Genomic DNA, 143,619 nt, shown 5'->3' on the forward strand with positions numbered 1-143,619 from the left:
TATGTGTTCCAGGATTTTTGTTTTGCTCATCCCAAATTACATCAATCAGGCCTAGATACGAAACTTAGAATGATCCGAAAATATGACGTCACAGGAGGACAATGCTATTGCGTCACTGCCGTGTTTTCCCTGCCGAAAGCGGTGTCACGAGGCGTCGGGTGACGTCACGTTTACACGATTTCATTATTTCACGAAGTAAACGGAAACAATATATTTGTTTGATCCGAATCTCATTCCAAATACGTGCAGTCAATCGTGAGTGACTGATTTTTTATTCTGGAGGACTCGAAAGCTTAAATATATATTATCAGGGATGATTCTAGTCGAAAAAACAACAAAAACACATTGTCCTGCGGAGGGAGCTGGTAGGAACGTTGGGTTGCTCGGTCAATGGCCAGGGTCAACGGCGGCGTGGTGTATTCCGCAAATATGCCCGACTGTGAGGGCGGGCACAAGCCGGCGTGAGTAGGTTAAACGTTGAGTTTTATAAGGGCACCACGGGGTGACCAGCCCCTCCCCACCTAGCCCCACCCCTCCCACCCCCCCCACCCAGCCCCACCCTCCCCACCCAGGCCCTCCCCACCCTCCCCACCCAGCCCCTCCCTGCACGACGGACACAATAATCCCCTGTGGGCTGGTGTAACCAGGAGGTTCCTACCAGTAAAAACATTTTAAATATAGTTCCCCAATTATAGCGGCTGAGGTGGATTGGTTTAACTCAATGTAGCTCAGCCTCAAGTGATACATTGCTTAAAGTCCCATCGTACAAAATACATGCGGACGAAGAAATTACGAAGTGTAATAAAACTACACACGGTCCTGCAATCATCATTGAACCAAGTAGTTCGCCTATCATTCAGTGTCACACTATGGCCGATAGAAAGCTGGCAAATGACCCCAGGTAGGAGTCAATCGTACCGTGGCGAGCACTGCGAATGGTACCAGGCTAGTATGCATTTTACAAAGGCAAATACAAAGGTTCCCCCCGTATAGGCTTGACGTAATGTTGGGGCAAGAGCTGTTCGCCAGCGCCTATGTATCACATTTGCAGTCCCTCCGGCACGCGCGCATAGATCACTGCCTTTCTGGATTGTTACAAATTGGACTTCTTCGACAAGGTCAAATCAACCATTCCGGAAGCGCAGTGGTGATCAAACATTAATAACTTCATTTTAATGCATTTTCAGGAGAAATTTATACTACTTATAGCACAAGGTTAATTTGGTAATTTTAAACTAGCCTCACAACGGGCCCACACCAGCAAAGAGCTTAATATGATTCCTAATACCCTTTGGCATGTGTAGACTTTCTTTTTACATCCTTTTTTTTATTATGCGCTTTTGGGCAAATTATCAGAGTGGCCTCGATTTGAACTCAAGTGGGCAAAAATCTAATGACCTCTACGTGACCCCCGCCTCCTCCCCCCCCCCCAAGACACTCGTGAGTGAGAAATCTGCGGAAGCCGCTGAAGCGTCAGGACGGGATCTGCGCCCTCGGCGCGAGCGTTTCCATCGCTGGGCTTTTGATTTTCATTTGAGTGTTTTTTTTGGGGGTTTCTTCGCGAATTGTACTCAAATCGGTTTGAAAGCGTCGCGAGACTTCTATGGACCGGGGAGATGGGGTAAGCGGAGGGGGAGGGCTTCATCAAGCGGTGCATTGACAAAGGGCTGTCAAGTAAAACAAATGAAGGATGACTTAACGTGACAATAACATACTCATCTTCTTGGTTCTTTCGGTAAAGTCACGTAGAAGGGAAATAATAAAATAATAAAAATAAAACATAATAAAATACAATTCTCACGACGTTTCGGCCACAACGCAAGCAGCCGTCCTCAGGTGAAGACCAGGTCTGTCGGGGAGACAGCTTCTCAATGTTATTATTTCCCTTCTACGTGACTTTACCGAAAGAACCAAGAAGATGAATCCCTGCAGTCACGAAAGCTTTTAATCGAAATTTAATACCATACTCTTAGATTTTTTTTCGGTAAAGTCACGTAGGTAAAAAATAAAAATAAAATTAATAAAATAATATAAATAAAATAATAAATCACGACGTTTCGGAGGCAACACAAGTCTCCGTCATCAGGTGGGACCGTCACAGCCAGATGTACTGTATCAAGTGACAATAACAGCACAATAACAGCACTTTATTTTAATGTTCAACTTCTTTCGCACCGTACGTAGGGCCCTACATCAACATTAGATAGGGCCCTACATTTAAAAGGAAAACGCGTTCAGGTAAATATCAATAAGATACACATTTTCGAGGTCTCAAGGGAGAAGGGGGTGGCCGAGAGGTGGGGGGGGGGGCTTACATCCCCAGTTGCCCAACCTTGGATATGCCTCTCGGAGTGGCGTATGTGAAATTGCTTTTGAACTTCTTTCGCAAGCCGACTGCACTAATCGGAAGTGCGGGGGAAGGACAACAACCCAAACAGAAAAAAAATCAGTTCTTAAGAAATTAGTTTTCAGTCTCGATGATGTAACGGTGCATAGCTCCAGTGGCTTCCGAATATCGTTCCAGACGTCTGCCGCAGAAGCACATCTGAACGCGTGCGATGCAGTGGTCCGTCTTTGTTCGATTGCTTTGATTATAATCGGTGCTGTACGGAAAGTCGATTCCAGAGGAGGCAGGGATGGCAATGCCCCCCCCCCCCCACACACACACACTTGGCAGACTTGTTGGTGGTGGTGGTGTTGGGGGGAAGCAAACGAGAAACAGAAATAGGAACACGTGGATTTGAGAACACGCGCGGGTTAACGGCGTAATCCAAACTGAAAAAAAACGTGAGTGGGTTTGGACAGGCCCCGTCGCGGCGAGAAGAGACGACGGCCGATGGTTCTTCACGAACGACAATGGAGTGGGCAGTCAAATTTCAAGTTTCATTTATTTGGTATAGCCCTGTGAGCCATTCGGCTCTTGAATCGGGTGCAACCGCAACAAAGAAAAAAACAAAAACATGAACAAGAAAACATCTTAAAGTGACTATGTGCAAACAGAAAATCCAAGAAAAGACAGCAAAATATTGCATAAAAAGCACCGTACACCAACGCTGTGTGCAAAAATCCCAGTGGGATGCAAGTCAAACAACAACAACCACAAGACAACTTAGACTATGAGATCTCTTTTACCAGTGGCAAAATATAGTACCAGTTTAAAAGGGTAAAACCCTACTACTATAAGACAACTTAGATTATGGCCATCAGTCTAACTCTGTACTACAACAAACAAACATGGCCAAACCGAAAAACTTTTCAAAAATCACCAAAATAAAGCCATAAAAGCAATGAAACAGTGATCCAAGGGACGGCACGGCGACTGAGAGGACATCGACTGAGTCGATGGAGCAACGGAACACAGGTTCCTGCTCGGTCGCTCGTTGGATGATTTCCATCGCAAGACGGTGAGAAGTGGGCGGCAGGCTTGGCGAGGCCTTCATCCAGCAGTGGAGTGACCACGGCTAATGATGATGATGACGACGACGCCTTCCTGCCAGGAGAAGCCGAGCAAGAGAGTTCATTACCGCAGTTGCCACGCGATATCGCGCCGTGTAAAATGACCCCTCACTCGTTACGCGTAACGAATGGAACCCCAATGATAATGCTCTCTGCCGGGGTCAACGGGCCACGTCACAGCCACGGAGTTAAGTGGCTCCCCTCGACTCATTAGCGCGCTGTTGATGAGCGTTATTTATCACTCGCAGACGGAACGGGTGCCTAATTACCTCCCGATGGCGCTTGAAATGTCTGCACGGTTATGAGATGGCAATGTATTAATGAACGACATTACCTATCTCTCTCTCTCTCTCTCTTTCTCGCTCATAATTTTAATACGGGAGATATTTTAAGCAACTTTTTTTTCTTATTTTATGAATTTCATTACTTTTTCCTCCCCTACTGAAATATTGAGCCAAAAGTCAGTCTCCCTGCGCGAAACGTGCGTTGGGCAGTTCACAACTCTGCCGGCAGCCAACAGCCAGTGGATAAAAAGTCCACATTCCTATGTCAGGGATATTTATAACCCATCGGACAACTGATGTCAATGTCATAAAAAGAAAAGTGGTACATATTTTATTCACCGTGCAGATACAATGACAGGTATGATTCGCCAGTGACATAGTTATCTTTTTGTTTTTGGCTATCCATCGAACTTTTTGGATAGCCATCGAACAAAGGCGCTCACTGCATCGCACGCTTTCAAATGCTCTTCTGCGGCCGTCTGGAACGCTCTTCCTTCCTATATATGGACGCTACTGCGAGTTACGCATTTTTTAATCTAGATTGAAAACGAATTTCTTTTGAATTTTTTAAATTTAGTTGTCCTTCCCCCGCACCTCTAATTAGCACGTTTGGCTACGTACGGTGTGAAAGAAGTACAGCATACAGTACAGTACATATAGTCGTTCAAAATAAATTTCACATACGCCACCCCGAGTGGCATATCCAAGGTTTGGCAACTGGGGCTGTATCCCCCTCCACCCAACAAAAAACCACTGTGACCCACATCGTGGGGTCAGGGGTCTATAAGACGAGCACGACTCTGGGGTTTGTATCATCATCATCATCTACATTCACGCCTGCCGCTGTTCCTCCCATTAGAACGAGTTGTTAACACGATCAATTTCCATTTGGTTTTTTTTTTGGGACCATTTACAAAACGTTAATGAAAATGCACGTAATCATAAAAAGTAATCAACCATTTTTTTCCGCGCGTACCATGGAACAGTCATCTGATTACGTGCGTGCGAAAATGAACGGGAAAACGTGGCGAATGCGGCACGGTTGGCAAGCGGGTGGCTGGATTCTCGGAGTTCTGGGTTAGCGGTTTTAACGATGATGCATTGATTCGTCAATTGAAATCGATGACTGCACTCACAATACATTCACCGAATTGTGCGCGTGCGAATCAATTAGAATCACATAATTATTTCGCGTGATTCATCAAGCCCTTGGGGCGTGACCATACAATACGTTATAACAAAAATATGAAAAAAAAATGTGACTCACAGGTTAGAGAGCGCTACGATCCTGGGTTCGAAATCAGGCGACATAGCTTCTCTGAAACCGCGGTGAGTTGATGTTCTGTGGATGGTTACCGCACCAACACGGATCGTCGCATAAACCTTGTTTTCGTATTTGTATCTGAGAGCACAGCGTGCGAGAGAAGTGTGCCCACATGCTGTGTGAAGGATAAAGAGAGAGAGAGAGAAGGATTTTTGAGAGCACCTGTGAAAAATCTCTTCTGCACAATACGCTGCTGGGCTAACACGAACTGATAAGCCAAGCGCCCGAGGGGAGGCCTAGTGTTGAGATGCAGAGAGACACCGTTTATTTGCGTGTTTTTATTACCCGGAGTAGCCACGGCGCATGTTTACAATTGGTTCGAGCAAATAACGGTTCAATGACCTGTCGCACGGCGATGATTCCCACACCTTGGTCGTGCAGCAGCCGATAACGCCCGTTATGCACAGAGGTCACCCCATTCAAGCGCTAAATATTTTTTGCTGGAAATAAAGTGAAGTTTTTTTTTAAATGTATACTGCAATATTATTTCGATTTAAAGCTTTCGTGACTGCAGGGATACATCTTCTTGGTTCTTTCGGTAAAGTCACGTAGAATGGAAATAATAAAATAATAAAAATAAACATAATAAAATTATTCTCACGACGTTTCGGCCACAACGCAAGACTCTGTCTTCTCGACAGACCTGTTTCTTCACCTGAGGACGGCTGCTTGCGCTGTGGCCGAAACGTCGTGAGAATAATTTTATTATGTTTTATTTTTATTATTTTATTATTTCCATTCTACGTGACTTTATCGGAAGAACCAAGAAGATGCAATATTATTGTTTCATTGTGTGTGTGTGGTTTTTTGTATTACATTGTTCGTTGTTTATCGTTTTCGATTAATGGCAGCAGTTCATTGTTCACATTGATGTTGGGTGTTATTGACGTTACATGTTTAGACCGTTTGTTGACACGCTCGGCTTGCATTGCTCTGTGGTCCAGATCTATCCACGTGTGTTTGCCGAATGACCCAACGCTCTGTCATCAAATGCCTCCCGCCGCGCAGAAACGTCCTGCAAAGCAACAAAGATTTCACACCAAGCGCAGTCGTACAGCGTTGGCGTGCAAGTGTCGTTAGCGAGCACCTATTAAGGGCAGCACGGGCGCCACACGAGGGAGTTGTGGGTCCAGCACCTCGCCCGGCCATCTTTGTCTCTCAGATATTGATGCACCAGGTACCCATTTAAGGCCGAGTCGACCTAGGATAGGCCCAGGACCCTTTCAGATAATCGCCCCTGATGTTGGCCAGATATATCTCTTGTCTCGTGGTACGAGCCTGAAAATCTCAATTGCAAATGGCAAAAAAAGACTAATATATTAATATATTTCACACCTTCAAATCATTCATCACGATCTACTGAGATTGTCCAATATTTCACTGAGACAGTCTGCTTTGATTAAATTATATTCCCATGTAAGAAACCAGCCAGGTGGTCCTGTGCTTATGGAGCATATGACTCACAATCAGAAATCATACGTTCAAATCCAGGCCCGATATCATTTAAGCCACGTATTATTATTCTCGGGGTCGAAAAAAATCAATGCCACTTTGCGTGAACACACAGGGGGTCGTCTTATTCAATGGAATGTCTGGCATCTGCCATGGGAATGTGGAATTTCCACCACCAGCGTGTATGGAGGTGAGCACTACCCTATGACAGTTTTAGCAAGGAAACTGACTTTTTTAATATAAAGAGCAAGTTCTGATAAATGACAGGCAGTTAAAGTTCTGTAATTCTATTCCAGCTATATTGGTAAAGTACACACACACACACAAAGTCTGCAGGAATAATGAGTCAAAACGAAACGTTAGCACCATGCTGCGTTGATATATTATTCTTAAACTTTTGAGATTAATAATCATTCTCGCTGCAACTTTTTTTTCCTGTAAAGTTTTTAAGAGTGTAATATCTGTGTATAAACAATGGCGCCGAGTGAGAAGATAAGATTAATTTGTATGAAATGCATTTTCAATGTGTTTGGTTTAACAGCCTGCAGGAGCTGAAGGTTGTAACCGAGCATCGTTGAAGGCTCATAATGGCCATATCGGAGCTGATTCCACCGGATAGCCATGTGAAGCTGTATGCATGTTGAACTTCTTTCGCACCGTACGTAGCCAACCGTGCTACTCGGATGTGCGGCGGAAGGCCAACAAACTGAACAAACAAAAAAGCAGCTCTAAAGAAATTAGTTATCAATCTCGAAAACAGTGAGCGAGCCCCAGATATCCAGTGTTCATAGCTGCATTGAAAGCAACGGCCACAAGATAATACTTAGCACCAGTAATAATAATGATTTTATTAAAATAAACAATTGTCTCACTGCTCAAAATAATCTCACTCTCATAGATCAGTGCAATGATCGTGTTTTAGCACGACCCACGTGAGCAGATATCGCATTGCTACCTCAGAAATGTCTTCAAGTAACCTTTGGTGACACTTACCCGTCGGCTCTGCCACCACGGGTAATGTTAATCGCATGCCCCGTCAAAATAATATTTTAACATTCTCAGAGCTCGATATTATCCAAATTAATTGCGGTACAATATTTGTTTTACACGATGGTTGTTTGTTCAGCTATTCGAGACCATCAACTGGCTTCACTTGGGAACCCGATTTTAATCAGGTCGCTGCCTGGATTTGAACCCAGGTTCTCAGGAGTTGCCAAGCTCATTGCTCTGACCTCAGCAATCCGACCTCATAAACGTGCCTGGCCATCGTCGCAAGTTCCGATTCCCCCCTTTCTGGGATCGTTCCGTCACCATCCTAGAAGCTCACCCAGATCCGGAAGAACGCTGCTGGCGAACGGAGCTGAGCGATGCAGATGCCCAAAATAAAGACCGCCTCGAATCGAGACTCAAACATCAGCTCACCGACTGGCCTTGACACTCTACCTCGAAGATACTGCTGTAACCATCAAATGATGACGTCACCCTGCTGCTGCTCTATTTAAGACCGAGAGCAAGAGCAGAGCCCCTCACCATTCTGGCGAATTGCCCGATGATGCTGGATGCAATTACCAGCGAAACGTCGTACTACTCAAAAATTGTAAATGTTGTGGTTTCACGCTTCAACACACCGGTGGGCTAAAGCAGTGAACTATTTGTCTTTTTGTCAACGTGACACTTTTTTGCTGATTGGCCGTGTCGGGTGGTGGAGGGTTACGACACATTTATAAATAACGCGATCTGACCCAAAAATGTTGATTATGAATAATATTGGTCGCGAAAGCCTGCTACGTGTTAAACTAACCATCAACCCCGTTGGAATCATCAACAGGCCCGATGCGCACATCTCCTGCATCATGAATATAAAATTTAAGACCAGTCCCGTAAAATAAAAACAAAAATCTGCCCCTTTACTTGAGACATTTTATCTATTTTTATTTACTACTTCGCCTTCTTATGCGATTCGTTGCGCGCAGTTGCAATTTTCTTTGCTCAGTCGGTGTTAGCCGCTGAGGGCGTGATGGGTTTCTGTTTTCATTCCCGTTTCCTCCATGCCCCCCGTTGCGTTGCCGCTCTGCTGTAATGCGCTCCGATGCCTACTTTATTGAGAGCGATATTGGTACGTAATATAAAGATTGATTGATTGATTATCTCTGTATGTATGTTGAACTTCTTTCACGCTATACGTTGCCAACCGTGCTAATTGGAGGTGCTGGGGAAGGACAACAAACTAAACACAAAAAGCAGTTCCCAAGAAATGAGTTTTCAACCTAGATGATTTTAAAGTGTACAGCTCCAGTGGCTTGTTAATATCGGAAGGAAGAGCGTTCCAGACGGCCGCAAAAGCACGCCTAGAAAGCACGCGATGCGGTTGACGGTCCTTGTCCGACGGTTACCGCATGGTGCCACTTTCAGATGTGTGATCGTGGCCATGCAACCCAAACTACGGGCCATAGAGGAAACCACCACAGTCTGCGCTTCTTCTGCGGAGGAGGAATCGCAGTACCTACACGAACTCTCTCTCACAAAGCCCTCTCGTGACGAGCAGACCTCGACATTGGGACATTTAGCCCCTGAACGTATTGCCACGCGCGATAATGTAATTAAAGCTCAATTAATTCGAAAGCATCGCCATAATGTAGAAGTAATCCCTACATGTTGAATCGCATCCAAGTGGAGGCTTTCGTGGCTGTCAATGCCGTGCGGCGTGCAACGCCAAAGTAAGAAAATAAAAATACGCAAATAGCAATGCGGATGATATAGTAAAAGCAATTTCTGTTCAATCAGAGAGTTTACGACCCATTTCACTCCCCAAAAACCCTGACAATGTATTCATCCAAACAGCCTCGACAGTTCATTTTAAAAAATAAAAAGTTTGAACAGAGTTGCTCATTTTTTTTTTTACTCAAACGAGGCAAGGAAATTGCTCACCTCTCTAAGACATTTGAGTGCCCAAAAAAGTACACGCAGAGAGAGCCCCTGTTTTTCCATCTTCATGTTAATCGGGGGATGAGCTCTTGACGTCTCATTCTTGGCCGGATACAATTTGTGTCTGTGGCAGTGGAAGAGGCACTGCAAAGCCCTTCTGCACTGGAGGCGTGCACATTATACAGGACAGTATCGTCGTATGCGGCGCTTCATTTCACACTGAATATATTTACCCCTTCCGCTCGAAGACCGGGGTAGGCACGTGACTACTGCAGTAGCCATGGTCATAACAGCGAGAAGTATATTCTTATTCATATTCTTGGGTTTTTTCGGTAAAGTCACGTAGGTAAAAAAATTAAAATTAAATAAAAAATTAAATAAAAATCACGACGTTTCGGAGGCAACACAAGCCTCCGTCTTCAGGTGGAACCGTCACAGCACGCTTGCTGTATCAAGTAAATGAGAGGGGGAGGAGCCAGGGCAGGCCCCTGGATAGGAATTTTTATTATTATGGTAAGGTTGGTGCTTTCGGTAAAGTCACGTAGAAGGGAAATAATAAAATAATAAAAATAAAACGTAATAAAATTCTCACGACGTTTCGGCTACAACGCAAGCAGCCGTCCTCAGGTGCTAGGATGATGTCTTCCCGGCAGCTCTGTTCTTCACCTGAGGACGGCTGCTTGCGTTGTGGCTGAAACGTCGTGAGAATTTTATTCCGTTTTACTTGTATTATTTTATTATTTCCCTTCTACGTGACTTTACCGAAAGAACCAAGAATATGAATCCCTGCAGTCACGAAAGCTTTAAAGCGAGAAGTATAGACTGGATGTGGTGTGCTGGGTGCGGATAATATCGCCCGAGTCACTGACCCGGGCGACACCAAGATGAAATTAAGCCCTGCTCCTTGCGCGTTGGATGGAGGGCTGGTGGATCATAAAGAGAGTATCGTGTTCCTCGAGACTCCCACCCAGCCTTCTTGCAGTATACGTAAGGATTTAGGTGACGTCTGTTGACATTAAAAAAAAATTGAGTTGATACTTGAATCGGATCGGGGCACAGAATCATGATGATTCATTGCATGGGGGGGGGGGGGGTGGGGACGAGAGTGGGGATAGAATCATTAATCCTCCACTCATTATCCAACGAGCCAACTCAACCGTACAAACTGTTGATGCTTTTAAACGTGGTGAACAACATGACAAAGAAATATGTACAACACTAACACAAAAATGCGTAAAAAATGTAGTTCCCCGAACTCATTATCTGCTTACAATAACAGGAAATTTGAAACTAAAACAGAACGTATTTCGTTAAATGTGTTAATAGCGTGACAATCGACGAAAGGAAATTTCAAGTGATAAAATTGTCCAAATGTTTTTTTTTACAAGGATTAATGGTATTTGGTTGGCTTATCATATTTGCTGACAAAGATTAGCGATGATTGATTATGTTTTATCACAGCATTTGCAATAACAAAAACATATATTTCCCCGGGCACTGCCAGTCATTTTGCTTGTGGGGGGTGAGTGGATCACGCAAAAACTATGATGTGGAAGAGATATTCACATGCAGGGCCAAAATGACGGCATATTCCTGGTTCTTCGGACAGAACCAAGAATATGAATCCCTGCAGTCACGAAAGTTTTAAATCGAAATTTAAATTAAGGGCAGTAAAGTTTGTATGTTTCTGACCTGTCTGTATGGATGTGTGAGCGTTCTTCCCTTGTATGGGATTCCTCTGGTCAAAATATTGAAGCGAATCTGTCTTAAAAACAATCCTTGATATCATGGATAAAGATCAAGATATTATTATTATTGGCACACAATGGCTCCTCCCACCCTCAACCAGTATATATACAAAGACTGTTTTCTTGGAATTTCTCTCACTTGATACAGCTATCGTGCTGTGACGGTTCCACCTGAAGACGGAAGCTTGCGTTGCCTCCGAAAAGTCGTGATTTTTTATTTATTTAATTTTCTATTTCACTTTTATTAATTTTAACTTTTTACCTACGTGACTTTACCGAAAAAACCTAAGAATATGAATCCTTGCAGTCACGAAAGCTTCAAATCTAGAATTATTAGTATTATTATTATTGTATTATTGGAGGCCCATATTGTGAGCCCAGCAAACCCGAGTTCCATTCATGGCTGACATCGATGGTAAATGAGATGACAGTCAGTTCTAAGCCAATTCTTCTCAAAACAGCACTGACCAGCGTGGTGAAGTATGGTCAAACAACTCCAATAACAATTACGTCATGAGCAAGCCTTCATCCTGCAGTGGATTGACAGAGAGCTGTGAATTATTATTGTATTTTATATTCTTGTTAAGTCAACACAACATTTACCTTCATTCAAAAGCACGTCTGTATGTTTTTTTTTTAACTGCCGGTCAGCCTGCCATGCCGATGTAAAAAAAAAATTGCTATTATATTCTATATAGAGTGGCGCTCAGTGGGCAAGCTTTTCACATCTAAAAATAATGAGAACATTCTGGAACAAAAATACAACAGGTGGAAAAGCCTTGCGGGGGCCTGTATTCATGCCAAAGGCGCCTTGACCTCTCGACTGAGAATTGTAGCATAACTCCCGAGGGTGCAAGGCGTGGAAAACTTAAAGGGACGTTTATTAAAATAAGATGGATTACAGAGTAATTCTACGATCGTCTTGATGTCAGAAATAAAAACACGTTGGGCCAAACTCTCGCGAAATGTTCAGATTTTTCTTGGCAACGCTTCGTGAGGTCACGAGAGTTATACTTCTTTTTATTCGGGTCGACCGTGCCTTGAACCCATCTCGTGTATATAAACGGCCACACAAGCCAGCGTTCACTGTTTGCATTGGTAATGTTTGTAATTTAAATATGAAGAAAGGTATTTACCAGAACGTTTTTGGTAAACTTTTTGACAATTCAGCACGATGCTTGCCATAAGTAAATGCTACACCGGAGACACTGAATGACCTTCATTTCGAATCAGTTGACAGCCCAATGCAGAAAAGGGTTTTCAATCAATGCATGTTACACACTATGACATATACCGCAGATTAGAATCCACGCCTCTGAACGTCCTTTTTTTAGTTCAATTTGCGAGCGTTATAAATGTCATAATGAATGAACGAATGATCATTATTAAGACCGGCAAAGAAAATTGAAACGGAGTTGAAATGTATGCAAAAAAGCTGTATGGATTAGCTGCATGCGTAGAATTACAATGAATACATTTGGGAACAAACAAATCGGAGACATCACACTGACTAAAGAGTAATCACACTGACTGTTAAGGAAATGCAACACGTAGGCTTTCGCGACCAATATCATCCATAATATAGGTTTCTTTTTTGGGTGAGATCGCGTTATTTATAAATGTGTCGTAACCCTCCACCACCCGACACGGCCAATCAGTAAAAAATGTGTCACGTTGACAAAAAACAAATATCGATTTAAAGCTTTCGTGACTGCAGGGATTCATAATAAAATACAAATGTATTTTATTTTATAATAAAAAAATATTTTATTATGTTTTATTTTTATTATTTTATTATTTCCATTCTACGTGACTTTACCGAAAGAACCAAGAAGATGAAAAGACAAATAGTTCACTACTTTAGCCCACTGGGTTTGTTGAAGAGTGGATCCACAACATTTACAATTTGAGTAGTACGACGTTTCGCTGGAAATTACAACCAGCATCTTCGGGCGATTTACCAGAATCATGAAGCCATCCACCTGCTTCCGGTTTTAAATAGTGCAGGATGATGACGTCATCATCGTTGAACCCCATCAGGTTTCGAGATCAGAGGCGGAGGTGGGGGTGACGTAATAGATCAGTAATGAGCCACTTGGCATGTGACTCACCTGTAAGGAATTGCAATATGTGTTATGTATTACTTAATCATATGCTTCCAGGCTGCGCTGAGTCTATAGCTATCACAGCGATTAAAATTATTTTAATTCTTCTCAATTTTAATTGATTCTCTAACTGATCTTGGCAAGTACTAATTCGTTCTGCATAACACTTCAACGTTATCAAAATAAATTGAATGTCCTTGTTGGCAAGCATGCTCTGCCACTGCTGACAGCTGTGTTTGGGAGAATGTAATGTTCCTTTGATGTTCTTTAGTTTTACGCTAATGTTATGTCCCGTCTGTCCAATATAACACTTACCGCATAAGCAATTGATCCGATATGCACCTTCTGTTGATATCTTCGGTAATTCATCTTCAGTACAAGACATTAGTTTTTGAATTTTGTGTACCGTACCAAATCTCACTTTAATGTTTTTGCTTTTGCAAAACAGGGGCAAATTTGTCAGTAACTCCCGAGATATATGATATTTGAATTGTTTTGATAATCTGATCACTTTCAGCAGTGTTGATGTTCGATCTTGATTGGGCATTCAATGCTCTGTTAATTTGAGCATTATTGTAGCCATTCATGCTTAGTGCATCTTTCACATGTTTAATCTCTTTCCCTAAACTTTCACCATATGACACTGTCTTTACCCGATGTATAAGCGTCTTGATGAGAGAGGATTTCTGTGCTGGGTGATGATGCGAATCTGCATTCAGAGAGGCATCTGTGTGTGTTCCCTTTCGGTAGACGCTGCGTGTTATTTTTCCATTTTGACCGATTCAAAACAAAATATCCAGGAATGGGAGTGTGTTGTTCACCTCCATTTCCATGGTGAACTGAACCTTTATTATGAATAACGCTGGTCGCGAAAGCCTACGTGTTAAACATGGTCACCACATCTACGCCTTTATGTAAGGAACGAAACGGGTGGACTTCTCCAAAAATGTAGCTGTCGCCTGATGAAGCTAGTTGTAATTACTGGCAAAACGTCGTACTCAGATTGTAAATGTTGTGGCTTGGCTCTCCAACACACCGGTTAGTGCTGTACTAGTGACGAATTGGCCACGTTCTGTTTACGTGACAACCCTTACTAGTTGGCTGTGTCGGCTTGTGGCCGGTTTTAGCGACACATTTATATATTTACGCGATCTAACCTAAAACAACCTCCATTAGTGCGGCCTGGAAGCGTATTATTAAATAATACATATTACAATTCCTTATAGGGGAAACAAATACTAATTAACTGATTACTAACGTAGCATATAATTACAATAACACACATTACAACTGATTACTAATCTACAACTCACATCATAACAATTGCCTGATTACTAATCTAGTATATAATTACAATACCCCCCCTCCGCCTCAAATCGTTGCACCTGATGAGTTAAATGATGACGTCACCCTGCTGCTGCTCTATTTAAGACCTGGAGCAAGAGCAGAGCCCCTCACCATTTTGGCGAATTTCCCGATGATGCTGGATGCAATTACCAGCGAAACGGCGTACTACTCAAAAATTGTAAATGTTGTGGTTTCACACTTCAACACACCGGTGGGCTAAAGTAGTGAACTATTTGTCTTTTGTCAACGTGACACTTTTTTGCTGATTGGCCGTGTCGGGTGGTGGAGGGTTACGACACATTTATAAATAACGCGATCTGACCCAAAAACGTTGATTATGAATGTTAACTAAGTGTCAATGGGCCTTGTTTGGGCAGTTCACGTCACGAGAAAAGGATGACAAGAGAATGCACCACACCGGTGAAGGAATGGCAGCCAGAGAAGAGAAGGCACCCGGGAAGACATCCTCAACCTCGGCGCAGTGGCGAGATGTTAACTGCTTCGCTTGGTATGCAGGAGGTCATGGGTTCGATCCCAATCCTCACCCCTGCTGTATATTTGGAGTCTGTATGTCTCTATCCCTGTGGTCGCGTGAAGTTTCTCCGGGTCCTCTTGTTTTTCTCTTCTCATTTAGAAACATGCGTTTAGAGTATTTTACTGCTCTAAATGTCCACACGATAAGCCACTTTGTTGAGCTACCATTTGTGCATTTCCCATATCCCCTCCCTTTGATGCTGCTAATCCTGCATAATGCACGTGCATAAGTAGTACTAATCACATACCTGCATTTCCCATAAATATGCTAAATTCCTCTTGATATGCAAATTCCTTTGTCAAGGCGCTCTTCCCCCTCCAACCCAGCTTAAATATACGCTGCCAAGCCTGGTGGTGTTCATTCAGACGCTGTCTTTCTGACATACCTGTTCTTCACCTGAGGACGGCTGCTTGCGTTGTCGCCGAAACGTCGTGATAATTATTTTATTATGTTTTATTTTTATTATTTCCACTCTACGTGACTTTACCGAAAGAACCAAGAAGAAGAAGAGCTGTATAGCTCGGTGGGCCTTACCTGGTAAAATAGTAAAAATAAAATGTTATAGATGGAGCAATAACTTCAGCCATCTGCTGGGAATTCGATGGATCTTGGTATTGCAGGGCCATGAGGAATGACAACATTATGGGGAAGCCTTCATACAACAGTGAATGAGACCAGAGCTGATGACAATGAGAGCCCACTGAGATTAAAGTGTCTTGTTGGGGAGACATGGAGATACGATTTAAATAAACTGAAAGAGCACAATATTAATTTTAACAAATAACAAAATTTTATTCAAACCAGAGAGATAATCAGACATGGAATAAGTATTCTCTAGTACGAAACAGCAAACCGACAATCATTCAGCTCAGCTTGTTATACTATTGCATTGTAGCAATAACAAACTGCTTAAACGTAATAATTCATTTTAACACGTAGGCTTTCGCGACCAATGTTATTCATAATCAACGTTTTTGGGTTTAAATCGCGTTATTTATAAATGTGTCGTAACCCTCCACCACCCGACACGGCCAATCAGTAAAAATGTGTCCATTCTGGCGAATTGCCCGATGATGCTGGATGCAATTACCAGCGAAACGTCGTACTCAAATTGTAAATGTTGTGGCTTCAACACACCGGTGGGCTAAAGCAGTGAACTATTTGTCTTTTGTCAACGTGACACATTTTTACTGATTGGCCGTGTCGGGTGGTGGAGGGTTACGACACATTTATAAATAACGCGATCTAAACCCAAAAACGTTGATTATGAGTAATAATTCATGTCGAGTGCAATGAGGGCACTCCCATTAAACGAGTCTTCCATCTGGCGTGTGTCCTGTACACGCAGAAAAAAATCTCCTCCTTCTGACAATTCCTCATAGCAATTTTACCCATCCATAATACGTGTTTTTTTTGTTTGCGTCGGGTGGTGGTGGGTTTAACGACACATTTGTATATTTACACGATCTAACCTAAAAAAAAACCTGCATTATGCATATTGGCCGCGAAAGTCTACTACGTGTTAAACCAAATCTACCCATTATGTACCGTGCCACAGTCGAGGTTGCACATCGCCTCGGCTTCAACAATCATCACGCGAAAACCAAAACAATTCCCATTTCTAAAAGGTCGGCGTTTTTTGGCATACCTAAAACGCACATATTTGACATCCGCGTACGATAATCCTAAAAAATCTGTCAAGTAATCTCTTCTAAAGCCCGTAATTTAATAACGGGAATGCCCCCTGGTCATGTGCCCTATTATTTTCCAGCTAGCTGTGTGGTTGCTTGTCCTTGCTTAAACTTCAAGAGCTAGTTTTATTTATTTATATAAAAGGGTATAGTGATTTATAAAAAAAAAATGGTTTATTTGTTTTGGAATGACCTTCATAGCCAGCCCATCCAATCTGAACATGTGGAGAAAATTGATTAGGTTTTTGCAGCCACAGCTAATGTATAGACGCACCTGGGGTCCGTAGCATGACAATGTAATAATACGGTACTGTATCTATTTACAGAACTATGTCCAGCCCTTTCAGTGTTTCTCTCATCAGCAGTCAGGCTTGCTTGTACGAATAATGGTGAATTGCCAGCTTCTTGGTTCTTTCAGTGAAGTCACGTAGAATGGAAATAATAAAATAAAAAAATAAAACAAAATAAAATAATAATTTAATAATAAAAATAATAAAATTAAACATAATTAAATAATAATTTAATAATAAAATAATAAACATTCAACATTTTTAAACAATTATTTTATAAGAAAATAATAAAAATGAAAACATAATAAAATAATTATTTTATAATGTTTTCTTTTTCTTATTTTATTACTTCCATTCTACGTGACTTTACCGAAAGAACCAAGAAGATGAATCCCTGCAGTCACGAAAGCTTTCAATCGAAAATTGAACTGCCAGCTGTTCATAAGCAAGGACTGTTAATCGGCAAGGTGCCGTCCCTCTCTGATAGACATGGGCCGTTGTTCGACGCGCAACAATAATGATTTTCTATTTAAAGCTTTCGTGACTGCAGGGATTCATATTCTTGGTTCTTTCGGTAAAGTCACGTAGAAGGGAAATAATAAAATAATATAAATATAAAACAATAAAAAATGCTCACGACGTTTCGACTGCAACACAAGCAATCATCATCAATAATGATATACAGCACTGAATTATGAATTATGACGATTATTATGATCACAACGCAGCAAAGTAACGCAGAAAAGTGCTTGAATACACGGCATAGAGTGCATGAAGGAAATATGCAGCCGTAACAGAGTTAATATTAATAGGTACCTAGTACGGCCTAACATTACATACAATAGAGCAATTTAATTACCGCATGCTCCACATTGTGACGCCCTCGAAAAAATGACGAAACCCAAATTGTTACACGGTGTTAATACTGCACGTGCAGTTAGGGGCCATCCGTTTAGTAGGTACGCAAAAATCTGTCAAAACTTGTCCCCCCCCTCCCTCCCTTGACGCACCCACCCCCCAATTCTATAGAATGGCCGATATTTAATCTACGCAGAAACGATCAAGGATTAGTAATATTAACGTGTTTAAGCAAACAGATAGTCCACCGCCGGACTATCTAACTCATGTGAAGGCCAATGTAGACAAATTATTATCAAGGCTTCACCCCCCCCCCCCCCCCCCCATAACAAAATTCAGGACCTACTTAATGATGGTAGCGACACACACATTAAAAGAGATCCCACCAACTGCCTCGTTACAAAAACGAACAGGATCATCACCGATTCAGCTTCATTAATTGAACAGACCAAACGGGTTTTCTTAAAACCTTCTGCTGCTTGACCACCCAGACTATATGGCTTACCAAACATCCATAAAAAAAGGTACCACCCCTTCGTCCCATCGTCTCCACCATTGGCTCACCCACCTACAAACTGGCCCGATATCTGTCTGAGACCTCGCAGCCATTCACTGGTAAGACCACCTCTTCTGTTCTTAACTCAGCTCACCTGGTATCGTCAATTAAAGACATCTCACTGTCCCCAGGTGGTTTGCTCGTCAGTTTCGATGTAGTTTCTTTGTTCACCAAAGTTCCTGTACCCGATACCATTGAAATAATTGAAGATTTGGTCCAACAAGGATTGAATGCTGATGTACCAGCCCTGGTGAGACACTGCCTCACCAATACATACTTAACCTGGAATGGAACATTCTACAAACAAACTGAAGGCAACCCCAATGGGTTCTGCCTTATCTCCGGTTGTGGCCAACATTTTCATGGAAATTTTTGAGACGGACGCCATCCAAGCATCCACTCTGCGCCCGTTCTTGTGGAAGAGATACGTGGATGACACGTTTATCATCTGGCCACATGGAGGACCGGCTCTGAAACAATTCCTCAACCACATCAATTCCATATACCCAGCAATCAAATTCACCATGGAGGTAGAAAAGGATGGCATGCTACCTTTCTGGGATGTCTTAATCAAAAAGAGACCAGATTACTCATTGAGCCACTCTGTCTACAGGAAAGTAACCCATACTGACGCCTACCTAAAACCTGATTCCCATCACCATCCATCCCAGAAGAATTCCCTCATCAAAACGCTACACCATAGAGCTCAATGTATCTCCGACCATGAACACCTGAACAGTGAACTCGAACACGTACACCAGGCTCTCAAGGCGAAGGGATATTCTGACTACACAATCCGCAAAGCCATCATCCCAACCGTGAGGAAGGAGCCATCTGAGGATCCAATCAAAACCATTACCTTGCCTTATCTTGCAGGGATAACCAATAATATTTCCAAAATCTTGAACAAACACAATATCCAGGTCCTATTTAACACAGTGCATAAAATTCGTGATCTGATCCCATCTGTGAAGGACAAGATTCCAGACATGCAATACTCCGGCGTCTACAAACTAAGCTGTATCTGCGGCAGCAGTTACATTGAGCAAACCAAACGACATGTCTCGGACCGTATTCGTGAACACAAGGCAGATCTAAAACACGGCAGGACCAATACTTCTATCGTGACTGATCATTACTTTCATGCGGCTGGCTCACATGAAATGTATTTCTCTAAGATCATGGTACTTTGCAAGCCGACTGGCTATCAACAAAGATTTGTTCACGAAGCCATCCATATATGCAGACACAGACACAATTTTAACCGAGACGACGGTTTTGAACTCAGCAATCATTGGAAAGATGTCATCAACCACTTTGGGTCATGATTTGATTTGTGTTTTCTTGTCAACCTCTACCGTCAGCAGTGTGGATGTCTGTAGCGAGGTGCAATGCCCCCCCCCCCCACCATCTCTACCCCCCCCCTCTCTCCCCCTACCCCCCTCTCTCCCCCTTATCTCTACCCCCTTCCTCCCCCCATTGTCTACTCCTGCACTGGCTGACTGGCTGCCCCGCCCATGCTGTTTTCGCCACGCAGCTCTCCTCCTCCCAGCTCTCGTCCCCATGCCCACTCATTTTGGAAACCCTTAGAAGCAGTTGCATTTGGAGCCTTGCCCCCTCTTCTCTCTCCGCCTGATGAAGACCACTTGTTTTGCGATCGAAACGTCGTGGATTTTTTGCTTTTATTTTTTTCAATTAATACATTTTTATTTTACTTTATTTTATTATTTTTATTTCGATTTTCTATCTACGTGACTTTACCGAAATAACCAAGAATATAAATTCCTACAGTCACGAAAGTTTTAAGTCAAAATTTAAGCACGAGTCAGTGTTCATATTCCTTCTGCAGTACCGTACTGAGACAAAGACGGAAATTCCCACATTCTCATGCCAGTACTTTTTTAAAATGAGTTAATTGTGCACGCGACCATGAGAAATACGTCGTGACGTGTCCCACGTTGCATTGCTGCGCTGACGTCATAATCAAAAGTGTAAAACTACGTCATCGTTTTGTTGCGTTGTATACGTCATTGTCTCACTTCCAATCGACTTACCTTGCGTGATGTCATAGCCAGCTGACCAATCAGCGCGCAGCGCGTTTGGTTTGCCGCCAATTTTTTTGTTTATCTCCGAACCTTAACAAAAATTACGGTGAATCATTTTTGCTGCTTTCTTTTGTCTTAACCTCAAGGTACATGAGTGCGATTTAGATTTTTGTATTCATAACTACCTTAAGAAGGTGATATGAAAGGCTAAAATGTGAAGTATATTATCTATAGTTACAAATTTACCTCAGGGTCTGGTTAGTGCAGAAAATGTTTAAAGGGGACTATCCCCATAACTTGCAATAAATGTTGACACGAATTAATATTGTTTGTGTTTTATGCAGCCTGTTACTAGTTTGTTTATTACATCACAGTGTATTTATCTTGGCTGACGATGATTACTAGCAAATACAATACAGTATATATAAACAATTTCTGACGTACGGAATATGAAATTGAGTCTTGTTTATAGTTGGTGCAATGTTGATAATTATTATAATCGGTCATTAATTGTATAAAAAGTAAGTAAATGTGAAAAGAAACGAGTCCCTTAATTAACTGCTGGATCAAAGTCTCGCCATGTATTAGTCATGAATAATAATATATTGTTAAATATTTATTTTAGTTTTTTGTTTATAAAACGAACACTAGCCAATAATGCTGTATTCACAGAAAAAAATTGTTACTAGTAATCATCTTCAGCCATGATCAATCCACTGCGATGTAATAAACAAACTAGTAACAGGCTGCATAAAACACATACAATATTAATACATGAAAATAAATACATTTTCATAAATGAAAATAAAAAAAATTAATTATTTTATTTTTACCCACGTGACTTTACCGAAAAAACCTAAGAGTATGAATCCTTGCAGTCACGACAGCTTCAAATCTAAAATCATATATTACTGGCTGTGGTTTATGAACAGGAGATAAGAACTGCCCGTACATAACCTCTTTTCAGCGTTAAGTAACTGGCGTTTTCAGTTTTTTTTAATTCTGTGGATCAGAACTCTCAGCCCATGCACAATAAACTAATAAGTTCGATTATAGGCAGTCACTCAAAGGATAAATTAAGTGTCTTAAATGTAGCAAGTTACCTTAGGCCACCAATGACGACATAAAAGTATTATAACTGTAATACAGTACAAAAACAATGTCATTTTGTGTAACATTTCATTTCAGTTTAATTTATTAGGATTTACCCTGTGAGCCATTCGGCGTTTGATTTGGGTTCAACCGCAACAAACTATAAAATTACAAGAAATACTTAAAATTAATTGTAGACAAATCTGAACATCACATACGCAAACAATACAATCCTACAGAAAAATCACAACCCATTCATGCTGCGTACAGAAAGTACAAAAAAATTCCATTTCGATGTTTGATCCCAATAACAATCAATACAATACAGATATAACATTTAAGTATAAATCTATACTAAATAAAAAAAATCGGGCCAAACCAAGCCCCTAAAACAATGCTATATAAACAACGTAACAGTTTTCCAAACAAATGTGATTAAAAGTTTACAATAGGGACACACGCAAAACACACATCACTAAACCTTTCCAAGCTGTAAAATATTATACAGTACAGCCAATTGGACGAGTAGTAAATGAGCCAAAGCACTAATTTCTTCACACAAGGGGATGCTTTGAAGGAAAGACTTTGAGTATATCACTTCCCAGGTCTGCATCAATAACAACGTCAGTTGTCTGGGGAATTCATTGTAAGCGAAAGGATCCTGCTTTGTTTTAAATTGCCAATATCACGTGTTACGTAAAATAAGCAAGCCACGGCAATGTTTCTCACAAGATGAAAATGTTTCAAATTAATTAAGCACCGCTTTGCTCATGTTTATAAATTATTTTATCACTTTTACAACCACGAAAATATGATAGTGTGTTTAATAATAAAACGAAAGAACAGCATGTGCAGTGTACATATTATATGTATGATAATTACAGATCTAGTTTTGGGTGCATTGTACTTTTCTCTTGTTTAATGTTCTTGCCGTTTAATTTGACTTAGAAATTCCATTCTTGTAAAAAAAATGGTTTAATTTATTACCTTATTCTGAAATAAAATGTCATTCAACACATTCATCAGATATAAATGAAATGTTTTAAGTGGTAAGGCATTTATTTTTTACATTTTATGTTAAACTGTAAAATGACTATGATGTCTGGGATATGATACAAAAATATTACCCTAATGATAAGTACTGTATGCCATTATAATTCCATATAATTTTTTATCATGTTTTGAATAACTTAAATCTATATAAATAATATCACTTTTGCACATAGGCAAAGACAACGATTCTCCATATTGCCTCTAGCAGACTCTTAGGGCAAGTGCTGTTAGCGTATGAAGGTGCTCGCTAACAATGACTTTCCATTCACCTTCACTTCAGAAACAAAGTCGCTCATCATCTCCAAGAGCCTCCGTGGCTCTGCCCCTACTTAACTCTCTGAACTCATTATCCACTACCCTTTACCAGCTTCTGTTCGAGATTAATACTGCCGTGCCAACTGTAAGAATTTCCTGGGAGTGTCTCCGTCTCATGATCTAATAACTCCACTTGCAAAGTTGCGATGTAATTGCTGATTAAAATTATCCAATGTATTTTATAAACAAGAAAAGGCTCAGAATAATAATATTGTTCCACGTGGAAAGTCACTAATTGCAACATTTAAGCTTACCAGACATGGTGAGACATTGTAATTAAATACATTCTCTCAATTAGGCATCGTGATTTGATTAAAACATCCGTATTTCTTTCAATTGTGGTGAATGTGCAGTGATGCACTCAGAGACACTATGAGTAGGAGGCACTATTTTTATCAGCCTTCACAGGTCACAAGAGGTAACTACAACTCTCAGTCAGGACAGCTGGCAGACTGCCTGACTGTCGACGTCGAGAAGGTGAAGACGTAGACGACAAAGACTCCGGCAGCACGACAGGATCCCACTCCAAGCGACAGCCCCGAGCCTTCGCTCGGGGTCCCCTTTTATCCTCCGAGCGTGGCCTCGCTCCACCCCGGCCACGCCCCCCTTCTAGGATCTACTAGGGGGTTCCCTACATCCCTCTCTCTGACTTATCACGTGACCTGCTGACAGACAGGGCTGCTGCAACTGCAGATCACCTCTGCCAGCAACCCGCACTATGCTACGTAGTGACCCATTCCATGTCACTACAAATGTAACAAGTTCTCGTGGCAATGAGAGTCATGTGAACCCATATAAGGTAGAGTTTCCAAATATGAAGAGGAATATGTACATTAGAGAATTGCACTATCTCTAAAGAGAAGCATGCATATATATGCTTCCTTGCACAATCTTCAGCTTTCGTTCCATTTTATTTGTCATGCCCGTGTTTTTGACCCATGTCACAGCAGATAATATCCACGGACTTCTTTATGCATAGATTTATGTGGCTTTTCATTATAATGCGGTATTCAGCTTTTAAATAGCTGGTCCGCCTCATTATTTTAATTCCCACTTATTACTATGTTGTGGGTTTTCGCGGATGAGCTGTTGAGCTGTCTGATGTGCTTTCAAGTTGTGCCGCGTGTCTGTCGGGCACGATGTCTAACGTTTCAGTCCACGTGTTGGAAGCTTCTTAAAGAACCATTCCCAGCTCAGGCTGACATTTCACTCAGTGTACTGAGAACTTGTTCAGCAACTGTTCCGCAATAATTTCGAAAAGAAGCTCTCAGCACGTGGAGCGAAACTCCAGACATCGTGCCAAGTAACATGCGACGCAATCCGAAAACACATCGGAGGACCCTTATTAGTCACCGAGGCTGCACCTCCGATTCGCGCGGTTGGCATTGATACGGTGCGAAAGAAGTTTAACAAACATACACGACCATTCCCACTGTGCGTGCAGGTGTCATGAGCTCAGCGGCCGAGGTCACGCACCGCACTGCGTTCTCACGGCAGCCGTGCCGCTGCATCATTGTAGACTGCGCGCCGCCCTTCGGCACCGACTCTTGCGAGCTGCTGTGCCACTCGCTGGACAGCCTCTTTTCTGTCGCGTGCCACCTTGGTGGGCCCTGCCGCATCCCCCTCTTCAGCCTCTACATCGTGCACGATACGTTTGAGTGCCTGCTTCCCTTCGTGGTGAGTGAGCTTGTGATTGCACTGAGACTCGAGTAATTTTTACGTTCATTTTTTTGTCAGCAGACTGCATGATGAACCCAGTGTCCTTAATTATATTCCCATCCATGGCTAACATCGTCCGTGAGTGATATCTGAACTAGTCCCTGGCCCCCCTTCAACACACACCAGCATGGTGAAATATTCTCAAAGAACGCCCATGACCCAAGTATGATAGGTCCTGCAGTGGATTGACTGAGACCTGTAAAGTAATGCCGTCACATGGATTGTTATATTCAGAATAAAGTATTTTATGGGACTCAACACTTTTTTTCAGGCACGTCCCACAATGGGATATTTAGCCCATTATTTTTTTAAGCAGTATTTTATTTTAGTGTGGCGGAAACTTGAGTATCTGTGCATATAGGGGAGCAGCAATTAAAGGTCCTCAGAATGCCACTACCTGGCCAAATTACAGTCTAGTTTGGCACATCTACTTGATCTGCCAACTCTTCCTTCCATAGCATCACAGCCATGCTCCAATATAATTGGCTTACATTAGTGGTTAGCCTGCTTGCCTCAGAACATTTGCACATTCCATCAGTCAATGAGCAATCAATAAACATTTTTTGTTTAAACCAGGAGATCATGCACTGAGAAAATGGCCATGATTCATGTTTTGGCAGGAATGTGGTTATTATGTATGTTGGACTTATTTAACATCGTACGTAACCAACCGTGTTAATCTGAGGTGCAGGGGAAGAACAAACTAAACACAAAAATCCGTTCTAAAGAAATGCGTTTTTAATCTAGATTTAAAAGTGCATAGCTCCAGAGGCTTCCTAATATCGGAAGGAAGAGCGTTCCAGACGGCCGCAGAAGCGCATTTGAAAGCGTGCTATGCAGTGGCCGTCTTTGTCCGATTGCTAGTCAAAATTCTCTGTCAGGATGACTGGAGTTTGCATAATGTTTTAATGGTTTGATGTAAAAGCATGCAAAATGGAATAAACCATCTCTCGCTACAAACCACCTCGCATCCAACATCTACTTCCAGATAACAGTTCTGGAAATTCTTTACTTCTGTGTATTTTTACAAATCGTACGATTTGCTTTTAATTTCATGTTATAAAGATCCCGTGGCTTAATGCCCATGAGTAGGAGATTGTGTGGTATTATGAACATTAAAAAATTACATGGAGCAGCTCATACTGCATTGTTGCATGGCAGCGTGTATATCTTGTGTACAATAACTAACGGTTTTCATATTGAACATTCCTCTCCATGTAAATAATGATGTGAAGGGTAAGAAGCTCAGCTCTACAGTAAAGCTGTATTCATCTTAGTTCAGGCACAGCTCTGTGTTTGACGGTGAACTTAACTGACCTGACGTATAAGAGGAACTAAAGGAAAGAAAACAAATGAAACAGAAAAAATGAATGTAAAAAAACAATAACTCACCCTACAGGCAACCTTGGATAACACTGCGCTCAAGAGATGACTCCCAGGGCTCCGTGTCCGGTGAATGGCAATTTGATACAGTACTTATATTCAAACTCATCAATTGTTAAATATTTTCTTCATTACATAAAGAAATAGGTTTTCAAATGAAACGCACAGTCGCATTTTTGTACAACACTCAAGCTGTGAATAAACTTTAAATATAAACCAATAGGTTTGAAAACGTTTATTAAAAGGTTTGTGTGTGTGTATGCTTGGAATAATGTGTCCAGAGCACCTGAGTCAGCACCACTGAGACCCTGGGTTTAAATCCACTCAGCCACCTGTGATTGAACCGGGTACTCAAACCGCAAATGGTTGGTCTCAACCAGGTCACCAAATAGTTCGTTAAAAAAACATCCTATCATATAAAAAGTTGTTTTTTCACTTAAATTAGTATCACCCTGCTCTGACAATTAAGTATTTTTTTTATTGACAAGCAACAAACACTGTTTACAGGGCATATTAAAGAGTGCTCCAGATATGGTAAAATAAGCCTATGGAAGGAATACAGGGTCGTACACGGATTACTGCAACAGTGCCAAACGTAATTGTCTTCATGCCAGCACAATTGTAATATCATTTGGGAAACAAGGAAATATATAAAATCATGTTTTAACAAAAACAAATGAGTACAAAATAGGGTTCAAGTTGAATAGATCTTTGAATTATAATGATGCAAACAATTCGCAGATAACATTAAATTACTGACCTGTAGCTTTACTGCCTGAATACTCCATCAAAGTAATTTATTACCATTGCATCTCAATGGGATTCCTGCTGGTATTTAATAAAGGATTGGCCTGACATCCAAGCGGGAACCTGAATAAGTGTTTTTTTGAAGCTCACCTGGGTAAATACATCAATATTATTATTCATCATACTTTAAATATAAACTGTTGCTTCTTATACTGTACACATTTCCATAATTCACAAACGAGATCATACATCTTATTTGGCTGTCGTGGTTGCATAAACCAAAAAAACATATCTGAGGGAATAGCAGCATCTTCAACTTGCTTTGCCTTTACCCATGCTCAAAAATACAGATTTTCCTGGCACAAACACAAACATCTATAAAAGCATATTATTTCCAAAACCACTGTTCAGCTGGAGGATATACAGTGCTTTCAACATGTCAGGTCTCAAATAAAGAATATGCATGAACATCGTTTATTGTGGCAGTAAAATGCACTTTTCCCCATGCTACTCATGCTAGTCGGACACTTTAGAATTAAAGATAGCTCAGTGGCACATTTGATTAGAATGCACATTTCACGGTCAAATCTTGGTCAGGTGTTGAGTCAGCTCATCCCTTTCGGGTTCGGGGTGATCTTTTTTTATTGTGGGGAGTTTATCAGCAACATTTATACGTTCATGTCAATGTTGGTGAAGCAGTGGCCGGCTTCAGGAGTAGCCTGGTGAACATCTGAAATGCTGTGAGTGAATGTTTAAAATCCAGCAGTGCCACGCAATTATAATCTACGCTTGAGATTGGTGAATGCAGCCACACTACAGGCTGTTCTTAAATCTCCTTTTGGTGTGTGGGAGATAATCGCATCTGCTGCGCGATATTCTGATGTGATTCAGTGCAGACCATTATTTGGTGCGTAAATTGAAATCAGGTTCTTCTGGGGTCGGCGATTTATTAATTTAGAGCGATCATAAAGCGAGTACCACTTCGTGAGAAGTCCTAAGGAGTGATGCCACACCACCATATGAATGTAGAATTCCATCAATGGTTCAATGCTGTAAGCATGAAAGAAGTACCACTGTATATTTGTTTTAATAGAAAACCATTTATATTTCATCAAGCATACCAATTTATCATTACTATCCCAAACATCACAAATGTAGTTGTTATCAGTCATTAAATATATTTCAAAGTACTTATAGAGGCAGTGTAAGGGTCTTATTTGGCAAATAAGCTCTGGCTGGTGTCAGCATTTTCGTGTTCCTATAGCTGACTGTCCAATTATGTCTGCACAATTTAATAGGAATTTTTATCATTCCATATTTGTTGATTTATATTTTTGCCATTAATTTGTTTCTGAATTCCATTTTCATGTAACCACAAAATTGTTGTTTAAGTTCACACATTTGTTTACATGATAGCACAGTCAAAATGCTAATTTGCAATTTAATATCAGGCAAGCTGACCTTATATGATATTGTAGGTTGGGGCTTAAGGTCACATATCATTACAGCTATCCAGCAGATCCAGTATTTATTTAAAATTCATTAAGTAATAATTGAATAGCATGTAAAATAACATCTGTTAGGAAAATTACCTATTGACAGAGCTGTCATTGTTTTAAATATTGTTTCTGCCACTAATAAATATTGTACATTTCCTTTCTCATTGTTGTAATGCATCTACATGCATGCTAAATAGGTGCATAGGAGCAGGCAAGACACTTTAAGAATTGCATTTGAATATTATGCATAAACTCAGACTTATTGTCATACTATTCTTACGCTTCCAATGTAGGCATTGCTCATAAGAATTATCTGCTTGGGTGGCACTTAGAGTGCTCAGCTTACAATATGAAGGGCACAAGTTGATATACTGGTTCTTCATTCTTTTAGGGTCAATAATATAAGCACCATTGTTCACAGTCAACAGTTGTTTCATGGAGAGACTGACCCCCATCATGGGAATGTGGACTTCAAACCACTGGCTCAAGACCGCAAATGGAGATGAGGGCCATCACATTTCTGATTTGAGCATGCAAACACTTTTTGAGAGAGACACTGAACATTAATGTTTATATGTTGAACTTCTTTCGCACCGTACGTAGCCAACCCTGTTGCAAGTAAGCCTAACATTACTTCACAGTAATACACTTTTTGTGTGACTTGACTCATGGCCTGAAAAAAAATATGCAGACAAATTGACTTATGACTATTTATTCATAGGCTACCCATTATCTTCTGCAACAGCGCATAATTATTGTTTTTACAGTTGTGATGTCTTGCCTGAATGGTCTCATGTAACTTAAGTAAATGGCTCTTACCAATAACATCTGGCAATACAGCAGCATTGGTTTAAAAGTCCTGACTCGCTGATAAGACCCAGAAGGCAAAAACTATTTCAACAAATGCTGCTATAAAATATTTGTCTCGAAAGGCTGATGAGATGAAAAGATAAATTATGCAGTTAGACATACACTTAATTGTTTATATGTTATCCACAATTGTCTGCAACAGGATTATGGAATATAAGCTCTGTTTCTCGATTATTGTTTTCTCGTCCCATGCTGTGCTCTCATGAAGTTGGTAAGGATAGGAAGGTGTGTGCCTAGAAGAGGAAACACAAATTGCTTTAGGATGGGAGGTGCTTGGTTGGCTCATAGAACTAATTCTGTGTCAGAGTAATGAGCTGGGCAAAGACCCATGATTAAACTGGATTCTCCAATATAGCAATTTGATGGCCTCTGTATGGTCACCAATGACTGCACAGGGAAATTTTTTTTTACTTTTTCAACTCATTAAGTTTTTTCCAGGATTGGAAGAAATAAAATTGTGGTTTGATCGCCTGGCGATGGATTCCTCTTATAATAGGTCATGTGAAAAGCTTTTTCACTGATAACTATGGCTAAGGGGCAATTGGACGGACCTCTGGAGTAGTTCTGTGATGTCATCTTCCAGAGGCCAATCACTAATGTGGGATGATGGACTGCTTTCTTTAAGTGTACCAAATGTAAAATTACATGTCACAAGACATGAGTCCCACAGCACAGCAGGAATAAAATTGCAAAAAATATGTTTTTGTTTGAAATAGTTTTCAGACCTGTCATCCTCTCTCATATTTTATTTGAATAATTTATGTTGATAATACAGTTTTGATACACATTGATAGTATTTTAACATTTATATACCTAAATTGTGATAGCCAAATCAAGGCATGAGACATTTATAATTCTGGAATACCTACAGTCAACAGAGGATGATGTCCCTTCAGAAAATGATCGTGGGAGGAAATACCAATTATTGCCATTACTTTTAACGTCTCATTAATGTTTTTTTAAAGAGTGCTCCACAGAATGTCAATAATTGACGTCAGTGAATGTAAACCCTCAGATCTGAGGTAGGCTAAATTACCCATGCAGTAATTGGCATGGGCCAAGCTTGGACAAACAGGTCCATCAACACATTAAACTTAAGTACCTGATTTGATCTCTGGACTGGCATAGACTTTAACCATTGTTCTCTGCAACATGAGCTCATTGCTATGACATGTACATTAATACTCTGAGCCACCAAAACTGGCTCTCATAACTGTCCTTTTTAATTTAAACATGAGATCAAGATAATAGTGCAAGTTAGGTGATGTTTACTTAATGCCAAGCCAAGCAACAGTTGCTTCTTTGGTGTTCAGAGCTGTGGCATTTAGCCACATTTTACTGACAACAAAAATTCTACAAGGGCATCAAAAGAAGGATGACAGTGGTACTGAATGGAAGGCAGTACTGTATTAGCTGTATTTCAATCTCAACAGCAAAGAGCGGCAGGCTCCATCAGCACCACTTGAAGACAATTGTTTTTTTCGTTATGGTTTTCAACAAATAGCTTTTGCAGAGCTCATTTTGAGAGGGGAGACCAATGATTGGGAAACAGAATTTCTAGCCACCTCGAGTGTGTGTGGTTTTGACAAACCTACCTAGATTCACCGTGGCAAGCCAATTTGAACATCACTGTGCAGGTTAGAGCACTGCAAGCAGGTTATTATGTTGGTGGTGATAAAATGTCAATAGGATTTCTATCCTAGATTTGAACTTTTCGTGACTGCAATGATCCATACTCTTTGTTTTTTTCGGTAAAGTCACGTAGGTGAAAACAAAATAAAATAAAAATAAAACAACTAAATTAAATCATGACAGCTCCAGCAAAACTATACGCTACAGTAATTTTGCTGGAGCTGTCACACCTGATGACGGATGCTTGTGTTGCTTCCGAAACGTCGTGATTTAATTTAGTTTTATTTTATTTTGTTTTCAGCTACGTGACTTTACCGAAAAAAACAAAGAGTGATTTCTATCTCAAAACATGTGTAGGGTAGTGCTCATTTCACATTTACAGCCATGAGCCAGTGATTAATTACATATTCCTATGGTGGAGATTAGTCTATCCATAGGTAAAATAGTGTACTGGTTTTCCACAACATGGTATTCATTTTAACAGCTATGGAGAGATGATAGGTGGGATGAATTTGTATTTGCAACCTTCCGAATGTGAGCTGTGAGCTCTAACAATGGAACCACGTGGCCGAATGATGTATGAGTAAAAGTTGTATATTATAAGGAAACATTTACAAACACAATTAAACAATATTACAATGTGGGTTCATAAGGCATTTGAACATATCTCATTAGAAGATACTGTGCAATGGAGGGAAGATAAGGTGAAATAATTTGAAAGAGAATTGTCGAAGCACAGTTGTTTTACAATGATGTTTTTATACAACAGGGGATGTAAGGGTGTTTGGATAAAACACAATTCTGAAAGGAGACAATAAACAAAAATAATAAAGTGCTGCATACGCGTAGTAGAGTGGGCTGTGATATAGCACATTTGACAGAGCAACAGGGATCCCAGTTGTGAGATTGAAAGTTAAACCCGGCCAAGGTCAATCTCAGCCTGTGATCCCTTTGGGGTCTGTAAAAAGAGCACCTCCTAGTGAGGTTACTCCACTCAATGAGAAGTCAACAGTGGCTCTCCTATGGTGAGATTGGTTCCCATCAAAGGAATATGGAATTTCTGCCACTGGTCCTGGTCGGCCAATGGATAGGAGCAACAATAAATGCTTGGTTGAGTATGAGAAGATATTCAACAGGTATATAAATGTAATGTCAAGAAGTACGGTAGTGTCCTACTGGTAAAATGAGCGCTTTAATAGTTCTAAGTCAGTGGTGCAAATTCCATGTCTATTCATAATGACTACTTTTATTTTTGGGCAGGTGAGCAGTTGCTTTCAAAGCGATGGCTATGGGAAGAGAGCTTTCTTGCAATCTTGTTAGGAGAGACCCCACAGGACTGGTGCCTGAGGGGCAAACACCTGACCTTCGACATTGTTCCGTGACGTGTGATTAAACTTCATCAAAGAATGCCCTCGAGAGTCCCCTCACCCGTGCTTGCTGGCCACGCCCCATTTGGTGACGGTTTAGCCACGTGTCACAGGTGGGCGAGATTCTTACAAATATCCTATACTGAACTAAACACATTTTTTTATTTAAAACTTTAGTGAATGCAGGGATTCATATTCTTGGATATTTCGGTAAAGTCACGTAGAAGGGAAATAATAAAATAAAAAATATATAAAACAATAAAATTCTCACGACGTTTGGACTGTAACACAAGCAATCATCACCAGGTGTGAAATCCACAGCAAGAAAATTTGGAGAAAAAAATTCTTGCTGTGAATTTCACACCTGATGATGATCGCTTGTGTTGCAGTCGAAACGTCGTGATAATTTTATTGTTTAATATTTTTTTTATTTTATTATTTCCCTTCTACTTGACTTTACCGAAAGAACCAAGAATATTAATTAAACACATTTTTTTTATTTTACCAAGTAAGGCCCACTTGAGCTATATAGTTCTTTTTCGGGTGCAACCTGGCCACAATTGATAGCTCAATGAAGTGGCTCATCAGGTGGAAATGTATAGCATCCACATACTCTAAACGTATATTGATTGTAAATTTGGAGAGAAAAACTGGAGGACGCAGAGAAAAATCCACGTTGACCATGGGGAGAACATGCAGACTCCAAATATACGGGAATGAGGGTCTAGATCGAACCCACGACCTCCTGTATACCAGGTGAGGTAGTTAACATTTTGACACCTATCGTCCGGGTTATCTGTGGTCACGCTCCCGAGATAAATGAGTGAATCCCCAATTGGGACCCCGGATATTTGGAACTGGGGTACCTGTCGCCCTGCCGTTTACCCCAGATAAATGGAGCTTGACTGTATATCGTGAGGCCCGTTATATCCATAGGACAACCACTTTTGACTTTCTGTAAAGCAGTAATTATGTATTTAACCTCAGGGAGACAATGGGCTGAATCTCACCCCAGCTGAAATGTAAGCTCACAACCAGCCACTATCGCCAGTGGAGATAAAAGGCACCTCGACCTCATCTGTACACAAGGGCACTTACACTCTTGACATTTCCAGGTTTTTTGCCAAACATCACATTGACATTTAAGTCAATGAGCTTGGACATGACTCATTGCTAGAAGGAATGATGGTCTTTCAGCAAAACAAGTGACACAGTGGTAGGCGAAGGAAAGAATGTACCCGAGTGGATATGCAGCACAGAGATGGCGCAATGAGGTCAATTCATGTGCCAGAATGAGATGGATCAGGGCCATGAGGGATGCTGATAGTGTGAGGAGGCATTTATCCAGCAGTGAATAGACCATGGCCCATGATCATGATTATTTTATTGTCATACGTCGTGGTACACAGATTTCTGAAACTCCCAAATCCACTGGGGTATACGTTGGCCAGGAGATGGCAGTGCAGAAAGTGGGGTCATGAAGATATGTGTGGATTTTTTTAGTATCATCCTCTCATACATTTAGAGTTTTTTCAAATGCTCTGGTTTTTTCACGTGAAAACACTCCTTAAAAATTAATTGTATCAACATCCTAATGCAGATACATTCTGAAAAAAAGTAATGCAACTCAGTAAGGCTTTCATTAATAAATAAATAACATTGCTATTTTTATTTAAAGCTTTCGTGACTGCAGGGATTCATATTCTTGGTTCTTTCGGTAAAGTCACGTAGAAGGGAAATAATAAAATAATAAAAATATGAAACAATAAAATGCTCACGACGTTTCGACTGCAACACAAGTAATCATCATCAGGTGTGAAATCCACAGTAAGAAAAAAAATTGCCAATTTTTTTTTCCAAATTTTATTGCTGTGGATTTCACACCTGATGATGATTGCTTGTGTTGCAGTCGAAACGTCGTGAGAATTTTCATTGTTTTATATTTATATTATTGTATTATTTCCCTTCTACCTGACTTTACCGAAAGAACCAAGAATATAACATTACTATTATTATATTCTTTGTTTTCCTCCTGATTATTAATTTGAACCTATTTCCGTGACTTTTCCCGAAAGACCCAAAGAATATGAATTCCTGCAGTCACGAAAGGCTTTAAGCCAAGATTTATTACTATTATTGCTGCAATGCATAATTTCAATGGAGACTGACTTAGTATGAGGTAGTGCAAGGATCAACGCATGGGCCTGTCGACGTGTGCTTTGCATGACTTTGCCTCACGCAGCAGGTGAAGGGCGGCCACGCACGCATACAAGAGTGCCTGCGTGAGTTGCGATCACTGGCAAGGGTGGCGCCTGTGGATCGCCGTGTGGACGGTCTCCAAGGTGCCCTGCAAGATGCTCTGGCTAACTTCCAACACCACCTGCTTCAGCTGCGACAGAACGGCAGCCTGAAGAGGTTTATGCTTGAGGTGAGCGCTGCTGTTGCTATCAAAGTCATGCAGTACGATAACAAAAGGAACACAATCTAATCTCACAGTCAAAGGTATATCACTTTTTGTCAGACAAAATCCCCTGGAATATGATGAAGTCCAGGGCCGGCCTTATGTGAAATGGCACCCTGTGTAAACTCCACCGCCACGACCGTGATTTAGTGTGGTCTTATGGAAGGTATTAAGCAAATTGCAAGGTACAAAATATTGCTCTGTCTGGTCACACGGGTAGCAACAACCCTCATGCCGGCCATGATGAGGTCCCTTTAAATTGCCTCTTATTGACACTAGGCGGTGCACATGTACACATGCCCTGCTCACGTGACAATTACATCAAACATAATTATTCTACAGAGTTGATTCTGCTAAAATAATTGGAAAAGCAAATATAATGTGGTTGTTTTGGTTCAGTCATTGGTGATTGGGCTGAAACCATCTAGATTTGAAGCTTTCGTGACTGCAAGGATTCATATTCTTAGGTTTTTTCGGTAAAGTCACATAGGTAAAACATTAAAATTAATAAAAGTAAAATAAAATAAAAATCACGACGAATAAAAAGTGTGCTGTACTTGGCCCTTCCCCCCTCTCCAACCATTATATAAACGGAGTGGTAGCTCCTGCAATCTCTCATTTACTTGATACAGCTGTCGTGGCTGTGACGGTTCCACCTGAGGACGGAGGCTTGTGTTGCCTCCGAAACGTCGTGATTTTTATTTTATTTTACTTTTATTAATTTTAATGTTTTACCTACGTGACTTTACCGAAAAAACCTAAGAATATGAAACCATCTACTTGCTATACTGGATTGCCTAGTTCAATCGCGGGTGACTGAAACGTAAATTCAAAACCAGGGTCTCAACAGTGCTTTGCTGCATGCTCTGACGTGGTATCAGACCCCCTAAGCCATCCAGCTACCTCGCTCACTTATTTTTAGTGCCGTTTGCCGATTTACATAATCGGCGCTGCGAGCACCACTCTCTTTATGCTCGGATCTCTGAACCCTCTGCTCAAGGTGAGCTATAACAGTCAACATCATTATCTATTGAGAAGCAAATTACACCCTCTATGCTGTTATGTCACGCGGTCGCTAAGCTGCCTGATTTATTCGGCACCACTGCAGTAGAGTGCCAGGCAGCAAAAAAAAAATCATCATTTGAAGAGCTCTGACTCAAACAACTGAGAGCAAATGCTTTAAAAGCCATACTTAAGTTCTGTTTACATTTTTGGCATAATGTCAAGAGGCTCTTTTTTTTCATTTCGACAGCATGTTTGCATGGTTTTAGTGTTTGGTAGGCAGTGGTGTCAAAACTCTACGTACGCAATATGCAAAAGGTTCATCACTAATGCGTATCTGCACACAACCAAATTGTCACCACTAACCGTAATCTGCAGCACATTTGGGTTGGTACTGGTGACACGTCTATGGTCCATACTGTGTTATTTTGACAGTGATGTAACACAGCTATGGTTTGAGTGGTAGATCTGATCCACAGACCAAACAGGAAATTACTCACAGACTCTCTGATCCCTCATGGACCCACTAAATGCATACATGTCGGCAAACAAGTTGAAGTGCTAAATATTAGCCCAGTTAGTCCATAATGCAAGAAATTACTCTGTTGACCACACACCTCTCAATCTGTGCTCCTTCCCTATGTTCTTTGGCTTTCAACAGCTTTAAATTTATCTTGCCCCGGCCCTAGATTGTATAACCCTGACGGCTCTGTGTCAGTGGCATTTTTAGAAATAAATAAACATGCAGCCCCTGAGGGAGTGTTGACTTTACTTTGGCTTCGACTAGCATTTCAACCCCCAGCATGATACGAGGCTGATTTCTTGACGAAATTGCGAAGCACTTAGCTTTAGTGAGCTCGCTATTATCATCAGGAAAGCGATACAAACCCCATCAGTGTCAACGTATTACAAGTGCCATCACAGGTAATAGTGTGTAGAGAGAAAGCAAGGCATGTTGTTATATACCATATCACAGTGTTTTTATTTCATCGCTTATATAATTGCAAAATGTATTCGGGTGACACTGGTTAGAGCAAAAAGTTGTGAGTTCAGAACCCATTCGGGGATTGAATAGCCATCTTTTTGGGTCACTAAAACGAGTACCACCTTTGTGGGAAGCCAATTGTGGTTATGTCAACGAGGCACCCTTAACAAGGGAATGTTTGCTGTCACTGGCTCAGGAAGGTAAACAGAAGATTAGGACCTCCCGACATTTAAGCAGGAAATAAGTTAAACTGTTACAAAATATGTAAAGTCACTTCAAATATTGTGAACTGTTGCTATGCTTCACTCACTCGATATGAACCACAGGGAGGTTAAATAAAATATAAAACACAATATACTCATGCTGTGTCCAAACTAAGAGCAGAGTGTTGCTGGGTTAGTCTCGTGGTCAGCATGCTCCCCACTGAGCCAGTTAAATGTTTATGGGGTCAGGTCTTTGATTCCCACAGTAGCCCTGTAATTACTGCATGGAATTACCAATGAGTAAAATCCACCAGATGGAACAAACTTGGGAAATTATTCAGAGTAGACACACTATGTGTGTGCTTGTCTGCGGGTTAGCGCGCTGCGCTACGAACCCAGCGACCTGAGTTTGATGTGTAAACATCAGCACTCGGGAGACAAAGGCAGCCCAGAGTGGTGTTGGCTACCCACCCCCTCGTGTGCCGTGCTGGCCTTAATAGGTCCTCGCTAATAGCACTTGCTCGAACAGTCTGTTAAGGATATACAGAGGATATTTTTCTTTGTTTGTGCTGGTACCATGAGCACATTTTAAAGTATCCATATTTGGACTAAGTATGCTAAGCTCAAATCATTTATCCTGAAGTGATTTGAAATTGATTGCTTAAGGCCTTTTATTTAAAAAATGTGTGATTGTAAATGGCTTTGCATTAAAAAAAATACACTGATTCATGGTGATGATTATGTGTAGCATTCATAACTCAGCCAAGTGTGATGCCCATATTCATAATCCAGCAATAGAGGTGCATTTATCAATGGGCTCTCATCCATTTGAAGTGTATCTATTCCTCTCTGCCTCTGTGTCATCCTCCTGGTTGGCACTGTGGGTTAGAGCACTCAACTCACATCTGTGGGTCGCAAGTTAAAACCCCATCGGGGAGTCTACATAAGAGTTAATAAAACAAGTACCACTTTGTGGGAAGTTAATAGTGCTCATCTATAGAGAGACTAGCCTTTGCCATAGAAATTTCGAATTTACACAAACAGGTCATTGCCTCCAAAGCAGATGAACACTGTACCATTACTCATTGGAGTAAGGAGATACTTTTGATTAATATCTATCCATAGTCTGCCCATTTGTCCATCCAATTAAATTTTTTCCCAACTTTCCATACCTCTATTACTATATATATATGTATCTACCAATCCATACTATCCATATACAGGTAGTCCCCGACTTACGATGGAGATACGTTACGACGACCCCATCGTAAGTCGAAAATATCATAAGTCGAAAATGGCCTAGCCTACCCAGGAGTCTTAAAGAATGGTGATAATTTAGCAAAACAGAGCAATTTACAGTACCGTACTGTAGAAACTATATGCGTACAGTACATCCCGGCAGCGTCCCAACGTACAGTATCATACCTCGTACGCTGCTGCGTTTGCCTGCCGCGCGAAATTTAAAATATTTAACAATTTTGTCATATCGCTATTGCCATCGTAAGATCGAAATATCGTAAGTCGGACCATCGTAAGTCGGGGACTACCTGTAGATATAGCTATACCAATATCTACTTATCTATACTGCCCAACAACCTACCACATCAACGCCTACCCCCCCTTCCCCCTTACACTTACTTCAGGTGACCGTGGTGACGTGGTCGGACAGAGCGAACATCATAAGATTGCTTCACAGCTTCCTGCCCAGTGCAGAGCTCGACTACCTCAAGAGGGTGCAGGTGGTTTGCGTGGACCTGGTACACACGGACCTGGGGGAGCAGGGCTTGGCGCTGAGAGAAGACACCAGCAAAGACAGCCTCAGCAGCCCAGAGATGATGCCCTCGCCATCAGCATTCATTGCCACCAATGGTCTGCACTGCATAGCAGTCACTTACAGTACTGCACTAAGACACGTTAGCGACTTACATCCCGATTTAAAGCTTTCGTGACTGCAGGGATTCATCTTCTTGGTTCTTTCGGTAAAGTCACGTAGAATGGAAATAATAAAATAATAAAAATAAAACATAATAAAATTATTCTCACGACGTTTCGGCCACAACGCAAGTAGCCGTCCTCAGGTGGAGAACAGGTCTGTCGAGGAGACAGAGTCTGAATGACAAGCCCCAGGCTTGGAGCGACTATTTAAGCTGGGATGGAGGGGCGAAGAGCGCCTTGACAAAATAATTTGCATATCAAGAGGAATTTAGCATATTTATGGGAAATGCAGATATGCATTTCCCACAAGCCTGGGGCTTGTCATTCAGACTCTGTCTCCTCGACAGACCTGTTCTCCACCTGAGGACGGATACTTGCATTGTGGCCGAAACGTCGTGAGAATTATTTTATTATGTTTTATTTTTATTTTATTATTTCCATTCTACGTGACTTTACCGAAAGAACCAAGAAGATGACTTACATCCCATCAATACTTCTCATTGCGGGTTTATTAGGTAAACTATGATGGCGATGCAGTGGCTAGCATGCTGCGCTATGAACCCAGCTACCTACATCCGATTCCCAACCATGGATAGCATCAGTTGCATGTAAAATCTGAAATGGTTTTGTCCCACCCAACCCCTGTCCCTTCACCAAACCAGCATGGTGAAGTATGGTCAAACAGTATGCATGAGCGACATAGCTTGGGGGGTCTTTATCCAGCAGTGGATTGACAAAAGGCTGAATGAGTGTGGCCACACCTGTGTTATGGTCTGAAGACATTTCTAGAATTCACAGCATGTCCCATATACAAATGCTGCACCTGCACGAACAAACAGACCATTATGATCAACAATGCTACCTCACTTCTACTTGGAAGGAAAAGAGGTACAACTTTTGGAATTACCCAGCATGAAGCATTTGGTGATTTGGCCTACTCTTAACATAGGCCATATATGATTTGTCCTGCAGTAATGGTTTTTGGAATTACATCAAAATGAGTGTCTTTTATATGATGTGAATACAAGTCCTTGTGTTATGCTGCTGAAATGCTCTGAGAAAAATCTTGGCCTGATGGCACACTGCATACTATTCATGCGTATGATAATGGTTATGATGATGTCCCTGATATGCTATAATGTATTTTCTTTAACGTATTTTCATCACAAGGTTTACCGCAACGAAAAATGAGTACCATCATAAAACAGCGATGATGGAAACAAAATGATAACAATAATAATGAAAAAGATGTGTGCTGTGCATAAGGTGAACAGACTTCATGACTTTATCAGAGACATTCATATGCTTCACCTATAATGTTCTGTGCATTGTTTAACATACCACTGTCCTGATAAAATTGTAAAATCTGCCTCCCCTATGTGTGCATTACTCAGGACTCACACTGGTTCATAAGAAAGTAGCATAATTTCTCAGCTCGGATTACCTGGAGCATATTATTGTTCAGGAAAATTGGATGAAATATTGGAACCTATGTGTAGCCAATACTCTCTGTTGAAATCTGGGAGGCAGATGTACATTCTGTCCAAACTACCAAGCGATGTCAATTTGAATATATGTGGTGCACCACAGTACAGTATGCTGCTGTCAAGGCAAAAGATTCCCAAACAAAAATTACAATGCAAAAAAACTTATTACAACGAATTAATCATCGTCTCTATTAAACAAGGTAACAGCTCGTTATGCATTCTCCCTTTTGCAAGAGAGATCTGCGTTTTTGTAGCTGTAAATGGATTGAGGTTATTTTTTTACTTTTAATAAATACATTTTAAGTCTCCAGCAAGTTTTGATTATAACAATGCCAATTATGTTGCAGGGTCGTTACCATCCACTTTTTGGTTATTCCCTGGAGGAATTACTGGGTAATTATATCTGGCATTGTACTGTTCACTCCATGCAAACCAGCGCAGCAAATAGGTTATTGAATGCCTTTAAGTTGTTGCTTTAATAATCGAGGAAGGCTTACATTTCTGTTAAGACATAACAGGAATGTCTGAAAAGTGAACAATGTTACTTGACGGCATATTGCCGAGCAGATTTCACACTTCAACACCAACATCACCTTGCTGATTGGGCTTGGATCAAAGAACAACCCCCCCACCCTCCGAATATCTCTTCAATACGGCCTGTTTTACCAGCAACCACTAGACTGTACTACTTCACTTGTCCCATACAAATGTTTGCACCCGTCTGTCCATTTTCCGATGAAGAACCTCAGTGCTAAGCACAACTGAATTGAAGTGAGCAAAAACTTTTTTACACCTATGCTTTTTGATAGCAGTCGTCGGTGACCATCTCGACAGGTGACACGGGCAGGGCACCAAACTCACAAATCAGAGGGTTGTCTTGAGTTGAAATCTTAGTTGGGAATCAACTCCAAATAGATGTGGACTTTCCACCATTGAACTGCCAAAGGAAATGGGAATTGCTCAACAGTCATTTGAGCATGGAGTCACTTTGACTTGTTTAAGCATGCTCGCTTTTATTACAACTAATTTTACACACGACAATTTAATGACGTGAACTTTTTTCCTCATTTTATTTTACCACACCGACCTTGGGCTTCCACCTGCTTCTTAGTTTTTAAAGTTTTTAAATGTCTCCCTATTCCAATTCGTCATATGGCAACCCTGAGCCAAGGATTTTAATTCCATATTCGATGTCTAGGGTGAGTCTCCATTCAATGAATACAGGTGATTTCCCACAAAGTGGTATTATTATTTTTTACCCTAGAGGGAAGACAGCATAAATTGACCTCTTAATACGATTTAAACTTGCAACTATCAACATTACAATTATGAACCACAACACCACCCAGCTAGATGATAAATACGTAGACAGACAAATACTGAGATCGATAGACACAGATACATATATTGATAGATCTTTGAATAGACAAATCAAGAGATAATTTAAGAGCTTAACAGACCGATGTATTAATTTATTAAACTACATTTCCATCTCTTCTGCTATTCAAATGTAATGTGCCTCACAGACGGTTCTCTGTCAAGCTTAATTGACGTACAAACTCTGGAGGGCAGCACTGTGGTCCTGGAGGGCTTCTTCAGGAGCTGGCTACATGACTGCGAGACCGACTGGGAGCATCTGCATCTCATCTTCCCATCTGCTCTCAGCGGCGGTGGCATGGGCCAGAAACGCAGTATGTGCACTTGTAAACACTAAACACTCGCAACATACCACGTAAAGTATGTATGTAACGTACGTAGCCAACCGTGCTTATCGTAAGTGTGGGGGGAAGGACAACAAACTAAACACAAAAAAGCAGTTCTGACCCATGGGGTGACTTTCCTCTGTCATATGAATGTGGAATTTCTACAACTCGTCCAGGACTATACAATAAGCACTCCACCACTATATTAATTTCACTCTACTCCTCTGTACACATTTTCAACTCCAGCAACCAAGGCTTTCTGTTGAAGCCCCCAGTCAACCTTCGTTCATTGAGAGGTCACTCATTCTGCTCTGCTGCCTCTATAGTCGAACTCTCTTTGCCCCATTCATCCATGCTGCCATCTCCCTTTTACTCTTTCATGTCCAGGCTCAAGACCTTCATGTTTCCCTCTGCCTATATGACTACTGGACATCTGTGAAAAAGAGCTTCATAGCTCATCGGATTCCTCCAGTATACGTAAATAAATATTACGATTCGGTCTCTTTATTAATAATTATACATGTCTACTGTGTCTTTAAAGCATCTTGAGATGCAGTCACGTTTAAGTTCAACTTTATTTCTTTAACCAGATGAGAACTAAATAGATGACGATTGTCTCATTTGCAAGAGTGACCTGGATCACCAAAATAAAAAAGGCAAAACAATGAAAATAAAGTGCAGTGCTGAAGAAAATATAAATCAGAGTAAAAACCACTGTAGTGTTAGAAATTAAAAATATTGCACAACCATTAACGTTAAATAATATATTCCCTGGAACGTCAGTCGGCACAGGAAGATTATTTTAGGCTGATCATAATATAATTTCAATAAAGTTGCAGAAACGTTAAGCAAAAATAGTGTAACTATAGTCCTCATATGAAAACAAACCAGGATATATGTGAACTGCAATTGCAAGTAAAGTTATAAATAATCGACAGCTCAGCATTAAATGGTGGTTTAGTTTGAAGAGTAACCAAGGACATTTTGAAGTGATGGAATTGCAGGTGTTTGGGGCATGAACAGAGGATAAGTGAAAACCACGGGAATGTTTTTGTTCTTGGTACAGTGCAGCTTAGAGCTGTTGAACATCTAAGATTTTTAGGATTTTGTTCCAGAAAAAACACTTTGGATCGATAATGGACTGAGTTTCGTGTGTATAAATTAAATGTATATGCTATATTAAATCAAAGCATATCAGTATTTTTTTTTATCTATAATGAGTTTAATTTGCTATTGCATGGGAATGTGGAAGTGCCACTACTGGGACTGGGCCACAAGCAGGGGACGAGACACGTTACTGCACATTGCCTGCCGCTTATATTTCCATTGCAAAATTACTGCGCATTAGCTGGAATAGAACTGTCGACTGAGAAAATTAACTTAGCTACGAGCTCACTAACTACTACGCCAGCTGTCAGGCCACCTAAAAATGGAAACATTTAAACACAATTAATGTCACCGAGTCTCCAGCTAGGGTATAAAGTGTGAGGAAAAGGAAGTGAGGAAAAGGAAATGACTGAATAGAGAACTCTGGTTTATATAACTCCAGAGTCAAATGCAGGGTCGCTGGAAAATTCCACACTCACAACCCACACCTATGTGGCCAGTGTATTTTGTTTTCTCAAATGAGCAATGTTTATTTGAGTAAGAAGGGATTTAAACATTGATAACATGGATGCAAATGTTTTCTATATATCTTACTCAAAACTGGGTTAAATATACTGCTGAAATTTCGATTTAAAGCTTTCGTGACTGCAGGGATTCATCTTCTTGGTTATTTCGGTAAAGTCACGTAGAATGGAAATAATAAAATAATAAAAATAAAACATAATAAAATAATTCTCACGACGTTTCGGCCACAACGCAAGCAGCCGTCCTCAGGTGGAGAACAGGTCTGTCCATTCTACGTGACTTTACCGAAATAACCAAGAAGATATACTTCTGAAAGTTTTTTTCATGGATTTAAGTTGCAGTGAATGGAAAGAAAGGCATTTTTTGGAGTAATTTCTGCTCTTTCTAATTAGAACGTCGGTGAATGACTGCCAAAATGAACCGAGTAGCTTTTATTTAAAACAAGGCGAAAGGCTACTGAAAAGGCAATATATAATCATGCTAGAGAGACCTCGAATAAACGAAGTAACATGTTTTAAATAAGTACTGTACAGAGAAAACTGAACTCTAATAGAAACCAGATATGGTTTTCATTGAGGAAAAAATATTAATTCACTTTGCTTGGGATTTGCTAGGTGGTGCAAAGGGCTTTGTTGTAATCTTTAAAGTTGTTAACTTTAAACATGCAGTTCCATAAAAATGCCTGCTTAGTTCTTGGAATTTAACCATCCATTTTCATTGGCCTATATGCTTACCACAGTTATTCAGCACTCCAATACCTCCGATTAACACGGTTGGCTACGTACGGTGAGAAAGAAGTTCAACATACAATCTCATTTTTTATTTTTGCACAACGACTTGTTTCATAATGCTTGTTATTTACAGTCGATAAACATAGCTTATGTACTGTTTACAATATTCTCTGGATTATAAGACATTCCGGAAGGTAAGACACACCGCAAACTTGTGCCAGGAGTTAATAAAGTTTTCCAAATATGGTCCAAAATGTAATATCAGATGAAATATTTTATTTTTAAGTATATGGGAAAATATGCATTTTATAATCTGGAGAATACCTTGATTATGGTAAATATATGTTTGGTCAATCTGGACCTTCCCATACTGCATGGGCCATGGAAGTTATTTGACCATACTTAACCACAGCAGTCAGTGCAGGTTAGAGAAGACAAAGAGCATGGATTTGCAACTACAGCACAACACTGGACATGCAGTAATACCCAAAATATATCGAGACAGTTGCGAATACCTACACAGCAGTATTTCCCTCTACCAGTTAGCCTTGCAGGCCCCATGACAACCTGTTTGTACGTGATGGTCACTCATCCAAGCTCTATCCACACTCAACCCTGGTTAGCGTCTGAGATCTGATGAGATTGGGCACATTCCGTGTGATTTGTTCAGAGGTATAACTGCTGCAGTTGCCTGCAGTTAGTTTCCAAAACATTTACTCTCAAGATTGCGATTAAGTAATTTACTCTGATTAATGAAATTTGATCACGTGCAGTTAGCATGATAGAAGGATAATTACTTTAGGGAGGCTTGTGTAAAAGGTATAGCCAGTATCTAAACTACGCTAAAAACACACCATCTATCAGTATGCAGTCCACATTGCGGCACTATCCCACCTGTGCATGACATGTGATTGCCTAGTGGCAGCAGGAGACCGCATCAGGTGGTATCATGCTACAAACCTAATGCCAACGTGCTGTATAGGCTGGCTGCTGAATAATAAAAGCTGTAATGCCCGCACAGTAAGGACATGTATTTTATTGACTTAGTGCCAAGGATGTTTTAATGGGTAGCTAAACGACAGATTGCCTGATAATCTTTTTATAGGGGGCAGAGTTTTCAGTGGGGAAGCAGCATACCGACTCAACTCATTTATAGGGAGGCACCTGCCTGGCCTCTCGTGTGACTGTCAGTTCTTTGAAATGTGTCTTCAATCATAAAGTCTTCATCTTTCCGTAAAAATAAACCATCCGAACTATTTTGTGCAACTTCTTGGTAATGCGGCTGCATTTAGATGCTTTACAGATCCAAATCGTATTGGATAAGCCTTCAGTGGCCCTGCGTGCAGTGCTGACTTTGTCCATGTAGTTTAGCTCACGGCCGACCTAGCTTTTACTCGCAACTCTCGGCTGCTGCCTCCTTTCAGTTAGCAAGCCGTTAGGCCGCACGTATATGACAAGTTTAAGTTTTGAAAAGAGAAGGCAGGCGTCTGGGGAATGTCAAGCGCTTCTGTGTATTGTAGGCAAGTGGTAACACTTCACTTTTGGGTTTTTTTACTGTCTGTTGATGCCAGTTTATGATTTTTTTAAACTGTCTCCTAGATGTGCACTTTAACGCCCTCATCAACATTTCATGTTACAATCTGTTATGGTCGGTCGGTGATGTTTTATTTATTCGCCCTGGTCCGGTAAAGGTCCATGGTTGAGTGGAATGCAACAATTTAAATCTTTTAACCATAGTAAAATAACCTCAGCACTATGTTCTAACAATGTAGACAGAAAACAAAACGATAGGAAGAGAATTTTACTTTTACGATAGTTTTCTTTTGCAATTTCAAAGTCAAAAGTCTCTTCCTGCTAAAATGAACATGGGCTGGTAATAATTGCTGCTAGCACCGTTGAGCCAGTGGTAGGAGTTGGTGCTGACCGCTAGTCTCTGCATTTACCGTGGCATTTCTCAGAACCTTTAACTTGTGCAAAAATAAGAAATATCCTTGTCAATGTGTCATTAATTCCATGTATATGGCCAACCATTTATGAAAGGGTAATGAAAGTTATGTTAAATTTCGATTTAAAGCTTTCGTGACTGCAGGGATTCATCTTCTTGGTTCTTTCGGTAAAGTCACGTAGAAGGGAAGTAATAAAATAATAAAGATAAAACATAATAAAATAATTCTCACGACGTTTCGGCCACAACGCAAGCAGCCGTCCTCAGGTGAAGAATGAAACACCACCAAGCTTGGAGCGTATATTTAAGCTGGGTTGGAGGGGGGAAGAAGAGCGCCTTGACAAAATAATTTGCATATCAAGAGGAATTTAGCATATTTATGGAAAATGCGTAGGAGGTGGGCGGGGGGTTTCAAAGTCATTATGCCCGTGCATTATGCAGGATTAGCAGCATCAAAGGGAGGGGATGGGGGTAGCATTAACAAAGGGAAGGAATGTTAATAGTATGTAGCTGCAGTTACTAAACAACCACGTAAAAAACTAAAGTATAAACTATTTATTCCCGAAAACAATAAAGTAGAAAGAACCAGGGGCTCATGTCTTCCTATTTGATGGATAAAGAGTACACATTACGAAATCCGTTTATGTTCCTCAAATTAGCATTAGCTTCACTCAACAAAAGACCATCGTGATTGCAGTATTCATTCTCTCAAGCACTCTTCTTCACATTGCAAGACAAAGATTCCCCATTGAAGCCAGCGAACAACTATTAAGGCCGATACAGCTCATGAGGCAGTAGTGTAGTAAACACCACATCTGGCCACCTTTGTCTTCCCAGTGCTGATGCTTGCCCACCACAAAAAATGTTTGTGTTGACCTCAGAGAGGCCCAGAAAAGGTCAAGAGGTCAATAAATCACTTGCCAAGGATGTTGTTAGGAATTGAACCAGGGCCGCTGGGATTTCTGTGCAGTGTGATAATGATGATAAAAGACAAAGACAAATATCCCCCATATAACCTTTACAGGCTTCTTGTCAAAGTGCCGTTTGCAAGCATCTATAACAGCCAGCATGACACACAAGGGGGTGGGTGGCCAGCACCACACCCGGCTACCTTTGTCTCCCTATTGGCAATGTTTACACATCACACCAGGTACTTATTTGAGGCTGAATCAACCTATGGGAGACACAGGATTGGTTGAGATAACCATCACTGGTGTTGGCTATGAGCGAGAATCAAACTTGGGTCGCCGGATTTATAGCGTAGCATGCTAACCACTGCGCTACTGCTCTCCACACCCACACTCTCACACACACTTGCACGCACGCACACAGTCACACTGAAGTGTGATATTCAGGAGACCATTCTGAACCCACCTCTACTGCCGGGTACCACCAACTTCATGCTGAACATCGAGGGCTCAGCTTTGAAACGCATCCCTCCCATGACTGGAAAATCGTCTAGTGCTGCCTTGGTGCCCATTCACCACCTCAAGGCTGTCAGGTACTGTACAATGACATACAATATAAACTAAATTTAAAAAAATGGATAGCCACCAAATACTCTCAACGCATGTTTCTAAATGTGAAGGGAAAACTGGAGGGCCCGGGGAAAAATCTACACGACAATGGGGAGACCTGTTCAAACTCCAAATATACAGGCATCAGGGTTGGGATCGAACCCAAGAAACTCTTGTATACCAAGTGAGGTAGTTAAGATCTCGCCACAGTGGGACCCCATATGAGAATGCACTCTGCACTCTATATTCTGCAGTAAAAAGCCATATTGTAACTAGATGGTTTAGGGGGCTAATATATGAGGACTGCTCAGTTTGCTGCGTTCAAATGTAGGTTTCAGCCACCCACGTTTAAGCTGGGTTATCAAAAATAATCAGGTGATGGTTTCCATAAGCTTAACAAAATAACCCATCACATTCATATTGTCTTTTAACTTAAGTTGGCATATTCCTGTCTATCGAAGTGACTTCAGAAGTAGTTGTTATATCATCTTACTTTTATCAATCCTTGAGAGATTATGGGCTGAGTTGACCAATTATTCTCCCAGATGGAATCAAAAGTTAAATTGTGTCACTGGTGGAAGGAAAAGAAAGTACTCAGAGAAAAGCCCAAGCATACTAGGGGTGAACACTGCATCTCTGATATCCAGACATCCTGTCAGAAACCTACTTGCTGATCTACTTCATGTAGGCAACTCATTGTCATTCAGGTGTATGTCTAATCAGGGCTAATTATGCATGATTCTGTGCCATATTTGTTAAGGATGCACAGTTTGATCATTGGTTTTTACCCTTTTATCTGGCAACAAAACTGACACCTTTTTTACAAGGAGTCATGTTTGCATAGACCACAATACCTGCAGTCGTAATGCAAACAAAAAACACAACTCTGATAATGTTTTCACTGTCCTTGAAGTTGATTGGTCCACACCCGAGACAGCTTTCCTTAGAGCCTAGTCTCACATGGTGTTGCCAGATGACGCAAATTAGGTTCCAATGATGTACAGTTTATGCAGAGCTGTCATGCATTTTAGAGCTGTGCCTTTTAAAACAATATGTCTAAATGTAACACATTACTAAAACATTTGTAAAATCTACATTGCTTTCACTGGACTGTTGTCAAAGTGTCTTCTTGTGCAAACGAGCGGAGTCAGTGGTCACCTCCAGGACCCTCAGCAAGTGGAGGAAATGCCAGATTTCTATGGCATAGGCACGTCCATTCATCGGACAATCACTGTACACTTACAATAGGGTGGTGCTTATGTACTCATTTTATCAATCCCAGAGGGGTGTAGGGCTGAGTTGACCCCTTATTCGGATTTGAACTCGCAACCTTCTGCATTGGAGTGCCAATCGTACCGCCTGGCTCGATCAGTGCAGCCTCGCGAGACATTCTATCAAATAAAATGTTGTGGCTTTCATAATCTTTGCCCATTTCATAATCAGCCATCACCGCAATTTAATGCTGAATTTATTTTACAATTTCCGAGAGGCATTGTAAAATCGAGGCATCAAAAGTAATATATTTTCACATCGGTTGCAATAGTTTCAAAGTAAAACCGTTTCTACAACCACTGGTGCATCAATAATTTTTATATTGGAAATGAATTGAGTTTTTTGCTTGTTCGTTCGTTCGTTTCTCAATCCGCTTGTCCTGATGAGGGTCGCGGCGGCAGCGTGTTGAGTAGGGCGGGTCAGACCTCCCTTTCACTGACGATAAACTCCAGCTCTTCCTGGGGAATTCCCAGATGTTCCCAGGCCAGCCGAGTGACATAGTCCTGCCACCGGGTCCTGGGCCGGCTCCAGGGTCCTCTTTTGCTTGTATGAAATGTTATTTCACTATGCATACTGCAGAGGTGTGGACTCGAGTCATGTGACTTGGACTCGAGTCAGACTCGAGTCATGAATTTGATGACTTGCGACTCGACTTGGACTTGCATAACAATGACTTTGTCCCACCTATGAGATGTGGACTCGAGTCATGTGACTTGGACTCGAGTCAGACTCGAGTCATGAATTTGATGACTTGCGACTCGACTTGGACTTGCATAACAATGACTTTGTCCCACCTCTGGCATACTGTATAGCTATGTGGCGTATTTCATATTATATTTATAGCATGCACACTTGTTAAGTATGTTTGAATATAAGCATAAAACACTATGATTTTCACGAACATTCCATTTAGCTTAAATCACTAATCACTAAACTGCGTTATACTCACTCACAATAACAAGCCTCCCCTTAAAAATAATTACCAGCATGCATATAATTTGGATGAAGTACATGTGAAAACAGCAGTCTGTATAATTTTAGACAGATCCATCTTCTAAATTGGTGCATTTACATATCTACTAAAACATTACATTCAACCAGATTCAAACAAAACATTCAGGAGGGCATTTTATATGAGTAATATGCACAATCATAAAGGTAGACAATGGCAAATGGTGGTAGCCTGATAACCAAAGCAGCACATTAATTACAATGTTTACAAGCGTCAGTTTTAACTGTGGACCATTCCATTCACATTAAATGTGCTTATCTGCATGCCGCCATAACCAGGGTGGGTCATGGTGGAAAGAAGGTGTACATTTTAACCTAAATGTGACATTAGAGACAGTGCATTCTGCTTTGTGAGCCCATGTACTTTAAAGCTGGGAATTATGAATGTGAAAAGAAAAGATTGGAATTTTGGCAAAGCTTAATATGAGTAGACTACGCAGACTAGAAATTCACAATTGCCCCTCTCTACAAAAATGTCGCGTGTCAGTGGCCAACTGAAACTGCTTTATTGCCTGGTGTGGGTGGTGCACACATGTAATTTAGGAATACTTGTTATTTTCATTTTTTTTCTGAATCGTACTCTATGCAATTACAGCAATATTAAATCTATATTAATAGCACTTCAGAATCTACACACACAGCAATCACAAAACAGATATTATAATAATCGATGACTGAATAAAATAACATGGAAACACTGATGTGCAATTCATCAATTGTTACATTTCAACCTATAAATCAGCATCTTGAAGATGGAGTTGGTGGATTGCACAGAGATGGAACAGAGTTGTGTGTGAGAGACACCAACGAGCAGGAAATGGAGGTGATGCCTATAGGAGGCAATCCAGCAAATAAGTTTCTGACGGGTTTCTTAGTGGAGTTTTGAGTGCAATCTCATAAGCATGGATCTTCTCTGGGCACTCTACATTAATTCCACATTCAGAAAAAAATTATAAGCAAGCCAAATATCCCAAGGCAGAACCCTCTATTAAAAGTCTTAAAAGCTCAGGAAAGATTTGCTGGGGAAATAAATCAATATTAACGTCAAAAAATAGACACTGCAGCTGCATGTGCCAATTATACATGGGACGTTGTACAAGTGGTGGTTTATATTCAAATTTTGAGCCCAGCCACAATTCACAATTGTCCGTTATTACAAGAATGTCATCGTTTAATGTTAGATGTTTGGGAACACACCTGGTGCATATGTATTCAGTCTTTCATTTATTTTTTCAAGATCTGCAGACATGAACTTCATTTGACTAATCAGCTGGATTGCTGTGATCGCATCTGACAGTACAGTTAGTGTTCTGCACTTACATGGTGAGCTTTTAATAATTAAATAAACTATTTACTTTTTTTCAATTAAACTTTGGTATAAGTGCCAAGAGTAACTTTGGTTTAATTATTTCGCAAACACTAGGAACATCATACTTTTTTTCTGCGCTTCTGCTGAATGGTTGTTTTCTTAGCCAAAAATAATATGGGCGTCTAAGTGACATTCACGAACTGACTTCACCCTGCTCCCATTTAGTCTGTCGTAATTGTACCGCGTTGATTGTGACTGCCTGTGATCATGACTCAAAGTGAGCATGGATGAATGCAAAAAAAAAATGAATGCAAAGATTCAAAACCAAACACAAGCCATTTCTTAGCCAGATGCACGAATCTTTTTTTTTTCAAAGTGCAATACAAAAATAAAACTCAGTGTACAGTTTCACTTTGAACTTCAAGCCAGACCAGAAAAATGCACTGTTATTTATTTAAAATGTTTCTACAGGATGCACACACATTTCGCTCGCATTGTGGTCTTCTTAAGAGAGCAGGAACGTCAACAGCAGCAAAATGCCATTTCACTTTAGGTTATAAAATTGCCTCTGCTAAATATTTCAGTGTGCACAGGCCTTTCCTATTCATGGTTTATATGCAATAGTTACATATATGCCTTCAATCTATAACATTTGATGGGCTTTGTTTTAGGGATATGCATGCAGGTGTATAATAACAAAAAATAACTTGACTTTTTTTGAAAATGTTTACCCATCTACATGCAAATTTACACAATGTCATTGTTTTGAAATATGGTGTACTCATTGAGGTAAGCAATCTACAACGCTTTTTCTATGGGAATGCATACCCCTGCTATAGGAATGTGGAATTTCAAAGGCTCATAACAGTAGATCGAAAAGGAGGACCTCCCATGCTCATATTTGTGAGAAACCACCGAGTTATCTGTCCAGGTGGTGCTGCAGTTAGATCGCTCCGCTCGTGATTGCAAGGTTGTGGGTTCAAATCGTGATTTGGGTTCACTCAACAATCACCTTGTGGAAAATCAACAGTGGTTCTACGATGAGATTGGTCCCACTGTGGAAATGAGAAATGTTACCGTTGTCTCAAAGCCACCAACATAACTGACCACTTCTGTCTTTCTCATTCTGAGCAAGATAGGTTCACAAGTACGATCACAATTCTGCATTCTATTCGGACAGGCAATTTGACCAGAGACCAAAGGTATTTGGGAGAGAAAAAAAAACAATCCAGTTTAGTAGCTAAAGAAGCAATGCTACCATTAGTCTCGACATAAAATATATATTAAAAACATTGCAAACGTGCTCAGCATTCACTAATGAAAATGTTCTCAAAAATCCAATATCCAGGTGTCAGGTTTACATAATCTGGTGAATGGGGGTTAATTAGGATGATGTTCTCAAATATGAAAATGCCTCATCTGTCATGAATTCCTCATTACGCTCAGTCGAAGTTTCCGCTTGGACTTTAATTAAGCAGTCTTGAGATGACATTGCATTTAAAGATCTATATATTAAAATTGGATCGTATAATATTGTACTCTGCTATAGCATTTAAAAAGGTAGCCATGGAAAAATAATGACTTTGTAGTCATGTCAAAGCTACACGTGAAAGCACCATTAAAGACCAATAAAGTGCTTATGTTCCATCCAGAATCAGAATATTTATACTGGAGGAATCCGATGAGCTATAAAGCTCTTTTTCACAGAGGTCCAATAGGGACGGGTCAGAATGCAACAACAACAAACAATACAAAACACGATAGGAGTGCAATTATAGGAAAGGTAAACAAATCACTTTAAATAAAGTCACGTAGAAGGGAAATAATAAAATAAAATAAAACAATTAAATACAATTCTCACGACGTTTCGGCCACAACACAAGCAGCCATCCTCAAAACGTGAGAATTTTATTTTATTGTGTTTGATTTTTATTATTATATTATTTCCCTTCTACGTGACTTTACCGAAAGAACCAAGAATATGAATCCCTGCAGTCACGAAATCGTTCAATCGAAATTTAAATCACTTTAAAATTCATAAATTATATCGAGATTGCAAAACATAAAGGAAAATAATCCACTTGTGTGCTATGAACTACGCTTCAAAGTTACAAGCTAGAGATTCATTTGGTCAGTGATAGTGGTCAAACTCTCCCACAGAGTAAGATGTAAAATAGTGGTTGGCTTATACTGGTAGGAACCTCCTGGTTACACCAGCCCACAGGGGATTATTCTGTCCGTCCGTCGTGCATCCAAAAATGGGAGGGGTGGGGCTGGGTGGAGAGGGGCTGGGTGGGGTGGGGAGGGTGGGGAGGGGCTGGGTGGGAAGTGTGGGGGTGGGGCTGGGTGAGGAGGGGCTGGTCACCCCGTGGTGCCCTTATAAAACTCAACGTTTAACCTACTCACGCCGGCTTGTGCCCGCCCTCACAGTCGGCCATATTTGCGGAATACACCACGCTGCCGTTGATCCTGGCCATTGACCGAGCAACCCAACGTTCCTACCAGCTCCCTCCGCAGGAATGTGTTTGGCTCGAGGGTCTTTTGCTTTGTTCGAGCAATCAGCAGACAACTGAGCTCAAGAGTTCGAATCCAGGTTTGAACCACCTGTAATTAAATCAAACTCAATCTGTGCAAAAAAAACCCTATCACATTAACATGGTTTTTTTACCTAATGCAGCTTATTCCAGTTCTGAGAATTACACCATTTTGGTTGTATGGCCCTCCAACAAATGTTATTTTCATGGCTTATAAAAGGTGCGCTCCAAACGTTGATAGAGAAGCCTATTGAGGGCACCGATGTCTGTAATGTCACCTTCTGGTATCATTCCCAGACACTTAGTGATGCATTGCTCATTGTGGGAGCTCCATATGTCCCATGACAGGGCTCCAAGAGTGCAATTTGAATATAATTGGAAGAAAACATTACAAAAACAAACAGAATGATTTGCTAAAAGTGAAAGTCGGCCACTTATGTGTTTTACTAACAGACAATGCATTTCCAAACGGTGGCCTGTAACCACGTTATATTTTTGGGTTTACCCTTGTGTGGGAAAAACCATCAGTCACTCGAGCCGGTTAGCGTAATGGAACACACTCTTAATATAATGTGACAGCGTTAAGGGATGCTGGGTGTTATGTTCTGGCCTTGCCGCCAATTTAACCACTCGATCTGTGTCAATTTCACCAGCAACGACAGAGGATATGGGTAAATGAGGTACAGGTAATCAGATTTAAACATTCCTCCATTTAAATAACTATTATTATAATGCTTTATTGATACAGGAAAGCCTCACTGACTCTAAAGAATCTTTTTCAGGAGGGTCCTGCATTGAGATTTATGAAGATTTCCTGGGTAATGTTTCAAATGTGGGAGGAAATTGGTGCACGTAAATAGCTCTTTGTCAATCTACTGCTGGATACATGCCGTGCAGATCATGTGGATTGTTGGATGTTGCTCTACCACATTGATCCATGCAGGTTTTGTGAACACAAGGAGCATTGATCATGGGGGGCAAAGAAGTACAGTGCAATAATGAACTTTGCTGTGTTAGCCTCTGGTGGGCACCATATACCCCCAGAGTCTCTAACCCCTGTTATGCAAGGTGGTTACTCATTAAAATAAATATTCAGGATAAAATCAGCTTAGCTTCTGGGCTCTGTTGAAATTGAGTGCATTCCGGGTGATTTGGTACCATGATTAAAAATCAAATGTGAATAACATTCAAACTATAAACAACTTATTTGTTGTTACATCTCCTACAAGCAAGTCATTACTCTTTATGTGCTTTGTACATGGATGGCCACTTGATCTCTTCATGATCCACCGACCCCACTTTCAAGTTATTATAAATGGTGGTGTACAGCATTAATCCAGGATTTGTCTAACTCCAAAATTCATTTGGATATGATGTGGACAAGCTCGTTAGTGAACCCATCTCTGTGGATCTATGAGTGTTATCCTCCCCCACCCCCCCCCCCATGTGCATGGGCTTTCTCCTAATATTCCCATTTTCTCCCACAGACGAAATACGTGTTAAAAAGTGAACTGGTCAAACATTCAACAACACTAACTTCCTATATACATAAATAAATTACGTCATGAATACAAGTTGCCAAGTTAAAATTATGCACCTGCACACATCTGGCATGCTTTGGTAACCGATTAGCATGGTTGGCTATATATGGTGCGAAATAAGTTCAACATACATAATACGTAATTCTAACATAGTCTTGCAGGGCAGTGGCTGGATTTGAGCCATCAGACCCATGCTGACTGGCTCAGTGGTTGCGGTTGTGCCAACTGGCTATACAGCTATCGTGCTGTGACGGTTCCACCTGAAGACGGGAGCTTGTGTTGCCTCCGAAACGTCGTGATTTTTATTTTATTTTTATTTTACTTTTATTAACTTAAATTTTTTACCTACGTGACTTTACCGAAAAAACCTAAGAATATGGCTATGCTTGCTGAGGTTTGCAGCACGGTGAGTGAAGAAGGAGTGTGCGAATCAGTCCTATTCGGCCTGCCCTTGATACTCAAGCCCACCAACTGCTGGAAGCTTGACTGGGAGGAGCTGGAGGCAAACAGGCGGTACTTCCACGCCCTCTCTCACTCGCTGAAGGTGAGCCGCACGCTGCACGCAAACACGCACAGCACCAAGATGCGCACAGTCTGCTCCGTTCCTAGTGTAATAATCCTTCTTGAGACGGCTTCGGAATCAGTCCTTTTTATTTCCACTCCACAATACACTTTACTCACTCACTCTCCGTTGCTGGCAGACAACGGAGAGAGGACAGACTTCGCACTAAGTCCCCACCGCGCACGTGGCACCCAGAGCCCCCGTCCGCGCGTGACCTTGCTCTTGTCAGTTTCCAGTCTGCTCTCGATCATTCTCTCTCACTCTCTCTTAATCCCTTCGTCACGTGGTCCCCCCAGCCAATCGTTCATGGACAGCTTCGACCATTCTCGATGGTTCCCTGTCAATCCCGGGACCACGCCCCTCATCCGGCTCCCCATTAGCTGGGGCCCCGAATGGCTAGGCCAATCACTCCTGATGACATGCCGTGATCACGCCTGGGCCATGGTCCCTATCTCAACCCTTATTGGCTACAAGCAGGACCGGCAAGCCAATCCCCACGTGAACCCTCTATGGCGGTTATTACACTAGCATGCACATTCAAAATTATGTGTGTGCTCCCATGCCATAATCTAAGGGTTAAGACTACTCAGCAATTGTATACCAGTTTTACCATGATTAGCGATTATCAGTACAAATTGCATCGTTCCTTACCAACGAATTGCACACTTATTTTATGTCGGGGTGCAACCTCATGATTTGCTGTTGATCATATCACTGCAGAGCTTCATACCGTATGAGAGTAATTTCAACTATAGTGGCTTTTTATTTTTTTACATACAAATTCTGTTTCTGATAAATGCTAACAATGTGCAACCTTCATTTAATGCTCCTTCCTACATATCTACTTGCCTGCTTACTTACATTATGGCTAATATTACCTACTGGCCTGCCTACCTATTAATTTACATATGCGTGCAGTATCTTGTCACTATTAATAATTGACCTACCTTCCGATCGATCAACCCACTAATTGTGTGCACATGTTCCTATTATGTAAAATGAGATCGTATTCAACAATGTTTTGCATCACAGGATCCTAAAAGGCCTGGACTCATGTACAATGTATCATTGTGATCATTTATTGTTTAACATTTATTAAAGAGAGGGTTTTTTGTATTTGTTTACAACAAATCCAGTTCAGCCACTGGTCCCTCCAGCTAAGCCTCTGCATTAAAAAGAGAAATGCTGCTGCAGCAATAAACAATGCATCTTTAGGTGGAAGAGCGGTCATGAAAATGATAATGTCGCTGACAAAGTAAAATACAACACGGTCAGTGTTTCTGCACACGTGCTTTCATCACCGCTACAGCAGAAATGCTATTTCCATCAGAACAATTTAGCCAGAATGCATGTCACGGCCAATATAGACTGGGGAAATATCCAAAGCTTGGAGAGCATCATATTTTTTACACAGCTCATCTCCCGACACAAAGCAATGCATTACAATCCTAAGACTTTCAAGCAGTTTGCCACACGTCCGATCCATCAGCTGCAAACCCTGACACGTACACAAAGAATCCACGTCGGTACCACTTACTTTACCTGTAATCCTAAGCCACTACGACTCACGATAAAGATCCCGCTTACCTGTAAGCCATGTTGATTCAGAGTCAACGTCAGGGTTAGTGGTAACGACATTTACAAGTCCTCGTGTCTTTTGAGGAGTACGGTAGTTCATGGCTTTTCATGCAACAATTTCGCCAGTTAATACAATGCCACATGACCCACAACCTCCAAGCAGCTGGATTATAGGTCTGTGTCACCTTGCAGGCAATAGAATTTGCGTTCAAAATGTCAGCTTCGCTGGAGCCGTATGAGTGTTGACCTCGCACACACCAGCAGCCCACGCGCATTTATTAAGCGAAACATTATACCGGCAGTGGCAGGAGGTTTTTTTTTTGCTTCATATTTAGAAAACACTAATATGTTCTGACACCGGTGCTGCATAGCCACGCGCACCCAGGGAGCCGCCACTGAGGTCAAGTGAGAACACGCCGGAGCTGGGCATTGGACCTGCCCCAACGCCTGTACACACTCGGCCAAGGCATTATTTGTTGGCAGCGACGCGTCCTTTACATTTTTAAGGAGAGTTCGGTTGCTCTAAGGACACTGTCGCATTTCTCCGAGACGTATGGCACTGGATGAGTCGTCGCTACTGCCTTTATACAAAAGCGGAGACTTTGACCTCTGCAGTCAATAACCAATACAGCCAGCCTGACATTATATCCCAGCATCCTTGGTCTCTCACAGGTTTTATATAAAATCCTTTCACGTTATAATTTTAACGCTGCCAACACTGTCACAGGTCGTGACCAAGGGCCAGCCTTGTGAATGCGTATATTTAGCTGGCCATTATATCAGACAGATGGTATTTCCATTGAAGACCTCAAACTTTATAGTGCACCGTGATGCTTTGTCAGTGGCGCTTTTTTCACCATCAGAATTTTTCTTTTAATCTGAAGACAGATTAATCTTTATTTGTGTGGCATGTTGTAATTTTTTAAGTCACCGAAGAAGATATTCTGAGTGTGGACTAACATTTAAAACATGAGTTGATCATTATCATTTTGTAGAATCACAAATAGTTTAAAATTAAATATGTATTTCATAATGCCTATTACATTTTAAAATTTTTAGTCACGGTAAAGTAGATTCATATATCATTCATTTTTTTACCTATGCTGTTTGCATTTGGGTCTGGCTTAGGATGTAACACTAATTCTGTAATTCTATATTTGAAGCTTTCGTGACTGCAAGGATTCATATTCTTAGATTTTTTCGGTAAAGTCACGTAGGTAAAAAATTAAAATTAATAAAAGTAAAATAAAATAAAAATCACGACGTTTCGGAGGCAACACAAGCTTCCGTCTTCAGGTGGAACCGTCACAGCCACGACAGCTGTAGCAAGTAAACCTAAGAATACTAATTCTGTATTTAGTATTTTAACATGTGGAAGAAAAAAACTAAGTACCCAGAGAAAACCATCCACACAAAGTGAGTGGGTGGACAAGTGAGTGAGTCATTGAGTGAGTGAGTGGGTAGGTAGGTGAGTGAGTGAGCGAGCGAGTGAACAATGCTGTGCTGCCATTTGTAGGTTCGAGGTCAGCAGCTTCTTGCGTCATGTGAAAGTGACAGTTCGGGCCCCCTGCGCATGGGCCCAGTGCGGGCCTACTACCTCCTGCTGCCCTCAGGAGGCTTGAGCCTGCTGATAAAGTCCATTGCGGTGGCCGAGCTGCTGCTACCGTGTAACCAGCCCCTTCTGCACGAGACTCCGGAACCAGGAGCCCTGCTCGACATAGAGGTGAGTACGGGAACTTAACCCTAATGTTCAAACTTGCTTACTTTACTACGCGTTTTCTGTACTCATTGACATGTTAATTTTGTATCTAACCCCTCCATCTCTCTGGCCCCGCCCCCTCTGCCTATTTAAGGCCACTCCACAGAGACGATCTCCCTCTCTGTACCTGTGTTACTCTCTCTCGATGTATCTTGGTGATATCTGTCTGCTTATATGTCTGTCTATAGTTTTCTGGTTAGAATTTTTGTTGCTATTTCATTTATAGCTGATGATGATTGCTTGTGTTGCAATCGAAACGTCGTATGCTATTATTTAATTTACTATTTTATCTTTATACGTGACTGTACCGAAAGAACCAAGAGTAATTCCTGCAGTCACGAAAGCTCCAAAATTAAGATTGAACTTAACCCTGTTAACCCTTTCCCGTTCCGATGGCATACGTTCATGAACTACTTCTGAAATAATTTTAATTGGCCTCTTTATACACACGAGAGGCACAGATTTTTTACGCCCAGCATTGATCATTGCTCATCAATGAAAATGTCAATTCTCAGAGCTGAAATATGTTGAATTCAGTTTAAAATTAAATATAATCTTTTTTATTTTTCAATCACTGGTGAACAGGCTAACATCATTAACGTGACATACTTGAAGACTTCAGCCAAATAAGACGCAGCAGATGAGTGAGGGGAGAATTTCTGATCAACAATGCTCATGTATGCCTATGTATTATGTAAATGTGACACGAAGGTTGTTTGCCCATTGACATTGCCTCTACTCATCTAACACACACAAGTCCCATCTAATATTCTGGGTTGTATCATGCAAAATATATTTCCACCACAGAAAGAAAATCTGGTTTCTGCCAGCCAAAAATCACAATGGAAATACACCAAGTCACCTTGCAAAGAAATCGACACACTCTTGCACAATGTCATTTATAAGTTTTGTGCGAAACTTTAACATTCCTAGCAAGCGCACAGCCATCACATGAGAGTAGGCACATTGCTTTTGACATTGACTTAAATTCTGCAGTGTTACGGTCTTTTTCCCTGAGTATGATTCAGAAACATAATCATGGAAACTTGGCCACGTGTGTGTGACACTGCCAACATATATTTTGCTCCAGGATGTTGGCATACTCGTCTAAAACTAGGTATGGAGATGTACCCCTGTATGCCAGTGCTCTGAAGGCAAGGGTTGGTGGATAACATATATCCGAATTAAAATATGTATTCATACTGACAGAATCCCATGAGCTATAAAGCTCTTTGTCACAGATGTCCATATTTGTAACACTTACAAAACTGGCTGGGCTGCAATCTACCCAGAGGATGTCGGTATAAGAAATGGGTTCACAAAGCATGCATTCAAACCTTACTGTAAGAGTGTTATGCATTAATTTTATCTGCATACCTCAGTCTACTTTCACATGCATAGAATATAGCATTCCAATGCAGGAGCCCCTTTAAAAGTTTTTATATTCCTGAACAATTATATTTTATTACAATATTTTTGCTGCCTACACTCAGGACAAGAGAACCCTACTTGCTGTAACAGATGTCTGAATAGTCAAATCTATAACAGCACATGTTACTAAGGAGGCTGACTGTAAGGGTTCGGTAGATACAATCCTTCCTTTGCATTTCCAACTTCAATTGCAAAGTTTACATTAAATATGGTATTGCTACTTGAGCGTGAGACATCGCTCAGTGTTCCTAAACGAGTTTTGGAAATTCCTAATTCCTAGAAGCAAGGGCCAATCATATCATAGGACAAACCACTTTCAACTTCCCACAACGAGGAGGTATCAATTATATCAACCCCAGAGGAATGATAGCCTGACTTGACCCAAAGTCCAGACTCTTACAAATCCTTCACTTACCCAGGAAGGAATCGCTGAGCGTTTAAGATGCCTTTTCAAAACGATGTTTTCATTCAAGTATTCTTGTGAGTAGGAAAATTCGTGCACCGAGGAAACCCATGCAGTTTGAGGGGCGCAAATACTTCGATATTAGCACATACAAGTCAGCAACCTACTTGCTTTACTGCCATCTACTGGCCAAATGAAGTCTGAAGAATTCCCTTGCATCTCTGAGCCCTTCTCCCAAAACCGAACACTTCCAAGCGAGCCCGATTTAGAGATGATAACCCATCTCCACTGGGTGTTTCATTTATACGGTCCAATTAAGGTACCAGAGTTGAAGGAAGCAGCCAAAGAAATCCCCACGTGATATGGGTTGTCCACGTGCAGTTGAGCAGATGTGTCCTTATTACTAAGGGTGATGTGTTACAGCAAGTGGGGGCTCGGCGCTCCAAAAACCCATTTCATTTAGTTTCCCTTTTAATGCCAGGCATGAGCTGCTGACACGAATCGCCGCTGATTTGCGTCAGCAAAAGTGGCAGCCAGAAGTGATTCCTTTGGTAAAATTTTCAACTTCCCCGTAACCAAAAAATTCCGTGTTAAAAGTAGAACAGCGCCACTTCACACCACCTGCCTTTAAATTGTAACCCTGAGTGGGGTGGGTTGGCCGAGGAACGATCACAGAGTGCTCACAAAACCTGCCACCTCAGAAACGCGGTGTGAGTGGAAACAAAAGGGAACCTGGTGGGTAGGTTTGAATTACTCGGTGGGAGCCACTTAACGTCACGCTGCTGAAAATCGCAGGATGGATAAAAAAAGCAGCTTCTCGTGATACTTTTCACACAGCAACAGCTCAAAATGATAGAGAATGCAGGCTCGCACGATATTACCCTTCAAAACAATAAAAAGACATGGATGTGACAATTTGGGTATTTGTGGTTGCTGCAGATGGAATGAGGCAAGTGCAGAAGTTTTGAAATGGTGAAATTAAGTTGTAGAATGCACAATATCTATGCTAAACAAGACTCCTGTCATGCATGCTGGCGTTTCCTGCTCAGACGTTAAAGGAAACGAGATTGGCGCCTTCAATGCCGATGCTATTGCCAAATGCAAAGCAGTGGATGAGGCATCTAACAAAATGAAACATGCCAATATAAAGCTTCAGCTAATAGGTCGTGCTAGCACATTCTAAGTTTTATCCTAGTGTATGTGCCAGATTCAGCCCTTAAAATATGAAATTGCCTCAGAACAATTACATTTAAACGTTACCTTAGAAATGCTGCCCTTTGTGGTATGAACAAGCTTTTTAAAACCACACAGGCTCAATCATCCCATTGTCCATGTTGGGAGAGTGACATTTGAAAAGTCAGTTGCCACTGACTACTTGAGGTTTTATATGTATCAATCCTACATTCATTATTCTCAAAGGAACATAACATTATTACTTGATTAGTCTCATGATTGCTCTCTACAAAGTAACGTATCATATATAAGGTTCATGTAGTCTGATGTTTAGAGCACAATCCTTGAAACAGTTTTGGTTTCAACTCTCTTCGGTCAGGAATGTTGGACCCACTTTGAGTTCAAAGAATCTCATCAGCAAGGCATAACCTCGAAAACCATAGCAAGTGGACGTGCTGTTATGGCCTGAAACCATGAATCAGGCTGTGAGTTTTATCAGCATGGCTTTACCTATTTAGCCATAACTAGGGGACACCTTGCTGAGGTCCTCTTTCAACTTTTTCAACTGCAATGGGTGTCAATTCTAGAGGTCAAGAAGATGTTAGGGAATGACCTGCAAAGATGACGTCGCAGGGCTGAAATAATGACGTCCCTTTATCTACACTAGGTGGCGCACCTTCTATATGCCCTGCCAAGAGTGTTGGTTGGATGTCAATCAACTCCATTGTTTAGTTTTTTTATGCTTTAGATTTGTTTTCCAAATTGTGCTCTCGGTTTCGTGCCATGAGACAAAGTTATTTTCATTCAGAGCTGCCACGGTTAGTAGCACATTACTCTGTTTAAGAGTGGCTCTGGAAGATGACATCACAGTACTTGAGAAGTCACTTCAATAGAGCTCCCTACCCACACCGAGGGCACACCAGTTAATGCCCAGTAAATAATGAATTTGTATCTTTACTTGGTCGGTATTTCTAAAAAGCCAAATTGTTTCCCAATTCAAATAAGCATTTACAATCTCAAGCCAGTTGTGAAAAGGACTCCTGTGAGTATCCACAAAGTGGTACTAATTTTATCAACGCACATAAAATACAGGGCTTAAATGATTTCTGACTGAGATTTAAACATATTGTAAATCGGATTCTCTAAACACAGGATCAGACAACTGGTTCTGTACTGGGACTGTCATGTAATATAGGCAGGCTGTCTCAATGAAAAATTAGTAAAACTTACAAGATAATGATGGATGATTTTAAGGCATGCCATATAGGAATGTTTTTTTCGATTTGCAATAATGATTACACTGGTCAATACACTTTTCAGACGGATTTAAGGTAATTTTGGGGTGCTGATTCCAAATCTGGCATCAGTTTTTGTCTATCACATCAGGTTTTTGAGATATCAAATATTGAATTTTCAATAAAAACTGTAGAAGAAAAATATTAAATAACTGTGGATATCTACATAAAATGATATTATAAACACACTATCCTAAAAATACAGCACCATATTTTAACACTAAAGCAGTCACTGACTCGCAACAACTTGCAATCATAAGTGACAGAGTTAATTTTGGGTAAAATCAATGAAAATGGGGTATGCCGATAGCATAAAAATGAGATGTGATAGAGCAAATCTGAGATCAGATTTGGAATCAGCACCCTGAAATTAGTCTAAAACATCTGCAAAAGTCCAGACCAGAAAAAAGGTTTTTTTGTTGACCTGTGTTATTGGTGTCATGTCATGAGAAAAATAAATTTCCGTTTGCAATACCCCAATCTCCGGAAGGTGATATCACATAACTACTTCTGAGATCCCTTCAATTGCTTCAGCCACAATAGGAGCATCGTATTTGGTTACATGGCCTCCTGGAGAGGCAGTTATGAGTTGTCAAACAGAAATATTTCCCAGAGCTGCAATTTGCCAAATTAAGGGTGTGTGATGAGCTTTATATGCAGTGATGGGTGATCTGGCTGAGGCCATTAACGCGTTAGTAGTGGCAGCCCAGTATCAGAAGAACCCTGAAGCCACCAAATCACCACACTACAAAGACCCTCCTTGATCCAGTTTTGATTTGACAACTTCTTGTCAGCAAGCCACACCCTCATTAATACCCCAATATCCTTCCTGTCCCCTGTATCTCGTTGCAGACCGCCCTATCTGGCATGGAGGTGCTGCACACATACAACCCCCTAAACGTGCACAGTGGCCTGAGCCGCCACCACATGCGGCCATTGGCCCAAGGCAGCGGTGGCAACAGGGCCCCATCCGGCACGCGGGCAAGGCCCACGGGGCGCAAGCCAATGACACTCACGGCCACCGTGTCGCCCCTGCAGAAGCCCCTTCCGAGGCTGCAGTTCTCCACATCCTCTACAGCAGCAGCGGCCAAGTTGGCACCGCCACCATCGAAGCGATTGCGACCGACACTGACGGATTCCACGTTGCGTGATGGTGGTAGTGGAGGTTCATGGCATTATGACATCGAGGAGGAAGATGTTTTTATGTAAAGCTTGGTCCACAGGTAGAGAATCTTATAGAGTGGTGCTGATTGCGGCTTGAAGCAAATTCACAATGATCATCTATCTTCTTGGTTCTTTCGGTAAAGTCACGTAGAATGGAAATAATAAAAAAGACAGACCTGTTCTACACCTGAGGACGGCTGCTTGCGTTGTGGCCGAAACGTCGTGAGAATTATTTTATTATGTTTTATTTTCATTATTTTATTATTTCCATTCTACGTGACTTTACCGAAAGAACCAAGAAGATGAATCCCTGCAGTCACAAAAGCTTTAAATCGAAAAATGATCATCTACCAAAGCATCTTAAAGTCAATCTACATGCATAATACTTTTTTCAGTGGTAACAGAAAGTCAGCACGATTGGAGACAATTTAAAGCGAAAAACTTACTGCGTTTGCCACCTTCAGCTTCAGGCAAAACTGGTTAGCGATATATAGAGCTACGTGACATCACGTGATGTGGCAGCTCTTCCTGCGATATCACATCCTATGGGAGAAGCGCATACCCCGTGGTTAGGCATGGAGCTAAGCATGGTACCATAGGCGTCTGGACAATCAACAAAACCATGATTTTATGCTGGATTTGAAGCTTTCGTGACTGCAAGGATTCATATTCTTAGGTTTTTTCGGTAAAGTCACGTAGGTAAAAATTTTAAATTAATAAAAGTAAAATAAAAATGAAATAAAAATCACGACGTTTCGGAGGCAACACACGCTTCCGTCTTCAGGTGGAACCGTCACAGCACGATAGCTATCGAAAAAACCTAAGAACATGATTTTATGGTATTGTCGTCACATGAAATATTAATACTTGATGCAACACATAATAGAGCAACAATACCACATGAATAATCATTTTTCTGTCTCTGTAAAAATCACAATACGTGGACCAGGCTAAATGGGAATGGTGACTTCACCAAAAGGCATTGCTGACTACATTGCTTTGTGTGCCCAATATGGGAAAGCGACTCAGTTAACCATTTGAATGGAAAGAGTACAACAACAACAAAACATGAATTGAGCTTCAGAGTTGATTAACATGTCTCCATGTTCAAATGCAAAATGAGGTAGTAATCATCTACATCAGCAGCTCTGCACAAGCAGTGGATATTATACTTTCACATGGTGGGGAATGAGTATATAAAACCCACCGTTTTATATTCCACAAAGTGGTAAGGCACTAAATATTTTAATGGCCATTGCAGGATGATGGGTTTAATAAACCCCTGGCCAGGATTTGAACTCGTAACTTTCAAATTTTGAGGCAAGCATTCTAAGAACAGCGCCACCCGGATGGATCTCTTTTTTTCGTGGCACCTCAGGTCGCTTCAATGTACCATGATACCCGCTCAATATCTCGCCCCTGGGATTTAACGAAATGCTCCACACGCAGCGTGGACATTAAATGTTTAATAAACCCCTGGCCAGGATTTGAACTCGTAACTTTCAAATTTTGAGGCAAGCATTCTAAGAACAGCGCCACCCGGATGGATCTCTTTTTTTCGTGGCACCTCAGGTCGCTTCAATGTACCATGATACCCGCTCAATATCTCGCCCCTGGGATTTAACGAAATGCTCCACACGCAGCGTGGACATTAAATGTTTAATAAACCCCTGGCCAGGATTTGAACTCGTAACTTTCAAATTTTGAGGCAAGCATTCTAAGAACAGCGCCACCCGGATGGATCTCTTTTTTTCGTGGCACCTCAGGTCGCTTCAATGTACCATGATACCCGCTCAATATCTCGCCCCTGGGATTTAACAAAATGCTCCACACGCAGCGTGGACATTAAATGTTTAATAAACCCCTGGCCAGGATTTGAACTCGTAACTTTCAAATTTTGAGGCAAGCATTCTAAGAACAGCGCCACCCGGATGGATCTCTTTTTTTCGTGGCACCTCAGGTCGCTTCAATGTACCATGATACCCGCTCAATATCTCGCCCCTGGGATTTAACAAAATGCTCCACACGCAGCGTGGACATTAAATGTTAAACATCTTGTATTTCTCCTTCTCACCATTGCTTTAATTCCCATTTTCGTTTGCTCCCCATATAGATTTCACATTTAATCTTTTCCCTTTAAGCAATAACATACATGGGAGTTATATTAAGTGGGTTATAGGACCAATATTTATTTCAAATGCATGATTTCCACCCCCATCCACCCCACCTTGTTGTGCTCGTTAAAAAAATCGAAACAGATGTCATGGATTAAATGTGAATTATTAATGAAATTCAGGCTAATAATGCTCCTCTGAGACCACTTATTAGTAGATCCACATGAGACGAGAAGCACCTGCCTGCCTGAGCCAATGAAACATTAATAAGATTCTATAAATGCATTAACATTTACACAATTTCAAGGCGAACCTGAAACCCCCAACGCTATCAGAGGCAAATTCCCTGTATTGCATTTCATTTTAACTTTTTTATGGGTTTTTTTTTTTCCAGAAAAAAAGTTCACCAACAAATCTTATTTCCCTTCGGGGATTTATTACAATTTTGATTACAACGCATTCTGCACGCAAAAATCCCGAGTTTACGTTTTTATAATATACTCTGAATTATGTTATTCTTTTAAAAAGGATATCATTAGAGTGCACATTATATAAATGCTGTCAACACAGCATAAAAAACATAGAGGCACATCAAAACCGCTATAAGCACCAACGCCCAATTAATATTACTTGTGACTACACAAATTGTATATACTGTATACTCTACAGACTAAACAAATATAAAAAAACATCTTTGAGCTCTAACAAGCTTTAGGTGGGGCGCATCTCCACTGGCGATGCTGAACCAGAAGTGGAGATTCCACAATCCTATGGAATGGATCAGTCTCAAAAAATAACTACTGCCGACTTCCCAGTACAATTAAAATAGTGCAGCCGTGCATTTGAGTAAGCAATTGCCTCAGTGGCACATTTGAAAAATGTTTGTCTATTTTTCTTCTTGACCAAAGCTTCAAACTCATGTGAGGCCATTCAGAACGCACAGCCGAGATAAATATATACGAGAACATCTTCGTTTAATTAACGTAACACATTGTAAGGATAACAGTCTTAACATCCTAATTTATTTGCAAAACATTATTCTATAGCAAAGCTTCGAAGTTGGTAAACAAAAAAATGTTTAAATTGTCTCTAATACGTGAGTTATGTATTCGTATATGAAAAATAGAGACCACTTTTTTGCAAACAGTGCAACGCATGACATTTTTGTTTGTCAATATTTAAACGCTAGCATCGTTACTACCTGTTAGAAGAGTTCACAGAAATCGTTTCTGGCATTTGAATTTTTATTACAATAATTATTTATTCTGCAAAGTTGTTTGGCAAAAAAAAACTGAATTACAATAAAGACACTATGTGAAATAATAAAAAAGCACTTCACGTTATTTCATTAGATTGATAAAGTGTGGAAAAGCTGACAGCCTGCTGTTTATAAAACTGCAGGCAGCCGGTTCGTTCTTCAGACTTTTAAACAAAACCCAGCAACATGTGACTCACCGGCCCAGACACTGGCACACCTATGGATTCCAAAGCTATCTACTGCTAAACAAAGACCATGCAAACTCCACCGCACAATGATCACAACAGATACTAATCTCTGTTAGCCATTCTCTATTTACTGATATATGCTGGTATTGCTAACACCTACACCAATGAACCATGGCAGCTGCAATGCTTAATTTTCTGTCAATCACACTAGTCCCTGTTTAATTCCCATCGCTCCATCTCTCACTCGCCCAGTCTGTTTTCAGCTCACGTCAGCCACACGTGTGTCAACCTCATCGGAGTCCTCAACTGGTTCCGCCAACATATCTGGGAATAGTGGAACCAGTAGTTCGTTCCTGAATGCGCTGGTGTGAAAGTGTGACAATGCTGCATCCACTACACCCCGACGCATCAACAATTCCGCCTGTTTGTTGACAACATTGAGTCCCGTTAATAGCGGCCAGATAGGGAGCAAAATAAATAAATAAACTGGTTCCGGAGCGGTTTGGGCTATTTTAAATAACCCATTACAGCCCACGTCACGGATGTGCTTTGCTTTCAGCATCCGTGTGTTTTGAAGCGCCTCGCGCTAAACATTAAAAAAAAATGTAAACCGCCCGACGCTGAGTAAAAGGGGCATGGAGTCGGCACCTTTTGTGGCTTCCCGTGGGAAAATGACAAGTCCAGAGCGTGTGTAAAACGGGCGGCAGTCAGGCACGATATTTGTTCTGTATGGGTCTCCTAAGGTCAGAGTAAATAACTCCCATTGTGTGGAGGCAAAATTAAAGTCAAGGCTCCCGTTTCCTTCAATGTTATCCTTCCAGCGATTCTGGATTACTGACAATTTCTCGGCTGCTTTTTTGTTGTTTTTACAATGAGGTCGGTTTATTGCTTGAGAACCATAACAAATTTAAAAAGTGGACTTTAAAACACACAAAGTACACGCAAATGTAAACACAATAAGATTGCGCCACGCCCTGCCACCTTTGTCTCCCCAGTTCTTACATTTACACACCATATCAGGTACAGTACTCATTTAAGGCTGAGTCAACCTAGCGAAGGCCCAGGACCAGTTCAAATATTCACTCTGAGCCATGGCCGGGAATCGAACACAGATCGCTGAGAACGTAGAGTAGCGTCAACCACTCTACCACCGCTCCACACTCAATGAGAAGCATTACCTTCAACACGCTACACTTTACAAAACTGAAGTGGCCGTATATTGTATAATGGAATTCCGTTTTTCAAATGCTGTGATGATCACTGACATTTTTTTACAATAAGTTTTTGGCCACCAATTTCTTTGTATCTTGTTTTAGCTTACTGGCAGAAAAACTACCTACCCAGCACACTACTACAGCCAATAGAAGCATCATTGCAGCGACAACGATGAGTTGCACTACTGGCTCATGTGGGGAAACTTCATGGGCAAAATCGCTCCATAAAGTTTAAGTGAGACAAAATACGTAGGAATTTAATTTATGGACCTATGGCTGATGTCAAATGAAACTTTATTTCTTCTAAAAAGTATCCTGTGGTTTATTTTAAAAAATGAAACAAATACATGTATCTGCTCTCTTATAGATTCACAAGATCAAACAGTATGTAATGGTTTAACTTCAGAACCTAATTTTCAGACCGTGGTTCTTATTTTGGCTTTTAAAACAAAGTAACATCTACCACTTGTGCCCAACTGAGCCTCAACATAACAAAGAATGCACACCTTGGCAGCATCACAAACACATTTTTCAAACAAAATTTTATTCCCATCTAAAAATCAGTCCTGCAACATTGCTTGTACAAGGAGGCAACTATTACATTGTGCGGATAATGCAAACATTTTTTAATACTATGACAAAAAAACCATACATAGCTCAACACACAGGGTGCTTGCACATGTTTCACCAATGTAGTTCTCGTGCTGTCAGGGTTCATTAATATTTTTGATGTTTCCTCCATCCCGATAATTTTTAAATAAAACAAATCAACAATGTGGGTTCATGCTTCAAAATGCAAAGCACCGAGTGTCAGCAGTGAAGTTTTAGCCCAGGTAAATGCAGATGTGGCGAATAACATTCACAAAACGTTGCCCTATTTGTAATTAAACTCTTGACAGTGGAGGACCTTGTAACGTCTGGCAAAATGACAAAATAAACACTTGAAAAACACAACGTAAAACTCAGTAAAATAACCAGTCTTCAAGTTTATGAGATGATATCATCAGTGTTTTTCTCTCACTCTTTTAAAAACCCGATTAATTACTCCAAATAACCAAATAAACATTATCAGGCTCTAAAAACAGCTGTGCCATGAAAACTTGTCGAATTAAAACGTCATGGATGGCTGCAAAGCCAACTTCACGACCAAGAATCGGCAAACTTTTTATTCGAAATAACCTCGACACGAATGTAAAAATGTTGTACCCTTGCATGCGTGGCGTGCATTGTGTTTCGTCTTTATCTGGAGGAAACCGCGTACGTTAGTTTTGCATCCACGGCGTTGCTGAAGGTTGTGAGGAACGCGCACAGCCACAAAGCCATTTCCTGCCACCTTCATAAAACAGACCCAAGCTCCGGAAATGTTGTTCAGGAAGTCTGAGGTTGAAATTCAAACGCGGTCTCTCACACCAGTGACTTTATCGTTACGGTGTAAATGTAGCACCCATTTCTGCTCAATTCTCACTTAGTGCACACCTCGGATGAAAACTAGATTATAAAGTCACTGAAATGAAAATAAATGTTTTACAAAATACAACACGCCACAGCTATTGCAGACTTTGGTGGATGCAAAAGCAGGGTGTGCTGACCAATTATCCTGCATTATTTTACTTGCCTAACTGATTGCAAGGGTCAACAACCTATATTTATTTAACCAAATTACAGCCCAGTTAGATTCATTTGCAAGGTAGATCTGCGAAATAATAGTTGGATATGGATAATTCGTGAATACAATGAATATCAATTTGGCGATTTTAAATTAACTTTTCAGAATTTGAGATGTGGGTTCTGACATAGTACATAACAGACTGCCATTGTGAATGGTGTCACAGAGTCTTTAACACTCAGTATATAGCAGCCAGTGCACTTTGGCAATTCCCCCTAGGGATAGTGGGTGGCTGAAGCAGGAAAAGAACACTTAACTTCATGAAAACCATCTTGGGAGGCAAGCATTTCTGTCCTCATCACCATAAGTTTGAGACCACGATTCAATTAACAATGAAAGCCCGCATACCAAACGGTGGTGATGAGACTACAAATGCCTTGGAAGTGAGGTGTTGACTGCTACTGCTGGGAGATCATACAGAAGGAATGAAGCAATCGTGAGGTGGTGGCAATCACAGCATTGGACACAATGTACTTGTTACTTTTGGGTCTTACTAGGCACGTCATGATTTGTTCATTCAAATAGATTATTACGCTCATGATACGTGCATTGAAGTGTGTGTGAAGAATCACTTCCAATGTTGTCTGACTAGTTCATACAAACCCTCCAGCAACTGTAGATTCCATTTAGCCCAACAACATTGAATCGTGATCGCAAATCACATCCACTGAATCTTGGCCGGGTGAATCATTACATGCCTATTGCTCTCACCAAAGTGTGCCCCGAGCCATAGCGCTAGAAACAAACTCACTAAATTGTGAACTTTACTCGTTGAGGTTGTTCATTTTTCAATTGGACAAACAGCCCAGGCGATCGGGGCTCGCCTCCCCCCCCCACCTCTACATCTGTCGCCTTACCCCGTTCACCCACCCGCACGCACGCCCACGTGCACGCCCGCCAAGTGGCTTCCAGCCGCAGCAGTGCCGACTCAAATCTCACAGGGAGGAGGTCAGCTGCTGGCAGCGTCTACCTGCCGATGCCAGCTTTCCTCAAGCGCTCCCCTCTGGAATTTCTCCACGCTGCCTTCCTTGGAATTGGTGCTGGTGTTGACGGACAGGAGAAAAAAGCAACATTAAACTAAGTTATAGAACGCTCGCTTGCATGCACGCACGCACCGCAGTGTTGATAGTGAATTTGGTTTTACACTTAGATATACGAGTGTAGGCGTTTTTGTGTGTATGTGCATATTTGCACATGGGCAAATACATGCATGTGTGTCGGCAAGCGCGAACAATATTAATTAATATTAGCAGGTTGCTATGCACATATATATACCTGCACCAAAAGTCTATCAGGCTAAATTGGGTTCTTTGACACGTAGACTTTCGCGACCATATTATTCATAATATAGGTTTTTGGGTCAGATCGCGTTATTTATAAATGTGTCGTAACCCTCCACCACCCGACACGGCCAAACAGTAAAAAATGTGTCACGTTTTTCAAAGGACAAAATAATTCACTTAGCCCACCGGTGTGCTGTAGAGAGAATCAACAGCATTTTAAAATTTGAGTACCACGACGTTTCGCTGATAATTACAATCAGCTTCATCGGGCAAGAATGGTGAAGCTCTCCTGTTGCTTCCGGTCTTAAATAGAGCAGCATCAGGGTGACGTCATCATTTAATTCAATTCAATCTGGTACAGTGATTCGAGGCAAAGAGGGGGAGGGTATTGTAATTATATAGATTGGTAATCATTCATTAAATAATCATTATTAAATTAATACAATTACAATTCCTTATAAGGGAAACAAACACCAATGAATAACAATTGAATGATTACCAATCTATATAATTACAATACCCTCCCCCTCTTTGCCTCGAATCACTGCACCAGATTGAATTGAATTAAATGATGACGTCACCCTGATGCTGCTCTATTTAAGACCGGAAGCAACAGGACAGCTTCACCATTCTTGCCCGATGAAGCTGATTGTAATTATCAGCGAAACGTCGTACTCAAATCTTAAAATGCTGTTGATTCTCTCTACAGCACACCGGTGGGCTAAAGAAGTGAATTATTTTGTCCTTTGAAAAACGTGACACATTTTTTACTGTTTTGTCGGGTGGTGGAGGGTTACGACACATTTATAAATAACGCGATCTGACCCAAAAACCTATATTATGAATGGGTTCTTTGATTCGTGTGTGTACATATGTGTATGGGGAGCGGTAGTGTAGTAGCAGTGCAAAGGTAGTGCACTGCACTACAAACCCGGTGTCCCGAGTTCAATTCCCGCTCACGGCCAACACAATTATCTGAACCGGTCCTGGGCCTCCCCTAGGTCGACTCAGCCTCAAATGAGTGTGTAAACATCGCCGCTCGGGAGACAAAGGAGGCCAGACATGGTGCTGATGACCCACCCCGTCGCATGCTGTGCCAGCCTTCATAGGTGCTAGCTAACAGCGCTTGCCCGAACAGTGTTAAAGCACTACGGCGATTTTTGTCTTTTTGTATGCGTGTACGTACATATATGGGTGAATTTGTGTGGTGGGGACCGTTGGTGCTGTGGTTCGCACACTGTGCTAAGAACCTCGTGACCTGGGTTCAATTCCCACTCCAGATGACACCAGTGGCAAATGATACCTGAACCTGTCCTGAGCCTCCTGTAGGCCAATTCATCCATACATGAGTACAGGGTGTGGGATATAATCATTAGCATTGGAGAGACAAAGGCGGCTGGATATGGTGCTGGCCACACCACTCCCTCGTGTGATGCCGTGCGTCACATGTTCACTTTCTCTTGAGCCTCTAAGGCCATTCTAAAACTCACCAATTACACTAATCAATAACAACAGTTTGAATGTGACTTTATTACTTATTTAAAAGTGCTCCCAATAAATAATTTACGGTGGGTTTTTTTCCTCCTCTGTGTAACTTGTATAGATGTTTTTTTTGCATTCTGTCTATTTTATCAAACACGTGACTGCAGTAGGAACACGTCTAATTAACTTCAATTAAGTGTCCACAGAGGTGTTGCACACCAAGCTGTGTTTGTTCCATTAAGTTAAAAATGCTAATTTGAAGTCAAGATTCATGCTAATTTAGACTTAAATTAAATAGTTCACGACTATACACTCGGCTACTCCTGACGCAATTATCTGGCTCAAGTTACCTCAATGTAAAATTTCAGTAGTTGCTCTACATCAATTGCAACAAAAAAATGCTTAAGTGTGCATGTATGCATGTGTTTTATATTTTTAAAAAACGTATACATCTGATTTTATTTTATTTTACAGGCTCGTTCGAGATACTGTTCCGAATTTTGCGTCATTCACATTACGTGATATAATGTAACGCGTCATCGTGCAAGGGTGGCATCGCCCGATTCTGCATGACGGGAAAAGCACGGAACTTTCAGAATACAAGTGACGTTATTTCCCGTCACGTCATACTTTTTTAGAATGAATCTGAAACATGTTTGTTTCTTCCTTGGATCATTCAAAATGTCATATCGAGGGCTTATGTTTGGATTGAATACACCATTAGGTAACATATCCCTTGCTTCATATCAATAAAATCAATCTTGTTTAGAGTCGGGTATTTCACAAGAAATGCTAACGAGCCACTCTTACCCGAACAAAAATACAACTAGGAAAAATGTTCACTTAACAAAATTCATGGTTAGAATAGGAAGAACCCCCCCCCCCCCAATAATAGCGTCATTTGTTTACCCACTGAGTCCATTGGCTTATTTTATTAGGGGGGTCCTGCTAGAGACATTTGGCCGGCATCTTATCAAGTAATTTTGCACGTGGGAGAAGTACCAGTGTGCCCGGAGAAGTTGCGCGTGTATGAGGAAATAATGCTCATTGAACTCCAGTGAACAGCAAACAGTCGGCCTGCAACAGCTTCCATAAACAAGTCGACTGTTGAGTGAATGAATAAATAAATAAGTAAATGAATGAGGGAGTGACTGAATGAGTGAGTGAATCCAAAATGCCGCTGCCTTAATCATCTTTAATCTCCCCGACCACTCCCCATGCATCGAATTAAAATAAGATAACTATGAGATCATGATTCCCCACCGGATATAGGCTGCCTCTTTCACACCCAGCACCACGTCCTCGTCCACGCGCACCGCCACAATGTCCGAGCTGGGAACTTCAAACATCGCGTTCAGCAGCAGGTTCTCCTGCCGAGACACCGAGACAACAGAGAGGCGTAGGTGAGACACTGGGCGAGACATCGGATGAGACGCGGACAACACAGATGCACAGGTGAGACACCAGCGAAACACGGAGACAGCAGAGAGGCGTAGGTGAGACACTGGGCGAGACATCGGGTGAGACGCAGACAACACAGATGCATAGGTGAGACACCAGCGAAACACGGAGACAACAGAGAGGCGTAGGTGAGACACTGGGTGAGACATCCAGTGAGACACGGACAACACAGATGCATAGGTGAGACACCAACGAAACACGGAGACAACAGAGAGGCGTAGGTGAGACACTGGGTGAGACATCCGGTGAGACACAGACAACACAGATGCATAGGTGAGACACCAGCGAGACACGGAGACAACAGAGACATCCGGTGAGACACAGACAACACAGATGCATAGGTGAGACACCAGCGAAACACGGAGACAACAGAGAGGCGTAGGTGAGACACTGGGCGAGACATCGGGTGAGACACAGACAACACAGATGCATAGGTGAGACACCAGCGAAACACGGAGACAGCAGAGAGGCGTAGGTGAGACACTGGGTGAGACATCGGGTGAGACACCAGCGAAACACGGAGACAACAGAGAGGCGTAGGTGAGACACTGGGTGAGACATCCAGTGAGACACGGACAACACAGATGCATAGGTGAGACACCAGTCAGACACAGAGACAACACAGAGACAAAGGTGAGACACCAACGAAACTTGAAGACAACACAAGAGGCATAGATGAGACATCGGGTGAGACACAAACAACACAGATGCATAGGTGAGACACCAACGAAACTTGAAGACAACACAAGAGGCATAGGTGAAACATAGGGTGAGACCCCAGTGAGACACAGAGACAATGAGGGCGACACGGAGACACAGATGAGGCACAGATACGGTGAGATGTGACGACACAGATGAGACACGGGTGAGCTATGTCATGTTTGACACCAAGGAAACGTGGGTGATATACAGACACAGGTAAGACACAGAGACACGGGTGAGACAAGGGAACAGCAAGCACACCACGGAGACAGAGGTGACACATGAAGACAGTGGAGACGCAAAGAGAATGGTGACACACCATGGATGCATGGAAACCAGTGCCACAAGCAGAGGCACGGCAGGGAAGAGAGAGGTGGACATGGAGACTCTCAGTCCATAATTAATCACTATCATTCTGAAATGCATGCAATGAGCACCAAAGAATGCTCTATATATGTGCACGCAATATTACTGGTAGGAACCTCCTGGTTACACCAGCCCACAGGGGATTATTGTGTCCGTCCGTCCATCGTGCATCCAAAAATGGGAGGGGTGGGGCTGGGTGGAGAGGGGAGGGTGGGGAGGGGTTGGGAGGGTGGGGAGGGGCTGGGAGGGTGGGGAGGGGCTGGGAGGGTGGGGAGGGGCTGGGTGGGGCTGGGTGGGGAGGGGCTGGTCACCCCGTGGTGCCCTAAAAAAACTCAACGTTTAACCTACTCACGCCGGCATGTGCCCGCCCTCACATTCGGGCATATTTGCGGAATACACCACGCCGCCATTGACCGAGCAACCTGACGTTCCTACCAGCTCCCTCCGCAGGAATGTGTTTTTGTGTAATTCATAGTCCGTTGTTAAATCCAATGCTGGAGGAAAGGATCCCCCCATGCTGTGTCATGTTGGACCATACTTCACCACGCTGCCAATGCAGGCTGGCCAAGGGAGAGCCCTTGATTGGTTAAGTTATCACTCAATTCTGACGTCAGCTGTGCCAGGGATGTAAATCAATACTCTTTTGGCAGGGATCAGTAACTTCACAGTAAAACAGTTGACACCTCACAAAGTGGTGCTCATTTTTAACCGACGTTCAATGGGTGATGATGATGGACGGAGTTAACGTCTCGACATCCGTGAAAATAGCTTCATAGCTCATCCGATTCCTCCAGGATAAATAAAGATTTCGATTCTGACCCCCACATGGAATTTGAACTCACAACGTTCCAACTACAAGCCAAGTGCCCTATAAACAGAGCTGCCCAGCCAGATGGGAAAAAAAAAAACACTTCCACCTGAGGTACTAATTTCATCACTGGCTTCAGGCAGAGGTCGCAACCCGGGACCCGATACCCGTACCCTACCCGATACCCGGCCGGGTACGGGTAGCCGTTTGCGACCCTGGTGCGGCCGGGTACGGGTAGACCATGAGTCACTGGTGAGTAACTGTTTGTCACTCATTTCCCAACGTCTTGTCTCTTCTCACAATTCAAGTTCCTAGAATCAACCCACCTGCGCCTGCAACATGGCTTCATCCCAGAGGTCGCAATCAGGTACCCGATACCCGTACCCTACCCGATACCCGGCCGGGTATGGGTAGCCGGGTATCGGGTAAGGTACAGGTACGGGTACCCGTTTGCGACCCTGGTGCGGCTGGGTACGGGTACGGGTAAGGAATCAAAACCCGTTTGCCACCTCTGCCTTCAGGTACTCAAGCTAAAGGACACAAAAGGGGGCAGGTGGGGGGAGGGGGGTTACCATGATGGAGCGCAGGCCACGTGCTCCCGTCTTCCTCTCGAGGGCCAAGCGAGCGATCGCAGTCAGTGCCTCCTCATTCACAAACAGATCGCACTGAGCACAAGGCGACAAAAAAGGGGCTTCTGTTACAGTGAGTGAATGCGCGGCGCGGAAAAACACCGCCGTTATCATCATCATCACCGTTCGTCATCGGAAACACGAAATAACAAGTTGTCATCATCGCTGCTGCAGTGAGCATAATCTTCAGCCGCAGTGGTAGCAGAACGAATAGCACCACCATCTTCAGCAGCACCATCAGCATATTCATAGCAGCAACCTAAGTCCCGCTATGATCATCAGCAGTTTCAACTGTGTCATCATGGTCACAAAATTAGCACTATTAATATTGCCATAGCTCGCATCATCATAATCATAAAAATCACCAGCAGCATCATTGTCATCAATCTATGTCATCATCAGACACAAGTGTCATAATCATAAATATCGCGATGAGCAGTCATCATTACTGTCATCATCTCTACCAGCATCACAATTATCAGCACCATAACCGTATCTTATTAAGTACACGTTGCAGTTACACACTGAATGTGATCCTAAACCCATCATTTACGTTCTCTCTCTCGGTACCAGTCTAAATGGGGATTCATAGGTTAAGCAAAAGTTTTTTTTTCATTATTACTTGAAACATGAAATGTTATATGGGTTTATCTTTTGGCAGAAAAATAACAACATCTCATTGTTTTGGATTTGCAAACCAGCGCTTCAACTAGTTTCAGAGTTTAATGGAAACAAATCTAAGAGACGAGAGGAATTCTGCCATTATGCAGATCCAACAAGCGCACGAGTTAACAACTCGATACCTAAGAGGATTTATGATTGCTAGTATATTAAATAAGCAACTAAAAGGCACACAAAATTATATTACAATGGCTCTGTGTGGAATTATATAAATCAGAGCAATGGTAATGACATCAAGCATCCACTTTAGGTGCTTTACTGCCACCCATTATGAAAGACAAAAAAAGGAGAACCTTTGGACAATTCAATTAAAACAAAACTCGCGCGCAATGTGTTACGCGCCGAGTTAATGGACCACTGTGGTTTAATGGCAGGGTACATCGCCGTGGCAAATGGAGGGGAGGCTGAATCGCAGCTTGTAAATTAATTGAATCTCTGTCTTGAGGGTTCCAGTTTATGACATTAATAGAGGTTTTGAAAAAAGGTGGCTAATGAAATGGTGGGAGAGCGAGTGAGCGTGTTTGTGTTGGTCTGTGCATTTGTGAGCAAACCCCTAACACCTGCGGGTCCTGTCGGCGCTGTATCGCCAACTCCTCGAAATGCACCTGGCCTGGCATGAGCGGTGTGGTGATGTCACTGGGGATTACTCAGAAACGGTGACTGTTGTTGCGTGATTGATGGAGCAATGGATTTAACAACACACCAAGGGGTGCAATGCGTGTTTGTTTCCAGCCTGCATTAATGCTTCTGTCGTGATAGATTTCCGCGTCTTTCTCACATTTGAATTGGCGGTGCACTGGTTCGCGGCACTGCGTTACCATCCAGTCGAACCGACTGCGATTGCCTGCCACAGCTGACATCAGTGGAAAGTGATACCTGAACTTCTTTTGGGACCCGGCTAGGTCAACTCAGCCTTGAATGAGTACAACTGTGAAGTGTAAATATCAGCATTGGAAGTCAGAGGCAGAGTGGTGCTGGTCACGCCAATCCCTCACGCACCGTTTCGGCCTTAAAAGGTTTTTACGAACAGAATTTGCCCCAAAAGTCTATAACCCCATGTGAGGCATCTGCACCTTTGAGTGTTTATGCGATAACCCCATACCATCAGGGAGCTCTGTAGCGCGGGAACTCTCCGCAAAGAATTGCCTGCTCACACGAGCGAGCGAACAATTTGCTGGGCTGTAGGTTTACCTTCACCTTTTAATCGACCAATCATCTGCGCTCCACCCCGGTCCTGACCCCCTGACCCACCGCCCCCACCGTGCCCCACCTTGTCCATGCTGAAGAGGGTGCGGTACTGTGGGATGAGCGCGTTGCGTGGCTCCGTGAGGATGCGCACGAGTGTCGCCGTGTCGAGGCCGTGCAGCGGAACGAGCACGGGGAAGCGGCCCACAAACTCGGGGATCATCCCAAACTCGATGAGGTCGCGAGCCTCCGCCTGAGGATGGCCACGGCACGGGGGCACCATCAGTGGTGGGAGAAGCAGCAGTGGCAGCAGTAGCAGCAGTGGCAGCAGTAGCAGCAGTAGGAGCACCATCGTCATCATCATCATAGCTAGCAACATTACCATTGTTGTCATCATAGCAAGCAGCATCACCGTCGTCATCATAGCAAGCAGCATCATCATCATTGCAACCAGCATCACCATTGGCATCATCAACATAGAAAACACTATCACCATCATCATCGCAAGCAGCAGCATCAGAATCATCGTGACCATCATCAGAAGCAGCAGAAGCACACCACTGTCGCACCACCGCCCATGAGCATCCTCAGTCCCAGCAGCTTCATCTTCAATAGCTACATTGGAAGTGGCACTGGCAGCACCACTAACACTGTGGGTGTATTAGGCATAGAGAGACACGCCATCTACTTCACAGTGAACGTTCAAGATGTCGCGACGTCAAGCGTAGGCCATTGTGTGCCGGAGACGTGGTCCACATTTGCCACATTTGAGAAATTATCAACCGGAACATTAAAAAAAATATCTAAAAATATTTTAAAAAATAGAACATTCGACCCCGACTGAAAAACATTGGGCAGGACCCTCCTGAAAAAGAGTCATGAGGCTCATTAAGGTGTTCCTGGATAAATCGGAACAAAAAATATTGAAATAAATAATCCCAAGTAGAATAAATTATGATTACCATCCCCACTACCCCACCTGCCAAACTCAACAAACAGCAGCAAGAGTAGCAGCAACAAGGATCACATCAACATCATCTTCATCGAGTCCAGGACCACCATCAACACCAAATTCATCAGCACCATCAAGGTCACATCACCACCACCACCACCACCATCGCGACCACACAGACGTCACCATCACCACCATCACGACCACACAGATGTCACCATCACCACCATCACCACCATCGCGACCACACAGATGTCACCATCACCACCATCACCACATCGCGACCACACAGATGTCACCATCACCACCATCGCCACCATCGCCACCATCGCGACCATCGCGACCACACAGATGTCACCATCACCACCGATGCGACCACACAGATGTCACCATCATCACTGTCGCGACCACACAGATGTCACCATTACCACCACCACCACCGTCGTGACCACACACATGTCACCATCCCCACCATGACCACCGCCAAGGGGGACAAGCAGCACTCGCCTGCCGAACCAAGCGATCCCTCTCGTGCTGCTCCCACAGAGCGTCAGACGCAACTCCTCCGAGCAGCGCCGCCGATGCCGACGACGGCGGTGGTCGCGGTGACATGAGGGTTGCGTGGACCCCATCATCCCCGCTGCGCAGATTGAATCCCAGGCTCTGTACTCATTGTATTCACAATAGGGCAAATCGGCAAGAACGTGGAATTGCTATCGACATGGATTGATGCGGCGTAGCGTTGCCTCTTACATTTCATAGGGTGTAATGTCAATTGCGTTTATCAGCAATACCGTCCAGATCAGGTCTCCAACGTAGAGGCCAAGCATCATCTATTAGCACACCACTGATTTGAAAACTCTTCGTATATATTTATTTCCAGTAAAGTAAGAAAAACATTGGGTTTTTTTTATCCATAGAGATGATGTAAAAAAAAATACCCGTGAGCAGTCTCATTGTATTTGCAAATGAAAAGCTGTGAAAGAACTTAATACACGCATGGTTTGCGTTGTGTTGAGCTTTTAACGGTTACAACCTTGACGAGTCTATATGCCTGCAAACAAAATAAATGCATTCTGTAACATTACTTAGAGTAAACCTTCAACCATTCAGTAAAAAAAAAGGTCACCTTCATGCAACCCTAAAATGTAACCCTGCCATTTGTATTTATTGTAAAGCTCTGTTCGTGCACTTCGTAGGACATGCACTCATAAGATGATTAGTACACTGCACTATTAAACCAGTAGCCCGAGTTCAAATCCAGCAAACACCAGTGGCGAGTGATATCTGCACTGGTGCCGACAAAGTGTGGGACCCCCCCCAGGTTGTGTGACTGGCACAACCGGGGAAGGCCTTCATGCAATGGCTGTAAATTATCGTTTGATTTGTAAACGATCAATACTCGCATATGATTTGATGCATGCATTGTGAACATATGGATCGCTTTCAATTGATTAATTGTTACACGGCTATGACACAATGCGAAAAATAAACACATGTACCAGTAACTACAGCGCGATGCATATTGTTTGTCCATTCCGTGCACAGCCTTTTCCAAACACGCGGCTGATTCATACACTGCTTGGCGGCAGTACCGCCGATCAATGTCGCGAATAAGCCTATTATTGCTAGAGACCAGTAAAAATTCCCAGCCGCGGTCCGCATTGATTGCCGATGGCAATCACATCGGGGCGGCCGACTCATTAATTGATGACTCGCGAAACAGCGCGCCGGCTCGATGACGTCGCGTGACGAGCGCAGCCAGGACGACTTAGCACGATCAAAATGTGTAGTGCAAGCAAAGCAGGGGCAATTTACGGGGATTCCCACGAGCAGAGGAGAGACCGGCGAGAGGGTTACAGGCTCCACGCCGGCGCCAGACTTAATACCGTTAAACGGCAGACGAACTCGCGCCTCGAAAATCGATCGCGCAAAAACAATAGCACAAACCGTCGCCGCAAAATTGCGCGGGCAAAGGTCGAATGCAACGAAGGCAGTATTTGTGTTGTTTTTATTGTTAAAGTGAGCACGGCAACGCAACTCTTAATGTTGGGAATTTTTAATTGAGACAAAGCCAATGCTGCGACGGAAAGCGTTCGACTGGCAATTTAAGAAGCCAGCTCAAATCCCGTGTGGAAGTTGATTCGGCCCGTTATCATCACCATCATCCATCTGGTGTCTGCCTGTAGCAGAGTGCCACTTCACGGCAAGTCAACAGCGAATATCCTATGGAGACAACGGGCCGCTGCCATAGAATGTGAAATTTCCAGCACTGGCTCACAGCCACCGAGAGAAGATGAGTGTTCGCCCCATGCTTGTTTGAGAGTGGGGGAGACGCGTTCTGGACCAGATGCACTTCCCGACCCGCTATGTGATTTTTTTTTTGTTGTTGTGCAAATGCGCCGATGCCTCCATCACCAACAAAGGGGGAAAATTGGCCAGGCGACGCATTCAACCTTTTTTCATAGAGAAGCGAATCTGGGCCCCTCTTGACTCTAAAATATAAAATAAAGATTTAGGAAGGGGAAAAAGTCTGTACTTTTCCCTGCATTTCCTCCAATCTTCCTTTAGATGTCTACTCTCAGTGGGTTCTCGCCTGGTTTAAACACGGGTTACATGACAATAGGCACTGATTGGGACAAAACGCGACGGACACACGCATCAGAAACATTGGCACTGGTGAAGAAAACGGTAGAAAGACTTTAAAATGCGCACAAAGCAGCCATCGTGAAGGCTTCTTCGTGCACTTGCGAAGGAACAATCCACCTAGCTACTGCATGCGAGCTCATTTTCATCGCTCCATCTCCCTGGTGAACGTCCTCTTTGTTGTGTTCCTTCCTTTGCCTGCCACTACACCAAGTCTCGACTACCATCCATCATCACTTTTAGCGATGTGTCCTACCCAAGCCCCACTTACCTTTCTTTACAGTTAAGATGAGGCTTCTCACCTGTGTATTTTCTACAGTCCACTCGTGACTCTTCCTGTCTCTCAGTGTCATAATAACCGTGCATCACTCCGTGATTATTTGCTCACTTTCAATCTTTTGTTCCGCATGAATTGTAAGTAATAATGCCTTGCACTTATTATATGATTCATGTATTCATGACTCGTTATGTCACTCGTGCTGGTGCCGGGTGTATGATGCCAAAGGCCATTGTGATTTCTCCGAGCCACCCGCCCATTACCCAACACCATCATTACGGTTATCACATTACCTTTTGGTCTTTGCGTAGACTCACAATCTTTTCAAGGCCATTGAACGCTCCAGACGCCATGAAAAGAATATTGGTTGTGTCAACCTGTGCACAATAACACATCAACGCAAGCCTCGCAAACACTCCGAATGTTCCTCAACCACGACATCCAATCACACCTTGCCGACTTTGCTTGCTAGGCAGCTGCTCTCACCACCACCACCACCACCACACTACGGAACTGGTTGGACATTTCCGGCTGAGTAAACAGTGGATATCCATGACAGGTAAAGAAACATGATTGTATCTGGATAGGGATGGTCGGTAATAGGAACTGCATTTATGAGATTTTTGCACCGTTAAACACGATATTGATTACCTACCGCCAAAACACTCGCGCGCTCACACAAGCACGAACATAGAATGCACGGGCACGCAAATACAAAGCTACCCCGTATAGCCTGTAACGGGCTGTTGGGGCAAGTGCTGTTAGCAAGCACCTATGAAGGCTGGCACGGAACACGAGGGGGTAGGTGGCATGGACCATACCCGACCGCCTTTGTCTCCCCAGTGGCGATGTTTTTACACAACAGGTACCCCCATTTGAGGCTGAGTCGACCTCGGGGAGGGCCCAGGACCAGTTCAGATAATCGTCACTGGTGTTGGTTGTGAGCGGGAATCGAACTCGGGTCGCCGGGTTCGTAGCGCAGCGCGCTAACCACTGCACTACCGCTCCCCAAATGCACGCATTCGCATGCGTTCATGCGAATGCGTTCGTACCTGCACAGTCTCTCCGCGGAGTCTCCGTGAATTTTTCTCGGGCACATTAACAACCGTACCCTCCAGCATCTTGAGCAGAGCCTGCCGAGAAGAAAGAAAAAAACGACAACGAACCACCAGAATGTAGCGTGTTAATAAAGGCCACGTAAATCTATGGCTATTTTGTGACTAAACTGCTGGATGAGGGCCTCCCCACGCCATACTAAAGCCGGCAGCGGAGACATGGGCGGTGAGAAGCACAGTGTAGCAATTGATTTTGTTGCACTGCTCTCTGCTATCCAAATGGCCTTGCCGCCATAAAACACCCTGTTTATTCAAGGTGGTCCCCCATCCGAGCACTAGCCAGGCTCAGTCCTGCTTAGCTTCGGAGATTCGATGAGCTCAGGTGCATTCTGGATGCTTTGGTCAGTGGCAAATAATGAACAACCTATATTCTTAGGTTTTTTCGGTAAAGTCACGTAGGTAAAAAATTAAAATTAATAAAAGTAAAATAAAACTAAATAAAAATCACGACGTTTCGGAAGCAACACAAGCCTCCGTCTTCAGGTGGAACCGTCACAGCCACGACAGCTGTATCATTTACTTGATACAGCTGCCGTCACAGCCACGACAGCTGTATCATTTACTTGATACAGCTGCCGTCACAGCCACGACCAGCTGTATCATTTACTTGATACAGCTGCCGTCACAGCCACGACAGCTGTATCATTTACTTGATACAGCTGCCGTCACAGCCACGACAGCTGTATCATTTACTTGATACAGCTGCCGTCACAGCCACGACCAGCTGTATCATTTACTTGATGCAGCTGTCGTGGCTGTGACGGTTCCACCTGAAGACGGAGGCTTGTGTTGCTTCCGAAACGTCGTGATTTTTTATTTTGTTTTATTTTACTTTTATTAATTTAAATTTTTTACCTACGTGACTTTACCGAAAAAACCTTTGAATATGAATCCTTGCAGTCACGAAAGCTTCAAATCTAGAATGAACAACCTCCTTTATTCATCCACACAAGCTTCACCGAGTCGTGAAACATTTTCTCAGCAGGGTTTTGCTCGAGTGTGTTTGACCATTATTTTTTCAATTAGTTAATTGCATGTGAGATGAAGCCAGAATACCTGGCGAATACCCACACACAAGAGGGGAAAATGCTGAAACTCCACCCAGATAGGTCAGAAAATCACTGGCAGGACTATGCCAGTTTTAACAAAGGGACTCTTTGATTTTACCTTTTGCAATTGTGTCTAATTACGCACGTCCTCAAGAAAGCCACCTTGTTTGGTACGTCCTAACTCAGGTGAAGAAAACAACAGTGTGCAATTAGTGGGAGAAGTAATGCCACTGGCCTTTGTTAATTAAGTGTTTGAGGGCACACTCAAAGGGCATATTGTCATAAGGGAACTTTATCTTGTGAAGCGTGCCAGTGTGAAGGTCAGGATTTTCCCGCTGTCAGAAGCAGAGGAAATGCAAGTGGTGTGTGGGGGATTTTGCACGCCAATAACACAGCACTTTAGAAGCAAGGTGGGTGGCTCATGCAGAGACTGTGATATACTGTTCAGGCTCCCAACATGCGAGACTGTGGCCATTACAGCCACCATCACACCTGGCTATTGGCGATGAAAAAATAAGACGTGAAGATGAGGGGAGATTCAAGCGTGCATTCACACACTTACAAATACAAATGTGCACGCACACAAATACCAATGTGCACACACACCGATGCATGCACACACAGTCACGCGAAGAAAAGACATAGAATGCCCATATAGCCTACATAGACTGTCAGGGCAAGTGCTGTTAGTGGTTAATCTATTTAATCAAGGAATTATTTCAGCACTGTCCTGCAAAAATAACAAAAGCCGCCAATTCACGACAAAGTGGCGGTGATGTCACGGTGGCGAATGTGCCTGGCTAAATGTACTTTGAGGCCATGTGAGGTGTCACACGCTTGCTGGCAAGAGATCAAGGGACAGGGCCAAGCGTCAGGGGTCAAAATCACTCAAATGGCTGACTCTCTCATTCACAAATATCCCCTCGCATAGTCATAACTGACTTTTTGGGGCAAGTGCTGTTAGCGAACACCCATGAAGGCCGGCACGGCACACATTGAGGTGGGGTGGCAATGTTTACACACCATACCAAGTACTCAGTTGAGGCCGAGTCGACCTACATACTCTCTCACACGCGCGCACACACACATACAAGCATACCTGTTGCACACCTTCTCCTCCGACATCTCGCAGCTGGTGAATGCCTGGCACACTCCCGATCTTGTCAACCTCATCCAAGAAGACGATACCTGACGACAATTACAGACACATCACCGCAGCCACATGGTTATTGTACGATCACCAGTCCACGTGTCTCCCTGCTCCAGTGAGTGTGGGCAACGCTCCTCTCCACTGGTGCCTCTGAGCCCGTGGTAGAAAATCCACATTGCTATGGTGTTAGCCAGTTGTATGCATGCGTATGTACGTTGAGCTTCTTTCGCACCATATAGAGCCAACCATGCTAATCGGAGGTACGGGAGAAGGACAACAAACTTAACACAAAAAGCAGTTCTATAGAAATTCGTTTTCAACTTAGTATAGTGGTGGAATATATAGTGTAGTGTATAGAAGTGTAGTGTATAGTGTAGTGTATAATAGTGTGTATGTTATATGTATTGTGGGGAGCGGTAGTGTAGCGGTTAGCGCGCTGCGCTATGAACCTGGCGACCCGAGTTCGATTCCCGCTCACGGCCAACACTGGTGACGATTATCTAAACCGGTCCTGGGCCTCCCCTAGGTCGACTAAGCCTCAAATGAGTACCCGGTGCGGTGTGTAAACATCGTCACTGGGGGAGACAAAGGCGGTCGGGCGTGGTGCTGGCCACCCACCCCCTCGTGTGCCGTGCCGGCCTCCATAGGTGCTCGCTAACGGCACTTTCCCCTACAGTCTGTTAAGGCTATACGGGGGATCTTTGTCTTTGTTATATGTATTACGTTTAACTTATTTCGCACCGTACGCAGCCAACCATGCTAATTGGAGGTGTGGGGGAAGAACAAACTAAACACAAAAATCAGTAAAAAATAAATTCGTTTTCAAGCAGTTGCTATATAACAGAATATATGTTAACTTCTCAACATTGACACTAACTTAACTGATCCGAGAGATATAACAGGCTGGGTTTACCACCAACCAGGATATGCATCATGCATCTACTAATGCACCATAATGTCCGAATATTCATCAATATAATAACAATTCTTCATGAAGCAAGAAAACATTGAATGAGTCTCAAGACAATCATTCTGGAGGATCCTGCTGGCTATAATTGTCCAATTCCATAAATATATATTTTTGTGAGAAGAAGTCTGGAGGATGCAAAATAAAACCCCACCCCACACATACCGGGGTGGGTGGGGGGGAGGGTCAAAGACTGCACACAGATGAGTTTGCAACCTCATTTCTCTTCTAGCATCAACCATCTTCTTCTGTCTGCCTTACAACCCTGGAGATTAGGAGTCTCACTGCACTGACACTTCCATTTAAAAGGATGCCATTTACCTACCAAAAAGACAAAGACAAATACGCCCCGTGTATCCTACACACACACACCTATTGGCGCCGTGCGGTAAGCATCACGCCCGACCGGCAGCCTGGCTCCTCAGTGACGATGTTTACACACTGTACCAAATACTCATATAAGGCTGAGCCATCCAAGGGGAGGCCCAGGACCACGTTAGATATTTGCCGCTGAAGTTTCGTCGTGATCGGGAATCACTGACCACTACGTTACCGCTCCACACGTACGTATGTGCGTGTGTTATGCCGGCCATCATAGCTGCTCGACAACAGCACTTGCTCCTGCAATATGTGAAGGCTGCACAGGGGATCTGTATCTTTGTTACACATGTATACTTATAGATCCACACTCATAAGTATTCATCAGGAATATTTACTAATGAACGCCAATCACATTATCAGGGAATTGAATTTAGGTGAAACCCTAAACCCACAGCCCCACTTGCTAACCCAATAAACCACCCAGTTGTTTGATTAAAATACTGTCTCTATGTTATTAAATCAATATTCATTAGCACTAAAATAAACGCCTGGCAATATATCAGGCTCAATAAGCCTGATTGATCGCGATACACAGGCCTGTTGCTGTGTTTCCACAGTTAAAAGATATCAGACCCACGCTGTGCTGGGATGTTTCCTGGTACACCTGAACACAGGTAACTTCTGGTCCCAACACTTCAACTCTGTGAACCTAGGACCCCCCTCCCCCACCTCCATTGACCTTGCCCCCTCCCTTAGCAAGGAGGGCGACCATCGTATTTAAGGTTTCACACATGCTTCAGTAATCTATCAGCGCCACGGTGGCGAGATGTTAACTACCTTGCCTGGTATACAGGACGTAGTGGGTTCAATCCCGACCCTGACGCCTGTACATTTGGAGTTTGCCTGTCTCTTTCTCCCCGTGGTCGCGTGGATTTTTCTCTACGACCTCTGGTTTTTCCCTCCATATTTAGAAACAACATGCGTTTAGAGTATATACATGATAAGCCACTTCATTGAGCGATCACTTGTGGCCAGGTCGCTTCTGAAAAAGAGCAAAAAAATCTCGGTGGGCCTTAACTTATAAAATAAAAAGTTTAGTTTAGATTATCCTTGCTCATAATGTGTCTTGAAATATTTCTTCTTAACAGTGAAAAACTCATGTACCATCTCCAATAAATGTGTTCCAAGCATGCGCCCCCCGCCCCCATACTTCTTTATTCACTTTACGACATTTCCTTTTAACTGTGTCCATGATTATTATCCATGTGTCATATCAATATCCACGTATCCCTGTGGATCATAAACAAGTAAAGCCTGTGAAAATAGCTCAGTGTGGGAATTACAGAGCTAAAGCAGTGCATAAATATAAGCGCTAGTAGCTAAGACACTAAACATTTTAAACATATATTCATTTTAATGAATATATGTTTCAAAGCAGTGGCGGCTCCTGCAAAATCTCTCAGGGGGGGCAAATGTCTGGATGATTGATAAGGATAAGGTCCACCCATGCAATGGATAAATTAACAGCTTAAGCATGTAAAGGCAACTTCACTTCTTTAATATTAATGAAAAATAAAGTGACTCTTACAATGCATCTTGTTTGTTTCTATCTCACTATTATTACAATCCACTTAGTTTCTTTTATTAAAGATTCCACTAGGTGGCGACAAATAACATTGTTGACTGAAACGTGCTTACGTATGATGACGTAAGCACGTTAGTGCGAGCCCTCCCGGAAGCCATAGAGAATGCATTGCAGCGCCCGCCTTTCGAAAAAAAACATCTTTGAATGTAAGTCTATGGGACCACACGGGGCGATTCTCAGCCAGAGTGAAATCGCCCAAAAAGAGGCGGTACTCCACAGAACGTGACATGACGCTGATTGGACTATATCCAGAGGCACAGTAACAGCTGAGATTGGTGGTGCGTCGCCCAATCGCCCTAATGAAGAAACCGCCCCTGTTCCAAAGTTTATATGGTTGGGCAAGGGCTTGCCTGGTTATCATGGTTGTAATTGCTGTTTTACGTGTAAATTTTAAATTTTCACAACATTTCTTACTGCGCATGTCTTGTGTTTAGATGCGACACAAGTTAAACCAGTTGCGGCGATAATAAATATAATACAATACAACTTAAATTGTTATTCCAAGGTAAAATTCCGTGCATTTCACACATCGTGAACGTGTCAAATTTAAAGGGCACATTTGCAAGATCACGGCATATAATTATCACGCACTTATCTCGGTGTGAAACGCAGCCCTGTTCTTAGGAAATTAAGTGTTTTAGTTCAACAAATTCAGCAGATTAACACAGTGGAGCACCACTACCACTTTACGGGAAGTCCACAGCAATCATCCCGTGGAGAGGCTGCAGATTTTTAAGTCCAACTTAAAAATGTCTCACACTTCATATCGGGGTGTTCGCACGGGGGAAGTGGGAACGCCCACAGACCGCTCAGACTGGACCCTTTGTAATCACGTAAGCCAGACAGTCAAACTTCCAGAAATACAGCCATTAACACAGGGCATTGACGTAAGCCAACACAATTGCACCAAGCAGTGGCAGCATTTTGCCTTAGAAATGAAGACCGCACTCCAGCTTGTAACCATAGCAATAAACACCAGGCTCTCCAGCCCACAAGTTCAAAATCACACCAATAGGGACACGACATTGCTGCAGTGCATAACACGTTACACATCACGGGATTAAACACACTACAGTACCGCAGCACATTGTACACGTACAACCTTTTAATTGATCCACTGCTGGATGAGGGCCGCCCCATGCCGTGCGGGTTGCGGGTCATTATTTGATCATACTTCACGCCGGTTTAGTGCAGTGGAGGCGAGAAGCAGTCGCGGGAACTTAGTAACGTAAGAAAAGAAAATATCTACACCGACCTCTGCTGCCAACATAACAGAATCATTATTTAACCTTTCTCCTATGAAAAAATAATTCCTACTGACTCCCACAATGTGGATTTTTTTCTGCCAACCAGCTAAAGGCCACAGCAGAGATGAGCAATGCCCAACTGCTCATTCAATAACGAGACTCCCTTACACTGAGCATGACTGCCATCTGGTGGAACTGCAGAATCACGTGCAGATTCGAACGTGGATACAAAGCTGGGAACACATTCATGCGGAGGGAACTGGTAGGAACGTTGGGTTGCTCGGTCAATGGCCAGGGTCAACAGCGGCATGGTGTATTCCGCAAATATGCCCGACTGTGAGGGCGGGCACAAGCCGGCGTGAGTAGGTTAAACGTTGAGTTTTATGAGGGCACCACGGGGTGACCAGCCTCTCCCCACCCAGCCTCACCTATCTCACCCAGCCCCACCCTCCCCACCAAGCCCCTCCCCACCCTCCCCACCCTCCCCACCCAGCCCCTCCACACCCTCCCCACCCAGCCCCTCCCCACCCAGCCCCTCCCTGCACGACAGACGGACACAATAATCCCGTGGGCTGGTGTAACCAGGAAGGTTCCTACCAGAAAAGTTGTTTTTTTTAAGTAGTGAGCTATGAACCCAGACATCCGAGTACAATTCCTGGGCACGGATATCATCAGTGACTTGTGATAAAAAAAAACAGCTCCTGACCTCACCCTCCCCTTATAATACAATTTGAATGCAGTTTTAAAAATGTGATCACATTTTAAGATGCTGTTAAGAGAAAACAGGGAAAATGATTTTCTTAACAACACGACTTAGAAAGGTATTTATTTAATTCACTTCCTTAAGGACGAAGTATTACCACTTGTATTGCTGCCATACATGAGGGGCGTGCATGACATATGACATCACCACCTTGGCCAACAAGTCAAATCCTAAAACAAATGGTTTAATCGCCAAACTTTGAGCAACCCTTTGATCAATTTGGCAGTCTTTTTTCTGAGATAAGCAACGTAACATTGCACTAAGATATTATTTATATTGGTTCATCTTCGCTTGAGTTATCGCACCATGACACCCATTACAGACACACAAACAAACAGACCGAATGCTGATAAAAAATACTTTAAAACTTAGTTGGAAAACATTATGTAAACTAAACTAAAAACTATTTAAAATTTTACCAGGTAAGGCCACTGAGCTGTAATAGCTCTTTTTCAGTAGCGACCTGCCCACAAATGATAGCTCAACAAAGTGGCTCATCACATGAACATTTCAAGCAGCCAAATGCTCTAAACACGCGTTGATTATAATTGTGGAGGGAAAAACCGGAGGACCCGGAGCAAAATCCACACGACCATGGGGAGAACACGACCTCCTTTATACCAGGCGAGGTAGTTAACATCTCGGCTACCGTGGGCTTGATTTTTTTAAAGGATATTGGCCAAACATCTCATGGAGGACCCTCTTCAAAACAAGCCATGGGACTTGTTATCATTAGCGGGGTTGTTTTTATTCTTCCTCTTTGAATCTTTCATTTTGTTATATAAACGAGCTTTACTACCCGGCTTCGCCGGAGACTTGGATTCTTGTCTTAGATTAACACACGGCCTACGCGGAAGGTGGGGGGGGTGCGTGACGTCAGCAAGCACACTGCGTAACGCTGCCGCATGCGGGTGACATCACAGATGTGACGTCACCGCTCACTTGCCGTGCAAAATATACACATTATTGCGCCCACCCCACCCCAAAATACAAAAGTCTATTTTTATACGTTTTGCATTGTGTACAGTCTGGAAGCTACCCACATGCCGAATTTCAAGTTGATTGCATGTCGGGAAGTATGCTAAACATTTCGGACACACATAATCACAAATTTCCCTTTTATATATATAGAGATAAAAACCATCAGCAGAAAGCTCCAGGCCAGGCCTCGCTCACCCTGCTGTGCGCGGTCCACGCTGTACTCCGCGTCCTGCAGCAGCTTGGCCACCACGGACTCCACGTCCTCGCCCACGTAGCCGGCCTGCGTGAGCCCCGTGCAGTCGCAGACGGCAAACGGCACGTCCAGGCAGCGCGCCAGCGTCTGAGCCAACAGCGTCTTGCCTGCCGACAGAAACGCTCGCCTGTTAAGAGTGCATGGCTGTGTTATAAAGGCACCGAGGCTGTGTCACAGATACTCTGGATTTAAGATGACCTCGAGCTGAGTATACATTCCTACGAGTGCTCGTAATGGATATATGAAAGACGCTGAGCTGACACTATTGCAGACTTGAACTCAAGCCCCGGTGCTAGGGTCTCAGGCGATCACAACGGCACTGCCGGCAATCTGGGTTAAAGCCCTGGAGCTGGGTGTATCTCTCTCAGTATGTCAAACAGTCAGGGTGCATTCCTACTGAAATGAGCACTGGACTGACAATCATCTCTGTTTGGGGACACGACGCCAAGTGGAAATTACTGAGATGATTGACAAATGCACCACCTGTGCCCCCTACTACCTGGCGCTCTGCCCGTCGTTGTGAGCGTCGCTCCTCTGCACTCCGTTATTGCTGGACAGCGACTGCTTCCAACTGCCCAGAAGCGTCCTTCAAGAGCCTGCTCCACAAAGTCTGACCTTGACACCGGTGGCAGCAGTGATAGGGCAAGCCTTACACATCTCCAGGTCCTCCTGCATCATATCAGCCCATCTCCTCTCTAGTCCTTGCCACATCCATTTAGACCACTCTATGAGGCCAAACAAAACCTGCCTGTGTATAGCCTTCACAAACAGTATCAAAATATGTATTCATACTCGAGGAATCTGATGAGCTAGAAAGCTCTTTTTCACAGCCTGTAACAGACTGTTGGGGCAAGTACTGTTCTCGAGCACCTATGAAGGCAGGCACGGCACACACGAGGGGGTGGGTGGCCAGCACCACGCTCGCCCGCCTTTGTCTCCCTAAGTGGCGATGTTTACACACCGCACCAGGTACTCATTTGAGGCTGAGTTAACCTAGGGGTGGCCCAGGACAGGTTCAAATTAATCGTCACTACTGTTGGCCGTGAGCGGGAATCCAACTCGGGTCGCCAGGTTCTTGAGTGTACTACCGTGTACTTATCCAAATAAAGACAAAGATCTCCCGTATAGCCTTCATAGACTTTTTGGGGCAAGTGCTGTTAACGTGCACCTACGAATGCCGGCACGGCACACGAGGGGGTGGGTGGCCACCACCACCACACCACATACACCACAGACACACACATACGCACGTGTGCCCCCTTACCACAGCCCGTAGGGCCAATCAGCAGGATGTTGCTCTTGTCGAGGTGAATCCCGGCAGCGCTGGCTCGGTCCAGGGCCTCGCTCGCCCGGCGCACCGTCCCTGCGGCTCCCCCCATCGTCGGTGGCGAGGACGCAACTTTCTGGCTACCCGTCATCTCCAGCAGCTCTGCGGAGGCAAGGCCGGTTGGTTCGCATCACGGCGTACCGCAGCGGAGCATTTACCACGCGGAGGGCGGGTAAACGAGACGCCGACGTTAATTAGGCAGCCAAGACGGACGGTTATGCTTTGGGGCGTGTGTGTGTGTCATGTACGACTGCTTTGTCAATCAACTGCTGGATGAGGGCAGCACCATGCTGTGCGGATCGTGGGGGTTATTTGACCACAATCCACGATGTTGGTCATTGTGGGTTGGTGAAGGCTGGCAGCATAGACATAGAATCATAGAAGCACATTTCAATGGAATGTTTCTGCACTATCTCCTGCTGTCCACAATACACCTCTGCAGCCTGTTATTTTGTTATGCAGGGTGGTCCTTCATCCAAGCACTGACACGTCTCAATCTGCTTAGCTTCCCAGAGCTGATGAGATTGGAACGCATTCCAATTGACTCAACAAGAGTGGCAAGTTTGAATCGCCTGCCGGAAGTCGATCCAGCCAATGTCGATAAAATGAACCCCAATTTGTGCTTTTCTTATGAACAGACTGGCACTCACTGATACTTTACACATGTGTAATTTGTACCAGGATATATAAGGTGAGTGAATGCTGAAATCAAGTCAACGTACTTGTTAGCTTGTAAAAATCTGCCCGCCTTCCCGTTTCTACTTCTGCAAAAAAAAAAGGCAAGGGACTGTCAAGTCAGCAGGAAGACATGGGGATGTAGAACCACAAATAAAAACTAGCATCAGCAAATAAACACAGGGTTCATCAACAACAAGAATATCAATATCCAGGAGAAAACAACCCCCGGTATAAACAAGGAGGTCCACATGGACCCATCAATCTTCAACTAATGACTGGACCAAGGCATAAATCAAACTGCACTGGCTGAGATGCGGTATCCAAATCAGTTGTGTTAAGTGAATTACAAATTATTCTAAAACGTTGTGGTTTCATCTAAAACATGTGCCGCAGGGAATCCTAAATGATGAGAAATAACACGATCACAGACAATTTAATTGGGGAAACATCGAGTCCTATCCAGTCAAATATGTTTAAGTTCATAGGCATAAGCGTCACTTCTTAAGCCTTATTCCACAAGCAGCAATATGCTGGGTAAGTTATATTTAACTCTGGCTCACAATATTTTCCATCACTATCGTGTTTTTTTATTTTGTATATTTCAAAACTTTCCAATTGTGCTATCATCATCATCATCATGTCCATGAATGAAGCATCCTATTCAGAACTATCCTAGTAGTGCATCACCACCTCATGTTAAGAGAATGGCCCATGAAAGGAGATGACACGTACCCACTTCTGAGGTCTCTTCAAGTGGGCCTCTCATCCACACTCCGAGGGGTGCTTCACCTTCCCACCGGGAGGTGTACCAAGTGACTCCAAGTGTGAGCTGATGAGCGAGTAAGTGAATGAGCGAGGCGTTGGGCGAGTGAACAAGTTGTTGGGCGGGTGATAGAGTCAATCATTCAATCAGTGGTGGACGTGAGTGGTTACGATAAGCTGGTGGGTGAGTGAGTGAATCTGGGTAAATGAGTGCGTAGGTCAGTTACTTAGTGAGTAAGCGAGAGATGGGCTAACAAATTATGGAGCATATGACTCGGGCAGCGAGTGCTATTTGATGAGCCAACCAACACGCGCCCATACAAATCTACACCAATTAAAAAACTCAAACATGGCTCATCCTTCAAACTAACCAATACCCGCGTGCTACATAATATAAGACACAAACAAAGTAACGTCCCCGAAGTGCATCACGCCCTGTCAGCCCGCCTTAATCCACCATGGGATGTCAAAAATCAGCAAAAAGGTCTCACCACGTGGGGCTAGCACCGGCTGTATCTCAGCTGGGCTACCCTCATCCTGCTTCTGCTGCTGCTGCTGCTGCTGCTGCGATACTGAGCACAGGTTGCTGTGCACGCGCTTGTAGTGGTTGTACACAGCCACCGACAGCACCTTCTTCGCGTGCTGCTGACCAACGACGTGTAGGTCCAGAAACTCGCTGATCTGTGACGAGATGCGGGGAGGTAATGTGTCAGCGATATTCGGCGATCTTTTTTGATTTTAAATCCTTTATATTAAGTTCACTCGCTTGCTTGCTTGCGCGCTTACGACCGTGCAAATCTTTCGGTCGTTTTTTTAACCCACTTCCCGTGATCCAATCGAGCTGACATTTTGCACACAGACTCGTTGTGCGTGACAATTTATTTTCGTGAAAAAAATTTTCCAAAATTTTCCACTTTTTAGGAACATTTTTTTTTCATATTTAATTTCAAATACAAATGTGATAAAAATGAAACTCTTACTCATGAAAAACAGAAATGAATAATAAAATAAAACCGATGCCATGCATATAAAGGATTTATAGTGAAAAACTTTGTTTTTACGGGTTAATTTTTTCACCCTTTAAGACAAGACACATATTCGTGTTTGTTTAGTTTGTTGTCCTTCCATCGCACCTCGGATGAGCGCGGTTGACTACGTATGGTGCTAAAGAAGTTCAGCATACATACATCCGATAATTCTAGATTTGAAGCTTTCGTGACTGCAAGGATTCATACTCTTAGGTTTTTTTCGGTAAAGTCACGTAGGTAAAAAAAAATAGTAAAATAAAATAATAATAATAAATGAAAATAACTAAATTAAATCACGACGTTTCGGAGGCAACACAAGTCTCCGTCTTCAGGTGGGACATCCGATATTTTTTTCAGAAAGTTTGCTCTGGAAGTTGAATTAATTATCAAGGCCCTTAAAGAAGACCACGTTTTTCTCCTGGCTGGAACATTTCATTTTCAAGCGCGATGACAGAGATTACGAGCAGCAACAAAATTGCTTAATGCCATATAATTTTCTTTACATTTTGAATCTCCTCCCCTTTTGTGTATATTCTTTGGGTTTTCTTTACATTCGATTGGGATGGCCTTTGTGATCCTGTTTATTTCAACAAGGAACAGGATTGTATAAGTGACTTGATTTTAAGAAGCGCTGTGTCTTGAATATAGTGATTAGTCTAGATTTTGATCATGCGATGGGAACTATTAATTTACGTGGTATGTTTGGTCACGTGTTTTGTGGGTATTTTTATTTTTTGACTTAATGTTAATGCTGTTACTTTTCATCAAGGACCTCTTGATTACATATTGCTCAGCAAATATTGTTCAGCACATGTCAACAGAACCAAATATTTCAGAACTATAAAAAAGCCAACATAAGCTAACTCGTAAAATATCCTGGGTATTTGTGTGTGTCGTTATCAGTAACCAATCTGTGGCTTAATTATGAGCATCTCAATGGCACGAGCTCAGTCCTCTACCAATATATTATCCCCCCCCCCCAAGCCACCATGCCACCTCACTCAAAGTGATAATGAACAACCTCTTGGTCTTGTTCAATTGGTCATCATCATCATAATGAGCCATGACACATCCACTGCTGGATGAAGCCCCATCCGAGTCATCGCCATCCAATAGCACTACACTGGAGCGATTTAAGCCGCACCACCTCTACATAATAATAGGCTCAGTCAACCATTCTACACAACAAAGACACATTTCCTGGCAGCGATTTCAGCCGCATCATCTCTACATAATAAAAAGGCTCAGTCCCTTTTACACGCACCTGTACATCATCCGCACCTGGTTTGCACAACAAAGGCTCATTCCTAACAGCGTGCTTCAGCCGCACCGAACCTCACACAAATTATATTCAGGGCCTACCTTGGCTCCTCCCACCGTCAACCAGTATATATACAAATACAGTTTTCTTGGTATTTTTCTCACTTGATACAGCTATCGTGCTGTGACGGTTCCACCTGAAGACGGAAGCTTGTGTTGCCTCCGAAACGTCGTGATTTTTATTTTATTTTTATTCTACTTTTATTAATTTCAATTTTTTACCTACGTGACTTTACCGAAAAAACCTAAGAATATGAATCCTTGCAGTCACGAAAGCTTCAAATCTAGAAGCACTACACTGGACAACAACAACAAAAACGTTCAGAAGGTTCACCTTCTTGGGCGGGGGTGGTGGGCGCTGCGGGTAGGAGAAACGTGGAGCCTCCTCCTCCTCGTCGGAGGCCTTTAGGCCTCGTCTCCAATCGGGATCGGTGAGCACCAAATAGAAGTGCTGGCACTTCTCGCACTTGACGAAGCGTGCCGACGCTGCTTTTCACACGCACGCCGGCGGGCGAAAGCGACGCGCGGGAGACGGGAACGAAAAGGCGGAGTAAACCGAGGCGGCCCTTGATCAATAATGTCGCTCGCAACAACTTTTAACGCGCAAGTTGGTCCATTTACCACCGGCATGGGAAACATATGGGAAAAAGTATTGTTTTGCAGTCAGCAAAATGCATAAACAACAACCGCCGTTCGCCACTAAGTGGCGGTGACGTCACGACGGAAATTGTGCCATGCTCGGTGCACTTTGAGGCCACGTGAAGTGTCGAAGACCCGCTGGCAAGAGGTCACGGAACAAACCCAGGTGCCAGGGGTTAACTGACTGAGATGACTGGCAAAATGCATGTACGTTTGTACACCAACATTTAGAATTGGGTGGTTGTTTTTACGGTGGCTTAAAGTGATCACATGGGTGGACATGTGTCGTCATGGCATTACACCAGCAGTGAATGAAACAGGGATATGTTTTACGGGAATAGCATTTTTTAAATATAAATCATGATAGGCACATCATTACGCAAGTTAATACTGCAGTCCGCTCAGTCATTTTACACATTTTATTTTTATAAAATGGTGACACGCACACATTTCATATACAGCTCTGCCGCTCAACCAAATGAGCTGGTGATGATAATGGTGGTGGTGATTATGGTGATTGAAATGGTGCTTGTGGTCGTAATAATTTTGCTGTATGATGCTGCCAACTAATTATAATTGGGCTCATTTGACCTCATTTGGCCTACACCCATAATCTTATAACTGCAAGTCTTGTTGCTCTAACAAATGGGGCCATAGAGCTCATCTCTGTGCATGCACGTGCTTGTGTAAGTCTACATGACGATCGAATATAACAAAGGACGGATGATCTAGTAGAGTGCAAGCAAGGCGTAGAACAAAACTCACACACAAAAGTTTCCACGAGGGTGCAGGGATCTCCGCATTTAGGACAGCGAGGTTGCTCCCCATCACCCTTTCCCGAGCCGGAGCCGGAGCCTTGCCCTGCCCCCAGCCCTGCCCCCAGCCCTGCACCGAGCCCTGCCCCTGCCTTTGATCCTGAGGCTGGGCCTTTTTTGCCTCCTCCCTCCGATGAAGATTTCTGCACAAAACGGACGGAAAAAGAACAGCCTTGTCACCTCATTTGCCAGTACAAAATATGATAATTGTTTTTTTACCCTTCTATCTGGCAACAAAACTGACACCTTTTTTACAAGGAGTCATGTTTGCATAGACCACAATACCTGCAGCCATAATGCAAACAAACAACATAACTCTGATAATATATGCACTGTCCTTGAAGTTGATTGGTCAACACCTGAGACAGCTTTCCTTAGTCTCACATGGGTTGGACCAGATGACGCCAAAAGGCGCACAGCCTTGTCATTTTACATCCACTCTTCAGAGCATCTCCAAGCTCAAAAAGGGCACTGGGCATCTCGGTTGACGGCCACGAGCCGGCGATGGGCATTCGACATGACTCCTACTGGGGCCAGAGTCATGCGAGCACCTCCGATGGCTCGCTTGATCAAGAAGATGCGTGAACTAGACTTGTGGTATTAAGAGTTGAACGGAAATGCAACTGTGCATACTTTGCAAGTATTACGGCACAATAGTCATGTTAATGAAAACAGAAACCACATTTTGTGTAGGTTGCTAAGGCTGCCAAAGGAATGGGAAAAAAAGCTGTCTTTAATGATCAATTTGTACTGAGGCCAACAGATGCTTAATATGAGCTGTGCAAACACATCAGCGAGATGTTTACCAGATTTAATCTCGGCACTCCACTATGCACACCCATTACAAGTCGGTTACATTTCATTAAGGGCTCAGCTTAATTGCATTTTGCTAAGAAGTCAAATGCTTGATTAAACAAGACTGTACACATTTCTAACATGAGCCTTTACGATGCCACTTACATTAAAAAGCCATTGAAATTTGCCAGTAAAACGTTGTATTATTGTTCGTAAGAATATTCAGCCCTTTGTCTCCATAAGCCGTGTTGGTCATGGGGGATGTTTGACCATACTTCACCACGCTGATCCGTGCGGAAGTGGAGTGCCAAGACACAGTTCAGATATAATATGCCACTGACGTTGGTTGGCTGTAAAACGGAAATCAAACCGAGGTTACCGGGTTCATAGTGCTTCAAGAATCCCCGTGTTCTAATACCATGTCACAAAAAGTACAATATGTTTTTTTTTTACTTGGATGAAAAGCAAAGTCACATTTTCAAAATTGGACCTCAAAAATCCAACTCGCACCCAAACTTGGGTTGTTCACATGGATAAAAGGGGAAATTAAATTTTAGGCAAGGGTAGCTTTTGTGATTGATTTCCTTTTAGCCATAGTGACCGCCAATGTTAAAGAAATGAACTACAAATTCACAGATTGACACGAACAAGAAGAAATGTAAATTGCACAGAAATCAAAGCTTGCTTTTCAAACGACCTACTACACCCATTTGAAAGAAAGTCACACCTCGTAACCTTAGCAACAAACATACCCCAACCAACAAATTCCAAATAACACCTCGCATTCACGGACTGCACTCCATCGTACACTCGCAAACAAGGTAACAATCTTAATATATGCTCTCAATTACACGTGCAGAATTATATTTTGACTGTACACAACAACGTTTGAACATTTTGACATTGTCATTCTATCATACAGGCTCCCCTTCACATACGCGATCGATGCGTTCCCGGAAAATCGCGGATGTCAAAAGCAATTTTCCCATAAGAGGTTCGGTGAATTCACTCACTATCGCACACATAGCCGCCTATATAATCCTAGGCTATATCAATACAATAAATGTACACGCAATAGAATACTTTAAAATTAATAAATGCGTTATTAATGACTTATACTCTTAGGTTTTTTCGGTAAAGTCACGTAGGTAAAAATAAATAATAAAAATTACATAATTTAAATAATAATACAAATAAATGTATTTCTATTATTTTTATTTAAATACATTTATTTCTATTATTTTATGTTTATTATTTATTTTTACCTACGTGACTTTACCGAAAAAACCTAAGAGCATGAATCCTTGCAGTCACGAAAGCTTCAAATCTAGTGTTAATGACTTGTAACTACGCTGGAGTAGCGATGTGGAGACAAAGGGAAGAGGTCCGGTGTACACGATGCTGTACGGTGCAGTACACTTGTTATCGTACTGCACTGCCTGCTGGCAACACCATTGGGTCGCGGTGCCAGGGTAGGGTTGCGTACATCGCATTGCGGGATGACGTTATGCCGAAAATTGCCTCTCGTGTGTCAATAAAAGGTCTAAATGCAAAGTGCGCGTTATTCCTAAATGGTGTACCACAAAAGTGCACAAACCGAGGATTGCCTGTACCGATGTTTGATTGTTTTTTAGTTTTACTGGCTGGTTGTCGTGCGGGCAGGCAAGTGCAGGGCGATGACGTCACCCGCATCCCACAGCGTTGAGCCGGGTTCTTGCATCGCGCCTCCCCTCCCCACCAGCCACCCACCACCCACCACCCCGGGCCGTGTATCCCGTGCAAATACGTGGGCAGTGCAAGTATTTTTATTATTTAACAAAAACTGACATACTCACTTAATATTTCCAACTATAAACACTGCATCTTTGATTTATTAAGAGCTCTGCTGAGCAGAGGGCTATCAGAGAGTAGCTCCGTGGTATCCTCTTCCATGAGCCATTCTTGAACACACAGGGCTGCAGTGTAAATTTCGATTTAAATCTTTCGTGACTGCAGGGATTCATCTTCTTGGTTCTTTCGGTAAAGTCACGTAAAATGGAAATAATAAAAATAAAACATAATAAAATACAATTCTCACGACGTTTCGGCCACAACGCAAGTAGCCGTCCTCAGGTGAAGAACAGGTCTGTCGAAGAGACAGAGTCTCTGAGGACGGCTACTTGCGTTGTGGCCGAAACGTCGTGAGAATTATTTAATTATGTTTTATTTTTATTATTTTATTATTTCCATTCTACGTGACTTTACCGAAAGAACCAAGAAGAGGGCTGCAGTGCTCTGTGAGAAATCCAAACGGATTCTCCGTCTGGTGGCACGACGGCGAAAGCGCTCTCAGGATACAAATTAAGGGAAAAGTGTGTTTTTTTTTTAAACGATCGTTGGGTGCTGTGAAAACGTTGGAGAGGGTGATGATGCGAGGGGGCTCTCCCCGTGCCCACCTTGCCGCCCGTGGGCCCTCCCTGTTGCTTGGAGGGCGGCGGCGGTGAACGAGGTGTGTGAGAGGGAGGCTCCCTGGCCCTGGAGACGGAGGGGGAGAAGGAAAGGGTCCTTGCCGGAAGCCGCAGGAGCGGCCATAGCTGCTTGGGGGCAGGGCAAGGCCACGGGGAGCAGCCAGCGAACGCGACACGCGCACGGCCTCCTGTTCAAGGGAGAGGGGGGATACACCGGATGTGACAACTGCAGTGTTGTTATCCTGGAAAAATCTTGATGATCCATATTTTTACTTATTTCTTTGATTGTTTGTTACTTCCCACAGCCTCCCCAATGTATTGCCATCGGTGTCATGATATACGTATCCCTTTGGATGTCTTGCAGAGCAATCCAATCCTCTGTTAGAAAACGGCCCATGTAAGTGGATATTACAGCGCTGTGTCTGATAACCCTCCAAATAACCTGGTTCAGAGAGCAAAGGACAGCACTTTGCCACCTGCCCAGCCATATGACGGTGATGTTTGTCACATGACAGCTAAAAATAATTGTTCCCCAATTTAAGTGCAGAACCAAATACAATATTACAGTTGTTTTGTGCATTGGTGACCAGCAAAGATGATTAAACTCACTGCGCTCACTGTGTTTCATCACTCATTTTACCACCAGCAACAATACAACCACACAATGAAACATGACCGAGTTCCGTGTTGATATTCTGGAGGGCATACATCGCCCCTCCCTTATCGCCCCTCCCCCACCACGAGTGCATTAATGCATTGTATACACTTTAGCTAAATATTAAACAAATTTTACACGATCTAATACATTTAAATGCATTTTATTTCATATGATGTATTACAGAGTGTACTCTAAAGTATTCAGTATGTGCATTACTTTATAACATGTACAATTGATTCTTGCATTTAAAATGCATGGATTTTTTGTTTATTCATTAGACGATCTTGTTCAGCCAAATGTGAAATCCAGATAGCTCGTGTCCGGCTCATCGGGTTTCTATTCTAGTGTAGAGATAAAATACTAATTGAATGCAAGAACATTTACATATTCAACAAAAGGTTTCTCAACAAGTCTACTTCGTAGGTTCGATGGTAATCGGAATTATTGACCGGAAAAAATGATGTAACAAGCATATTGGTTTTCTTTCTTTAATGACAATACGGGACCTTTTCGCCAGTCTCAAAGCATGAAAAAATAAAGAATAGGCTGTACCTTTCTGGCAATAACACGGGTGTTGACATGTTCAAACACCAACCAAAAACGTTTTGCAAGGAATCAAATTCATATTAACCACACGGACGTGTGTTGAACAGGGACAGCTTGATTCAGGGTCTAGTCTCTAACAGTGTTCGCCTTTTGGCGTTCTCTGCTCCGACACTGGTGAGACTAGCCTCTAAAGAAGGCGGTCTTTGGTGTAGGCCAATCAGTTTTAAAGACAATGCATATTTATCAGAGCATGTTTGATTGCATGTTCACCGCAAACTTGATTCCTTGAAAAATGTTTCTAGTTGGTGTTTGAACATCGTAACGCCGATTTTATTGCCAGAAAGGGTTAAACCCAATTATGTTTCATACTTTAACGACCATATTAACAACAGTGTTTAGTTCTTTTCAGCTCAACTCGCAGCCGGAGCTCTCACGTTCGAATCCCAGTCGGGGTTGGTCCCATCATCAGTATTCTCATAGGGGCAATAACATTTTACAGCACCACTCTGTCGGATGTCACCCGTGATGGTCCTCTAAATAAACTAGGACCCTGACACAGCAATGTGGAGTTTCCACCACTGGCCCGGGGGAGCCAAGAAAAATCTTCACACAGCCCAATGCTCTTTTTAACAATGGAGGCTCTCCTCTTTGACGTTTTGATTTATTTAGTACAGGTAGTCCCCGACTTTCGATGGTCCGACTTACAATATTTCGATCTTACGATGGCGATAGCGATATGACAAAATTGTAAAATATTTTTCGTTTCGCGCGGCAGGCAAACGCAGCAGCGTACGAGGTACGATACTGTACGTTGGGACGCTGCCGGGATGTACTGTACGCATATAGTTTATACAGTACGGTACTGTAAATTGCTCTGTTTTGCTAAATTATCACCATTCTTTAAGACTCCTGGGTAGGCTAGGCCATTTTCGACTTACGATATTTTCGACTTACGATGCGGTCGTCGTAAATCATCTCCATCGTAAGTCGGGGACTACCTGTACTGCATTGCTTTCACCGCTTTTTCCGTACCTTCTGCAGTGATTCCAGATCTTATTTATATATATTTAAAAAACGTAATAGTGGCAACACATGAAGACCTCAGCTAATTCAACACAGCCGACTGCTAGTTGATGTCTGTATGATTTGCGTTTGATGTTCAACGGAGTGTAAATGTGCTCTCGTGGCAAATTGGCTCAATAAACAAAAGGGCCCGTTTCGATGACATGTCCCATGTGTCTGCCTTGCGTTTGTAATTCTATTACATAACAGATTAAATGGCCCAATAGTTTGTTCATTTCCTCATATAAGCTCGGGTGAACAATTAAATTGGCGTTCAAATCTCGTAAACTTTTACATCGCCTAGCTACAGAAGGAGTACAATCATCCTCTGCAAATGTTATTGTGCAAAAATAAAGCTTATTTTAATTGACAATAAAATAATTACTTTTTAAATAACATAGATCTATATTCAGGAGGGCCCTGCTTGGGTTATATAGCTATATGGTGTGTATAGGAGGAAACCAAAAATACCAGGAGCAAACCCACACATTAAAACACTCAAAACTCCACTACACAGATGTCCTGCTAGAAACACACTTGCTGTACTGCCTACTACAGGCACATCACTACGCTTTAGGTGGGTGTCTCACATTCGTGAGGACTCTTTGACTGACTGGACAAATCGTCGACAGGAAAGGAATGACTTTCAATGCCGACACAGAATAATGTTTTTCCTGTTGACCAATTGACCTTCACAAACACTGGGTTTGCAAATAATTTGTTTAAATAAAGGCAAACTGTGGACCAGTCTATCTCATCTGAGTCTTATAAACAGGCTTGGGGCCCCATAAAAATATGTTCAGCAATTACTGCAAGAATGTTCAAAATCCTTCAGTGGAGCCCACACCCTGGCGATGAGATTCAGATAAGATACACGTTTGCCTTGATTACAGAAACTGGAAAGCACCCGTCCAGAAATCCCACTGTGTTACGCACCTAAATTATATACTGTATTATTTTGGTGATAAAAACATATCCCATGTCAATTCATCTACATATAAATCACAATCCGCAAAAAATTGGAGAAAATTATTTTAATTGGTGGACAGGTTGGGTGGATAATTTTATTGGATTAATTTACCAGTGTTCACCGCGGTGGCCCCGAGACCCCAAGCATAGCGCAGGGGTCGCCCTGATCTTTGCAGCGCACAAGGCATTCCTTGCTGTGTCAGTCACCTCCGAGAACTGGGGAAACAAACGCAAAGCCCGATGATGAATATAATGGTGATTGTGATGGGAGGAGATGGTTATGATGTTGATGATGGTAATTATACAGATGATAACGCTGATGAATAATGGTGGTGGTGGTGGTAATTGCGGGGAAGAAGACGGCGGTGGTGACGATTTGCAAACAGCATAAGTGTGATGCGACAGTGGTGGTGATGACCATGTGAATAGTAAACTTTGGTAATGAATTCTTGAATAGGGGATGATGATGATGGTTGACAGTCATGAGCATGAAGGTGGAAATTATTTTTTTATGCTGTTAGTAGGTGCTGATGATGTTACTAATTATTGTTGTGATGACAATGATGATGATATTCCCCAGTGTCAGTCATTACCTACAACTGGGAAAACAAAGTTGGAACAGCCGATGATGATGCTGGTCGTCACAAATGTGATCAAGGATATTGCGATAGTGATAATAGCGATCGTCACGTTGCTGACCATGTGGTAATTATTAATATAGTAATTAATAAAAAAATTAACGATAACAGTGATGCCAATGATGATGATGATGACGTGACAACGAATGTGGTTATTTTGAGTATACTGTGCAAATTAATATTGTGACTGTGTTAAGAATTATTTGATCATAATGGTAAGGCTGTGATGATGACGATGATGATGAGGTATAGGATTATGGTAAAGATAACGAGGTGATCATGGTAAAGAATGTAACATTGATGATGACAGTGCTGTCAGTTTCTTGGACCATTCTCCTGGGATTAATTGTAAAACAACAGCCGTAACAAACACGCAAACGCTTCCGAACTTGTGTTATAGTAGGCAGTTACACATATCGACAGTAACTGATAAAAAAAAACATGTATTTATTCAAACAAAAGCACCTCACGATCCATGCACACAGCCTTTTTTAAGACCACTGGTGGGTGAGGTAATTTGACCATACTTCCCCAAGCTGCCCTCTGCTGGCGAGATGTTAACGACCTCGCCTATTTTGATTTAAAGCTTTCGTGACTGCAGGGATTCATATTCTTGGTTCTTTCGGTAAAGTCACATAAAAGAGAAATCCACAGCAAGAAAATGTTTTTGCTGTGGATTTCACACCTGATGATGATTGCTTGTGTTGCAGTTGAAACGTCGTGAGAATTTGTATTGTTTAATACTTTTAATATTTTATTATTTCCCTTCTACGTGACTTTACCGAAAGAACCAAGAATATACCTCGCCTATTATACAACAAGGAGCTCGTGGGTTCGATCCTGACGACTGCTGTATATTTGGAGTTTGCGTGTCCCGCTCCCCGTGGCCAAGTGGATTTTTCTCCGGGTCCTTCGGTTTCTCCCTCCACATTTAGAATCAACATCACCACGCATTTGGAGTATTTGGCTGCTGCCATCAATGTCCACGTGATGAGCCCACTTCGTTGAGCTATCATTTGTGATGGCCAGGTCGCTTCTGAAAAAGAACTACACAGCTTACCTCGTCAAATAAAAACACATAAAAACACATTCCTGCGGAGGGAGCTGGTAGGAACGTTGGGTTGCTCGGTCAATGGCCAGGGTCAACGGCGGCGTGGTGTATTCCGCAAATGTGCCCGACTGTTAGGGCGGGCACAAGCCGGCGTGAGTAGGTTAAACGTTGAGTTTTATAAGGGCACCACGGGGTGACCAGCCCCTCCCCACCCTCCCCACCCAGCCCCCCCACTCAGCCCCACCCCTCCCCACCCTCCCACCCAGCCCCTCCCCACCTTCCCTTCCCCACCCAGCCCCACCCTCACCACCCAGCCCTTCCCTCCCCAACCCTCCGCCCCCCCCCTCCCTTCCCCACCCAGCCCCTCCCCACCCAGCCCCTCCCCACCCAGCCCCTCCCCATCCTCCCCACCCAGCCCCTCCCTCCCCACCCAGCCCCTCCCCACCCAGCCCCTCCCCACCATCCCCACCCATCCTCACCCAGCCCCTCCCATCCCTCCCCACCCAGCCCCTTCCTGCACGACGGACGGACACACTAATCCCCTGTGGGCCGGTGTAACCAGGAGGTTCCTACCAGTACAATAGTTTAATCACCGAGTAGCCCCGCAGCCGCCTCTGCCACCTGTTATGAGCGGTGTTCTCCTAACCAGGCACGACCCCGGCTCAACCCCGCTTAGCATGCAGGGTTGAGTTGGTCACGGGCAGATTCCAATTAGAAACCCCTCTGTATAAACCACTTAACACACAAAAATAACATTTACACACTCCCTACACTCAATCATCATGCGCTCACCTCCGTTGACCACCAGACACCACTGAAGGACCATTGCCCGAAACGTCGCCCATTACATACAAGCACTTTGTTTTCAGGCTACAATGCGATTGACGCTATTGTACATATGGCAAAAGCATATCAAACTGAAATAGCCATATTAACAACAAAATCATATACTACTGACAATAAACACGTACTTTCTCTGCACGTGAGAATAACTACAATATAAAACATTTATAATGATCAATATGAAGGACCATTTGATGACCAAATCTGGCTGTTTGCCTGATAAAGCTCGTCATAATTACTGTCGAAACGTCGTACTCAAGATTGTAAATGTTGTGGCTTGGCTCTCCAACACACAACCGGTGTTGCTGTACTAATAACGAATTGGCAACGTTCTGTTAACGTGACAACCCTCACTAATCGGCTGTGTCGGGTGGTGGCGGGTTTAACGACACATTTATATATTTACGCGATCAAACTCCCCCCCAAAAAAACCCCAATATATTATGAATACATATTAAGTCCAATCTTATATGAATACATATTAAGTCCAATCTTATATGAATACATATTAAGTCCAATCTTATATGAATACATATTAAGTCCAATCTTAAGGCCCAAAGCTGCCGTGGTGGTAGTTACCTTCAAATAAGAGCGCGTTGAGTGCCGTCAGACCGCTCAAAAAAACGACAAAAAAATCATCAAGACGGACGAAGGCGATCAACGAAGGGGAAGAAGATAAAAACAAAACAAATTCCTCCCCTTGAGGTGAAATTCACCGGGAAGTGAAAAGTTTTGCCGGCACTGACACTCACACAGCCTCGACACCATCGGCCGCCGCCATTGTTTGTTTACGCGGTGACGTCACTCACGTCGTGTCGGCGAGAAGACGTCACGCGGTGATGACGTAACTTGGCGATGAGATTGTCGGCCATCTTACGCAGGGGGTGGTTAACGTGTCCGTAACACGGAAGTTGAGTTTGGATATCGCTAAATATGAATGTGTCGTTAAACCCGCCACCACCCGACCACACGGGCAATTAGTAAGGTTTGACGCGTACACAAAACGTGCCGATTCGCTGCTAGTTTTTTAGCACACATACCCGGTGTGTTGGAGAGTAAACACCCCACGACATTTACAATTATTGGAGTACGACGTTTGGCTAGTAATTACAACTGACATCATCATCAGGCGGACAGCCAGAGTTGTGGAGAAATCCTCCCGCTTCGATCTTAACGTAAGAAAGTGGGCAGCACTCGAAACGTAACTCTCCCCCTTCCCCTAGTAAGATGGCTGCCGTGAGGTTGAATGATCGGAAATCGACATAGGCCGGAAACGCGTCATTTCAAGGACGATGCTGGTGTAGTCCTCTACTTACGAACACCCCCCGCACTTACGAACACTCCCCGCACTTACGAACGAACACCCCCCGCACTTACGAACACCCCCCGCACTTACGAACAACTCCCGCACTTACGAACACCACCAGCACTTACGAACCAGCTTCCATGTAACGATGCTGTACTGGACTATATTCGGATTTTTACAACACTGCGACAATTTGCTGCCCCGTAGCCTTTGTGTTTACGGCATGCCGGTAAAAATAAATCAAGGGTTCCAAGGTTTTTCCACGAAAAACGGTCATCTGCGCTCGTAAAATGTCACTTGAGAAAATAATAGAATGGAAAAATTCATACTATGAAAAGCAGCCGAAACTCCAGTCCTGGATTAGAAAGTCTATCCAGGTATCCCGAAGATAATCAGGATTTGACCCGGTTTAAAATGTTCTGGATTCTTGCTCAACTATATAAAACTAGGGGTTGTTCGGGGGTGCCTGCGGTGCACCTCACAACCATTTACGTACGGCCTTTGGCGAGGAAAGTCACAAAAAATTGCACCCGAACCTCCGTTTTGAAGTTTTAAAATGAAACATTTTGAATTGTATCATGTTTTAAATCAGATAATTGTATTTCTTCATTAAAAGCTTTTCTAATTTTCCATCTGGAAGACTTAATTGAAAACGACATTTCGTGTGAATTTTCTCTCAGGTAGATGGCCTTGCTGGGGGTTCGGTTCGATGCGGACTTTCACCTGTTTGGGATTGCGGGATCGATAAAGCGACAGAGCTGGCCGTGCGAGAAGACAGCCATCTGCAGATCGATTCCAACGTGATCGAACGTCTGTCCCTGCGCCTCCGTCGTTCATGCAGGGGGCGCGTAGGTTTGCAGCGCCCCCTACATGAAACCACAGAAAGTGCAGCGTTCACAGATAAAGTTGTGCGCTTATGTAAGAGTATTGGCATAAACAGACGAAACAATATCCTGTAAAAAGTTGCTGTATTTACTGTACCGTACTTACCACTCCAATCTTGCAGGCTCCGTAGGCAGTGATGTATACTTTACGCGTACAGTATTTTCATTAAGGTGTATGTAGTGCAGTGGGTTCTTCAACTTTACTGCAACTTGCACACCTTTAGTTTTCAGAAAGGGCATCATACCCCATGTTAAGCACCATTGATGTAGTGTATAATTTACTCTATATATTTAATAACTGAAATCAAGCGGAGCTACTTTTTTGTCATGCACATTGTGCCGATCGCTGGACTGGTACAGCATATGGGGCATTTTTTTGCCGGTTTCGCCGGATCGGCCCGGGACCGCCGTATAATGTTGGAAGCCGGATAATTGCGCGCCGGTTAATCGATGGATCAACTGTTTCGATTTAAAGCTTTCGTGACTGTAGGGATTCATCTTCTTGGTTCTTTCGGTAAAGTCACGTAGAAGGAAATAATAAAATAATAAAAATAAAACATAATAATTCTCACGACGTTTCGGCCACAACGCAAGCAGCCGTCCTCAGGTGAAGAACAGGTCTGTCGAGAAGACAGAGTCCTTGACAGACCTGTTCTCCACTCTGTCTCCTTGACAGACCTGTTCTTCACCTGAAGACGGCTGCTTGTGTTGTGGCCGAAACGTCGTGAGAATTATTTTATTATGTTTTATTTTTATTATTTTATTATTTCCTTCTACGTGACTTTACCGAAAGAACCAGGAAGATGGATCAACTGTTATTTGCAATGGGCGGGAATATATGGACAGTGAGTGGGGGCTAGTGGTGGAGTGGGCGTGGTTATGTATAAGTAGGCGGAGCTTGCGAAGGGAGGGGCTGACAGCTCACCACGTATCCAGGTTGAACCTGGCAGGAATTAGGCAGACCTAATATTGCTTGACCCTTTGAGCAGAATTAAGACAGCTTTTGGGAGGCCTTCATACAGCAGTGGATTGATAATGGCTGACGATTCCAATGTATTGTTCAAGGGCAAATAAAGTTGTTTTCCCTGATAATATAAGCATTGGCGGATTTGAGCCGGGACACATTTCCACAGTATGGATCAATCTCCATCGAACAGCCAATATGAATTATCATAAAGTGATATCTATTTTATTGACCCCACAGGAATTGAAATATAAAAAATCTGACTTCACAACCCTCCAATTGCAAGTCGCGCACACAGTCACAGGGCAACCTGGCCAATCACCAATGTTTCAACTCCTGTATCTCCGGGATTATAAGATGCAGCCCTAACCTTTGCATTCAATTACAGGGCGGAGGGAGGGAGTGCATCTTATAATCCTGATAAACTCCTTTAAAAAATGTATCTTGATTTGAAGCTTTTGTGACTGAAGGAATCCTCATTTTCACAGTCAAAACACTCAATTGTATTAGTATAGACGCGCGGGAGCACAGAAGTATGGTACAACAGTGGATTCAGCTGAACTGCCCTCTGCTACCCACCACGAGGCCCTACAACCTATAACACCTGATATTCGTGGTGGTCACCCATCCGAGCAATGTCCAGGCCCATACCTGATGAGCTTATGAGATCTGATGATATATGGCACATTCTGGGTGGTTTGGTCATAATCCGGAAATCGTGCATTTGCATTACTCTAGTACTGTACCCACTATAATCACCCAGGAATGTCTGTCCTTAATGCTCGTGACGTCACTCCACATCGATCAGCTCCCCTCATTAATAATCATGAGCAGGTTGCATCCTCCACACGGACCTCCCTCCGCCCTCATTAATAATCATGAGCAGGTGACATCACTCCACATTGAACAGCCCCCCCCTCATTACTCGTTGGTTCTTTCGGTAAAGTCACGTGGGTATAAAATAAAATAAATCACGACGTTTCGGGCACAACACAAGCGTCCGTCATCAGGTGGGAAAGCGTGGTCTGCTGCTGAGTCAGACTGTCTGCCTCAGCAACATGGTGCGAGGAGGGGCCTGCTTCCAGCAGTTGCTTGACAAAGGGCTGCAGAGTTAAACAATTTGAATTCAGAGCTGTTAACTTACATCAGTATGCAAAATGTGCAATGGGAATGCAAAAATCATCACAGATTAGGTTACATAACCTCAAATGATCTCGTTCGTGGTTCACTTTGTCCTCATCGACATAACTCTTCAAATGAAGACACTAAGTATTATGGAAGTGGAAAAACATTTGAATGTTTCATTTAGTTTTTCATGCGATCATTGCCCTATGTATGTTGAACTTCTTTCGCACCGTACGTAACAAACTGTGCTAATTGGAGGTACGGGCGCTCATCACTATACACTATACAGTACTCGGGGGAACCTGGCTGAAATTCAAGTGCATGAAAACCAGATTAAAATCCATCTGGGTGAGCAGTACCGACTCAGTGTTCTGGCATGGCCATTATGAGCCCCACTGAGCCACGCAGCGAAACATTACCACAAGGCAAACCAGATGATGTTACAACTCACACGTACCCAGCAATAACAAACACGTCTTTGGTATCACAAGGCAAACCAGATGATGCTGCAACTCACACGTACCCAGCATTAACAAACACGTCTTTGGTATCACAAGGCAAACCAGATGATGTTACAACTCACACGTACCCAGCAATAACAAACACGTCTTTGGTATCACAAGGCAAACCAGATGATGTTACAACTCACACGTACCCAGCAATAACAAACACGTCTTTGGTATCACAAGGCAAACCAGATGATGCTGCAACTCACACGTACCCAGCATTAACAAACACGTCTTTGGTATCACAAGGCAAACCAGATGATGTTACAACTCACACGTACCCAGCAATAACAAACACGTCTTTGGTATCACAAGGCAAACCAGATGATGTTACAACTCACACGTACCCAGCATTAACAAACACGTCTTTGTTATCACAAGGCAAACCAGATGATGCTAAAACTCACATACCCAGCATTAACAAACACGTCTTTGTTATCACAAGGCAAACCAGATGATGCTGCAACTCACATACCCAGCATTAACAAACACGTCTTTGGTATCACAAGGCAAACCAGATGATGTTACAACTCACACGTACCCAGCATTAACAAACACGTCTTTGTTATCACAAGGCAAACCAGATGATGCTAAACCTCACACATACCCAGCATTAACAAACACGTCTTTGGTTACCAAAATTTATTGGGCTACTCCAACAAACAAAAATGTTTATTTTCTTTTACACTTTTTTACATTCTTAAATCTAGGAATAAAATACATTGCACAATTCAAATACTGACTCCAAATAAAAACGTTGTAAAAGAGTGGGCTGAAGAATGTCACGACTTTTCTCCATACAACCACTTAAAATAGATGTGAGTAGGCCACAGCAGAATGTCAGAAGCACCAGCAATCACATTCAGGCGTTTTATGTAATTTCGGTTTCTGCAAGAACTCAGCCGCTAGCTTAAATTACGACATTTTTGTCCACACAATGAGAATTGCGAACATTGCAACCTTTTCCAGTAGCAGCGCAGTGGTTAGAGCACTGTGCTATGGGACCTGACCACATGAGTTTGATTCCCACCAACCCACATTGATCAGTATTAAAGTACAACTAAACAACTCCCATGATCAACACAGAGTGGGGAGGTCTTGAGAAAACGGTGGATTGTTACGTTATTAATATGGCCCTTTAAAATACTTAAAAAGTGCAAGTCTCCATATTCAAAAGTGTTTGCCATTGCTCAATCATTGGTTGCCCTAAACAGTGTTGCAAATTGAACATTCCTAGGGGAGTAACATCACTCAGAGGGGCAATAAAATACACTTATTAAGGTGAGGAAATGTTTCATGATCACGATATTTACCAACTCAGCTGTATAAAGTGTAGGGCTCTCATAGAATGTATGAATAATTGACGCCAGTGGTTCTTCACCTGGGGTGCATACACCCCCAGGGGTGCGAGACATGCCTGATACTGGTAGGAACCTCCTGGTTACACCAGCCCACAGGGGATTAATGTGTCCGTCGTGCAGGGAGGGGCTCGGTGGGGAGGGAGAGGCTGGGTGGGGAGGGGAGTGAGGGGAGGGGCTGGGTGGGGAGGGGTGGGCGGTGGGAGGGGCGGGGCTGGGTGGGGAGGGGCTGGTCACCCCGTGGTGCCCTTATAAAACCCAACGTTTAACCTACTCACGCCGGCTTGTGCCCGCCCTCACAGTCGGGCATATTTGCGGAAAACACCACGCCGCCGTTGACCCTGGCCATTGACCGAGCAACCCAACGTTCCTAGCAGCTCCCTCCGCAGGAATGTGTTTAGGTGACTCATCGAAACACAAATTAAGCATGGGCACATAAGTACAACTACCTTGTTTCACCAAACCTATGTATTTATTAACATACATTTTTGTTACGATTGAGAACCAAAGGACTGCATGCCTGCAGTAAAGGTTAAGAACCACTGGATTACACCAATCGTACTGCAAATTTTTTTTTGTATTTACTACAGATGTTAACGCTTTGTCATGTGCTGCTGGTGCTTAAGAATATTTGTGGGTGTCTGTTCAACGTAAAAATGTTCATCACCGATTCGCTGCAATTCATAAAACACATTTTACAAAGGGCAGTCCACGATTAGCAGGCTCCACACACATCCACATCAGATCGGGTCCCAAATTCCACGCTGCCACTTGGTTGGCTTTAAGTACTGTCACGTGCATGTTTGCACAACACAAAAAACGAACCCACACAATAGATACGAATCGAGAAGCGAGAACTGGAATGGAAAGCAGGAATATATTTAGCCGTTGGCTAGGTGCCTGTGAACATTTCCTTTAACTTGTCATGCTTTATTTCGATTTAAAGCTTTCGTGACTGCAGGGATTCATCGTCTTGGTTCTTTCGGTAAAGTCACGTAGAAGGAAAATAATAAAATAAAATAAACATAATAAAATAATTCTCACGACGTTTCGGCCACAACGCAAGCAGCCGTCTTCAGGTGGAGAACAGGTCTGTCGAGAAGGCAGAGTCTGAAGACGGCTGCTTGCGTTGTGGCCAAAACGTCGTGAGAATAATTTTATTATGTTTTCTTTTTATTATTTTATTATTTTCCTTCTACGTGGCTTTACCGAAAGAACCAAGAAGTTGTCATGCTTTTTCGATGTCAGGGTTCAACTGGTGACCTCGCAGGCCAGGTGGACCCCACAGAAACTCTTAGGAAGTGGCCTACAGAGCTACTGCATCAGTCACTGGACATCAAAACGTCTGCGAACGTGGAAAATGCATACAGATGCTCGCGCGAGCGAATTTTCCCATGCGGCCTGCCAGATAATAATATCGTTGCAGAGCTCTGCTTTATGGAACCGGTCACTGGAGCACGGAGTCACGGGTTTCAAGGTCTCCCTTTTATCTCAAAACCGTTCACAACGGAAATGTGTGGCAACCGTGTACTGACCAATAGAATGAAACAGCCGGCTGCCCTGACAAATGTGACAAACGTTGCAGGCACTGCTGTTTGCGAGAAGGAACACTGTACAACAAGACTGCAGTTTTAAAACAAAAACTAATGAGATTGGCAGGCCGATAGTACACGTGTTCCATAAGCAATGTTTTCAAGGGTGAATAAAAGCCAGCAGAGTAGTGGCGTTTACATTAAAATAAGGTTAAAGAACAAGCATAAATATGACCAACCTTTATCATCAACACTTGGCAAGGAATAATTTAACCCCCCCCCCTTCACAAGTGATGATGAATTGTCACAATTCTGAGTCACGAATTGATTCAAGAATCGATTCTTTTTAAATCCTTTATATTAAGTTCACTTGCTTGCTTGCTTGCACGCTTACGACCGTGCAAATCTTTCGGTCGTTTTTTAACCCACTTCCCGTGATCCAATCGAGCTGACATTTTGCACACAGACTCGTTGTGCGTGACAATTTATTTTCGTGAAAAAAAAATTCCTACATTTTACATTTTTTAGGTAAAAACAAAATCTATTTAATTACCAATTGCTTAATGGTGGCAGGCAATCATCTAACCCATAGGTGGCAGCCATCTCAAGCCAGAGGACGAGAGGACTCTAGCCGCCCGTTTCAAAGACCAATGTGGGGGCTGGGTTGTGGCCCATTGAACACGCATATAAAGGATTTATAGTGAAAAACTTTGTTTTTACGGGTTAATTTTTCATCTCGTGATTTTGCCCGTCTCGTTTGTTACAGCAGCTTCCTTTGCTCCATCAGGGCCGAAGTGTAAAACGGGCGTGAACATTTCATTGTCATTTGCAAAAGTCGCTCATAATGGGGATCTCACACGACCTCCCAATCGATGCCATGTCTCATGAACGGAATAATCAATTGTATTTGATTAATTGTTGCATTGTTTCATGCCAAAGGAGCACCTTATAACATTATTAGATTCAATGTATCTTCTTGGTTCTTTCGGTAAAGTCACGTATAATGGAAATAATAAAATAACAATTTAACATAATAAAACAATTCTCACGACGTTTCGGCCACAACGCAAGCAGCCGTCCTCAGGTGGAGAACAGGTCTGTCGAGAAGACAGAGTCTGATTCTTCGTGTGGCCGAAACGTCGTGAGAATTATTTTATGTTTTATTTTTATTATTTTATTATTTCCATTCTACGTGACTTTACCAAAAGAACCAAGAAGATGAATCCCTGCAGTCACGAAAGCTTTAAATCGAAATTTAGATTCAATGTAGTTAGCTAACCGAATTGTGCAACAGCACTTAAGAACTCCGATAAAAGTCCTATTCATGGTAAATCTATTTTAAGTCCACAAATAGTGTCCAGAGAACGGACAGTGCTAGAATGGTATCCTGCTATGGGTGTAAGGACGCATCAATTCAAACATTATATGTATTACACTCTCAACACACGTATCTGAATTGTCTAAGGATCAATTATTTGGATTCGTACACAGATAAGATTGACCGCAGGACCGAGGCCTTCATGCAGCAGTGAATAGACCACGGCCAACGATGAACCTCAAAGTTAATCTTTCAATGTTATTCTTGATATCCTTGATATTATTCGCAAACCCAAATTCTGGCATTTCCTGAAACGGCGAGGGAAGAGAATAGTTACGGAACAGGTCAGCGATTCCCGGCTCCAGATGCGGAGAGTCGCCGCACCACCACTTTCAAAGATCACCAACCATCATGTGCACCCAGGGTGCACAGCGGCAGAGATTGGGAATCACGAAAAGTGGACTGGTGTGTCACAGGGGGTTGCTAGGGCTGGGGTTGGGCAAACGCTTGCCTAATATGTGTGTACATTACCAGTTCCCCTGCTCACGTGAGCAATAAGTGGCACTCTACTCCATCGGAGGTCGTGTGTCAATAGTGTAAATTCCACATTCCTATGGCAGGGTCCAAACAAAGTGTGTCAATGGTGGCGATTTTTTTTTTTGGTATATGCTGGTACATCGCTGGTCTCCAAAGATTTTATTTCAAGTGTGCGTGTTTGTAATCGCGTCCGTGTGAAACATTTCAAACCTGAAATAATTTATAAAGCAACTGAAATACATGCAAAGGAGAGTAAAATCATTCTTCCTGCACGGTTAAAAAATGTTTTTTCTCATCTGCCTGCTACTGTACCCGCTCAGTGATTTTCAAAGACACGTGGAGGCGCGCCACAGATGCCCCCATCATCCTTGTGCTACAAACCGCCCAAGTAAAGGAACGTGATGCTCCTAAGAGCACGGCAGGACAAAACTAAGTTCAACCAACAGAGACAAAGGTTATCGAGAGTTTCTCTGGTGGTGGGAGGAGGTGGGGGATAAGTTAGATGCTTAAAAAAAAGAGCAATAAGAAATATTAAATTCCGATTTAAAGCTTTCGTGACTGCAGGGATTCATCTTCTTGGTTCTTTCGGTAAAGTCACGTGGAAAGGAAGTAATACAATAATAAAAATAAAACATAATAAAATAATTCTCACGTTTCGGCCACAACGCAAGCAGCCGTCTTCACCTGAGGACGGCTGCTTGCGTTGTGGCCGAAACGTGGTGAGAATTATATTATTATGTTTTATTTTTTTTATTTTATTATTTCCCTTCTACGTGACTTTACCGAAAGAACCAAGAAGAATAAGAAATATTCTCCATAGTTCAAAAACCCCGTGGGAAGCAGCATTCTAAGAATATTGGCGGAGAAGCGGTAAAGAACAAGAGCAGCACTGTACAGATTTGAGGTTTGTATTGCAGTCTCGGCCAAAAGACGTCAGCTGAATTTTTGTCTTCCGTGTTTTATTCCCTTATAAATAAATACGACGTTGGTGAGACACGTAAATACGCACGTTATTCGCGAAAAAAAAAAGCCTAATGCGACAAGCCTGAAATAATAAGTACGCACGAGGTTTAGAGTACCTGATTCATCAGAGAGGAAAAAAAGAAGCCGATAAACAATAAACATGAATCGTATAAACGCGCAACGCAAAACCGTACGCAAGAAGACGCCGTGCACCAACCGTGTACAGACACATTTTTTAAAAAAACGTTCTCGTTGAGAAACTCTGAAGGGAGATTTGGGCAAAGTCGTTTTCTGAAAATGAGTTTGCTTTGTATGTACGTGTGTAGGTTGAACTTATTTTTCACCGTACGGAAGCCAACCGTGCTAATCGGGGTTTTTTTTTCGGTCGGACTAAACCTACAGCTCGCATCCTCGTAAACCACACTTGGAGCTATAAATTATGACGACTTGCATTTCGGATCCGCTGGCTTGCGTGCTAATCTAGTGCTCGTTAATTCGTGAACTGGTACTAGAGGTTCCAACCGAGACATCGGAACCCATGATAATGACACAACACAAACGTCATTATCTCACAAACTGTATTGGGAGAAGCCAACAGGAATGTGGAATTTACACCTCTGGCTTAAGGGGCCGCAAACAGAGATGAACACCACTCCATACTTGTTATAACACAAAGACAAAGGTCTCCCATATAGCTTTGACAAAACTCTTAGAAGAGCTGTTAGCGAGCACCTATCAAGGCCGGCACGGGACATGAGGGGTGTAGGTGGCCAGCACCACGTCTTTTGTCTCCCCAGTGGCGAAGATTTGACACACCGCACCAGGTACTCATTTGAGGTCGAGTCGACCTAGGAGAGGTCCAGTACCGGTTCAGATAATCGTCACTGGTGTTGGCCGTTTTGAGCGTTGCTTTTCTCTTAAAGAAATCGGTGTGATTACGGAATACTTTAAGTTTTAGAACGTAGTCCCGTATTTGGAATTATGAATTACGTGATCCGATTACTTGATTATTTTTCTTCACCACCACAGCATCTGTACATTCGTGTATTAGTTTAGCATTAACCTCAGCTGACCAAATATTGCCAATGACCAAATCACTCGGTGCGCCTGATCTCGTCGCACTCTCGGAAGCTCAGCAGCTACCATGCACAGCAGGTCGTCGTCGTCGTAGGCTGTGGTGGTGAGCACAAGACGACAGTGCAGTACCGTACTTCTGTGCTTCGCACAGTAAACAACCCGCAATCAACAGTGTAAAGTCTCATCAAGTCACGCTCACGATCCGCGATGAAGCCTCCATCCAGCAGTGGATTGCCAAAGGGCTGTACATGCGCCATACCAGCACTAGCATTGTTACAGGCCGTGGATCGTGATCTGCCATGCTGTGTGTTCCGCACACACCCCCATGTTGCTGATACAATCATTTCACCCCATCGAAACATTTTGGAATATTTAAAAAACATCTTTAAAAGGAACAGTAACCATAATAGTAAAATAAAAACGTTATCGAGCAGGACATGCTTTGTGACCGTAACCTGATTACACACCGAGAGCAGAGTGATAATAAGGGATTAGCAGACCTCGCTTTTAGCTATTTGGTTACCGTGACACGCTCAAGCAATTGGGCCAGCTGTTCTTTCCAAGGTCACGTGCTCGTTGAGGCTAAAACGGGCCCGAGTCATGACACGTTTGTGAGAACGGAACAGAAAGTTGCGCTGCCTAGCGTCACGGTGGGTGGTGGTGTGTGGACGGGGGGGCGTAAATCTGACCGTGACGCACAGCTAAGACTGCTGCCCGCCAGAAAGGCACAGGGGTCGGTACAACCTGAAAATGCGTGACACTCCAAGAGACATCATCATTTTCGTCACAGTCTCATCACCGATGGCTCAGGCGTAGGTAGGGGGGAGGTTTTTGAAAACTGCCTTTCTCGACAAATGCCTCCATGCTCGTGTCGGCTTGGATAGCTGGTGGCGAAATAAGATGGTCAGCTTGCGATGTCCATTAACAAGTCACTTATTGCAGTAGGCTGGATTCTCCTCATCTGTATGAATGTTTCGATTTAAAGCTTTCGTGACTGCATGGATTCATCTTCTTGGTTCTTTCGGTAAAGTCACGTAGAATGGAAATAATAAAATAATAAAAATAAAACATAATAAAATAATTCTCACGACGTTTCGGCCACAACGCAAGACTCTGTCTCCTCGACAGACCTGTTCTCCACCTGAGGACGGCTGCTTGCGTTGTGGCCGAAACGTCGTGAGAATTATTTTATTATGTTTTATTTTTATTATTTTATTATTTCCATTCTACGTGACTTTACCGAAAAAACCAAGAAGATGTATGAATTATGGGAACCTCATTTGCCAGTAAAAATATGATAATTGATTCTTTACCCTTCTATCTGGCAACAAAACTGACACCTTTTTACAAGGAGTCATGTTTGAATAGACCGCAATACCTGCAGTCATAATACAAACAAAAGAACATAACTCTGATAATGTGCACTGTCCTTGAAGTTGATTGGTCCACACCCGAGACAGCTTTCCTTAGAGCCTAGTCTCACATGGGTTGGACCAGATGACGCCAAAAGGCGCCTTTTGGCGTCATCTGGTCCAACCCATGTGAGACTAGGCTCTAAGGAAAGCTGTCTCGGGTGTGGACCAATCAACTTCAAGGACAGTGCACATTATCAGAGTTATGTTCTTTTGTTTGTATTATGACTGCAGGTATTGCGGTCTATTCAAACATGACTCCTTGTAAAAAGGTGTCAGTTTTGTTGCCAGATAGAAGGGTAAAGAATCAATTATCAAGATGTATGAATGTTGAACTTCTTTCGCACCCTACAGAGCCAACCTTGGCAATCGGAGATTGCAAACACACTGGGCTGTGTTCAGCTCATGGTCCACCCCCCAAGCCGCATCCACCGCACAAACAAATGGCAGACGCGGATACCTGATGCCCAAATAGAAAATGTTAAACTCTCCAATGTGCGACTGTGGTCAACCAGAGCAGACTGTGGTCTTCCAGAACATATAACGACGCGATGCCGGATCGACAAATATTGAGGCATCACAACAATACACTTTCGCAGCTCTTGACGCGGTTATCTGGCTTGAGCACCTGAATGTGAAGTTGAAGTTGTTTCTCTGCATCTACATCAGCTGTACGGAAGAAGAAGAAGCCATTAGAATGACACTCGGGAGGTGCGACAACCTCCTCCATAAGTGTGCAAGGAGCTGACTAATCTTGACTGTACACTATAGGAACCTCATTTGCCAGTAAAAATATGATAATTGGTTTTTTACCCTTCTATCTGGCAACAAAACTGACACCTTTTTACAAGGAGTCATGTTTGCATAGACCGCAATACCTGCAGTCATAATACAAACAAAAGACATAACTCTGATAATGTGCACTGTCCTTGAAGTTGATTGGTCCACACCCGAGACAAAGGAAAGCTGTCTCGGGTGTGGACCAATCAACTTCAAGGACAGCACACATTATCAGAGTTATGTCTTGTGTTTGTATTATGACTGCAGGTATTGCGGTCTATGCAAACATGACTCCTTGTAAAAAGGTGTCAGTTTTGTTGCCAGATAGAAGGGTACAATTATCAATCTTGACTGTGTTGAAGTGCAATCCATGACTCACACCACTTTTGCAGGATGAATCCATCTGGTGACCCCCGCCCCCCCGACGCCATTGAACGGCTTTCTAAACTCAACACAGTCATAAACTCAGACCATTGAATTTCAAATGCCGCGTGGAAGAAATACTTGGCTGATCAGCTGGTGTTACTTTACAACGGGGTTAAGCCCATCGCTCGGGATAGAAAAAACGCTAAAACATGCTGTGGCCTCGCCTCAGATCGATTGATCGTAGGGTTAAGACCAGGCCAAGACGAGGCCATAACTCACAACGTTAAGCCTGTTGTTAAGCCGCAAGTTGTTTGGCGAATTAGCTCAAGGTAAGTCGTGCCGCCCTGCTCCAATCGGGCACGTAGCAGTGCTCGTCTTGATTGGCTGCACCAAGCCGGTGCTGGAAATTTCCACACTCCCGTGGCAAGAGCCAGTTTCGGCATAGGGCAAAGCACAAATCACAAATAATCACCACCCCATCCCTTCCCTTTTTATGACTGACGCTCATATGCAAGCACCACTGACGCAGTCGCTTATATTTTACCTTAAATGACACTGTATCGACCGCAGAGGGACAATGAGCTCGATCGACCCCTCTACCAGAACTTGAGCTTGCAACCTTCTCCAGAATGACATCCGCTGCTTCGATGACGTCAACGTTTAAATTGTGTTACGTGTTATATTCACGCAGAGGACCTGAGGATGGTATGGTTCAAAGATGAAACGCCTCTGAAGGATAATGGTACAGTCTAACGTTCGACCAGCATTCACCTGTGCATGCTGCTGGTATCCGGACGTACCATTTTGTTTACGGGCGTCTGACTTTTTCAGTCACTACGTTGGTTCGGAACTGACAGCTAAGGTAACATGAACCTAAGGCTACAGGCAAGCTGTGCTTGTGACCGTCGCACAATATAATTTTTAAAAAAGAGGCAGCACTGGCAATGTTATTTAAGTCGATCGAAATCGAAGTGTTATGAAACAACCTAAAATAAAGTTACGAAACTTTGAAAACAATGTCCTTGATCAAAATTTTAATCGTTTGAGATGTTGATCGAAGCCTCTACTACCAATAAATGTAGTCTGTTTAAAATGAGAAAAAAAAAGAGTTGTTCTCTATGAAAAAGGAAAAGCAGTTGTATACATTTAACCACAAGAGGGCATACTGAGATCCACTTCCTCTCGAGAAAGAAACCTGGGTTCCCATCGTCATTTCAGCAAGAGTTATTCGGTCTTACGTTTCACTTTTGCGGGCGACGCTTCGGATTTGCAACCTTTCAATTCCCTGCTCGTGAGAGTGACACCTAAGGGGTCTTTCATGTCCACTTCACCATGAAGGGCCTATGAATGCTTTGGTAGTTACCCTCAGTATTCCCGGCTGGCTGCAGCAGTAGGAATACGAACCAGATACTCGGGTGCTATGGAGTCAACGATAAACGCTTCAACCACTCGGCTGCATTCAAGGTCGAGATATCATCGGCGCCATCGCCACTAATGCCACAGACCCTGCCAGCCGTTGTTCGGTTGACACAAAGTGTTCCCCGGGTCCCAGAGTCGAGCTTTGGATCATCCATTTAGGCTTTAAGTACTTTAAGATGAAGCAAGATTTGAAAACGTTAAAACACGTTCCTGCGGAGGGAGCTGGTAGGAACGTTGGGTTGCTCGGTCAATGGCCAGGGTCAACGGCGGCGTGGTGTATTCCGCAAATATGCCCGACTGTGAGGGCGGGCACAAGCCAGCGTGAGTAGGTTAAACGTTGAATTTTATAAATAACACTGGACTACTGAACTGGAGCCTTAAAACGTGTTAAAATTCAACTACAAGAAAGCTGTGACTCGAAGAGCATGTTTCATGTATGTTGGAAATGTTAAATGTCTTGTAAACAGTTGGCAATCTGTGACAAAGATGAGTTAAAATCAAATGGTTCAAAATCAAAACATTCTCGACGAAGAAAAAAAACCTGCCTTGCTTTCAACAAATCATAGGCTGAAAGGACAAATGCCAAGCAACATTACCCACGACTCATTGCCCATCTGATCTCTGCATATATTATCCAAAACATTCTCTGACCAGAATTACTCGTCTAAAAAGAGATAGTTCCGCTGAAAAATAGTATTTATTTTATCCCCCGCGAGACAAAAATAAAGCTACACCAGACCATTTGTATATATTTTTTGGCTGCACGGCAGCTGAAAGATGCAATTGTTTTTTTGTTTTCCTCCTTGAGATATCTCAAATGTCACGTACGCCTTCGCTAACAGGAACATTACTAAGCGTACATCATGTCCATTCATCTACATGTTCCCGTAGTAAGCTAAATATGCAACTAGAGGCGTTCAAGTGTTGCTTTGTCTCCTTTTATATAAAAAACAATCAAGCTTGTGTTTGTGTACATGTGTACGTGGGCGTATGTAAATGCAAACACCCAGTGTGGTAAACCAGCTCTCCTTACACTCAAAGGTCAAAGTTAACTCGCGTGTGGGTCACATTGCGAGGGCCGGTCTAGCCATAGGATGGCCATTATTGACTTCCCGCAGATGTTTCATTGACCCCACAACCAGAATTTTAATGCGTGACCTGATTGTGAATCGAGTGCTCCAACCACAGCGCTACCCGGCGCTGACAAAGCACCTTGAGACTTGGTGAGGTTTTCAGAGATAAGCAATCGTCGTGCGTCTGAACCTGGCAGTGCATGAGTGTGTTTGCATTTGTTTGTTAACGCGCGATAATCCTAGTGACCTGGATCCAATTCCCGGTCATGCACAACTTTTGTGGCAACTCAACTTGTCTTGGCCTCCACTCAGTTGACCCAATCTGTAAACATCAGCACTGCAGAGATAAATGCGGCCTGGCGTGGCGCTGGCCATCCCATTATGCTCCGTGTCAGCTTTAATAGGTGCTCAATAACGGCACAGGGATCTGTGTCATCGTCTTTTGTTTGCCTGGGTTCATCTGTGTGCATATTTGTGTACTGTATTATGTATGTGCATTCATGTGCATTTATATGCTTGTGTGTGTACGTGTGAGTGTGCACGTGAGCGGGTGGGTGCCTCTGTGTCCATACGGGTATGTGCGTGCACGCACGTGTGCATGGTACATCTGTCCCTTGCACTCCGCTAATTGTCACAAACTTCCGATTTCCCTCCTCACCCCTCACCCACTCGCCGCAGGAATCTGCTTCGATGCCACCGTCGGCAATGTCCCGTCCGGCGTCGACCTCAGTTCGATGGGCGCCCGATGAAACCTGGACACCAACCTTCGCACCTGATGTTGCTGTCCTTCGTGTTGCTGTCGCTGCAGTTGCCGTCCACCCTTCCCTGGAATCCCACCCGCCTCTGCCGCAGCTGCCGCCGCCGCTGCAGCGGCCGCAGCTGGATCGTCCTCTCCGGCGAGCGGGGCCGGGCTGTCGAGTCGTGCACGCACGGCGTGGAAAGCGTAGTAGACCAGCGGCATGGCCACCCCCACGAGCAGCATCACGGCCACCGCGCTCCACCAGCGGATGCCACAGTCGGCGCCGTCGCACAAATCCTTCCGTCGGCGGTGATGCGAGGAGCCTTCGAGCTGCTGCTGCTGATGACTATCCTGACGAAACTCGAGCTGGTGCAAGTGCTGCCGAGGACCCAGCGGGTGAAAGCGCTTCTCGGTGAGCGCTTGCGTCACCTCTTCGAGCGAGGCCTTCGACACGTCGGTTCGTCGCGCGATGTTCGCGATGTCGCGGTCCATGACGCGCAGGAACGCCACCGCCGCAGCCGTCGCCGCCACCTCCGCCGGTGACGCCATCGGCGGCGACGGCGGCGGCGCCGCTGCGCCCGCAAGCCGCGCTGTCGGCAAGCTGGAACCGCCGGTGGCTACGGAGGCGCCGGCGGTGGTGGGCAAGGATGAGGTGGTTGATGATGATGAGGGTGGTGGTAGCGGTCTCCTCCTCGCCTCCTCGACAGCGTCGGTGAGCAGCCCGTGGCGTCGCACAGGGATGCGCACGGAGCGCAACGCATACATGCCCTGCTCGCTCATCAGGTTGTTGGCGCGCTTGATGTCAGACACCTCCACGGCGGAGGGTGGAGGGGAGCAAGAAGACCACACGGGGAGGGAGCAGGGGGGACACAAGAGGGCGAGAGGTGCCCGTGAGTATTTGTTTTGTTACTTCACCAGGTAAGGCACAACATGCTATGCAGCTCTTTTTCAGAAGTGACCTTGCTATCGTAAATTATAGCTTATCACGTGGACATTTAAAGCCGCCAAATACTCTAAACCAGACGATGGGGAGGAAAATCCATGTGACCACCGGGAGAAAATGCAATCTCCAAATATACAGCAGGTGTCAGGGGTCAGGATAGAAGCGACGACCTCCTGTATACCAGACGAGGTAGTTAACATCTCACTTTCGCGGCACGCCCATATGATAAACTTTCATGAGTGTTCATCTTCTTGATTCTTTCGGTAAAGTCACGTAGAAGGGAAATAATAAAATAATAAAAATAAAACATAATAAAATAATTCTCACGACGTTTCGGCCACAACGCAAGCAGCCGTCCTCAGGTGGAGAAGAGGTCTGTCAGAAAGACAGCGTCTGCAGTCACGAAAGCTTTAAATCGAAATTTTCATTAGTGTGTCATCCTGTCAAAGTGGAGCGGTGGCACAGTGGTTAGCCCACTGCGCTATGAAGAAGGCAGCTAAAGTTCGATTCCCGGCCAAGGCTACCATCCTCGGCGAGTGAAATCTAACATGTGCAAAGCGTTGAGTGTTATCCCGTCATACGCGGAGTTTTCTCTGGTCACTCCACATTTTCCTGGATAAATAAAGGGCGAATTACTGTTATTGGTGCTGTGCTTGGCAAGGTGACAAGTTCAAATCTCAGCCAAGAGTTGACTCAGCACATTATCCCTAGCAGGAGTGCAATCAAATGAAAACAATATTGTGTCGAGTCAACAATCACTGTTCTATGAAGAGAATGACAATTACCGATGGAATGTGGAATGTTGACTGAGGGCTCAGGGCTCTAACCGAGCAGGAGACAATGGCTTTGGGTAATTGTGAACATAACACATTCCTGCGGAGGGAGCTGGTAGGAACGTTGGGTTGCTCGGTCAGGCGGCGTGGTGTATTCCGCAAATATGCCCGACTGTGAGGGCGGGCACAAGCTGGCGTGAGTAGGTTAAACGTTGAGTTTTATAAGGGCACCACGGGGTGACCAGCCCCTCCCCACCCAACCCCACCCAACCCCCACCCAGCCCCACCCTCCCCACCCAGCCCCTCCCCACCCTTCCCACCTTTCCCACCCAGCCCCTCCCCACCCTCCCCACCCAGCCCCTCCCCAACTTCCCCTCCCCACCCAGCCCCTCCCTCCCCACCCAGCCCCTCCCTGCACGACGGACGAACACAATAATCCCCTGTGGGCTGGTGGAACCAGTGGGTTCCTACCAGTAAAAATAACGATAATATGTACAGCCCTTTTTGTCAATCCACTGCTGGGTGAAGGCAACGCTTCCAGTAATGGGTGTTGTCTGACCACAGTTAACCACACTGGCCGGCACGGGGTTTATTTTCAGGGGAGGACCAAGACCGGTTAGACCAGGGGGTCGGCAATCTGCTTCTCCGGAGCCGCGTGCGACTCTTTACGAACTGCTTCGTGACGTGTGGTGTGTGTCGTACGTATTTCACGTGCATTGCGGCTCTTGAAATATCGAGTTTTGTACCGAATTCGAAAAAATGCCGAACCCCTGGGTTGGACACAACTTGTCACCGAATCAAACGTTGGGTCGCCAGTTTCACAAAACAGTGAACTAACCACTGTACCGCAGTTGCACCCTTAAGTTGCTGCACTTTCTACCAGTGAAGGCTTGATTTTAACAAAGCTACGCCTATCCCATTTCACAGCGTTCCACCACAAGGCGTTGAGAAGACACCTCCTGTGTGGTACGCGTGGTTCATTAAGTTGAGAGATGAGCACATCTGCAAGACAGACTAACAGTGCACATAGCAACATCTGTGTTAAAGGCGACATTAAGGGGGATTTGGGAGGGGTGGAAGGCACAATTACACTCAGCTCAAATTAACTTTGCAGGCGTCACTTTTCATCAACATTTAGCGGTTGTAAATGATATCAAAGAGCACAGTTTGATTCTAACCCTGACAATTATTTACCTTGAGCTGACAACTTAATGTGTACGACTACAGAGGGTTAATGATTAAACCTCCTTTGCAAACAAATGTCCAACTTTGGAAATATTGACACATGGGCAACCCAATTAAAATTTTGACAAATTTCTCACGTTTTTTGTCTTGCGAAAATTAACGAAGAGCTCGGCTTATCAATGTGTGATCACACCACAAGGCGGCATTTAGCAGACTCGTGAGAGGCAGCCAAGACACCGTGTGTCCTATTACGAGAAGCATAACTTGCGATGTCCTTGAGGTCAAAGTAAAGGTCACAAGTCAGCGTTTATAAATTCCACGAAATTGATGCACTTGCTTATGGGACATTTGCGACCGACTCGTCTGTACCGTGCCCAGAAAATAATTTCACATGGCAGCCCCCAAGGTGAAACCCTGAACTTTGATCAATTCAATAAAGTCAATGCCCACTGTGCCTTCCTCGTCATGTTTCTATAAGACCTACATGCATAATGCTTAACTACGGCAAACAACCTCACGGAAAATATTCAGCGCAGTCCATACAGATGTGTGTAATCATAAAGAATTATTTACCGCCGTTTAATCAACTCACAGGCGGGTTTAGGCTTTCCTACACCGTGTCAGTCATGGGGAATGATGTTTGACCGTACTCTACCATGCTGGTCATTGTGGCCTGGCCAAAGAAAGAGAGAGAAGTACAGAATCTTCAAAACTTGTGTCTGACAGGCCGGGTCACAGCCTCGGAGCTTTGAGTGTTATCGCCACATGTGGTGTGTGTGTGGGGGGTTTCCTCCCTCCCCATATCCCCCCCCCCCATACCTCCCCCCATATTTCCCCCGATGTGCATCAATGTTAATTAATGGAATTGGCCAAATATGCCAATGCGGGACACTCCTGAAAAGAAAAAGTCACCACCAATGTTCGACGTGCCCGTTAATCAAACTCCTGACGCTAGGTTTGTAAGCGCAGTGCTTTAACCACTGCGCCGCCACTCCATCACAGCCAATTACGTCCATTAGCACTTGCAACCACTGGCCCGTCCACTGCACGGCTGCGCTCGAGTCCGGGACACGTCCTCCGTACGGGTCGAGCGGGACTCACCGAGCATCCATACTGCAGGGCAAACGTGACAAGCGAGTCGCCTTCCCGCACTTCGCGCTCCAGGAAAACGACGTCCGCAAGCGGCGGCCGCTCGCCCGTCATCCTCGCGCCGTCGCGAGTGGCTCGCACCCGCAGCTCGATGGCGTCGGTGGCGCCGGTTTCCGTGGCGACAGCGGCGCCGGAGGTTTCCGCGGCGATGGCGGCGGTGACGCCGGCATCGGCGGGTGGCGGCGATGAGGGCCGTGGACTCGTCGTCTTCGTCCGACGAGAGCGTGCCGAGCGGTGGCGAGGAGGAGGAGGAGGAAGTGACGTCGCGTCTGTCGCCTTTGCCAGCGCCGCGGCTGCCGGAGAAGATGTACGAGTTGCTGGGGTCGTCGACGGGGTTGGGGAACGGAGCGACGGCACCGTAGAGGCGGCCGGGCATCGCGAGCGATCGCACAGAAGCCCTGGCGACAGCACGGGTGGGCAGGGAAGAGAACACAGGCGAGATGACGCAGTAGGCAAGGCTGGGAAAGTTACGGCCCATTGAGCCTGATATGACAAGTGATCACATTTGGCCTAGAGGTTTGAAACAGCCCACAAGCAATCTTGATCCATCACTACCAGCATCTCAGCAACACTAAAAGGGTACGAGAAGGCGAATGTTTGACTTGGAAACATTCAGTGCACTGCGTGACGTCTGTCACTGTATAATGTACGGCCCGCAAAATATGTTTGAAAATTCTATTCAGCCCTCGGCGACGGAAAAGATTCCCCACCCCGGCAGAAGGCATGAGACATGTAACGAGTCACCCCACCAAAGTGACTCAATGACCCGAAGGGTGTTCTCCGTAAAACTTAAAAACGTGTGTATTCTTTTAAGACCGCTTGCTAGGAACACTGTACAATGCAATTCATTACTGTATTATCTGCCCACAGATTGCCGCACAGAGAGCTTAATAACTGGGTCCCATTAACCAGTTCAGGTATCACTCATCAGTTTGCATTTATAGGGTTGCTTGCTTAAATGCCTCCACATCTCAAAGCTTCTTAGATCAAACTTAATTTGGAGCTTTCGTGACTGCAGGAATTATTCTTTGGTTCTTTCGGTAAAGTCACGTATAAAGATAAAATAATAAATTAAATTAATACTAGCATACGACGTTTCGATTGCAACACAAGCAATCATCGTCAGGTATAAATTAAATAGGAACACAAATCTAGTATACTTAGAAATGTAATGTAATACAACAGAGAGTCGGATAACATAACAGTCAACACCCTATCTGGTTGATTACGTTCTTCCTGAGAATGCTAAATTTGAGAGAGAGATTAAACACAGAACCAGAAACATAGACAGACATATAAGCAGACAGATATCACATCTCAACAATTACGATGCCTTGCTGCAATCTATCGAAGGGAACCCCCAGTGACAAGGCAGCTGTCCCTGTGCGGTGCAACAGCCTGCAAATTGGCACGAGTCTGCCAGTAGGAGGCAAACCACGACACGGCCACTCTCCCACACATGCACACCAGTAGCACAGCGGATAGAGAGCTTCACTTGCAAATCAGGTCATGAGGTCAAATCCTAGTTGGACTCTACTTAGCCCATCACCCTGCCAGGGTGCATAAAATATTTACCGCTGGTTCGATAGATAGACTGTCCCCTACTCTTAGGTTTTTCGGTAAAGTCACGTAGGTAAAACATTTAAATTTAAATTAATAAAAGTAATAGTAGAAATAAAATAGAAATAAAATAATTATTACTTTTATTACTTTTATTTTTTTATTTTTTTACCTACGTGACTTTACCGAAAAAACCTAAGAGTATGAATCCTTGCAGTCACGAAAGTTTCAAATCTAGACTGTCCCCCCTGCCAGAGAAGTGTGAATTTCTACCCAAGATCAGATGAAAGCACCACCCCAATTTTTGTTATTAATAGACACGTGATATTCACCACAATTCCTCTGGAGTTGACAAAATAGGTAGAAAATAAAATAGGAAGTATCACTCTGGGAAGTCAACGACAGTTGCCTTAAGAATAGGGAATCGCGCCCGCCATATAGATCTCCACCAATGGTTAAGGCCCATTCATGGAGATGAGCGGCACCCCACATTCATCTGTTAAGGCAGATGATATAACTTTTGACATGTATAACAATACTAGCCTTTTGCCCATCCAAGGACGGGTGTATTGCAGTAAATCTGAAACTTGCAATCGAAACGCAGATCGCGACGTGATATTCATTGCATTAATGCGTGCGCAATTTGTAAGGGCGCGGTGAAATAGACCTATTTCATTTTAATGTTATAAGCCCTTGTTCATCATGACGTCCTTTTTACTTTGACGTCTCAACAGCGTTGCGATTTCTGCCTTTGTAGTGAGGGTTGTAAGTTGACGCCGAGGAGGGGGGGAGGAGGCACCTCGGCCCCCCATGTGGAGGACGTCACCCGCTAATTAATATTAATGAGGGGGCTAATACAGTTACATGCTAATTTCTCACATTAACATCACTAGCCCCGGCCACTTTTTAATGACCCTTGGGCTACACCCATTTCAAACCTTTTTAAACAGTCTGCCTCAGCAGCAGACCATGCTTTCCCACCTGATGACGGATGCTTGTGTTGCGCCCAAAACGTCGTGATTTATTTTATTTTATACGGCTGCTTGCGTTGTGGCCGAAACGTCGTGAGAATTGTATTTTATTATGTTTATTTTTTATTATTTTATTATTTCCCTCCTACGTGACTTTACCGAAAGAACCAAGAAGATGAATCCCTGCAGTCACGAAAGCTTTAAATCGAAATTTATTTTATACCCACGTGACTTTACCGAAAAAACCAACGAGTAATGAGGGGAGATGTTCGATGTGGAGTGACGTCACCTGCTCATGATTATTAATGAGGGCGGAGGGAGGTCCATGTGGAGGACGTAACCAGTTCATGATTATTAATGAGGGGAGCTGTTCGATGTGGAGCGACGTCACGAGCATTAAGGACAGACATTCCTGGGTGATTATAGTGGGTACAGTACTAGAGTAATGCAAATGCACGATTTCCGGATTATGACCAAACCACCCAGAATGTGCCATATATCATCAGATCTCATAAGCTCATCAGGTATGGGCCTGGACATTGCTCGGATGGGTGACCACCACGCATATCAGGTGTTATAGGTTGTAGGGCCTCGTGGTGGGTAGCAGAGGGCAGTTCAGCTAAATCCACTGTTGTACCATACTTCTGTGCTCCCACGCGTCTATACTAATACAATTGAATGTTTTGACTGTGAAAAAGAGGTACATGAAGCCAGGCAAGGCAGTGAATTAAACTACGTAAGCAATTTTAACAAATGGATACAACTAAGGAGTATCTAATGCAACAATCGTGATGTAAATATCGTGGACAGCGCTAAAGAGGAAGGCCATAATCCCCTACGCCTTTGAGACAGCTTAAAAATACGCTGCCAAGCTTAGCAGCGTTCATTAGGACGCTGTCTTTCCGACAGCCCTGTTCTTCACCTGAGGACGGCTGCTTGCATTGTGGCCGAAACGTCGTGAGAATTTTATCCTATTTTGTTTTATTTTTATTATTTTATTATTTCCCTTCTACGTGACTTTACCAAAAGAACCAAGAAAAAGAAGAAACTACTCCAATGCTGTGGGAGTGGACTGTAATATTCCAATACACGTGTCTCCTACAGCTGACAGAATGTTTCGATTTAAAGCTTTCGTGACTGCAGGGATTCATCTTCTTGGTTCTTTCGGTAAAGTCACGTAGAAGGGAAATAATAAAATAATAAAAATAAAACATAATAAAATACAGAGAATTGTATTGTGAGAATTGTATTTTATTGGTTTCTTTTTATTATTTTATTATTTCCCTTCTAAGTGACTTTACTGACAGAATGTGTGGATGTGGCATCATGTGAAGCTGTCACACACCTTAAAACATGTCTGCGCCATTTAGTCTCACCAAATTCTAACTACAGCATTTTTGCCTAATGACAACCGCTTGTGTTGCGATCGAAACGTCGTGATTTGTTTCATTTTAATTTTAACTACCTGACTTCACCTAAAGAACCAAAGAGTAATCACTCTATGTATTTTTTTAAAATATAAACAGTAAGAGCCATTGTGTTCATCCATTGCTGGGTCGTGATTTGACCATACTTCACCACACTCGTCTGTGTGGCTTGGTTGAAGGAGGATAACGTAGACGTGGGAGCATAGCAACATTGTACAGTACTCCACAATGGATTTTGCTCCACTGCTCTCTGCCACCCAACAAACGTTGCACATCTTCTTGGTTCTTTCGATAAAGTCACGTAGAAGGGAAGTAATACGTGACTTTACCGAAAGAACCAAGAAGATGAATCCCTGCAGTCACGAAAGCTTTAAATCGAAATTTAAACGTTGCACAGTCACAAATCCGCCGACCACAAATCTGGCACGCGAGGTGGTCACCTATCCAAGCACTCGCCAGGTCCAACCCCGCTTGGCTTCCCCCCCCCCCCCCACATCTGGCGAGACTCATGGGGTCAACGTGTCACCCCCCCGGTCACACGGTACCTGTATGTCCACACGACAATGCTTTGTGAACGACGGCACACCCGTGAATGCACGCACACTTAACCAATTTTGTCGAGCGCCAGGCTCGGTGAATTTACACGTAAATTTGATTATTTTAACGCCATCGTCAAGACAGAGTTTTCTAAATTGGAGTTACTTTTGATGATAAAAACCAACCCGTGCCGTATGTCGGATACGGTTGCCCCAATGCAGCACTCTTAACGAGTCCCTGTCAACCCATTATTGGTTGGCCACCTTATTGCAGGCCAATTCTGAACGTATTGGTCACCCCGTGTCCTTATAAATCGCAACGTTTATCCTACGAAGTCCCATCACAAGGGAGAAACACACAAATAGACAAGCACCACTAGTACACTCACCAGTACACTCACTAGTACACTCACCACTACACTCATCACTAGTACACTGACCACCAGTACACTCACCACTACTCACCACCACTACACTCACCACCAGTACACTCACCACTACTACACTCACCACCAGTACACTCACCACTACACTCACGACCAGTACACTCACCACTAGCACACTCACCACTAGTACACTCACCACTAGTACACTGACCACCAGTACACTCACCACTACACTCACCACCACACTCACCAGTACACTCACCACTAGTACTCACCACTAGTACACTCACCACTACACTCACGACCAGTACACTCACCACTACACTCGCCACCAGTACACTCACCACTAGTACACTCACCACTACACTCACCACCACTACACTCACCACCACTCACCACTAGTCACCACTAGTACACTCACCACCACTACACTCACCACCACACTCACCACTAGTACACTCACCACTACAAACCTGTCAACCCCTTATCAGTGTATATCTTATTACAGATCAATCAATTCAGATCTTATTGGCCACGCCGTGTCCTTATAAATCTCAACGTTCATCCTACAAAATCCCATCACAAGGGAGAAACACAAACAAATAGACAAAATTACGTCACTAAAACATGTTGTTGCCCGTATTGAAACGGCTGTACGCCGTATGGACGCGAAAACTCAATTTATCTGTACAAGAATACGGGGTAAACCGTGTGGGTTGACAGCTAAAGATGCATCAAAAGTAACTTTACCCGTAGTTTTGTTACCTTGTTTAACCAAAGGCTTCAACTCGCGTGGAACAGCCCGAAACACAAAGCATGAGGACAAACACAAAGACGGGTAATATTACGAGAGAAAAAAACGCGACATATTTACCAATAACACTGCCCTTAAAAGTAAATACTGTAGTGCATAATAGGCGACGGTTCGGGCAATGTCCCTTTTTCATAACACCTCTGTTACTGACGAATGTATTTCGGCCTTTTTTCTTACGACTGGTGCCTGTGTATCACTGTCTAAACAGTTCCACAAAGCGTGTTTAATTGTTTGTTTCTTAGAACAGACTAGGCCCGAGACGCCGGGGAGGGCCTGAGTGGCCTGGATTGCTTACCGAGAAGTAAGCGCCTTCCCCGGCGGGGAGCAACGACAACCTGCGGTGTCACCACACGGGGTCACAAAACACCGGATTTTTTTTTTTAAATGTTAAACCAAAACACCCACTTACCGGTTCTCGCGAGTTAAATCCTAACTCAGAGTTTAAAGGGGGAGCGGGAATTGTTCATGCAAGTTTAGGGTGGGAGCCGTTATGTTCCGAAAAGTCTCTACGTGTCCTTTAGCCGGGCTTGAGACGTCAGCCATTTGCACTTGGGAGCTACCACTCCCAGCGAAGGGGTGATGCTAAAACTATCAATTTTATACTTTGACTTCGATAACATAATTGCAATCATATTTACTCAAATAATATATGTTTATACATATACTATCAAATATATCTGATATTCACGGTCGCTCTGTCATTGTATTGCTGTTTAAGATGTAAATGTCACGTCTGTGACCCCCCTATTCAAAGCGGTAAGTTGGCTCGTTCCAAATGATGACGTCCACACAATGCAAACGCGACCAGAGTCTTCCGGAAGATGCTTCCAAAGTTGGCAACACTCTTCCAGAATTGTAAAATATTTTTTAAAAAAAATTAATATTTTAAAAGTTACAGTGTAACCTCGGTATACGTCGTTAATTCGTACTGAAAATTTCGTATACCAAACGAAATTTTCCCATAAGAAATAAAGGAAATAATCTATTCCAGAGGAAAATAAATTAGATTTTATATGGCATATTATACATTAATGGGGTTGTATAAAATAATTTAGACACTATACGCTTAGGTTTTTTTCGGTAAAGTCACGTAGGTAAAAACATAATAAATGGAAATAACTAAATTTAGTTATTTAACAAAACATGACAATAACTGAAATAATAATAATACAATAATAATAAATGAAAATAACTAACTAAATTTAGTTATTTTAATTTATTCTTATTTTATTATTAGAATTGTTTTTACCTACGTGACTTTACCCAAAAAAACCTAAGAGTATGAATCCTTGCAGTCACGAAAGCTTCAAATCTAGAATTTAGACACTAAATACTAAAATGCCTACAGAAGCCACGTGACCGCACTGCTGCCACCTGCGCTGGTCACGTGGCGTGCCTCAATCCCGCACGTCGCGCGCGCCTCGACCCGGGGCTCCACTCTCCATAGGGGCAGCCCCCCACGTGCCCCGCCCCTCCCACCCACGCCCCCCGCCCCTCCCTCCCACGTGCCCCGCCCCTCTCCCCCACGTCACCTCAATCGTGAACGGGGCACACAAGTTCCAGAAAATGCGTCGTATCCCAAGCAAGACGTCGTATCCCAAGCAAGACGTCGTATTTCTAGATTTGAAGCTTTCGTGACTGCAAGGATTCATATTCTTAGGTTTATTCGATAAAGTCACGTAGGTAAAAAATAAAAATTAATAAAAATAAAATAAAATAAAAATCACGACGTTTCGGAGGCTTTTATTACTTTAATTTTTTTACCTACGTGACTTTACCGAAAAAACCTAAGAATAAGACGTCGTATCCCAAGACAAAAAAAAACACGACGTATACCAAATTCGACGTATTCCAAAGCGGTTGTATACCGAGGTTCCACTGTATTTACTCCGAAAGTTATCGCGATATGGCGATATGACGATATTGCGTACGATATAATATCCACCATAATCGTATCGTCCATTTTTCCCCATTGACATTTAATCGTATCGTAGTTATCGTAGCTCGTCTTTATATTTCTCAAATATTAGTTTCATGCTCAAAGAACATTCATGAAATAGTTCACGATAATATTGAAAGGTAATCTATTTTTTTTTAATAGCTGTCACCCACGAAATTAGTGATTTGTAAAACATTTTCCGGAGTAAGTGATTGCATTACGTTTACATGAAGTCATAATGGTAGGAACCTCCTGGTTACACCAGCCCATAGGGGATTATTGTGTCCGTCCATCGTGCATCCAAAAATGGGAGGGGTGGGGCTGGGTGGAAAGGGGAGGGTGGGGAGGGGCTGGGTAGGGAGGGTGGGGTTGGGTGGGGGGTGGGAGGGAGGGGTGGGGCTGGGTGGGGAGGGGCTGGTCACCCCGTGGTGCCCTTATAAAACTCAACGTTTAACCTACTCACGCCGGCTTGTGCCCGCCCTCACAGTCGGCCATGTTTGCGGAATACACCACGCCGCCGTTGACCCTGGCCATTGACCGAGCGACCCAACGTTCCTACCAGCTCCCTCCGCAGGAATGTGTTAATTCCATCGTTAACGTTATTCATTATTTCGTGAATAACTCGTGCTGCTACTTTTTTTTATTTTAGAACAACTACGGACAATATCTCTCAATTAGCCCTAGCTCTATCAAACCCGTGCGGTATACAGCAATAAAGTTCAACATGAAACCCACAGATCTCTGTACAAGTCAATTCCTGTCACCCCGAACACATGCCAATTCGTAATCAGAATCTGTATTTTATGCTGGAGGAATCCGATGAGCTATCAAGCTCTTTCCCACAGATGCTCCAGTATGGGTGGGTAAAATGTAACAGCAACAAACGATACAAAAACACGATAGGAGTGCAAAGTATAGGAAAAGTAAACAAACACTTTATCTTACCAGGTAAAGCCCACTGAGGTGTTAACTTGTTTTTCAGAAGCGACCTCGCCACAAATAATAGCTCAAAAAATGTGGCTTATCATGTGGAAATTTACAGCAGCAAAATCATCTGCAAAAATCTAAATGCATGTTTCAATTCCTGGTAACATTACAGATCGTGAATTTGGAAAATGTTGCAGATTTCACTCATGTGCGAGATTTGTCTTCATTGTCTAACACTGCGGCTAAGTTGTTAGCAGAGGGCAGGGCAGAAGAAAATTAATTGTTGTACTGTACTGCTACGCAACGTATATTCTCCCCGCCTTCACAAACCCGAACAGACCAGCGTGGTGAAGTATGGTAACATTACCCCCACGACCTGCACGCCATAGGGTGGTCCTCATCCAACTGTGGCTTGACCAAAGGTCTGCCCTTGTAAATGCTTGTGGTTTTACACTAAACATACCTTGTGCCAATGTTAGCATGTAATGCAGCTGGAACCGACTGACTAACATTAGCTCACTGTTCCACGTTTACAGGGTCATTGTGTTGTTTTGCTTGAGTCGTGACTGATTGTGGGTGGTTTATTGGGTTGTACTGATTTAGTGATGGCTGAGTGTGGTTTACGGTTTTGTTTTTCTTGTAAGTCACGCATTGTGCAATACAATTAGCCGCAGTAAAGCTTTTTTCGGAACGGGATGAATTGCTGCTGAATAGAATGCTCAATCTGAACGGTGGTTTTTAAAGATGCCCATCCATCGGCGCTTAAATGCCCCCGGCATCTCACAGCGCCACGCATCTCATCTCAATCACTTTAGCGGCCAGATGTAGCTCTGGTTTAAGCCTCGGTGACCCCCTGTTGATAGCTGTCCCTATGTGGTACAAGTCATTTACGAGGTAATTTTTACAATGTTTGCACATTTTGGACCTTGACGTCGGCACAAATGGCCAACTGCTTTTTTTCCAAAAACGTCACGGAATCTTTAACGTCCACTGTGAAACAAAGGGTGCGTGGTGCTTGCGATTAGTACACCCGGCACTATTAACCAGGGCAACCGGGGTCATGAACCGCAAATCGTTCCAACAAGCTTGCGAACCGCGCGCTACCAGCCAAAAATAAAAATGTATTCCTTGTGAAATTCAGTTTATGGACAGCAGAGGGCAGACGTGTTGCACACCCCAAGGCGAATTCCGCAGTTGTAATCTATAGATGTATGTGAATCCCGTGGAAGTCATTCATTCTTATGGCTACTGATGTTAGATGCAGAGTAGCAACTATAATGTCACATTTAGGTGATCAAGCCAGACAACAGTGTCAAGAGCAGCGGAGTATATCGTCGCTGCAATGTATCCTTCGCATTTGTGGAATTGAGCATTGTGCCATACGTTCTATCGTCTGTTCTGGATGACCACAGTCACATACTACGAGAGAGTTTTTAATTTTCCATTTGTTGCATTAGGTACCCGCATCTGCTGCCATGGTTTGTCCAGTGGGTGCGGTTTAGGGTGAACCATGAACTTCGTGGTTCTGCGTTGGGTTTGCTGTACTTGTGTCTCAGTACTTGTCCCATTGCTATTCCGCAGTAGAATATACCTGTGCTTGATAAGGTAAAATGTTCAGTTCTAGATTTGAAGCTTTCGTGACTGCAAGGAATCATCTTCTTAGGTTTTTTCTGGTAAAGTCACGTAGGTAAAACATCAAAATTTTCATTCATTTTGATGTTTTACCTACGTGACTTTACCGAAAAAACCTAAGAAGATAAAATGTTCAGCCCAGCAACTGCTTGCTCACCTCACTACTGATGGAAAGGTCTCCACTGGAAGGAGTTCTAGAGAGAGAGAGACCTTCCAGATGATATTTGGCAATACTCTTCTCGGCTGGCCACACGTCTTGGAAGAGGTGGTAGTACCCACAAGTCACCCCACCACACGCGACCAGCCGGTCGACTCAACGTGTTACCCGTTTGTACGACTGGGTGAACAGAGTGCTCAGGGAGTGAAGAAGCCTGCACCATTGTTTCAACTGCTGTGCTGAGAGATTGAACCGGTGATCTGTGAATTGGAGGCTTAATGTGCGAACAAATTGTACCACAGCAGCTTCCCAATGTACCTCGACTCTTAATAGACCCAGTGTGAAATATTTGTAAAAGCAAGTTTGTTGTCTGTAATGATGATATTAAAACAAAAATAAACTTGAATTATTAAAACGTATTGTATTACTGCCAAACGTGTTAAGACTTTAGAATGCAGTGTTACGTGATATTAATGTTGCTAATAGGTTGTTGGAACTTATAATGTTTGGTTTTTGGCAATAACACCAACACAATGATCCCCTTACAGGGTCTTTACCATCAAATTTATGGCAGACGTTGCTAATTTGATTTATCTGGTATTGAGCCACCAATTCTATGGTACGTGGATCGGTGCTAAGTTCTGCAATCTCTAGGCTATTGAATGGCATTCATACAAACTTGGCTCCTACCACAGAAATGTGAAATTTCCATTGTGAACATAAATGCACTCATTGATAAATTGCAATTGCATTTTGATGGTGAGCAAAGTTTCCAATCAGTACATCTTGCCGGTTATAATCTATGGATCAGACATATATGAGGACGGCTGCTTGCGTTGTGGCCGAAACGTCGTGAGAATTGTATTTTATTATGGTTCATTTTTATTATTTTATTATTTCCCTTCTACGTGACTTTACCAAAAGAACCAAGAAGGAGTGTAAAAGCACATAAGGCAAAACCTGAAAAAACTTAAAAAATGCCTGGATGGGTATATTGCCATAGTTAAATGACAGAAAGCCGAACGTATGGATCAGGGAACAAACGCATATCAGAGGCATCATGTTAACTGATGTGTTTTGTATCCAGTGAGTGGTTTGTATCCAGTGTGTGTTAGCATGGTCAGTGCTTGACTCATAACCGGAAACGGTTGTGAGTTAAATTCCCACTAAGTCGGAGGGAATTGAAAGGGAAAGGAGGGGGAGGGGCGGTCACAGGCCAACCTCCCCCTTCTCAACTCTTATTGTCAAGAGTCATGAGACTCAGTGAGGATTTGCTGAGTAAACAAGCATTATAACAAGAACAACAAGTTGCTGAAATAATGGATACACGTTGTTCTCACGCACGCACACACGCCCACACTGACTTGTCTGCTGCTGCTGCTGCGGTAATCTCATTTGAATTGGCGAGCTCCGAGTGATGACACACGCCGTTCTGCAATCGCTGGAGGGAGCTGTGCACAAAATGCAAAAACGAGTCTCCACAAATTACACTTGCCAACAACAAAAAAAATATTTTTTTCATGGCCTGGACTTTTGCAGCTGTTTTAGACTAATTTCAGGGTGCTGATTCCAAATCTGATCTCAGATTTTCTATATCACATCTCATTTTATGCTATCGGCATACCCCATTTCATTGATTTTACCCGAAATTAACTCCGTTACTTGTGATTGCAAGTTGTTGAGAGTCAGTGACTGCTTTAGTGTTAAAATATGGTGCTGTATTTTTAGGATAGTGCGTTTATAATATCATTTTATGTAGATATCCACATTTATTTCATATTTTTCTTCTGCAGTTTTTATTGAAAATGATGTGATAGACAAAAACTTATGCCAGATTTGGAATCAGCACCCCAAAATTACATTAAAACCGTTGGAATTACCTTATGCCAGAAAAAGTGTGTTGACCATTGTAATCGTTGAGTTGTCGCCAAACGGTGAGAGTGGATGGGGGGAATGGGCCGTCAGGACAGACGATGCACTCCACAACTCAGCAGGAGATCTTTGTTCCGTTATCGTGATGAGTGAGCACGCTGACCCTACTGGTCTATTAGACTGCCCAGGTTCGATTCCTGGTCACGGTTCAACAGCATCACAAGTGGACAGTTGCTATCTGAAAACTACTGGACATGTGTGAAAAAAGCTTCACAGCAAATCGGACTCATCCGGTATAAAGACATATTCTGATTCTCACATTTGTTTCCAGTTTGTTCAACTTCGGCTTTCGTGGTGTCGTCGAGAAACCATCATCGCCATCATCCCGCGGTGCTGGATAAAATAGGTACCATCTGTTGAGAACGCATCACCTTTCGATTGAAAGCTTTCGTGACTGCAGGGATTCATCTTCTTGATTCTTTCGGTAAAGTCACGTAGAAGGGAAATAATAAAATAATGAAAATAAAATAATGTTTAATAAAAAATAAAATAATGTTTTATTTGTAATATATTTATTATTTCCCTTCTACGTGACTTTACCGAAAGAACCAAGAAGATGAACGCATCACCTGTTGCTGAGAAGATAATGGTAGTTGTTGTTTTGTGGATATACAAAGTCCACGTCATATTAACGTGGAATTCCCACATCTGGCTCAGGGTATTTGAGCAGAGGCACTTTATTTAAAATTTAAAAATCCCGGCGTAGAGTGGTGGCGCAGTGGTTAGGGCGATACACCTGGCTTCCTGAGTTAAATTTCCATTCACAGCTATCATCAGCGGCGAGTGATATTTTAAGTGATCATGGAACCCCCCCCCCCTTAACCTCCACCACCACCCCCTTCACCAACCCACACTGACCAGTGTGGTGAAGTATGCTCAAACAACCTCCATGACCCACACGGCATTAGGAACCCCTTCATCCAGCAGTTGATTAATAAAGTTTAAAATAAACAGACCCGATAATTGTTTTTTTACCCTTCTATCTGGCAACAAAACTGACACCTTATTACAAGGAGTCATGT

General features: G+C 43.2%; 3 protein-coding genes across 5 annotated transcripts; 1 reads left to right on the plus strand and 2 right to left on the minus strand.

The window, feature by feature from the left end:
- Positions 1-24,525: 24,525 nt before the first annotated feature.
- Positions 24,526-68,369, plus strand: M1AP (meiosis 1 associated protein). Its single transcript, XM_078617382.1, has 8 exons — positions 24,526-24,753; positions 34,536-34,721; positions 38,588-38,813; positions 41,893-42,057; positions 47,710-47,878; positions 55,964-56,105; positions 59,218-59,424; positions 64,615-68,369. The coding sequence occupies exons 1-8, from the start codon at positions 24,526-24,528 to the stop codon at positions 64,969-64,971; spliced, it is 1,680 nt and encodes a 559-aa protein (XP_078473508.1). The 3' UTR covers positions 64,972-68,369.
- A 1,854-nt stretch (positions 68,370-70,223) lies between these two features.
- LOC144734923 (ATP-dependent clpX-like chaperone, mitochondrial) lies at positions 70,224-109,725 on the minus strand. Of its 3 annotated transcripts, none has more exons than XM_078617380.1 (17): positions 109,654-109,725; positions 106,488-106,591; positions 103,129-103,328; positions 99,849-100,041; positions 98,779-98,933; positions 96,588-96,777; positions 95,379-95,420; positions 94,594-94,758; positions 93,272-93,436; positions 87,102-87,190; positions 84,891-84,971; positions 84,132-84,215; positions 81,423-81,578; positions 80,049-80,216; positions 78,041-78,133; positions 75,395-75,501; positions 70,224-72,406 (listed from the first exon to the last, which is right to left on the minus strand). In XM_078617380.1, the coding sequence occupies exons 2-17, from the start codon at positions 106,561-106,563 to the stop codon at positions 72,316-72,318; spliced, it is 2,055 nt and encodes a 684-aa protein (XP_078473506.1). In that variant the 5' UTR covers positions 106,564-106,591; positions 109,654-109,725; the 3' UTR covers positions 70,224-72,315. The 3 variants fall into 3 exon arrangements, with proteins under 3 accessions (XP_078473506.1, XP_078473505.1, XP_078473507.1); XM_078617379.1 differs by having other exon boundaries at positions 109,487-109,707; XM_078617381.1 differs by having other exon boundaries at positions 98,779-98,930; positions 109,487-109,706.
- Positions 109,726-125,135: 15,410 nt separating this feature from the next.
- On the minus strand, positions 125,136-131,777 carry LOC144734804 (uncharacterized). The gene is made up of 3 exons (XM_078617186.1): positions 131,675-131,777; positions 130,269-130,714; positions 125,136-127,076 (listed from the first exon to the last, which is right to left on the minus strand). The coding sequence occupies exons 1-3, from the start codon at positions 131,775-131,777 to the stop codon at positions 126,189-126,191; spliced, it is 1,437 nt and encodes a 478-aa protein (XP_078473312.1). The 3' UTR covers positions 125,136-126,188.
- Positions 131,778-143,619: the final 11,842 nt, after the last annotated feature.

This window comes from Lampetra planeri, chromosome 53, assembly GCF_965212315.1.
Source record: "Lampetra planeri chromosome 53, kcLamPlan1.2.h2, whole genome shotgun sequence".
Lineage (NCBI taxonomy): Eukaryota > Metazoa > Chordata > Hyperoartia > Petromyzontiformes > Petromyzontidae > Lampetra > Lampetra planeri.

Excerpts from the sequence above, each read along its gene's own strand:
- LOC144734804 (XM_078617186.1), bottom strand. The coding sequence starts at position 131,777 with ATGTGTGGGAGAGTGGCCGTGTCGTGGTTTGCCTCCTACTGGCAGACT. Across the intron at positions 130,715-131,674 it reads CAGCTGCCTTGTCACTGGGG|GGCTTCTGTGCGATCGCTCG; the intron begins GTTCCCTTCGAT and ends TGCTGTCGCCAG. Across the intron at positions 127,077-130,268 it reads CCCTGCAGTATGGATGCTCG|GTGTCTGACATCAAGCGCGC; the intron begins GTGAGTCCCGCT and ends TCCGCCGTGGAG.
- M1AP (XM_078617382.1), top strand. The coding sequence starts at position 24,526 with ATGAGCTCAGCGGCCGAGGTCACGCACCGCACTGCGTTCTCACGGCAG. Across the intron at positions 42,058-47,709 it reads TGGCATGGGCCAGAAACGCA|TCACACTGAAGTGTGATATT; the intron begins GTATGTGCACTT and ends GCACGCACACAG. Across the intron at positions 59,425-64,614 it reads GAGCCCTGCTCGACATAGAG|ACCGCCCTATCTGGCATGGA; the intron begins GTGAGTACGGGA and ends ATCTCGTTGCAG.
- LOC144734923 (XM_078617380.1), bottom strand. The coding sequence starts at position 106,563 with ATGCCTTGTGCGCTGCAAAGATCAGGGCGACCCCTGCGCTATGCTTGG. Across the intron at positions 100,042-103,128 it reads GAGGGCCCACGGGCGGCAAG|AAATCTTCATCGGAGGGAGG; the intron begins GTGGGCACGGGG and ends CGTTTTGTGCAG. Across the intron at positions 81,579-84,131 it reads GTCTACGCAAAGACCAAAAG|AGCCTGGGATTCAATCTGCG; the intron begins GTAATGTGATAA and ends CAATGAGTACAG.